Here is a 140,906-nt window from a genome sequence, read left to right on the forward strand (position 1 = left end):
CTAGATCCTAGTGTACTGGCAAATTATAGGCCTATTTCAAATCTTCCATTTATGTCTAAAATTTTAGAAAAAGTTGTGTCTGCTCAATTGAGCACCTTCCTGCATAAAAATTATCTGTATGAAGAATTTCAGTCAGGTTTTAGGCCCCACCATAGCACAGAAACTGCACTTGTTAAAATTACAAATGACCTGCTCCTTGCGTCAGATCAAGGTTGCATCTCACTATTGCATCTACTAGTTTTACTTAATCTTAGTGCTGCGTTCGACACCATAGATCATGATATTTACATTTACATTTATTCATTTAGCAGACGCTTTTATCTAAAGCGACTTACAGATGAAGACAGTGGAAGCAATCAAAAACAACAAAAAGAGCAATGATATATAAGTGCTATAACAAGTCTCAGTTAGGTTAACACAGTACACGTAGCATGGGATATTAAATAATACATTAAATAATATAATAAATAAAAAGAAAACAGATAGAATTAAAAAATAAAAATAAAAGAATAGAGCAAGCTAGTTAGAGGTCTTTACACATACACACACACATACATATACAATTGCATAATGAATGAAAAGAAAATAGAATACAAAAAGATTAGAAAGGTAGTTAGATTTTTTAAAGAATAGAATTAGAATAGTGAGTGTTAAAGTTAGAGGGTCAAATAAAGATGGATATATTAAAGATATAAAAATGATATACTCATAGATCGATTACAAAACTATACAGGTATTCAAGGGCAGGCTCTAAGATGGTTTAGATCCTACCTGTCCGATCGCTACCATTTTATTTATTTAAATGGGGAGTCATCTCATTTATCACCAGTAAAATATGGAGTGCCACAAGGATCCGTCCTAGGTCCCCTTCTATTTTCAATATACCTGTTGCCCCTTGGTAATATTATTAGAAAATATTGGATTAGTTTCCACTGTCATGCTGATGATATTCAGCTATATATCTCAACGAGACCAGATTAAACTTCTCAATTATCTAAGCTAACAGAGTGTGTAAAAAAATTTAAAATATTGAATGACCAATAATTTTATCTCATTAAATTTGGATAAGATTACAATTTGCAACTAGACTGATGTACTGTTACTGTTACTTCCTCTACAGTCAAAAATCTGGGTGTTATATTAGACAGCAATTTGTCTTTTGAAAATCATATTTCCCATGTTACAAAAACTGCATTCTTCCATCTTAGAAACATTGCCAAGCTACGAAACATGTTATCTGTTTCTGATGCAGAAAAGCTGGTTCATGCATTCATGACCTCTAGACTGGACTATTGTAATGCACTTCTAGGTGGTTATCCTGCTTCTTCAATAAACAAGCTACAGGTGGTCCAAAATGCAGCAGCTACCAGGTCAAGAAAATATGATCATATTACCCCAATTTTACAGTCTCTGCAATGGCTAACTGTTAAGTTCAGTATCAGTTACAAATTATCATTACTTACCTCTAAGGTCCTAAATGGTTTAGCCCCTGCCTACTTTACTAGCCTTATACCACACTACAACCCATCACGCTCCCTAAGGTAACAAACGCTGGACTTTTGGTAGTTCCTAGGATAGCAAAGTCCACTAAAGGAGGTAGAGCTTTTTCACATTTGGTTCCCAAACTCTGGAATAGCCTTCCTGATAATGTTCAGGGATCAGACAAACTCTCTCTTTTAAAATCTAGATTAAAAAGGTATCTATTTCCCCAAGCATTCGAATAATGTATCTCTTAAATTATGACTGCACTTGTATCTGATCAAATGCACATTCTTATTCTTCATCTTGGGTTAAACTAATTAATGTTACTTTGTTGGATCAGCAGCTATGCTAATGATGTCTCTATTTGTTCTCTGTTTTGCCATGGGATTTACATCCCGTGGTAACTAGGATTTACACAAGCTCCAGTCTGGTTCCAGAACACCTGAGAAGAGATGATGCTGACCCTCAGTAGACCCCAGATGATGCTGACCCTGAATCAACAACAGAACTAACAAATATTACTACAAGTGTGACTGCATCATATAATAATTGCTGTTACTAGTGTTCATCGTCTGGCTGACTACGTCTTGTATTAATTTTTTCTGAAAAATCCTGTCATACCTGCCCAAACTAACAGTCACCACTTATAAGCTACTACTAAATATTGTAGAAACTTAATTTTCTGTAAAGTTGCTTTGTAAAGATTTGTATTGTAAAAAGCGCTATACAAATGAAATTGAATTGAATTGAAAAAACGTGTAAACCACCCAGAGAGTAGGGATGGGAGAAAAAAATTGTTTATCCAATGGATCGTGATTCTCTCTTCAAAGATTCTGATTTGATTCAGAACATTTCACAATCGATTCTGAGCTTGTTTATTTTTCATTCATTGCACAGAATTTGCGCTGTGAGACACGTGCACATTGCTGGACAGCCTGTGCTTCCACCTGCTTTGTTTTAATTTAGATATGGTTTAATTTATGCTGTTTGGAATGCAGTACTATTAGATGCATGAAACTCGGCCACTGACAGACTTTCACTTGAGCTTTGTGTTTGTTGTCCTGAAGCTCAATTGAGTCTGTGGTTAAATGCACTTGAATTTTCGAATACTTTTATACAAAATGTATGTACACACAGTCAGTTATATTTTCAGAGCAGGAAAAAACATCTGATATCAAAATAAATCTGTGCATTAGTGTAAAGGCAGCCTGTTAAAGCTGACACCATCTATGAACTCATCGTAGCCATGTGCAGTAATATTGACAACTGAGAATGACAATAATGATAATCATAATTGAATTGAATTGTAAAACCAGTGAAGATTAACACCCTTATTTTTAAGATGGCAGTATTGACATACAGACATTCCAACTATAAACAAAAAGCATGTAATTGCAATTTTCTTTAAGTTCTAAAGATGGATTTGCAGAGCAGAATAATTAATTGGGGGAAAGATGTAGATCAAGAATCCTTTTGGAATCTGATCATGACCTATCCTACAGAAAAGCATTAAAAACTGCTAGATCCGATTACTTTTCTTCTGTTTTATAAGAAAACAAACATAACCCCAGGTATTTATTCAATACAGTGGCTAAATTAACGAAAAATAAAGCCTCAACAAGTGTTGACATTTTCCATCACCACAACAGTAATGACTTTATGAAAGTGAAAGTGAAGTGACATTCAGCCAAGTATGGTGACCCATACTCAGAATTTGTGGTCTGCATTTAACCCATCCGAAGTGCACACACACAGAGCAGTGAACACACACACACACTGTGAGCACACACCCGGAGCAGTGGGCAGCCATTTATGCTGCGGCGCCCGGGGAGCAGTTGGGGGTTCGATGCTTTGCTACATCATTAGAAGAATGGCATCTACGCTAATATTTGTCTGTTTCTCTCTTATTCCGAGGCCACCGTAACAGATCTGTATCAGATCAGTGGGTCACTGCAGTTACCCGGATCCAGTACGTATCCAGACCAGATGGTGAATCAGCACCTAGAAAGGACCTCTACATCCCTGAAAGACAGCGGAGACCAGGACAACTAGAGCCCCAGATACAGATCCCCTGTAAAGACCTTGTCTCAGGGAGCACCAGGACAAGACCACAGGAAACAGATGATTCTTCTGCACAATCTGACTTTGCTGCAGTCTGGAATTGAACTACTGGTTTCGTCTGGTCAGAGGAGAACTGACCCCAACTGAGCCTGGTTTCTCCCAAGGTTTTTTTCTCCATTCTGTCACCGATAGAGTTTCGGTTCCTTGCCGCTGTCGCCTCTGGCTTGCTTAGTTGGGGTCACTTCATCTACAGCGATATCATTGACTTGATTGCAAATAAATGCACAGACACTATTTAATCTGAACAGAGATGACATCACTGAATTCAATGATGAACTGCCTTTAACTATCATTTTGCATTATTGACACAATGTTTTCCTAATGAATGTTGTTCAGTTGCTTTGACGCAATGTATTTTGTTTAAAGCGCTATATAAATAAACGTGACTTGACTCCCTTAATCGGATCAGATCGTGAAGTGCCTGAAGATTCCCACCCCTACCAGAGAGGAACTTACAAGGCTGACAGATGATGCCATCACAACTGCCCTCCACTCAGCTCTCACACATCTAAACAAAAAAGACTTGTCAGAGTGCTGTTCATATACTTCAGTTCAGCATTCAAGACAATCATACCTCAACAGCTCATTTACAAACTGATCCAGTTGGGACTCAACACTTTGCTTTGCAACTGTGTTATGATCAGGTACACTGATCACAACATAAGATGACCGCAAAGTCAGTTAGACTCGTTTATCTAGGGGCTTTATTAATCAATTGAGTGAATTACAAACAAAACAGACAAAAATAAGAGGAAGATTATAAACAATGGGACAAAACGAATTGCAGGAAGATCAACAACAAGCGTGGATGCCAGGACTCAAGTTTCCTCTCCATGGAGTGCCTCCGATTTTAAAGGGTGTCTCTCCGCCCACTCGTTAACGATCACACCTGTAGGGCTGGGAATTGTTAAATATCTTTCAATCCGGTGCCAATTTCAATACCTCAGTTTCGGAGTTTCCATTTCAACATCAACACAAATACATTAAACACAAAACTTTTATTTTTCACCTTAATTAAAAGGTAACACTTCACACTCAGGATAACATTATTAATACAACTGGTCGTGCTTTCTGGATAGGGGTGCGCCAGCATCAATCTAATTAACATAGTTACCATGGTCTGGAACATTGTAAGGCCTCCATTACCTCATTAAAACAAAGTCCTGAAAAAAAACAAACATTATCAATGTTAATATAAGGTAAGGCAGAGCGGAATAAAGAGACTAATGACACATCTGCTTTTTCAGCAGCAATCAATTTTGTGCATGACAAGCATGCAGACTCCGTCATCATTTTATTTATTTTCTTTTCAGGCCCAGAAAGATCACTGGCCGATGACTCGGAAAATGTCTCAGACTCAAGATTCACAAATAAAGAATCGGACAGTTCATATTCAACAGGAGAAATAGAGCGCCCTCCTTTCCTTGACATAGCCTAATCACGAATGCAGGAAAAACATCTGGATTTTTCTCTACACACTCATGGTCTGCTGTTTTGCTAGGTACAGTAACAACTTGAGGGAGAACTTCTGAACTCACTCTGTAACACACATTACCACCTGCCAAAGCATTGCCCAAAATAAAAGACGCCAGGAATGGTCAGAGATTCAGGGACACCAACCGCAACGCAAACTCAATATAAGTCTGATTCTTGGTTTTCTCACATTGGTGAAAGCGCTGTCGATAAGCTTCTGGGACAAGTAGGTAAATACAAAGAATAGCAGCCTTAACCACATCTTTACTTTGCTCAAGTGAAAGTGAACAATACACTTCTTCTGCCCTACCAGTTAAAACTAACTGAATTAACAAAGTTCATACTTCTTTCGGCCAATTTAAAGTTGATGCAACTTTCTAAAAATGCACAACCACAACCACACCATAATACTGACAAGTTGAGGAAAAAGTTAGACTCATGAATGGGCTAAAACCCCCAAAATCACTCAAACTAACAAGTTTAACTCATCCTCCAACTGCTTAAATACTACTTCATGCAGTGCACTATTAAATCACTATAACGACAGACAAAATAAGTGAGTACCAGAAGACTGGGAGATTCACTACTACACCCCAACCCCTACTTACCTATCCCAAAGAAAACCTAACTTAGCCTCACTAGTCTTCAGTGGATCCCCTACCCGGAGTACATTAAACGTTAAACTCGTGAGGACGTAGCAGACCGATTGCACAGTCTACCACAAAAATTATGGTTCTTACCAACAAGTCGCTCACAAAAATATGACTTCCTACCAGATTCAAAATGGACGAGCCCCCAAATGTTATGATCAGGCACACTGGTCACAACCTAAGATGACCACAAAGTCAGTTGGACTCGTTTATCTAGGGGATTTATTAATCAAGGAATAAATTACAAACAAAACAGATAAGAAATAAGAGGAAGATTATCTACAATGGGACAAAAACTAATGCAGGAAGATCAACAACAAGCATGGATGCCAAAACTCAAGTCTACTTCTCTCCATGGAGTGCCTCCGATTTTAACACCTGCACACAATAACACATGAAAACATACTGCAAAGCAGCCAGACATTAATAGAGGAAACAGAGCCACCACAGGTAGTGGAGGGACGTATCACTGTTGGACTTTCTGACTGGTAGACCTCAGGCAGTAGGGGTCGGCAGCAACACATCCAGCACCATCAAACTGAACACTGGGGCCCCCCAAAGGATATGTGCTGAGCCCCCTCCTCTTCACTCTGCTGACCCATGACTGCACACTGTCACCCAACTCGAACCTCTTCATTAAGTTTGCAGATGACACAACTGTGGTGGGCCTCATTAGCAAAAAAGATGAGACAAACTACAGGAGTGAGGTGAGCTGCCTGGCCGGATGGTGCAGTGACAACAATATGGAGTTAATTGGTATTAACTAAAGTTCGGGGCAGGGGCATGCCCAAACAATCACCTAACTTCTAAGAACCTCCATATATATACCGGGCCACATCACACCGCACTGCTAGTCTCGTTCTCTCGAAGGACAGGTGTACTTGCCTGGTCTGAATGGCGCGCTGTTTGATTCAATGTCACTGACAACACTTGACGATCACCTCTCATCATTCTGATCACAGTCTCTTTCAGAGCGGTCGCGTTCGATTGTGCACATTCTGGGCCACGAGCGCCCACTCACAGGCTCATCTCAGGCGGATCCCGGCCTCCTTGCTCTCCTTCAGTGAGATCCGCGGGCCGAGTTTGCCATCATCACTCACGTGGTGGACGCAGAAACTGAATTCTCGCTGCCGTCGCGGCCACTCTCTCACGCTTCCTCAGCGCTCTCCTAGAAACCAGAGCCCAGGACGACTGAACCATGGATTGCCTTCCACACGCTCTTAATCCCAAGGTATCCAATTAAAAGGTGCAGATAACAAACAGTTATTTCATCTGTATTTAGTTTCAATAAAACTTCTGTCATGACAAACTTTGAGCCCTCAGCACTTCCGGCAACTCCACTCTCCGTCACACGTGACGTCACGGGAATTCTCCTCCAAAGCATCAAACCACAGCGCCCCCTAGTGGCAGGCAAGACGTAATTCCACCTGCACTCATTCAACCTGATCTCTCTTCTCTATGCTCACATTTCGTTCATAACTCCTCTCACAAACATCCTTTCATCCCAACATCCATTCCTATACCCTTCTTTTCAGGTGATTACAGCAATACAGCTCACAGCCCAAAGACACGCAGGCTGGTCAAATTGAACATTGGAAGATTATCCCCCTTGACTCGTATGTATTAAAGACTTGTGCACGGATTGATTTTATGTATTAACTGACTTTTGCCATGACATATAGCCTCATATGCTGGTATGGCTTAATAAGTAAATAGAAAACAATCAGCACTACGGCTCCATGTTTTCTAATAATTCTCTACAGCTACTTCTAAATTCCAGATTCCCAATCACCGTCCCTCACGCCATCCAAAACTAAAGGAGTGACACGTCTTCTGTATTCTTTAGTCTTCGCTCGTGTGGACCATCCGGTCTGCCTTCAACCTCCAATTCTATTTAAATCTTCTTTTCATTCTCTACCTCCCAACCTCCCTCTCTCACTGCATCTTGCAACACACCCCACTCACAAACATCCTTTCATCCCAACATCCTTTTTTCCACCCTAACTTCAGCCGTTTACAGGAATATGGCCCTGTGTTTCTAATTATCTCTGACAAATCTGACATCCACCGTGTCATAATGTTGTTACTTCTGCTCAAATAGCATTATTAAATCTGCAGCTATCACCACCATCACCACGGCGGTACCTCAGGTGGATGACCACACAGCTAACAACAGCACCACCTCTACAGTTCCCAGCGGTCGAGCCTGCAGTTAACAACAGCACCATCAGCAGCGCCTCAGGTGAAACGATCATTCAGCTACAACAGCACTGCCACCAGCGCCTCAGGCGAAACGATAATACAGCTACAACAGCAGCCCCTCAGGCGCTTCAGGCGAAACGTCCATACAGCTACAACAGCACCGCCAGGATCGCCTTAGGTGAAACGATCATTCAGCTACAGCAGCACCACCATAGCAGAGCCTCAGGCGAACGGTCATACAGTTAACAACAGCACCACCACAGCAGCACCTCAAGTGGACGAGCTTCTAACGGCAGCTGCAGTGACACGACTTACTGTCCGGCTCTTTCATTCAAAAGGTGGGGCTTTCTGCGATTAAGTCACCTATTGAGAATTGCATGTTCTATAGTTCTTGCTCACACAGACCAGCCGGTCTTCTTCAACCTTCAATTCTATTTCCAAACCTCTTTCCGTTCTCTCCCTGCATCTTGCAACACACCCCACTCACAAACATCCTTTCATCCCAACATCCCTTCTTCCACCCTTCCTCTCTCCCCACCTTCCCTGCCCCCCCATATCCTCTCATCACAACATCCCTTCCACCCTTCCTCTCTCCCTACCTTCCCTACCTCTTACCCCCTCCTATATCCTCTCATCTCAACATCCCTTCTTCCACCCTTCCTCTCTCCCTACCTTCCTTACCTCCTCCCCCCTCCTATATCCTCTCATCCCAACATCCCTTCTTCCATCCTTCCTCTCTCCCTACCTTCTCCTACCTCCTCCGCCCTCCTATATCCTCTCATCCTCAACCCCCCCCCCCCACTCAAAGACATCCTTTCATCCCATCATCTTTTCTTCCACCCTTACTTCAGCCACTGTCAAGGCTGCCTCTCGTCTACAGGCGCATTCACACCTGCACATACCGTGACGGAGCCACACGAGAAACTCCTGCTCTTGTAACCCTACAACACCAGCAGACTGACTTGCAAAGCACCTCCGCACGCCTATCAAGAACCTGACATGGTCGCCAGGTCACAAGCAGAAGAGACTGTATTAAATCAACTTATCTTCTTTCAATGTCACTCTCATTCCAACCATTAACCATACCACAACCACAGAATACTCATTCACTTAGTAAGCCATGGAGCTGGCCGACCAAAGCTGATACCACTAAATGCCAAGTCTTGCCTATCCATCATGAATCCAGTGAGGCTTCTGGGATGGTGCTGTTAATTCATTGTGATCCTCAATTGTTTGCAGAAGCAGCCCTAGAATGTTGGCCTCTTTCCCGAAGCTACAAAGGATTCTTACTAGCAACCACAGTCTGCTTACGTTCTTCACCTCCTCGAAGACTTCAGATAGTCGCACCTTCATCTGCACCTCCATAATGAGGATATCCACGCTAATCTACATCTCTCATCTGGCTGCATCTAACTGTATATGGATGCAACACCAATAGACTTCGGCAATTAACATGGTGGCTGCTGGGTTGATTCTGAACAGCCTCCAGAATTCAGTTCCTACAATCCACAGTCAAGAGTTGGCTCCGGAATAAATGCGTCTCTCGCCGGTCATACCACAGACCAAAAACCAAATAGCCTTTCCAAGAAGCCATTATTAATTGCCTTAATCCAAGCATGATCTCCAGGATACCACTCTGCCTGGAATTGTCTCAATGCTTCCGTTCCCATCAACCGACCCACCGTCCATCTACAACTTAATATCATACAGTCATTCCTTCTTCAGATCCCCACATGCATTTAAACCTATTTGAGGGATCATCTATTCCTTTGAATAACCACTGGCTGCGATTGCCCAGCTTCTCTCATCCTCACACATTCATACTTCTAAAGGCTTACGAAAACAAGAACCTGCATTAACCATTTAACGCCTGAACTAATCAGCCTCTGCCTTCTCTCTGTATGATCGGGCATTCCGAGCGCACACTTGAGTCAGCTCTTCCCAACTTTGGGGGTCCTCATTGTCTAGCCTAAATATATTCTAGAGACGGTACCCCCACCCTGAGTCTCTCTGAGCCCTCAATTCAAGATGCCCTGATCAACCTGACCATCATCCCACTCCCTCGACCCATTCATCCTCTTTCTACTCTTCCCCAGCTTCTTAGTTTGTTTGTGGCGTGGTCCTAGCTTGTGAACTTTGTCTGAACTTGGAGAAGACGAAGGAAATTGTTGTTGACATCAGGAGAGCACACACTCAGCACGTTCCTCTGACCATCAACGGTGCGACTGTGGCGAGAGTGAGCAGCACCAACCAAGTTCTTGGGTGTGCACATCACAGAGGACTTCTTCTGGACTGAAAACAGCAGCACTGGCCAAGAAATCACAACACCGTCTCTTACTTCCTCCACAAACTGAAAAGAGCCAGAGCCCCCCCCCCCCCCCTCCCCCTAATGTACACCTTCTACAGAGCTGCATCACTGTAACATGGTATGGGGCCTGTAACGCGGCCTGCTGAAAGACTCTGCAGCTGAGAAGATCAGTGGTGTCTCTCTCCCCTCCCTCCAGGACATCTATGGAACCTGTCTCACTCGCAAAGCCCTCTGCATCACAGGTGATCCCACACACCTGTCACACAGCTTCAGTCTGCTGCCATCAGGGAGGAGACTGTGGAGTATCCAGGCCAGGACCAGCAGACTGAAGGACAGCTTCATCCACCAGGCTGTCAGGAAGCTGAACTCGTTCCTGACCTTGTCCCCCTCCCCTCTTTTGCCCCAGGCACCACTTAACTTCCCTTCTTCCCCCATTCGGAAATATTTTAGCTACATAAAGTATGATGTTGACCAAAAACAGGTACTTTGTTGGGAGTGGCGTGCAGCTGTTGTCCAAACTGAAAAACTATATTGGATGCGTTTACCAGTGTTACACCATAAAAGAAGGTTTCCAAATGGCAGAAAGAATAACATTTTGCAATAACATTTCACCTAACGAAAGACATGGTACCAAGTAACACTGTTACCAACTTGGGTTTTACAAACTTGTTCCAGTCACTCCACAAGCATTATGTTATAAAACCACGTACTTCCCAGAGCTGTGCAACAAATGCAAGGCACAAGTGGAAACGGAGGTATCACAAGTGTAACTTGTGGTACAGTCGAACAATAGAGCCCTAAGTAAATCTGACCATACACTTTATTGATTGAAGTCACTTTATGCAAAGCTAGCTCCCGAACAGCCAAAAACATTTACCAATTAACTGCAGTTTGTTACTAAAGAGAACATTTTTGAGAGAATAAAACCCATTTTGGCTTCTGACTTTCATGAAAATGTCAATGTTGCTTCAACATACATCAAACCTTTAACATTAAATCTCAATCAAATTTATGGTTTGTCTGGGTCATCACGTCCAACTCTTTATTTTCTTAATCATGCATGTTTCTTGATTACTCCTGGGTGTATATGACTTAGATATATTTCCATACCACAAAATACATGTAGCAGAACCTATAACAATGGACACATTATGCCATGGTAATGATATCTACCATCAAACCACCCACCCCTACTTTCGACGCGCATTTCTGAATCTATGTATGGACTCCGCTATTTCAAGAAATCCATATGATCATATTGGTGTGTTTAGACATGTACTTCAGACACAAGTATTGTTATTATTTGTATCTTAATGCCAAAATGTCTTATTTGTGTTACAGTTAGATTTGTATGGAAGATATCCAACCTCTCAGATGCCGAATCCTACCAGCAAATCTCCATTTTGCCAACCAGTAAAACCTGTCAACAGCAAGTCTTGTCTGGTAACCAAAGCAAATTTGACGAGCAGAAAGCAGGAGACAAAGTGATGGTAAAAATGAGCAGAATTGGTTTAATTTAGACTTCATCTAATCAGTACAAATCCAACAAGTGTTATTTTGTTACGAATACCCAACAATCATAAGATAGAAAGTAAATAATAAGTAAGTAATATAAAATATATAAAAACATAAAATTTAAGACAATTTAAGAATAACAAAATTATGGATAAATGATGAAAAGTCATAAATGTAACACATGATTAAATTATAAATCAAATGACAACTACATGAATGAATAATGATTATAAAAACTACATTTGTTTGTATGTTTTCAGATGGTTGCTCTCCTGAAGTAACACTTTCCCACAGGGTGCTGATGAGAATCCCTAAATGCATCACATTTCAATTACTGTGAATGTTGATTGCTTATTTCTTTGTTTTTATTTTGTATAGACATTCAATTCTTTGTGTATTCACTTGTGTTTTTGATGTGAGTGTGTGTGATGTATTATTTTCATCCAGATTACTATTTTCACTAAAATCCTTAGTTACTCTAGTAATGATTTTGTTTATGGAGTTATTTTGTGATGTGGATCCAAATATCTCAGTTTAAAAGGTATATATATATATATATATATATATTTCAGATGGCGACGCTGTTGGGGATTCTGTCTGGAGACAGATACCAATAAGGCAATTTCAGTTTTTCATTTCGGCTCTTGATGATGTTGGTTACTTCAATTAATTTCTTGCGGAAAGTCGTAGTGGCTTCAATGACTGGTTGCTCAGTGAAGTAGTTGTCTGGATACACACCTAAAAACAGCTGGGGGAAGATTTGGACAAAATAAGGAGTTTGCAGGAAACTGTTTTCTTTGTTTTGTGTTGCAAGTATATTAAAAGTAGTTCTGAATAATCAGTCATCAAACCTCTCCGTCCTGGAACTGACTGAGGGCCCAAACCCCTCCTACATGCCAACTGGCACGTCCACGGTCCGGCAGACTCTCCATGATGTACTTCATATCCACCTGGCCCTTCTGTGTGGGAGGAGGCTTCCTCATGGTGGAAGGACTGTTGGGGACCCAGGCAAACCAGTCAAACTGGAACACGGGACAGACACACAGATATAAGCCAATAGATACTAACCCAGGCAGAGTTCAGACTGATCCAGAAAAGAGTGCATCATCCCACCTGTCCGAAGTTAACAGCAGCATGTTGTGCTGAAGCTGTGAAAATCACAACAGTCAGGTACTCGACCAACTGCTCTCGAGTTTTCAGGAACTCTGGGAATTCTGGGAACATTGGTAACAGTTTGACTTATATGCAATGAAATGTGACTTTGTACGCCATGCAAACACAATGCATATGCCATCATAAGAACATGCAAACTTGTGTTAAATCAATCCTAAACTCACCACCATTCTGGGGACAGTTCTTCATACCAGAGAAACAAACATCTTGAACAAATGCCTGGATTTCCTCGTCCTCCTGAACAGACTCATCACTGCTGTAGTAGATCCTGACCACATCAGAAACGAAACTGGAGGAAGATCAAGAGCAACGATGAATCAGCAGATTAAAAATTAAATCCTGGCATCAAATGGTTTACTTGTTAATTCATTGTCATTAAATCTCACCAGTAACATTTGAACATCTTTTGTGTATTTTTTTTTTTTTTACAATATTTTTGTGTATTTTATCAGTTACCTTTTCACTGCCTCCCAGACCATCATGCCATCATCTCTGTAGTAGTAGTTGGGCAGCTCGTCCTTGTTGTCCACTCCTCGAGCTTTCACGGACTCAGGGAAGCACATGGACTTGTAGGTTAAAGTCTTCATGGCCTTATTAATCACTTCAACAACTGCAATCCCACCGGTGCCGTTAGCCTTCGAGGAAGAACACTAGTGATTATTTTTCTGTCTCAGATTACATTTTGTAAATGCTTGTTTAAAGAAGTGCAGTCAACTTGAAGCCAGAGCCTACAGCTAGTAGCGGTGGTGAGAATAAAATCAATGCAGCATATCATAATATTCAAGTCTAATGGTGTTTTGGTTTTGGCCTATTGTAACACCTCTACATATTAATATTTAATTTATGTCAGTACCATGTGAAACGTGAAAGTAATTAGTAAGCATTTCAAATTTTTATCTCTTAAAACTTATGTTAACTCCATCTCCCAGAATGCTGTGCTGGACTCGTTCATTATTTCCTGTTATCTTAATGTCTGGTCAGTGCATTTGATGCACAAGGAGGTAGGAAATATAGGAATATAGGAATATTAAATTAAAATTAAAAGATACCTTCTCAAAGACTCCAGATTCACTGATTAGTTTTTCACGAGCTGCAGTGTTGATGGCAACGGTGTAACGTACATGAGGTATCAGCAACTGTGAGGAGAAAATGAAGCATTTAAAAATAAGTCCGGAAGTAAGACACTGAAATGAGTGGCCTGGAGTGCTTTATTGCCTTCAGTGTTTGGCTTCATACCAAAATCATTGTAACACCTGCCTAGAGTGCCTAGTTGCTTTTATAGCAAGAGCAGTATAATAAAAGGACACCAATGTATTTTACAATGATTTGAACACACTTCATCCAAACAGAATTCAGAAGTAATTCAGAAACAGGAAAATGTATGTTGCATGTTATACCCTTGAGATACTTAGTCAATTTTATTAATGAAGGACACAAAAACCATGATTAGATCCTGGAAAAACAAGAACCTGTGTGTAATCTAGTACTGTAAACACATTAAATGGGTAAACACATGCTTTGTCTGGACATTAAATAATGGCATATACCAGTAAACTGAGTATCACAAAATCTTGTTGTGTGACTCAATTTAATAAACTCCTCACATAAATAAATGGGAAACTCCTAAAAAAGTAACTGTATCTATGCCTTTTTATCACTAATGTTTCACTGCATGTCATTAGCCATAAAGCCAAAAGAGTGTTAATAAATCTTCCTCTAAATCTCATAGCAATGAAAGCGTTGAAGGATGCTACCTTGTATATGGGATGGACTGCAGAGAGCTGTCTGTACATGGCGATGGTAAAAACCTCAGAGGTCAGATGTGTCCTCAGAAGGTGTGTGACCAGCTGGTGTACATTGAAGTCGGAGCATTTCACCCACATCTTGGCCAGCATCCAGTCGTACTGATCATCGCTTGGGAGAAAGACCTCTGCGGTGGTCTGACGTCTGAGCTGTTTCAGAGCAAAAGAGTGTATTTGGTAAAAACTCCAACGCTTAGTTCAAGCACCAACTTTTTTACTAGAGTATTTCTGCAGGCACCTGAATAGCAATTGGTAGAATTTCATTCTGGCTGTTCTTGTACAGCAGACAGAAGGGAGCAGCCAAATACTGCTGGGTATCTGGGTCTGTGGCGTTGGGTGGCACTCCCTCCAGTATTGCATAGTCTGCTATGTAGATGTTTCCTGCCTGTAGCAGAGCGATGTTTAGTGTTGGACACTAGAGAATTTCTATTCTATTCACATCCAGAATTGAACACTGCTACAGGTTTCTTTGTGGCACATCATCCAAACTCCATCCAGACAACATCCTGAACTCTGCTGCACACCTGCTCACTCACTGCTTGTCCTCAAAAAAAGCCACATTTTTATTTTTTTATAAATGTTTTGTTTTTCTTCTGACCTTCAATTCCTCCTGTAGTGTGAGACCTCTATCCAGGGATCTTTCCACCATCTCCTGTGTGACTGCAAAGTTGTCTGGAAGATTCATGCACTTACTGATCATCACAGGATTGCAGCCGTTCAAGAACTGATAGCCAAACATTAAGTCCTCGTTCCAGTTCTGCATCACATGTTCTGTCAAAGGGAATAATAAAGTCAGCTGCCGGTGAGTTTAAGAGTATGTGTGTCTCAGTCTGTTTACATTTACACTCACTCAATAGATGGCTTGTTTTAGTATTAGAGAAAAGTGAATAAAAATAAAGAACTAAGGAAGAAACCATTCAAACCTGACACAGTGTTCTTGATTTTCACAAATATTTTTCTGAAATCTTCAATATAGGTCCAAGAGGACTGGAACAATTTCATAAATTTATTAAGACCAAGATTGGCAATCCTGAAAGAGAAGATTGTAACAAGAACAAATCAACTGAATGCTCACAATGTCTGGTTGAGTTTCAGCTACACTTGATTCTCCATTTATTTGAAGATATTTCCTAGCAATAGTCACAGGAAATCAATAGCATGCATATCTGCTTGTGATACGTGCAAAGAGATGAACACAAACGGTGTAACCTACGCTTCAATGAAATTCAAAGAGAAGTCCACAGATTTTGCCGTTTCAAACTGAATGTCCAAAGGAAGTTCACTGCTTGTGTTGGCATCGATGCTCAGGGGGAAACCAGTGCGCCACTCCTTCCACCTTCAAGAAACAGCTAAATTAATCTCTCAGTTGTTTGGTGAATTATTTTAGGTGGTATGAAAAGATTTTATTCACCTACAACACAAGGCTTGGTATAGTGTTAATGTTGTGAGTTGTCACTCACCAAAGGTGAGAGGGGAAATGGTTAAAAATGATATACCACCTCTGACAGCATCGGGCCCTGCTGAAAAAAAAACAGCACATGCTGATCAGGTATGTTTTTATGCTGGAATGCCAGTTTATGCTGGTCCTTTTGCTGATTTATGCTGGTCCTTTTGCTGGTTTATGCTCATCCTTTTGCTGGTTTATGCTCGTCCTTTTGCTGGTTTATGCTCGTCCTTTTGCTGGTTTATCCCGATCCTTTGCTGGTTTGAGGACCAGCATAAGCCAGCAAAAAACCAGCAAAAGAACCAGCACAAACCACCAAAGGACCAGAATAAACCAGCAAAAGAACCAGCACATGACCAGCAAAGGACCAGCATAAACCATCAAAAGGAGCAGCATAAACCAGCAAAGGGCCAGAATAAACCAGCAAAGGACCAGCATAAAACAGCGAAAGGACCAGCATAAACCAGCAAAGGGCCAGAATAAACCAGCATCCCAGCGTCAAAACATACTTAAACAGCATATGCCGTTTTTTTCAGCAGGGGGGCGCTGGTGCGAGACCAAACAGTCTTTTGGCTGTGCACACAGAGGCAGCATGGCATGAAGGTGTAACAAATTAACAAATGATTAAATATCTGTGGAATGTTTACACCGAATAGTAACTGTGGCATCAAACCTGAACAGTTGTTGTCTGGATTCCAGCTCCATGTGCCTGATCTCTTTCATATTATCATCCTGAGGTAATCGGCCTAAATGTACATGCACAAATACATACATAATTATACACAAACAACAGTAGTTGAGACAGGCTTCATTCGGTCGAGATGGGACTCACCCTTGCCATCTCGAAGAACCACTTCCTGTTCATTGGCTATCCAGCGATAGCAGGGGAACTCAATGCCCTCTCCAGACGGAGTCGTCACATTGATGAATCTGCAGTACCACTGATCATTGAACAAGAATTTCCCCTTCTGAAGTTTCACCAGCACTATGTCTCCAAGGATCTCCTTCACGCTGACGTCGACAGATGCCACCTTTAACAACAGCTTCTGTTAGCCACAACTGAATCACACCGCTTGTGTGCAAACATTAACTGAAGAATCATGTCCAATGATTCCAAAACTACCACCCTAATTATCACTGGATTGGTGATATAAACATGCATTTAAACTTGATCATCTGACAGAGGGATTTAAATTACTGTTATTAAGCGGACGAGTGAGGAAGTCTGTGGAAGCATTGATTGGGAAAAACGGGCAGTGTTGGGGAATAAAGCAATAAGCCCCAAGAAGCCGTGGTTTACAGTGAATTTATAACAGCTAAGGGGCGCTGTTAGGAATAACGCAAAGCATTTATAAAAGTTATTCCATATATGTAGCGGGGTTACACTAAATAAAACAAAGCAAATAAACTGTAATGACATTAACAAAAAAAGTATATATCCATCAAACAATGTAACTATGGGGCATTGTTAGAAATTAGCAAAATAAACACGTTACGTTTATCTAAAGTCAGTTCTGTTTATTAGAATGATTGATGATCGAAAGACAGCAGCAAATATACTGGTTAATAAAATAGATTTAAATACAAGAGTGTTATTTAACATGTTTGCATCCTGATGCATGATGTCCTTCATTTTGAGGAATACTGAATCTGTTTTTGTGTGAATGAGATGAGGAAATACATGCTGACATTAGTCTAGAACTACAATATCATCCTGTTTGCACAGCGCACACAACGCATCGGAACTCACTCCTGATTCCTCTCAAACTACAGTATCATCCCGTTCACACAGCGCACACAACACATCTGAACTCACTCCTGATTCCTCTCGAACTACAGTATCATCCTGTTTGCGCAGCGCACACAACGCATCGGAACTCACTCCTGATTCCTCTCAAACTACAGTATCATCCCGTTCACACAGCGCACACAACACATCTGAACTCACTCCTGATTCCTCTCGAACTACAGTATCATCCCGTTCACACAGCGCACACAATGCATCTGAACTCACTCCTGATTCCTCTCAAACTACAGTATTATCCTGTTCACACAGCGCACACAACGTATCTGAACACATTCCTGATTCCTCTCGAACTACAGTACCATCCTGTTCACACAGCGCTCACAACGTATCTGAACTCACTCCTGATTCCTCTCAAACTACAGTATCATCCTGTTCACGCAGCGCACACAACACATCTGAACTCACTCCTGATTCCTCTCAAACTACAGTATCATCCCGTTCACACAGCGCACACAACACATCTGAACTCACTCCTGATTCCTCTCGAACTACAGTATTATCCCGTTCACACAGCGCACACAACGTATCTGAACACATTCCTGATTCCTCTCGAACTACAGTATCATCCTGTTCACACAGCGCTCACAACGTATCTGAACTCACTCCTGATTCCTCTCAAACTACAGTATCATCCCGTTCACGCAGCGCACACAACACATCTGAACTCACTCCTGATTCCTCTCAAACTACAGTATCATCCCGTTCACACAGCGCACACAACACATCTGAACTCACTCCTGATTCCTCTCGAACTACAGTATCATCCCGTTCACACAGCGCACACAACGCATCTGAACTCACTCCTGATTCCTCTCGAACTACAGTATCATCCTTTTCACACAGTGCTCACAGCGCATCTGAACTCACTCCTGATTCCTCTCAAACTACAGTATCATCCTGTTCACCCAGCACACACAACGCATCTGAACTCACTCCTGATTCCTCTCAAACTACAGTATTATCCTGTTCACACAGCGCACACAACGTATCTGAACACATTCCTGATTCCTCTCGAACTACAGTACCATCCTGTTCACACAGCGCTCACAACGTATCTGAACTCACTCCTGATTCCTCTCAAACTACAGTATCATCCTGTTCACGCAGCGCACACAACACATCTGAACTCACTCCTGATTCCTCTCAAACTACAGTATCAGTCTGTTCCCACAGCGCACACAACGTATCTGAACTCACTCCTGATTCCTCTCAAACTACAGTATCATCCTGTTCACGCAGCGCACACAACACATCTGAACTCACTCCTGATTCCTCTCAAACTACAGTATCAGTCTGTTCCCACAGCGCTCACAACGTATCTGAACTCACTCCTGATTCCTCTCGAACTACAGTATCATCCTGTTCACACAGCGCTCACAACACATCTGAACTCATTCCTGATTCCTCTCAACATGAGGACAGGAGAGCTGTCAATCAATACATGCAAAACAAAGTGACTGACATTACTTATTTGAAAAGAAATTATCTTGTACATTAAAAAAGTAATGTGTTATATAAAATTTCATGATTTGCTGACTGAGACTAATCACTTTTTTTGAGGAAAAAAAAGTCTTAAATGACAGCCATAATTAAATGAGAGTGATAAAACATATCTGATAAGGATTAGACATCAATAAATAAATGGAATAACTTCAAGTTTAAACACTGAACAACCTGTAGGCTACTGTTCAATACATAAAGCTGTTTCCACTGAATTTTTAAGGGGAAAACAATTCTTACCGATCCTCTTGCAAAGCTGTCAAAGAAGGATTTGTCCAGTAGAGTCTGGTCACTGCATCTCTCCGAGCCCACCAGCGTCAGGTAAATGTAATCATTCGTTCCAGCAAACTCCTGATTGCCAGTAGTGACAGACACCGTGTATGTGAACATCCTGCTCATATGTGAACACAAGTACAACAGACTAGTTAGTGATGATGTCCCGAACACGAATGAATCGTTCTATTTAAGCGGTTCTTTTTAGCGAACCGGAAGAACCAGTTCACCAATTCGGACTGAAACGTTTGAAACCGTTCGGGTCTCCAGTAAACTCTAATCCACAAATTACTTCAATTATTCAAATTTTAACGTGGCCGACACGCCCTCTGGTTGAAACCAATATCCCCGAGTAATTGATTAACTCAAACGGTAAGCTGAGTGAACTGCTTGAACCGGTTGATTCGGTTTTCGGATCTCAGTTACTCTCAACCGAAAACCGTTTCAAGAGGACGAAAAGCATCCTATCCAAGTATTTTATTAAACATCAAAAATGTTGATGATATAAATATATTATATTTTATTTAGTTCGTTTTTTAAAAGATGAATCTGTGCACTTTGTTCAGTTGAAGATTCGGTTAAAGGGCAAAGGGATTTGTCATGAATGTTGGACCATAATTAAAACTCTGTTTAATAAGAGATAATTTATTAAGTATATGTACTTTATAGTTAACGATGACACATTCACAAACTGAGTTTGTACTAAATGGAACATAAACACGAGGATTATGAATCGTAAGTTGATTATGGTTTCCCTTATGAAAATTTACCATGTCTTAATTATAGTAAAACTAACCATGGTTTTTTGGCATGTCAACTACCATTTGTATAACCACAGATTTACTACAAATACCATGGTTAATTTGTGGTTACCATGGTTTAACAATAGTAACCATGGTTTTTTGGTTTTATTTGTAAAACCATGGTTAATTTTTCATAAGGGTTCTGCGCAGATTTATTTACTTTATATGATAAAAATCCTCGTATGCACAACACTGCCTGTTACTGTATTTAGGTTCTTAGTTGCAAAGCTTAATTGTAAACTTTGATGTTTTAACTGAAGTCATGATTACTGATTTCCCGGGATGATCTTGATATCATTACGTCACCGCGAATGACGTCATGGGCACAAAAGAACCGATGAACCGGTTTTTTAACTGGTTCATTGAAACTAACTGTTCAAAAGAACCGGTTCAGGCAGGAGAACTGGCCTTCCCATCAATACAACACACTGTCTGTCTTCTCTCACAGCAGTTTTGTGGCTGTGGTCTCTCTGTATGATCTTTATTAAGAGATACACTGTACAATAAGGTGACCAGATTTCAAAATATGAAATCTCACTTGACATTATCTACAAATTTATAAACAGGAACAGTGTTTTTGTGTTTATTATTTTTATTTAATTGTTGTGAGTTCCATACATGAATATCATAATTGTATTTGAGGATCACACTTACCCTAGTTTTTATTTTTAATACAATTCACCAAAAATCACACGGAAAAATAGTAACTATCATAAATAGTCTGGGGTGTTAAAAGTCCACTCCCTGGTAAAAACATCACTAAACATGATTTATAATAATTAATATAACATAAGACTAATTAAAAAAAAAGTTTTGGAAATTTTTAACTTTTAATTAAAGAGAAAACGAGAAAATCCCGCACACAATCAACTTGCAAAAAAAACATCCAACGCCCATACGTCAATATCACATTAGCGTTGTCGGAGAAAAAAAAATGGAGCGCAAGTTTATGAAGCCTGGGGATGCTGTCCTAGACTTCTAGCAATAGATAAAGGACTCAAAAATAAATGGCGCTTTTTGGCAGTTGGTGCAAGAAACAGAGAGCCCTGGGCTTGTTTCTGCATTATTTGTTCGAGGAAGCTTCTGTATGCCGGCAGCGGTAAGAAAGTGCTTGCTCGCTATGATTTGTTGCGTTCCAGGCAACCCGTAACCCATGTTTTTCCAACCTTAAACCCGGGAAAGTGCACTGGAATGGCAGTCAAATCCGTGACTTCCCATCCGTGAACTCGTACTAGATCGATGTACTCTGGGTTTTGACGTCACAGCACGCGAAACAACAGTGACAGCCCCTACGGATGCAGTGTTTATGCAAGTGGTTTATGCATGTTGAAAATTACATTTTAGGACACTGTAACGTTGCAATAAAATTAATAATCTAGCTAAATTATTAGCTATACGTTTACCCGCTCCCCCCGCAAAATCCCGCGGGTAAACGTATAGCAGTTTTTCTTTTTTTTAATACATTGCATACACTGTTGAATATAAATTAAAAAAGAAAAGGAAAATAAACAAATGTTTAGTTTTATTTGCGTTTCATTAAAAGTATGAACATGAACAAAGAACAATTAGTAGATAGAAATACAGTAAAAAAGTAAGAAATGTAAAAATATATATATACATTTTTTTGCGCAGTGGATAAGACACACGTCTGTGGTGTGGGAGACCCGGGTTCGAATCCACTGTGAGACACCATTGTGTCCCTGAGCAAGACACTTAACCCCTAGTTGCTCCAGAGGTGTGCGACCTCTGACATATACAGCAACTGTAAGTCGCTTTGGATAAAAGCGTCAGCTAAATGAATAAATGTAATGTAAAAAAATATATATCCCTATAATAATTAGGCTATATAACCTAATGAATTATATAAAAATAATAAACCTGGATTTATTTCATGTTCAAAGGAAAAGTAGCTTATGGGGCCTGCGCAATTCCTTCAAACATTTAACAAAAATATCCTTATTCCTCAATAACAAAATAGACCAATTTTAAATATTTAGCTAATTAGCTGGAATGCAAAGTACATGGCGTGTTTGCTTAATCTTGGAAATTCGTCTTTTCCACCACTGGAGGACATCATCCGGTCTGCGTGCTTAAATGCTATTTTGGAATCGAATTACACGTAGCTGTCTATGGTGTCATCGCATCCTCCCATTCCGCAAAGTCTATTTTATTTTATTCTATTATAAATAAAGGTCTATTTGTTTCTAGTTATTTTATTTTGTTAGATATTTCCACTTTGAGGGAGTCCCGCAAATAATTTTATTTTCCCGTAACCCGCACACAATAATATCTTGCCGCCCGCATCCGCATTCACCCATCAATTATTGTCCCGCGCCGCAATTGGTGGCGCTGGGTCCCGTGGTACTCCTGCGGGAGTGCAGGTCTCTAGACGGGAGCAACTATTAGCTGACACACCGTTGTCTATGACTGACCATGTCTGCGATTAAAAAATACGTTTGTGGACATTAATACCAGAACATGATTTGTCATTCAGAATTTCGCAGCCACTGGTCACCCTGTGTAGAAAACTGGCAGAAGACAAAAAAAAAAAGCGTCAACTAGCCTGATGGTTTCAAATCAACATGCAAGTTATCCCAGAAAAAAAGTGATAATAGCCTGGATTTCACTTCTAATCTTCAGTTTAGCAGTTCAGTTCTTTAGCACTTTGAGCACTTAATTATTTAAGCACTTTAAGCACTTGTTATTGTTTAGAAGATAACACTTTATTTGACATAGTACTTTTAAATAAATGGTGCCAAACATAATTCTTGAAGAGATTCATGTCTATCTCAGTCTGTTTACCATTTTTTAAGTACTTTAAGCTCTTGTTACTGTATTTGTGTTATTATCGTCAATATTTTAATGAAGTCTGTGTTTGGAGTTTGGAGATCCCAGCAGAAACAGAGAAACAAACAGAGACATCATTAGCATAGCTGCTGATCTTAGCAAAGTAAAATTAATTAGTTTAACCCAAGCTAATGAATAAAAATGTGCATTTGTTCAGATACAACTGCAGTTACAATTTAAGAGATACATTATTTGAATGCCTGGTGAAAGAGATGTGTTTTTAATCTAGATTTAAACAGAGAGAGTGTGTCTGAACCCCGAACATTATCAGGAAGGCTATTCCAGAGTTTGGGAGCCAAATGTGAGAAAGCTCTACCTCCTTAAGTGGAATTTGCTATCTTAGGAACGACCAAAATTCAATTGAGCAGACACAACTTATTTCTAAAATTTTAGACATAAATGGAAGATTTGAAATAGGTCTATAATTTGCCAGTACACTAGGATCTAGTTTTGGTTTCTTAATAAGAGGCTTGATAACCGCCAGCTTGAATGGTTTTGGGACGTGACCTAAAGATAACGACGAGTTAATGATATTGAGAAGCGGTTCTTCGGCTACAGGTAACAGCTCTTTCAGTAATTTAGTGGGTACAGGATCTAATAAACATGTTGTTGGTTTAGATACAGTGATAAGTTTATTTATCTCTTCCTGTCCTATGGTTGTAAAGCACTGCAGTTTATCTTTGGGTGCGATGGATGAAACTGAAGTGTTAGATGCTGTAGAATCTACATTCGCTATTGTATTTCTAATGTTATCTATTTTATCAATGAAGAAATTCATAAAGTCATTACTATTTAACGTTGGTGGAATACTTGAATCAGATGGCGTTTGGTAATTTGTTAACTTAGCCACTGTGCTAAATAAAAACCTTGGATTGTTTTGGTTATTTTCTATGAGTTTGTGGATATGCTCTGCCCTAGCAGTTTTTAGAGCCTGTCTATAGCTGGACATACTGTTTTTCCATGCAATCCTAAAAACTTCTAAGTTAGTTTTTCTCCATTTGCGTTCAAGACTACGAGTTTCTGTCTTGAGAGAGTATTACTCTTATACCACACTTTAAAAAAAAAAAAGTTCCTTATCGCAAGCAAATTTGACAAGAGCAGAAAGCAGGAGACAAAGTGATGGTAAAATGAGCAAACTTTGTTTATTGAATAATCTTAGTATCTTTCAATGCTCAGACTTCCAGACAAATCCAACAAGTGTTATTTATTACGAAACCCCACAATCATAAGATCGAATGGAAACAATAAGTAATATAAAATATAGCACAATAAAATGACACAATTGAAGAATAATAAAATGATGAATATGCGGTGAAATGTCATAAACTGAACACATGATTAAATGATAAATCAAATGACAATTACATGAATGACTAATGATTATAAAAATTACATTTGTTGGTTTGCATATGATTGCTCTCTTGAAGTAACAAACACCCACAGGTTGATGATTAGATTCCCTAAATGCATCATATTTCATTTACTGTGAAACTAAATTGCATATTTCTTTTTTGTAATGACATCCGATTCTTGGTGTGTGTAATAGTTTGTATTATTTTCATCCAGATTACCATTATCACGAAAATACTTACAGTTACCGTAGTAATAATTTTGTTTATGAAGTTATTTTGTCATGTGGATCCGAATACCCCAGTTAAAAATATATAGAAATATATATATATTTCCCAGAGTTGTTCTCTCAGATGGCGACGCTGTTGGGGATTCTGTCTGGAGACAGATACCAATAAGGCAATTTCAGTTTTTCATTTCGGCTCTTGATGATGTTGGTTACTTCAATTAATTTCTTGCGGAAAGTTGTAGTGGCTTCAATGACTGGTTGCTCAGTGAAGTAGTTGTCTGGATACACACCTAAAAACAGCTGGGGGAAGATTTGGACAAAGTACAATGTTTTCTTTGTTTTGTGTTGTAAATGTATTAAAACTAGTTCTGAATAATCAGTCATCAAACCTCTCCGTCCTGGAACTGACTGAGGGCCCAGACTGCTCCTAGATGCCAACTGGCACGTCCACGGTCCGGCAGACTCTCCATGATGTACTTCATATCCACCTGGCCCTTCTGTGTGGGAGGAGGCTTCCTCATGGTGGAAGGACTGTTGGGGACCCAGGCAAACCAGTCAAACTAGAACACAGGACAGACACACAGATATCAGCCAACAGATACTAACCCAGGCAGAGTTCAGATTGATCCAGAAAAGAGTGCATCATCCCACCTGTCCGAAATTAACAGCAGCATGTTGTGCTGAAGCTGTGAAAATCACAACAGTCAGGTACTCGACCAACTGCTCACGAGTTTTCAGGAACTCTGGAAATTCTGTGAATATTGGTAACAGTTTGACTTATATGCAATGAAATTTTACATTTTGTACGCCATGCAAACACAATACATATGCCATCACAAGAACATACAAACTTGTGTTAAATAAATTCTGGGTAACACTTTAGAATAAGGTTCCATTAGTTAATGTTAGTTAATGAAAATACAGTTATTCATTGTTAGTTCATGGTAATTCACAGTGCATTAACTAATGTTAACAAGCACAACTTTTGATTTAAATAATGCATTAGTAAATGTTGAAATTAACATGAACTAAGACTTATAAATGCTGTAGAATGATTGTTCTTGCTTAGTTCATGTTAACGAAAGTAGTTAACTAACATTAACTAATGTAACCTTATTCTAAAGTGTTACCAAATTCTGTACTCACCACCATTCTGGGGACAGTTCTTCATACCAGAGAAACAAACATCTTGAACAAATGCCTGGATTTCCTCGTCCTCCTGAACAGACTCATCACTGCTGTAGTAGATCCTGACCACATCAGAAACGAAACTGGAGGAAGATCAAGAGCAACGATGAATCAGCAGATTCAAAAATAAATCCTGGCATCAAATGGTTTACTCGTTTCTTTATTGTCATTAAATCTCACCTTCAGCATTTGAACATCTGTAATTGTTTGTGTATTTTATCAGTTACCTTCTCACTGCCTCCCAGACCATCATGCCATCATCTCTGTAGTAGTAGTTGGGCAGCTCGTCCTTGTTGTCCACTCCTCGAGCTTTCACGGACTCAGGGAAGCACATGGACTTGTAGGTTAAAGTCTTCATGGCCTTATTAATCACTTCAACAACTGCAATCCCACCAGTGCCGTTAGCCTTCGAGGTAGAACACTAGTGATTATTTTTCTGTCTCAGATTACATTTTGTAAATGCTTGTTTAAAGAAGTGCAGTCAACTTGAAGCCAGAGCCTACAGCTAGTAGCGGTGGTGAGAATAAAATCAATGCAGCATATCATAATATTCAAGTCTAATGGTGTTTTGGTTTTGGCCTATTGTAACACCTCTACATATTAATATTTAATTTATGTCAGTACCATGTGAAACGTGAAAGTAATTAGTAAGCAGGTCATATTATTATCTCTAAAACCATATGATAACTCCCATCTCCCAGAATGCTTTACTTGTACTGGACTTGTTCACGATTGCCTGTTTTCTTCATGTCTGGTCAGTGCATTTGATGCACAAGGAGGTAGGAAATATAGATCAGGGTGTCTTTATGCTTTGGAATAGGGATGCTCATATTGACCGTTTAACCGTTAACCGTGAGTAAAAATTTTGACCGATTAATACTATCAGTTAAACGGTTTAAACGTTTTTTTTTTTTTTTAGGTTATTTTTGTTTAGTTTGCTGCATGGTTTAGAAAATAGAATAGCCTAGGCTACTATATAGCTTATTTATTAACTCACTCAACCACACCCGTGACACATGCCTGCAGATTTTTTTTTTCTGAGCAAGGGAAGCAAAATGAAGCGAGCGAAAAGAAGCACTGTGTCGGATTATTTTAACAGAAAGGGCGACGAAGTTACCTGTAAATTATGCGGCGCCGTATTAAAATACAGCAGTAGCACAAGTACCATTTACGAAGCAAACACCCACAAGCTTCGAGTGATGAAGGGCAACAAACTCTGCCATCCATGTTATCAGGGAGAAGATGCGATGCACGGCGATCTGAGGAGATAACGCAATGATTATCCAGAAGCAGAGGTTGACATCTACATGAGAGACGATCCTCCTTCTCTGGATATTAATCCTCTTGACTGGTGGAAAGCAAATGAAAGGCGCTTCCCGAAGCTGGCCACTCTAGCGAGACGTTACCTGTGTATTCCCGAAACATCTGTCCCATTGGAGAGGGTGTTTTCTGCCGAGGGTCTAACTGTCAACAGGTTGCGCTCCAGACTGACCCCACATCATGTTGATATGTTGCTTTTTTACATAAAAATTAGACAAGGTTTTGAGGTAGGGCTGCTATTTTTATTTAACGAAAAATCTTAATCTAACGGGAAAAAATCCGGTTTGAAAGCTTCGTTCAAACGGATTCAGTGTTTTCTTTTTGTCAACTTAACTTGTTAATTATTTAAGTTAAAAATATATATATTTAGTGTAGGCCTATTTTGTATTTAATTTGTATTATTTTATTCTATTTTTCTCTCACTGTCAGAAATGCTGCAGGTGCGTGGAAATTTAAACGGAATCCAGGTTTTGTTCATGTTTTGTTGTTGATCTGTTCTGTATGCTGCTGTTTGCACTTTGCACGTTAAAATAAACCCTTTGATGAAAAAAAAAATTGTTTGTATTTTTTTAAAGGGTCACAGATACGCGTCAATTTTTTTACATTTAATGCCAATTCAATATTATAATCTTATCAGTTAACGGTTAATAATCGATTAACGAGCGGCGGTTGTCGGTTGGGAAAATTAATCGAAATGAGCATCCCTACTTTGGAATCAGCAAAGTGTTTGCTTTTGGAGGCAAGAAATATATTCTTATTTCTGAGCTCTCAGGTGGAATCATGTTCTTGAATAACATTAACTTTGGGTACAGTATTGTGTCTTACAATAATATTGTATCGTGGCTTCTCTGGTGACTCTCGTCCCTAACAGTTAGATGACTGAATATCTGAGTCTGATATTTAAAACTCTATGCATCTCCAGACCTTGAAGTCATGTGAACGAAGCAGATAAACAAAGAGAAAAGCTGTGGTTCCTAACATGCTAGTGTTAATGCAGGGTTAAAGATACCTTCTCAAAGACCCCAGATTCACCGATGAGATTTTCACGAGCTGCAGTGTTGATGGCAACGGTGTAACGTACATGAGGTATCAGCAACTGTGAGGAGAAAATGAAGCATTTAAAAATAAGTCCGGAAGTAAGACACTGAAATGAGTGGCCTGGAGTGCTTTATTGCCTTCAGTGTTTGGCTTCATACCAAAATCATTGTAACACCTGCCTAGAGTGCCTAGTTGCTTTTATAGCAAGAGCAGTATAATAAAGGACACCATTGTATTTTACAATGATTTGAACACACTTCATCCAAACAGAATTCAGAAGTTATTCAGAAACAGGAAAATACGGGTGCTGGTCATATAATTAGAATATCATCAAAAAGTTGATTTCACTAATTCCATTCAAAAAGTGAATCTTGTATATTATATTCCTTCATTAGACACAGACTGATATATTTCAAATATTTATTTCTTTTAATTTTGATGATTATAACTGACAGCTAAGGAGCACTCCCAAATTCAGTATCTCAGAAAATTAGAATATTGTGAAAAGGTTCAATATTGAAGACGCCTGGTGCCAGACTCTAATCAGCTAATTAACTCAAAACACCGGCAAAGGCTTTTAAATGGTCTCTCAGTCTAGTTCTGTAGGCTACACAATCATATGGAAGACTGTTGACTTGACGACCATTGACACCTTGCACAAAGAGGGCAAGACACAAAAGGTCACTGCAAAAGAGGCTGGCTGTTAACAAAGCTCTGACACCAAGCACATTAATAGAGAGGCGAAGGGAAGGAAAAGATGTGGTAGAAAAAAAAAGTGTACAAGCAAAAGGTATAACCGCACCCTGGAGAGGATTGTGAAACAAAACCCATTTAAAAATGTGGGGGAGATTCACAAAGAGTGGACTGCAGCTGGAGTCAGTGCTTCAAGAACCATTACAGAAAGACATATGCAAGACATGGGTTTCAGCTGTCGCACTCCTGTCAAGCCACTCTTGAACAATAGACAGCATCAGAAGCATCTCGCTTCAAAAAGGTCAATTTAAATTGAAAGTCAATTTAGCATTTCCTTTGAATATCAGGGTCCCAGAGTCTGGAGGAAGAGAGGAGAGTCACATAATCCACGTTGCTTGAGGTCCAGTGTAAAGTTTCCACAGTCAGTGATGGTTTGGGGTGCCATGTCATCTGCTGGTGTTGCTCCACTGTGTTTTCTGAGGTCAAAAGTCAACACAGCTGTATACCAGGAAGTTTTAGAGCACTTCATGCTTCCTGCTGCTGACCAACTTTATGGAGATGCAGATTTCATTTTCCAACAGAACTTGGCACCTGCACACAGTGCCAAAGTTACCAGTACCTGGTTTAAGGACCATGGTATCCCTGTTCTTAATTGGCCAGCAAACTCGCCTGACCTGTGGTCCTAAATCTATGGGGTATTGTGAAGAGGAAGATGCGATATGCCAGACCCAACAATGCAGAAGAGCTGAAGGCCACTATCAGAGCAACCTGTGCTCTCATAACACCTGAGCAGTGCCACAGACTGATCGACTCCATGCCATGCCGCATTGCTGCAGTCATTCAGACAAAAGGAGCCACAACTAAGTTTTGACTGCTGTACATGCTCATACTTTTCAGTTGGCCAAGATTTCTAACAATCCTTTCTTTGTATTGGTCGTAAGTTATATTCCAATTTTCTGAGATAACAAATTTGTGATTTTCTATAGTTGTCAGTTAGAATCATCAAAATGAAAAGAAATAAACATTTGAAATATATCAGTCTGTGTTTAATGAATTCATATAATATACAAGTTTGACTTTTAATGGAATTAGTGAAATAAATCAACTTTTTGATTATATTCTAATTATATGACCAGCACCTGTATAGGTTGCATGTTATACCCTGGAGATACTTAGTCAATTTGTTAATGAAGGACACAAAAAACATGATTGGATTCTGGAAAAACAAGAACATGTGTGTAATCTAGAACTGTAAACACACAGGCACTAAATGGGTTAGAGCATGCTTTTTCTGGACATTAAATAATGGCATATACCAGTAAACTGAGTATCACAAAATCTTGTGCGATTAATTTTAATAATCTCCTCCCATAAATAAATGGGAAACTCCTAAAAAAGTAACTACATTCAAGGCTTTTTTTCACTGCATGTCTTTAGTAAATTCTGACAAAAAAATATTTTAACGCCAAAAGAGTGTTAATAAATCTTCTTCTAAATCTCATATCAATGAAAGCGTTGAAGGATGCTACCTTGTATATGGGATGGACTGCAGAGAGCTGTCTGTACATGGCGATGGTAAAAACCTCAGAGGTCAGATGTGTCCTCAGAAGGTGTGTGACCAGCTGGTGTACATTGAAGTCGGAGCATTTCACCCACATCTTGGCCAGCATCCAGTCGTACTGATCATCGCTTGGGAGAAAGACCTCTGCAGTGGTCTGACGTCTGAGCTGTTTCAGAGAGAAAAGAGTGTATTTGGTAAAAACTCCAACACTTAGTTCAAGCACCAATTTTTTTTACTAGAGTATTTCTGCAGGCACCTGAATAGCAATCGGTAGAATTTCATTCTGTCTGTTCTTGTACAGCAGACAGAAGGGAGCAGCCAAATACTGCTGGGTATCTGGGTCTGTGGCGTTGGGTGGCACTCCCTCCAGTATTGCATAGTCTGCTATGTAGATGTTTCCTGCCTGTAACACAGAGGCATTTAGTATTGGACACTAGAGAATTTCTATTCTATTCACATCCAGAATTGAACACTGCTTCAGGTTTCTTTGTGGCACATCATCCAAACTCCATCCAGACAACATCCTGAACTCTGCTGCACACCTGCTCACTCACTGCTTGTCCTCAAAAAGACACATTTTTATAAATGTTGTTTTTAGAGCTGGAACAACTGATCGATTTAATCGATTAAAATAGTTGTCAAATAATTTAGTCATTGATTGGTTTCTAAATAACTTATTTGCTGTAAGCGGCTCATTTCGTGCATATTTTAAATCTGCGGTGACCAAAGTGTGGCAGTACTCAGCCAGTACAGCAGGAGAAGTAGCGAATAGCCAATAACTGGCCTCGTTTTATGCCACATGATTCCCACACAGCTTAAAGTATTACGGCACCGTGCCGGATCTCCGGCGTGTGGCCGTGAGGAAAAAAAAATTATAATAATATTTGAGTGTCTCCTGTTTCAGTTCGCTCTGGATTGTTACCTTCGCACACGGATTATCATCACCTCACTCAGATCTACCACCACCGTTATCATTACCAGCGCACTCAACTCACCTACTCACCAGTCTGTGCTGCCCTCGAAGTTCCTGCGTCACTCTCCAACCTTCCATAATCACATAATTTAATTTATAACTCTTTTTACTTGCTTTTGCCTCCTTTCTCACTTACCTAGCGTTACAGAACGATCTGACCATTATGGAGGCAGCGAGTAGTCAACATTACACCCTCGAAGAGTTTCTCAGCACCAGTGTTCGGAGGATGGACTTCCAGAAGGGGAGTCTTAACGACTGGTTGCGCGGTTCAAGCCTTGGTGACGCAGGTGTCCGAGCTCACTCAACAGTTCCAGCTACTACGAGCTCCCACTGCGCCGCCCACACCGCCTGTCCTCCCAGTACCATTGGAGACCCCCTCCCAGCCGGAACCACGTACGAGTTGACTCGGGTGAGCCCAACTTCTGTAGAGCATTTCTAACCTGCTGTGACATGCACTTTTCCCTACATCCCAGAACCTTTGCTAACGAAAGGGCCAAGGTGGCCTTCGTGTTGACGCTACTCTCTGGGAGGGCGGCATTATGGGGGACAGCGGTGTGGGAGAACCAGGATCCATGCTGCGCCTTGTTTCAGGCACTCTCCGCCGAGATGAGACGATTCTTCGGTCGGGCCGTCGCAGGACGGGAGGCGGCCAGGAGGCTGGCAGAGTTACACCAGCACGAGAGATCCTATAGAAGCCAAATGTGGTGTCAGTGTATTTTAGATATTGGGTGTTGTTTCTTGTTTGTACAGCGGGTGTCACTCTAATGTTACCTGAGGTCAAAGTTATAAAGGAAGTATCAAACTGCCAAAGGGAGGGGGGTTTGACCCGGAAGGGCAAAAAGGTTTTGACCGCTTGTGGCACATAGGCGCTAGAAAACTGATTGTTGACTGTGTGTATATGTATACCGAAATGATTTACCATTGAAACTGGATGAATGGATATTTACCTCTGCACGATAAAGCAAATAAAAGAATAATCAGCAATACAACAAAGCCTATATATTCTCAAGACCAAATCCATAAGGTAACAGAACAACAAGGACACAGCGTGTCAGCCAGGCATAGCCGGGCGAAACTACCCCAGCTGTCAGTATTAGACTGAGCGGCTACAGATCCGTCTCGGACTATTCAATCGAGTTCCGGACCCTGGCGGTGGAGTGTCATTGGAATGAGGAGGCGCAGTGGGACATGTTCCTGCATGGGCTGGCTGACTGCGTCCAGAAGGAGATCTACGCCCTGGATCTCCCCACGTCCCTCAACAGACTTATCGAGCTGGCCTTGCGGGTCGACGCACGTCTGACACGGATGGAGAGGAGGAGCTTACCCAGCTCCAGATCCAGGGGACCGGCAGATGTGCGATTCAGCGGCGGGGACATGGCCAGCCCCTCCTTCGATCACGAGCCTATGCAGGTAGGGCGAGCTCTGCTTTCCCGGGAGGAGAAGGAGAGGCGGAGATCCCTTGGCCTGTGCCTATACTGTGGGGGAGCCGGACATCAAGCCCATAGCTGTCCGGTAAAGGGGCCAGGCCCGGTATCCTCTACACTCCTCCCGGTAAGACTGAGGTGGTCAGCACAGACCCACCACTGTCAAGCACTACTGGACTCAGGGGCAGAGGGTAATTTCATGGACAGCACATTGACACAAACTCCACATTCCCCTCAGACCCCTTCCGCACCACATCACTGTTCACGCCCTCAATGGACAGCAACTCCCTGCCATCTCACACATCACTGAAGACATCACACTCATAACATCTGGCAATCACTCCGAGACTATTTCCTTTCACATCCTTGACTCTCCCCTGGCACCCATTGTCTTTGGGCACCCCTTGGCTCCTCCTCCATAACCCCAAAATAGACTGGTCCTCAAATTCCATTCTGTCCTGGTGTAAAAAGTGTCATGAGTCTTGTTTAGTGTCTGCCTGTCCGTCTGTGTCTATGTCTGTGTTACAGGAGGAGACAGTGGATTTGTCTAACGTGCCTGCAGAGTACCTCCATCTGAAGGAAGTGTTCAGTAAGACTCGTTCTGCTTCTCTTCCTCCGCATCGTCCCTACGACTGTGCCATAGATTTATTGTCAGGTAAGTCTCCGCCTCAAGGCAAATTATATTCACTTTCTGTTCCAGAAAGGGAGGCTATGGAGAAATATATTTTTGATTCTCTAGCTTTGAAGTTCATCCGCCCTTCCTCTTCTCCTGCGGGGGCAGGGTTCTTTTTTGTGGGAAAGAAGGACGAATCACTGCGACCTTGTATTGATTACCGGGGACTGAACAACATCACGGTAAAGAATACTTATCCTTTGCCGTTGATGTCTTCGGCCTTCGAGAGGTTGCAGGGAGCGTCAATTTTCACAAAACTGGACTTACGCAATGCGTATCATTTGGTTCGGATCAGGGAGGGGGATGAATGGAAGACCGCTTTTAACACCCCCAGAGGGCACTTTGAAAATTTGGTTATGCCCTGCGGGCTTTCCAACTCCCCAGCGGTCTTCCAGGCACTCGTCAACGACGTGCTGCGAGATATGATTGATCAGTTCATTTATGTCTACCTGGACAACATATTGATTTTTTCTTCTTCTCTCCAGGAACACGTGCAGCACGTCCGACGAGTGCTTCAGAGGTTGCTAGAGAATTGGCTTTTTGTCAAGGCGGAGAAATGCGAGTTTCATGCACAGTCAATTCCATTTCTGAGGTATATCATGTCAACTGAGGCAATAAGCATGGATCCCGATAAAGTTAAGGCTGTGGTAGAGTGGCCAAGTCCAGATTCCCGTAAGGCCCTACAGAGGTTTCTGGGGTTCGCTAACTTCTACCGGCATTTTATTCGCAACTTCAGCCAACTAGCCGCACCTCCGCCAAGACTGCGTTCAGGTGGTCAGACACAGCTGAGGCTGTGTTTGCCAAACTGAAGAACCGTTTCAATTCAGCCCCTATTCTAATTACCCCTGACCCTACACGTCAGTTCGTGGTGGAGGTCGATGCATCGGAGGTGGGGGTAGGAACCGTTTTATCACAACGTTCTCCCTTAGACAACAAGGTCCATCCTTGCGCGTATTTTTCATATCGTTTATCTCCTGCAGAACGAAATTACGATATTGGTAACCGAGAATTGTCGGCAGTTAAGATGGCATTGGAGGAATGGCGACATTGACTAGAAGGATCGGAGGTTCTTTTTATAGTATGGACTGACCACAAGGATTTAGAGTACATTAGCACCGCCAAAAGGTTGAACTCCAGGCAGGCTCGATGGGTACTTTTTTTCAGACGTTTTGACTTTACTATATCGTACCACCTGTGTTCCAAAAATATCAAACCCGATTCTTTGTCACGTATTCTTTACCATTCCGAATGCCCGTCCACTCCTGACTGTATTTTTCCTGAGACATTAGTGGTCTCCACTCTCACATGGGAGATCGAATCGAAGGTCAGAACGGCCTTAGAAGGGGTAAGGCCTCCGCCCGGGTGCCCACCGAACCGCTTATTTGTGCCGGAGGGATTAAGGTCCAACGTTTCCAGTGGGGACATTGCTCTAATGTAGTACTAGATTTTTAGTCAAGCAACGATTCTGGTGGCCACTTATGGCTCGCGACATTCACAGTTTTGTTTTGGCTTGCTCGGTTTGTGCCACTGGTAAGACTTCCAATCGGCCACGATGGGTTACTCCAACCGCTGCCGGTCCCTTCGAGACCCTGGTCCCACATCACTCTAGATTTTATTACCGCCCTCCCAGGGCAACATGGTAGTTTTAACCATGGTGGACCGGTTCTCGAAAGCAGCCCACTTTATCCCCTTGCCCAAATTACCCTCAGCCAAGGAGACAGCGTTGACCTTCGAAGACCACGTCTTTCGTTTACATGGCCTCCCGATAGACGTGGGTTCTGACAGGGGACCCCAATTTGTGTCAAAATTTTGGCGAGAATTCTGTAGACTACCGGGAGCGACTGTAAGTCTGTCCTCAGGGTTTCACCCCCAGAGCAATGGTCAAACCGAGAGAGCCAACCAGGATTTGGAAAGGGTGTTGTGATGTTTGGTCTCCAAGAATCCTTCCTCCTGGAGCCAACAATTGTCTATGGTGGAGTACGCCCACAATACCTTACCAGTATCAGCTACGGGCCTATCTCCTTTTGAGTATAGTGTTGGTTACCAGCCACCTATTTTTCCCAGTATGAAATCCGAAGTTGCGGTCCCCTCCGTTCACGCCTTCGTCCAGAGGTGTCACCGCACTTGGACTAGAGCCCGCGAGACTCTACTCCAAGTGGGGGCGCGCACCAAGGCCAAAGCCGATCGCCACCGGTCTAGGCCTCCCGTATACGTTGTGGGTCAAAAAGTGTGGCTTTCTACCAAGAATATTCCTCTCCGTTCCGTAACTAATAAATTGGCTCCCAAATTTATTGGCCCGTTTACTGTCACCAAGATCATTAGTCCTGTGGCAGTCCGCCTTAAACTCCCTCCTGCGTACAGGAGAATTCATCCCGCCTTTCACGCATACAAAATAAAGCCCGTATTTCATTCTCCCATTAATCCGCCTACCCCAAAGTAGAATTTACAATTTTGGCTATATATGACAATCTTACTGCATTTACGTTTAGCATTTGCCAGCACTTTTAAATTTGCCAAGATGTCAGGCGATCTGGCTCCCGGTAAACATTTGACTATGGTGGCTGGTGTCTCTATATTCACATTCCGTACAATAGAATCACCAATAACTAGAGCACTTTCATCAGGTTTCTCAGTGGGTGCATGACTGAGTGGAGAACCTGTTTAATGTTTTGATCAGAACAGAAGAGCGGTGTTTTGACTCACGACTATGCTGCCTCACCGTCACCCAGTTGCCCTGCTGCAGGGGCTCTGTTTCCGGAACCGAACAATTTACAGGAATCCCTGAGCTAGACGCATCCAAAGCCGTATCTAGAGCCGTAACATTCTTACTGTCCTCAATTAAAGTTTGGATGCGTGTCTCTAATTCTGAAATCTTCTCTGTCAGCCATGCAGGATTATCATGTCGTTCACTGTTGAGAGCTTCAGTTTAATCCGTCTCTGCTCCAGTATGCGACTGCAAATACTGAAAGCCCAGCGCTAGCTTGAAAGCAAAATACATGGCGTGTTTGCTTAATCTCGGAAATTCGTCTTTTCTAATCAATCCAATTTGACCCTTAAATATCTTGCTGTTTCGGAATCGAATTACACGTCGCTGTCACATCCTCCCATTCCGCAAAGTCTATTTTATTTTATTTTATTATAAATAAATGTATTTTTTTCTATTTATTTTATTTTGTTGGATACTTCCACTTTATATCCGCCTTCACCCATAAATGTCCCGCGCTGCACTCGGTGGCGCTGGGTCCCGTGGTACTCCTGCGGGAGTGCAGGTCTGGCTCTTTAAAACTAGACCAATGGAGCCTAATTGAAGCACTTTCCTCTGTGCCACCACTGGTAAAAGGATTGGTCAAGTCAATGCAAGGTATGGATTTTGAAACACCAGGTGCACAAGCGTTCCTTCACACAGCTGCAGAACAGCTTGAACAGCGACGGAAGAGTGAAGCCACTTTCTTTGACATCACATAACACTGTAATCCTTAGTTCTTCCCTGGATCCAAGGTTTCGTAACCTAAAGTGTAAATATTTCTTCTGAGGACAGGTTCAAAGTTCAAGTCAAAGTCCAAATGAAGGCAGTTAAAATGTCCAGCACCACACAGCACCTGACAGTACACCCCCTGCTCCTGAAAAGGCTCCGGTCTCCTTAACCGAGTCTCTTCTCGATTCCGACACCAGCAGTGAGGAAGAAGCCAAGGAAGTAGAAGATGAGGAGCTCAGCAGGAAAGTCAGGCAGAAGGTTCCTCACGTACTTTAGGGAGAAGTCCATTCCCAAGGGGGGAAATCCGTTAGATTGGTGGAAGTTGACTGAGGTGAAATATCCCTTTTTGTCAAGATTAGCAAAGTCCTACCTCTGTATACCAAGCACATTCTGCGGCAGGAAACATAGCCTCTGAAAAGAGAGCAAGCTTAAGCCCTGATCATTTGGACATGTTGACCTTTTCTCAAATAATGAGTGAATAGTGTTCTGCCTCATTTACCACAGGTAGTCGAATTCCTGTCTATTCAGGTGTGGCAAGTGGGGTGGGGCCGAGGGACGCCAGGGGGCCGGAGCCTGCTGCCATCTGCCGGAACGGGGAGGAGCAGGGAACAGGGGACTCCTGCCGGCTGCCCAAAACCGGAGAAGCCGTCGCTGTCCACCGGGCGGCGGAGGAGTGTCGTGCCGTCCGCCGAGGGCCGTCCAGTGCCACCGCCAGGCACCGCGGAGATCACCCAGTTGGTGGAGGACTGAGCAGCAGTGTGTCTGGGAACCGGATTTTTTTTTCTCTCTCCCCTCTCTCGTCTCTGTCGCTCCTCCTTCCATCTCCTTTTCTCTCGCCTCGTCTGTCCTACCCCCAGGTTCCTGCAGGTCCCTGTTAGCGCCCCCCCCGAAGGGAAGGGGGGGGGGGGGGGGGGGAGTAGAGCGCAGTCTCGGGAGTACCCCCCGGCCTGCGAGGGGCGAGTGGGGCGGGGCCGAGGGACGTGGGAACAAGGAGTGAGGCCGGCGGAATGATTGGGAAATCAGCGTCACCCGCACCCCACCGCCGGTCTGGAGTCCCACGTAATAGATGGAAGGATATAAAACTGGAGCGACGATAGTGAAGGACAAGAGAGGACCAGGCCTGAGCTTTTAGTTTATGTTTTGCTTTTTATTTGCGCGCATCAGTCGTCCGTCAGGGGCTGATGCGCTGTTTTGTGTTCATTTTTAAATATTAAAGTTTCATTTGGATTGTCCGCCGGTTCCCGCCTCCTCCTTCCCGATGATTATGGAGTTTATATTAGTACATCAGGCATAAGCTGTTTTGTTTAACATAGTATCGCTTTATTACATTTTTTAATTTTGCATTTATAAGGACCACTACATATTTAAATCCGATGAAAAGCATAGTGTACAAAGACTTTGTGCAGATTCTGCAGTAACATTCTGATAACTTTGTTTTTTAACAATTAACATTTAAAGCTTTACAAACATGTTCTGTGATCATTTTGTTGTTTACCAGTTCATAATTCAGTCTTGCAGCCTAATTATGACTGAATGAGAGAGGTAAATGTTTAAATGTATTTGAAATTAAGTATTCACTGCTCTTTTTCACACAGCAAGTTTTTTGTGTGTCCAATTTTTTGTTCTGGACAACTTTCTGATGGATTTTACTTTAAAATGTGAGTTCCATTCAGGTTTCATGCCATTGGCACTTTATTTCGAAGGATTGTTTACAATTTCATAGCATAAGCTATAAAGCTGTTTCCCAGGTATAAGCTGTGTGTTCACAGGAAAAAAATAATGCAATTTACTGCAATTTTATTCATTCTTTGTAAAAAAAAAATATGTTTAAGCTTTGTTCAGGATGTTAAACTACTTTACGAGCCCTAAGGACTGCCATGGTGAAAACATTATTTGAAATCTCCTTGTGAAATTTGCTAGCGTACGTATGGGTTAGTGTTTTGATTGCAGAAGAGTCCGACAAAGGATTACTAACACATAATAAAACACAACTCCAGGTATGTTTTTGATGAGGATATGACAATGCAAAATGGTTAAAATCTCTAAAACATCTATGTTGAATGATTAAGACCCTTCGTTAATAATTTACTTGGGAAAAAATGGGCAAAACTAAAAGTACATGAACCGATTAATCATAAAAATAATTGACTGATTAATCGCTAATAAAAATAACCGTTAATTGCAGCACTAGTTGTTTTGTTTTTCTTCTGACCTTCAATTCCTCCTGTAGTGTGAGACCTCTATTCAGGAATCTTTCCACCATCTCCTGTGTGACTGCAAAGTTGTCTGGAAGATTCATGCACTTACTGATCATCACAGGATTGCAGCCGTTCAAGAACTGATAGCCAAACATTAAGTCATTGTTCCATTTCTGCATCACACGTTCTGTCAAAGGGAATAAAAGTCAGCTGCCAGTGAGTTTAAGAGTATGTGTGTCTTAGTCTGTTTACATTTACACTCACTCAATAGATGGCTTGTTTTAGTATTAGAGAAAAGTGAATAAAAATAAAGAACTAAAGAAGAAACCATTCAAACCTGACACAGTGTTCTTGATTTCCACAAATATTTTTCTGAAATCTTCAATATCAGTCCAAGAGGACTGGAACAATTTCATAAATTTATTAAGACCAAGATTGGCAATCCTGAAAGAGAAGATCGTAACAAGAACAAATCAATGCTCATAATGTCTGGTTCAGCTACACTTGATTCTCCATTTATTTGAAGATATTTCCTAGCAATAGTCACAGGAAATCAATAGCATGCATATCTGCTTGTGATACGTGCAAAGAGATGAACACAAACGGTGTAACCTACGCTTCAATGAAATTCAAAGAGAAGTCCACCGTTTTTGCCGTTTCAAACTGAATGTCCAGAGGAAGTTCACTGCTTGTGTTGGCATCGATGCTCAGGGGGAAACCAGTGCGCCACTCCTTCCACCTTCAAGAAACAGCTAAATTAATCTCTCAGTTGTTTGGAGAATTATTGTAGGTGATATGAAAAGATTTTATTCACCCACAACATAAGGCTTGGTGTAGTGTTAATGTTGTGTATGGTTAAAAATGGTGTACCACCTCTGACAGTAAGGGGCTCTGCTGAAAAAACAGCATATTTTAAAAATAAGCATGAGCCTTAATAGCATTTATTTTTTAAATTTACTGATTAAGATTACAACAGATTAATTCAGACGTGAATATTACGTTTAAAACACATTACGTGCTAAAACATATTGTAAACAGCCTGAATGACGGCACTTACGTGAACATTAATTTTAATGTCTGTATTTATAACAATAACCTTTTTAATATTTGTTTTCAAAAAAAAAAATTAACATGTCCACATGGTCCGGAAGAAGATGGGAGAGCAATCTGTTTACAATTAGTCCGGTGGCAGAGAACACCCTTTCTGATGGCACAGACATCAGGGGCACACAAGTAAGCCTTTGCTGATTTTGCCAATCGGGGGTTTTCCACTATTACATGGGCAAGTGTCCTTGCAGTACTGATTTTATTTATGTGTCTGTGATTTCTGTGTTATAGTCCTTATCAAACAAGACCGCAGATGCAGACATATTATATTAGCATCATCATATTTTAGGAATAATGTCAAAATTATGATAATAAAATCACGTTACATTGCATGAAGTAAAAGTGAATATATTACCAGTATACTAATAAAATATTGAACAAAATAATAAATTAATAAAAAAAAAAGTATGTGACACCTGTCATTCTTCAAATTTAACACAAAAAACAGCAATAGGCTTACAGATGATTTTTTTAAACTCAAATTGATTTATTTCATGAGACATTAGTTTGTATTAAACAGTTCTGTTTTTTTCCAACATGCGCTCAAATATTTACTTGTTTCTATTTCGTTTTACAAATATTAAACAGGAAAATATAACTGATTCACATGCCGCATGAAAGGAGGCAAATATCTATAAAAAACATTTTTTGTTTGAATTTTATCTTAGAATTGACAGAAGCCTGAGGCTCTGTGTTATAATAAAAAGTAACAAAGCTCAAAGCTTATTACTATTAAAACATTACATTAATTTCAAGCATTTATACCATAATTAAAAGCTTGTGAATAATCACATAATCATATTTACTTCAGAAAAATCAACATAAGAGTCATGCAGCTAGCTCGTAATCACGACTCAATACATGGGAAACAGAAAGTTTCTCGCTCAGCACAGTGGACTGCATTATTTTGTTGTGTTTTTGGTTGTTGTGTGTACTGCACCCTAATTAAATTGAACCGAACTCTGGCCCATCTCTTCCAACCAACCGCGTCCAAACATGGGGGCGCTGGTGCGAGACCAAACAGTCTTTTGGTTGTGCACATAGAGGCAGGATGGCATGGAGGTGTAACAAATTAACAAATGATTAAATATCTGTTGAATGTTTACACCGAATAGTAACTGTGGCATCAAACCTGAACAGTTGTTGTCTGGATTCCAGCTCCATGTGCCTGATCTCTTTCATTTTATCATCCTGAGGTAATCGACCTAAATGTACATGCACAAATACATACATAATTATACACAAACAACAGTATTTGAGACAGGCTTCATTCGGTCGAGATGGGACTCACCCTTTCCATCTCGAAGAACCACTTCCTGTTCATTGGCTATCCAGCGATAGCAGGGGAACTCGAAGTGTTCTCCAGACGGAGTCGTCACATTGATGCATCTGCAGTACCACTGATCATTGAACAAGAATTTCCCCTTCTGAAGTTTCACCAGCACTATGTCTCCAAGGATCTCCTTCACGCTGACGTCGACGGATGCCACCTTTAACAACAGCTTCTGTTAGCCACAACTGAATCACACGGCTTGTGTGCAAACATTAACTGAAGAATCATGTACGATTAATCCAAAACTACCACCCTAATTATCACTGGATCGGTGATATAAACAAGCATTTAAACTTGATCATCTGACAGAGGGATTTAAATTACTGTTATTAAGCGGACGAGTGAGGAAGTTTGTGGAAGCATTGATTGGGGAAAAACTGGGCAGTGTTGGGGAATAAAGCAATAAGCCATGGTTTACAGTGAATTTATAACAGCTAAGGGGAGCTGTTAATTATTCCATATATATAGCAGGATTTCACAAAATAAAACAAAGCAAATAAAATGTAATGATATTAACAAAAACAGTATTCTTCTACCAAACAATGTATCTAAGGGGCATTGTTAGGAATGAGGAAAATAAACAGAAATGTTACGTTTATCTTGTATTGTTCAATACATGACATCCCTTATGAAACAAAAATATATTGCAATATATTGGAAAATATAATGTAATATATTAGGCATATATTCTTATATATATTTATTTTTCTCCAATATATTGCAATATATTGAAAGCGGCAATCATTTGTATATTTTGCAATGTATGTTATAATATATGTATCATCAATATATTATTAAATATATTTAAATATATACATTTTTAGGAAATAAAAAGGGAAAATAATACATTACAATATATCACAATATATTTTAAGAAATATATTGGTAAATATATTTTCCTTTCGTAAGGGATAGCTGTTTCCACTGAATTTTTAAGGGGAAAACTATTCTTACCGATCCTCTTGCAAAGCTGTCAAAGAAGGATTTGTCCAGTAGAGTCTGGTCAGTGCATCTCTCTGAGCCCACCAGCGTCAGGTAAATGTAATCATTTGTTCCAGCAAACTCCTGATTGCCAGTAGTGACAGACACCGTGTATGTGAACATCCTGCTCATATGTGAACACAAGTACAACAGACTAGTTAATGATGATGATGTCCCGAAAACGAACGAATCGTTCTATTTAAGCGGTTCTTTTTAGTGAACCGGAAGAACCAGTTCACCAATTCGGACTGAATCGTTTGAAACCGTTCGCGTCTCCAGTAAACTCTAATCCACAAATTACTTCAATTATTCAAATTTTAACGTGGCCGACACGCCCTCTGGTTGAAACCAATATCCCGGAGTAATTGATTAACTCAAACGGTAAGCTGAGTGAACTGCTTGAATCGGTTGACGAAAAGCATCGTATCCAAGTATTTTATTAAACACCATATAGTGTGATGATATAAATATATTGTATTGTATTTAGTTCGTTTTTTAAAAGATGAATCTGTGCACTTTGTTATGTTGAAGATTCGGTTAAAGGGATTTGTCATGGATGTTGGACCATATTTAAAACTGTTTAATAAGGGATAATTTATTAAGTATCTTATTTTATAGTTAACGATGACACATTCACAAACTGAGTTTGTAATAAATAGAACATAAACATGAGGATTATGAATGGTAAGTAGTGGATTATGGTTTCTGTGCTGATTTATTTACTTTATATTAAAAATCCTCTTATATCACTGCCTGTTAGGTGCCTAGTTGCAAAAACATAATTGGGTCATTCTTGTTGTACGGCAACTTATGTCCCAGTGATTTATTTAATCATATTTTATCTACAATTAGTCACACATTTATAAGATATGGCTTTAAGTGTATATAAAAGTTCTGTTAATATGTAGAAGGTTAGCTAGCTAAATGTTGATCACTTAATGAGCTATGGCTAACTTACCTCAAATTTTCCACCGTTACATTCCAGTAGTGGAAATTCTAATAGAATAAATAGTATTTAGTGTATATAGTAAATACATATCTATATACACACGTGTGTGTTTGTGTGTGTGTACATATATATAAATATTGTGATGATTGTAATTGTAATAAGATTGTAATACCACATAGCTATTTTTTGTGTCCCTCCCCCAAAGGAAATCTAGATTTGTATTAATTTATTTTTAGGTATTGTTTTTGAAACAATATCATAATGTCACTTCACTTCACTTCACTTCACTAGGTGTTGTAGTGGCGATCTTACCACAACAACAACAACAAAAAAAATACCTGAGGGAATTTGAAGTCGTCTCCAATGCGTAATGGTGCAAGATATCAGGTCTGTCATGACACTCGATTAACACTTTATTTTATGCAGAGTAGAATTACTTACCAACACTGCTGTTTGCATTACTGATGTAAATTGAGCTCATTCGTATGCAAGCAACATTAAACATGGTGCTAATGGCTGAACATCACAGAATCCATCACAAACATCCACACCTGCATGGTTGAAAAACTATGTGGCTCCTCCTGATCATAATTCCCATCCACTGGTTCACCTGTGTCTTACTCATATAGCCTCCACAACTAACGTAATGCCCTGCCTATGCCCCCTAGTGTGCAGGTGTCAGAACGTCACCCCCATGCAACTTACCACTAACAAAAAACATAACACATATCAAAATTGGCTACAACAGGTGTAGTTCCACACATCACAGATGGGAAACCATGCAGGACAATGGCTGAAAGCTTGTCCACGGTTAACGAACCTGTTAACACTGGTGTTCCACCCTGTTAGGCTCCTTTCCACCCTCTTAGACAAGACATTTTAAATAATAATTTGACAGCAATTTTACATGTTTGGCATACTTAATCTTAATTTGTGAGGTTAGGAGCACTAACAGGATATATATATATATGTTTTCGAACTCATTTTTTATTAATTACAAGCCCTATTCGCAAAAATTGGCACAAAAAGTACCTGTTCTTAATAGTTAAGACATATTCTATTCATCAATAATTGTTTTGTTATTATTTAAAAAATTGTGATGTAGTGATTCTGGCTATGGCAGTTCAACTCAAATCACACTTCATAGAACAGCACAAAACCAAATTAACCACACTCTTACAATTGCAAAACACCTAGTAAATGTCTAGTAAATTTCTCCTAATACAGGTCCTTCTAAAAAAATTAGCATATTGTGATAAAAGTTATTTTCCATAATGTTATGATAAAAATTAAAATGTAATATTAGCAGGGCAATTGAGCACAGTGATACCATGGTCAGTAAACCATTTACCAGTGGTTTTGGCACTGTGAGCAGGTGCCAGGTCATGCTGAAAAATGAAATCTTCATCTCCATAAAGCATTTCAGCAGATGGAAGCATGAAGTGCTCCAAAATCTCCTGATAGCTAGCTGCATTGACCCTTCCCTTGATAAAACACAGTGGACCAACACCAGCAGCTGACATGGCACCCCAGACCATCACTGACTGTGGGTACTTGACACTGGACTTCAGGCATTTTGGCATTTCCTTCTCCCCAGTCTTCCTCCAGACTCTGGCACCTTGATTTCCGAATGACATGCAAAATTTGCTTTCATCTGAAAAAGGTACTTTGGACCACTGAGCAACAGTCCAGTGCTGCTTCTCTGTAGCCCATTTCCTGCACACGCCTGTGCACGGTGGCTCTGGATGTTTCTACCCCAGACTCAGTCCACTGCTTCCGCAGGTCCCCCAAGCTCTGGAATCGCTCCTTCTCCACAATCTTCCTCAGGGTCCGGTCACCTCTTCTCGTTGTGCAGCATTTTTTGCCATGCTTTTTCCTTCCCACAGACTTCCCACTGAGCTCCTTTTACATTATACTCCTCTACGTCCGCTAGGTTCTCAAAACTCAGGCAATTTGATAATACCTAGAATATCAAAATCAACTGCGGGCGGCAGATCCTTTTCCTATTTGGCGCCTAAACTCTGGAATAACCTACCTAACATTGTTCGGGAGGCAGACACACTCTTGCAGTTTAAATCTAGATTAACCCTCTGGTTTCTAAGGGTATTTTTGGGGCCTGGAGTAGTTTTGTCATGCCCTGACATTTGTGCTTTCAGCTTCTTATAAATATCTAAATGGGTAAAGTCTAATCTCACTGTAATCAGCACAAACTTTGCTATAATAATGATGATATGTGAGCAGCATGTATGTACATGATTGTGTTTTTGAGGGGACAAAAAGGGTTATGCGTGTGTGACAGTATAGATGTTTGGCTTCGGGCTACTATTGGTTGCTTGAGGTAAAATTATTGAGCCTATCACAGCTAAAAGTGGAGCATATATACCTGCTTTGTAATGAATCACGTAACAGAGCTTCTTCCCTGTTTTCCGGTTCACCATGCAGAGTGTCCTGCGGGAAATTTGTCTGTTTGGTCCCTCGTATGGCATGTAGAAGATTGAGTGCCATTTCCCACGACTGACGTGCTTGTGTAGAGACTCTACAGGTAGGAATGCGATTGTTTATAGCATTTATTTAAACTTTCTTATAGGGCAGTGGGTAAACCAAAATGCCTTCTGTTCTATTTAAAGTGTGCGCATTGATTTCGCACTTTGGACTGCCGTGACTGGATTCCTCGCACCCCAAACATGCAGTGTATTCTGCAGAGTAGCGGGGAGGATTCCCATTGCTTGGGTTACCTGTCATTCGCCCGTTGAGCACGGAGCGCAGCTGTTTTGTTGCCATCTTAAATAGATATCAAAACTAAACGATTTGTGTCAATTTCACCCCACTCTGGCTGCGGCCGATCAAGAAACCGTTAGTGTGTTAATTACGTATGCAGGTCGACAGGAGGAATATCACCGCCCTACAGTTAGTGTGTGTAGACTAGGGTTGCCACCTTCAATATAGAAAAATAAGGGACCCCCGTATGTGTGTGTGTGGGGGGGGGGGGGGGGGGGGGCGGTGTTGGGGTTGGTACGGGTTGGGAACCCCTCTGGGCCACGATGACCACAGTGGTATTAAATCACAACTTTTAAAGCATGTTTTCATAAAAATATTAATAGCTCATGAACTTTAGTAATTGTGTCAGGTGGCGTGAACACAGATTTTTGATAAAACATTTGTCATTGTTTGCAGACAGTAACACCATCCAAACTGTGAAACCACATAAATAACCGATCTACAAAACACATTTTTTTTTTATTATTATTGGTAGGTTAATCTATTTTATATAGTCTATTGTAAATTCTATAGTAGCCTATTGAATAATGGAATCATTTAAATTAGTTAAGTTGTTTATTTGCTTCACATAGGCACTGTATTTTATTGTTAAATATATCTCTTATCCCTTATTAAAATAATGCTTATGTGTCTGACTGTAGCCTACACCTTAACCATAATAAACAAATCGTTAACACTTTAACTAAGGTTAATTAGTTAACTACATTAATTAACATCAACTAATAATGAACTGCACTTATACAGCAATTGTTCATCTTTGTTCATGTTAATTTCCACATTTAACAATACTTTAAAATCTTGTTAATATTAGTTAATGCACTGAAATAACATGAACAAACAATGAACAGCTTTATTTGTATTAACTAACATTAACAAAGATGAATAAATACTGTAGCAAATGTTTTTCTTACTCATTGTTAGTTCATGTTAGTTAATACACTAATGCTTAATAAATTAACCTTATTATAAAGTGTATGAATGTTTTTCTCCCGAGGCATGCTGTCAGACATCTGACAAGCCACCATGCGCAACAGAGAACACTCGCCGACAAATTGTGCTTGATACTCATTTCCACTGACATTTTCGTCTGTACTTTTGCATCCGCTTTCGTTTCGGTGCTGGACGTTGGAGGGGTATCTGGAGCAGCCTCCGCCATTCTTTCAAATCGACTCTCTGCCAAGAGACCCGCCCTCTTCTGACTCTGATTGGCCGTGAACCTGAAACAAACCAATCAATCCACCAATGGCAGCGAGTATTACCCAATCGGGCAGAATAGGACGAGTCTTCACAGAACGCCGGTGGGATGATCTGCATGAGATGCTGCATTGAAGACAACTCCGAAAATACGGGACAAACCCCGTCCCGTATTGATTTAAAACGGGACACACTATTTTATTCTCAAATACGGGTCGATTCCGTATTTTAAGGGACGGGTGGCAACCCTAGTGTAGACTACCTGTGTGTGTGTGTGTGTGTGTGTGTGTATGTGTGTGTGTATATGTTTACAAGGAGAGTGTTTTGTGTTTGTTGGTAATTGTATTGGTTTCTTTCAAATGTTTATTAGACCCGTCGACCCAGGTTCTCGGTCACGAATGTACACACAAACAGAGAGATCCAAGAGGTCAAGATTAACAAAAGCCACTAGGGAACACGAGAAAGCAGGGTGACAAAACAAGGACTCCATGAAACAGAAACGAACCAGGTTTATATGGACAGGTGAAAATGATGAAAGTGGAGACAGCTGAGTGCAATTAACAGTGATGAATGGGACAATGGCTAGTCGGAAATGTAGTGCCTGCAGTAGGGTGACTCTATGGGGAAGTGAGACCACTAGTGGACACCTAGGGAAACACATACCAGACACTGTGACACCATGGAATAAGACGGCTGGTAATTTTAGGAGAACTCCTCACAAAGCAGAGTGTTCTGTAACAACAGTGAACATTCTATATAATTAATTAAAAAGTTAATTTTTTCAGCAACCACAAATTTAATTTTGATCTACAAATTCTTTGAGTTTCAAGATACTGGAGTTAATCCTTGATTGAGAATATCACAAATGCTCTCATGAAGTTCATCATGAATTGAAAGCTCTTCACAGTTGCTTACATTAAGATATAAGTCTAGATATAAATCTCAGCTGTATTAATAGCTTTAGTGCTTTTGATAGCAATTCATCCCTTTAATTAATCCTTAACGGTGTTATTTATATTTGTTTTCTTACGTAAATTTGTTCTTATTTTAGCGTGGACAGGACTTTTATTTGGTCTGGTGATGTGATGTCATAGGGCCGCACCACGTTCCCGCATCTGTGATTCTGCTGAAGAAGGGTGAGTTCTTTTAATAATTTAAAGTGTAACACCGTAATGCTTTATCTAGTGACGTTAATGAAGGTTATTTTGGGTGAGTAAAGCATATTTGCACATGAGAAACAAATGCTGCTTCTCATTTTGCTCCTTGTATCGTGAATCAGTTTGTAAAAACTCGGTCACTGTAGTGCAGTAGAGCTTTTCGAAATTCAGAGTCAATTGAATCAATTGTATAGCAAAATGATTCAGTGATTCAAAGTGCTTTTGCTGTCTCTTTTTATTTATTTTTTCTAGCTGACTAACAAGCTGGACATTGAATGACTTTCCTGAGGTAAAAGTATAAATATTGGTATCATTGACATAACAGTGAAAATTAATGTGTCAAGGTTTGGCAAGGAGGAACTCAGGTGCAGACAGGAAGTAACTAAACAAAGGATTTATTTGTACAAAAAGGGAAAACAAAACCCACGAGGGGGAAAACAACGGCTAGGGCAGAAACTAAACAACTTAACAGGACAGGATTGACAAGATAAACAAACTCTTAAACACTAACTACAAACAAACACTCAAGGTTATACAAAGAGTTCAAGGATACAGAAACATCTAGAGACACTCACGATCTGGTAAACAATCACAAATGTGGAACAATGAACCGACGAAAGAAGGAGCACACTAGGAGATCTAAATAGGGGAACTAATTAAGACACGACAGGTGGCACAGATAGGACAATCACGACAAGACTAGGATAACAAGGGGGGCGGGGCAAGGGAACGAGACAACACAAGCACATGGCCCAAAGACAAGGCCATGTGATTGTACACAAAACACGGGTCTGCCATGATCCTGCCTCAAGACTAGGAAAAAATAAAATAAAAATCAAGGACACGAGGGCAGAATCATGACAGAACCCCTCCCTTAAGTTCCTCAAGGGAACATCAAACACGGGACATGACAGACTGGGACACAGACACAAACCAACAAGACATGACAAATAACAACAAAGGCAAACATGAATACACAACGGCAGGGTTAGGGTGACAAATCAAAAAAAACAAACAGGGAAGGGGAGGAGGTGGGACCACAAAGTTCATGGGGGACAGACCAGGGTGGGTGGGACAGGAGTCTTAGAAGGACGGGTGTCTTAGAAGGACGGGACGAGGGCTGACGACAGGGGGTTCGGGCCGGTCTGGGTGGTCTAGGGTGGGGAGTGGTCTCAGGACAACTGACAGAGGACTTGGCAGGAGAGGTCACAGGACACGGGGCAACAACAGCTGGACGAGGGGAGACAACAGCTGGACACGGGGAGACAACAACTGGACACTCGACGACGTCAACAGGACACATGACAACATCGGTGGAGACAGAAACTGGGTCAGGAACTGCGCTCACCGCTGCTGGCTCGGGCACGCCCACCGCTGCAGGAGGAGACAGAGTCGCAGGACCGGGAGACCCCTTCTTCTTCCTCTTCCTCCTTGGCCGCGGTGCAGAGGTCACAGCAGGAACCGAGACGGGTTGGGGGAGTTTGGCCTCAGGCAGGGCAGACTCTGACGCCGACGACTCCGAAGCTGACTCCCACGACAATCGTCTCCCTCGCTTCCTGGGGAGACTGCTGGCTGTGGAAGGCGCCTCAGGACTCTGGGGGGGATCGGCCTGTTCCCCCAGTGTTGTGACGGCCAGGAGACGACCCTCTGGGATCATTGGCAGCTGGGTAGGTGGGGGGGGACCTCTGCGGCTCCTCCTGGGAGAGACTCTCCCACAGCCGGGCATAGTTGCGGAGGATCCACTCCCCCTCGGGCGAGTATGGGAGGGTGACCCCCTTCCTGTCGGTGGGGGATGACGTCCAGCATTGCCTCTGGAACTCCGCCTGTCACTGAAGCTCGGAGGCCCTCCTGCCTGCTGAGTTCCTTGGGGGTCGGTTCATTCTGTCAGGGTTTGGCAAGGAGGAACTCGGGTGCAGACAGGAAGTAACTAAACGAAGGATTTATTTGTACAAAAAGGGAAAACAAAACCCACGAGGGGGAAAACAACGGCTAGGGCAGAAACTAAACAACTTAACAGGACAGGATTGACAAGATAAACACACTCTTAAACACTAACTACAAACAAACACTCAAGGTTATACAAAGAGTTCAAGGATACAGAAACATCTAGAGACACTCACGATCTGGTAAACAATCACAAATGTGGAACAATGAACCGACGAAAGAAGGAGCACACTAGGAGATCTAAATAGGGGAACTAATTAAGACACGACAGGTGGCACAGATAGGACAATCACGACAAGACTAGGATAACAAGGGGGGCGGGGCAAGGGAACGAGACAACACAAGCACATGGCCCAAAGACAAGGCCATGTGCTTGTACACAAAACACGGGTCTGTCATGATCCTGCCTCAAGACTAGAGAAAAATCAAGGACACGAGGGCAGAATCATGACATAATGCTTATGAATATACAAGGAGAAAAGCAGAGGACCTAATACAGAGTGCTGTGGTACTTCATGCCTTGCGTAAATGAAGAGACGTCTCCTGAAACACAAGTTGGTAGGGATCAGATCAATAGATAGGGCCTAAACCATGTTAATGCTCGTAAACAAACGCCAACATAATTCTCTAGCTATGTAACTGTGAAAGGGTTCTTAATATCTTAAATAGTGTTACTGTGGTAACATACTTTAATACACTTCTTGGGTGTTTTTGAGGCTCTTAGCTTGTTTTAAGTATTTCATGTGATTCTGCACACTTCTAAGTGTGTTGTTTGGTTAACATAAAATTCATATCAACACCAATTGGCAGCAGGAAGTGTTTACTGTTGGTATATGATGATTAAATGTCTATTTTTTATGTCTCTTGCTTTGTGCCTTTAAACCAAGGTTAACATTTGTATTTTTTGGACCAGATTCTGCTGAAAAAGGAGAGTCAAGATTTGAATGAAACAAAAATTATCTGCATGAGAAATGTCATGACTTCATTACTCGAAAATAATATTTTAGTTGGTCACAGACCAAAATGACTCCATCAATAAAAAAAAAAGCTCGGAAAACTGGAACTAGAAGTAATTTCACCTGCCAACAATGTGGAAAGAGTTTCAATGGAAATGGGAACCACATGAGAGTTCACTTTGGAGAGAAGCCATTCACATGAAATCAGTGGAAAAAGTTTTGCACAAAAAATAAGTCTTAATTAACACAAGAGTCTTGACGCTGGAGAGAAGACTTACACTTTGATAATGCCTCAATATACATTTAAATACGCAACCTAATAGAAGTAAATAAATATGTATAAAATATGTATAAAAATAACTAAGGAATTCACAAGCCTTTCTATAGAGTCCTATACAGGACTCCAGTGGTAACACTATGACATTTACATTTAGTAATTTAGCAGACACTTTTATCTAAAGTGACTTACAAATTAGGACAATTGAAGCAAAGTCAACAAAAGAGCAATGATTCACAAGTGCCATAACAAGTCTGTTAGCTTAACGCAGTACACTTAGTCAGGTTTTTTTCTTTAAATAAATAAAAACAAAACAGAACACAATAGAAAAAGAATAGAGCAAGCTAGTGTTAGAGGTATTTTTTTGTTTTTGTCAATTGTATAATAAAATAAAGCAGAATACAAAAAGATTAGAAAGCTAATTCGTTTTCAAAAATTAAATTTCAGGTTTTCCTTTTTTGCTCCCAGCAGAAGGTGCTATTCCACCTTAAAATATTGGATTTTAAAGACCTAGTCTACATTTTAATCTAAAACGCTGCATTAATAATAATAATTAAAAAAAAATTTGAAACAAAATAATTGCATTACAAACTGTATCATAATTATTGAATAAATATTAATTAGTACCATAAAATTCCCTAAAAATACAATAGTAAAAATATTAATTAACAAAAATAAATTTGATTTATTTTACTGAAGAAAGTTACATTTCAGGTGTCCGTTCACTTATGAACACAAAGACCATGAGTGTGACTCCCAAGGAGCGCAGAAAAGTATTTTGTGTTTTGCGCTCACAAGTTCATGTCTTAAATTGCCAAACATGTTACCATGCTGATAATTCGTTTTTTGGCTACACTTTGGATCTAAATAGCCATTGTGGAGTTGATGGTTACAGTCTGTTTATATGATCGTTTGGTGATTTTATTTGAACAGCTGTTAAAACCATGATTCTGTCAAAGTTCCCTATAAATAAAATAAATTCCTTCAGATGTAAATTAATCTGTTTCTCTCATAAAGATATTACAATATTAAGTTTACTATTAGGTTCAGAGAAACTACAATTGAGCTTTTCATAAGATAATGTGTTAAATGCAAAAGTAACATTCAACTCACCTTTATTAGTCGCATCCATTCATGGTATGCATTTAGTAGTTACTCGTCCATCCTTTTGTTAATAAATCCTGTTTTCTTTGTGTTGAAAGAGGCTCTGCAAGTCAATAGTATATAGTATAGTAATAATATAATAATATATTAAGTAATAATATGCCATGGCCACGGAGGACTATGTAAGAGCTTTGAGTGTCTAGAAAAGCGCTATATAAATGTAAGGAATTATTAAGGTGTAATAACAGACTGGCAATGTCCATACCTGTCTAATGTCCACTGAAAAAGCCACTGGATCCCTGTGTGGCTGAGTATTCTGTTACGGGGAAGGTGAGACAAGAGTCGTTTGACCTTGTTACCAATAAAGCCCGCAAATGGATCCAAACACAGGCAGGGTAGAATCAATAGCAAACAGGTATGGCATGGGCAAGAATAGTCCTTGGGAGAGCATGGGTCGACGATCGGCGAACAGTATCCGAAGGGCAAGACAAAAAGGTCAATACAAAGTACACAAGCAAAAATCAAAACCACAGAAAGACAGGCAGGACAAGGAACACTGATAATGACAGAGATGGTAGAACAGCAACAGCAAGAGTGTGATACACACTATAAAGCTGTGTTATCAGGTGAGAGTGTGATTAGGAAAGTGGCTGATGGTAAATGTAGTTTGAGGTGATGTATACTAGTCTGTGTGTTGTGAGAATTCATAGTGGTGTAGTGTTATAATGTCCATGTGGTGGCTAGTGACATTTGTTTGTGCCTGGCCAGAAGGACAGGCACCGGATTCCTAACACATGGTAATTAGCAACTAGTTATTAGTGAGAATTGGTCCCTAAACTAAAGTGTTACCAAACATTGCATTCCAGGGCCCTGTTTTATGATGGGGCTCCTTTCTGACTGCAATAGTGGAGAAAAGTTTGCTACATTTTGATCGTTTGGGCCAAGGTTGAGAAGTCAGGGCGATGGGCCAAGGTGGAACAATGGTATCTGAGACCGGAGGTGGGTCCCCACACCCCAGGAGGATTTAAAGAGGCCAGGATATCCTCCTTTCTGAAAATCAAAACAACTTCTTGCCAACAAGAGCTTGCCAAAATGTACAGGGTGAGGTGAGACTCCAATCCAATCCCTCGAACTCCTCACAATCTCCCTTGGTGAAATGACAAATCAGTAATCATGACAACTAAGTAAGGGAAGACGGTGCAAACTGAAAACAAATACGAAGTGAAACGTAAGACTGTGACAATTACATTATTAATGGTATAAAATCTTCATAATACAAGAAGTTTATCAGACCATCATTTTGAGCTTAGAATGTACACATTTTCCCAAGTAATACATGACATTATAAACTCAATCAATTACAGTGCATTTACATTATTTTTATAGCTCAAGTCTGTTCTGTTGTCGTTCATCTTGCCATTTTCCCCTTAGGGTTAGGGTTATTAAATGCAATTGTGGTTTATTTGTGTAGCACTTTTCATAATAGAAACTGTTGCAAAGGAACTTGACAGAAAATTACATTTCTACAATATTTAGGAGTAGCTTATAAGTGGTGACTCTCAGTTTAAATGTGCACATGACAGGCATTTTCAGAAAAATTTATACAAGACATAGTCAGCCAGACGATGAACAATATTAACAGCAATTATTATATGATGCAATTACACTTGTAGCAATATTTGTTACAGTAGTTCTGTTTGTTGTTTCAGGGTTAGAATCATCTGGGGTCTTCTGAGGGTCAGCATCGTCTCTTCTCAGGTGTTCTGGATCCAAACTGGAGCTTGTGTAAATCCTAGTTACGCAAAACAGAGAAACAAATAGAGACATCATTAGTGTAGCTGCTTTTTCAACTGAGAAACAAAGAGAGACATAATTAGTGTAGCTGCTTTTTCAACCAAGTACAATTAATTAGTTTAACCCAAGCTAAAGAATAATAATACACATTTGATCAGATACAGCTGTAGTCACAAATTATGAGATGCATTATTCAAATGCTTGGCAAAAGAGATGTTTTTAATCTAGATTTAAGAGAGAGTGTGTCTGAACCCCGAACATTGTCAGGAAGGCTGTTGCTCGGGTTAAACTAATTAATTTTTACTTTGTTGGAACAGCAGTGATGTCTCTATCTGTTTCTCTGTTTTGCATCCTGTGGTAATTTACATCCTGTGGTAACTAGGATTTATACAAGCTCCTGTCTGGATCCAGAACACCTGAGAAGAGATGATGACCTCAGATGATGCTAACCCTGAAAAAACATACAGAACTAAAAAATATCGCTGCTTACGATGCAATCACATTATAATTGCTTTAATAGTCAGGGGTGAACATAATATTTTTTCAGCCTGCTTCTCATAAGAGAACCTGGAGATTTAGTCCTCACACTGCATATGATCACAAACCAATGTAGAGACAGGAAATTATTAAAATAACAAGGTAGAGTGAGTGGCGAGTGAGAACAATGGCAGTGGCAACAGTCCAGAGAGAATTCCTGATAGTGGATATTAGATTGTGGCTTCAAAGTATGGAGTTGGGATCCAGGAAACAATGAGGGAACCCACAAGAGGATTGTTAAAGGTAAACCAGAGGTAAGCCAGACACGTTAGTGTAACGAGTCTGGTACTGTCCAGTGTCATGAACAGTACACCAGACACTAAAGCACTGAAGTGCAGGTGGCTTTATACTGGGAAGTATAAGTGAGGGATCGGGTGTGATTGGGAACAGGTGATGGTGATGATGGAGGTGGCCGTGACGGTGATGTATCCCTGACACATATAGCGTGACTCATGAAGTACAACTATAAACTGTTTTTTAAATAAGTTATAATATTATTGCACTTAACTTTTTTATTTATTTATATAAAATAAAAAAAAATGAATAGTAATGTGATAATATTATTAAAAATGAAGGGTAGGTCTAGTTAAATTAAAATACAATTGTTTTGTAGTAGACCTAAAAATAAAATGGTAATGTTTACTACTACTTTGTTTAACTCTTTAAGAAGAATGTTTATGTGTGCTGTAGATAAAGAAATAGTGTTCACAAAATATAAGGCTGAGGAAGGGATCTAGGTGTTTTCAGGTTTGTGATTATGGGGTGATTGCTATTGTATAAAAACAGTAGGGATGATCTTAATTGTTCTCACTATTAATATTGATACTATAAATGGTGATGGGATACAATTTCAACAGAATGGGATACAATTTGATTGCTGAGCAAATTATGATAATGACAAGAGAAGATAAATACATGGCCACAATATTGTACTTTACAACAAAAGTTGTGTTACTTTACTGCGTGTTCAAAGAAAAACTCTACATCACTTTTTCAGTAAAAGAACCAGAATACAAAAAATATATTCTTAGGGCTCCACCTAGTGGTGGTCCGAAAGAACTCAAAGAATTTACATGAGACATCTTGTTAACTTAAAAAAAGTTTATTCTAAAGCGTACTCAGTTACGAATGTAACCTCAGTTCCCTGAGATACGGAACAAGTACGTACTGTGTATGGGGAAAATCTAATTTTTTCCTCGATACTGAAGCCTTTTTTCAATAACACAGAGCAACTGCACTGTCATTGGTTTAATCCGATAAACTATGCGATAAACTATCCGACAATGACAGCACTGCATAGCTGCACAAGCCTATGGCGATGCAGTGCGCCAAAGCCCGCCAAAATGGGTGGGGAGAATCGCTATATAAGCAGGCATATCGCCAGAGGAAATCAGGTCATGCGACTGAAGCCATAGCCTCAGTATATAACACAGTACTCTTTCCGTATCTCAGGGAACAGAAGTTAAGTTCGTAACCGAGTACGTTCCCTTTCAGTACTTCACTCATACTGTGTATGGAGAATGTATTAAGCCACGCCGTGCCACCGTAGGGAACGACAAGAATTGTCTTGGACACCTTGGTGTCGAGGGGACAAGTGGGAGAGCCAGAGCTGTTGAAAACTTTATGCTACACTGCTAAGAAGGAGCTAGCTCCCTGTAGGTGGCATGATGATGGAGTCTGATAGAGGCCATCGTTATCATACCAAAAGGACCCGAGCATTCAAGGTCGAGATGTCCAGGTTATAGAATCTGACAAAATTGGATGGCGAGGACCAGCCGGCCACCTCACAGATGTCCTTGATAGAGAAACAGCTAGACTAGGCCCATGAAGAGGCTATCCCTCTAGTGGAGTGGTCTCTCATTCTCCCTTTTCTGTCCAAGATACTAGAAAAGGTGGTATCCTCACAATTATTTTCCTTCTTAGAGAAAAATGGTATATGTGAGGATTTCCAGTCAGGATTTAGACCGTATCATAGTACTGAAACTGCTCTCCTTAGAGTTACAAATGATCTGCTCTTATCATCTGATCGTGGGTGTATCTCTCTATTAGTTTTATTGGATCTTAGTGCTGCGTTTGACACAATTGACCACAACATTCTTTTGCATAGACTTGAACACTTTGTTGGCATCAGTGGAAGTGCATTAGCATGGTTTAAATCGTACTTATATGACCGCCATCAGTTCGTAGCAGTGAATGAAGATGTATCATATCGATCACAAGTGCAGTATGGAGTACCTCAAGGCTCAGTTCTAGGGCCGCTACTCTTCACGCTTTATATGTTACCCTTGGGAGATATCATCAGGAAACATGGTGTTAGCTTTCACTGTTATGCTGATGATACGCAGCTCTATATTTCCTCGCAGCCCGGTGAAACACACCAATTTGAAAAACTAATGGAATGCATAGTCGATATAAAAAATTGGATGACGAGTAATTTCTTACTGCTAAATTCAGAAAAAACAGAGGTGTTAATCATAGGGCCTAAAAACTCTACTTGTAATAACCTAGAACACTGTCTAAGACTTGATGGTTGCTCTGTCAATTCTTCGTCATCAGTTAGGAACCTAGGTGTGCTACTTGATCGCAATCTTTCCTTAGAAAGCCACGTTTCTAGCATTTGTAAAACTGCATTTTTCCATCTCAAAAATATATCTAAATTACGGCCTATGCTCTCAATGTCAAATGCAGAAATGTTAATCCATGCATTTATGACTTCAAGGTTAGACTATTGTAATGCTTTATTGGGTGGTTGTTCTGCACGCTTGGTAAACAAACTACAGCTAGTCCAAAATGCAGCAGCAAGAGTTCTTACTAGAACCAGGAAGTATGACCATATTAGCCCGGTCCTGTCCACACTGCACTGGCTCCCTATCAAACATCGTATAGATTTTAAAATATTGCTTATTACTTATAAAGCCCTGAATGGTTTAGCACCTCAGTATTTGAATGAGCTCCTTTTACATTATACTCCTCTACGTCTGCTACGTTCTCAAAACTCAGGCAATTTGATAATACCTAGAATATCAAAATCAACTGCGGGCGGCAGATCCTTTTCCTATTTGGCGCCTAAACTCTGGAATAACCTACCTAACATTGTTCGGGAGGCAGACACACTCTTGCAGTTTAAATCTAGATTAAAGACCCATCTCTTTAACCTGGCATACACATAACATACTAATATGCTTTTAATATCCAAATCCGTTAAAGGATTTTTAGGCTGCATTAATTAGGTAAACTGGAACCGGAACACTTCACATAACACCGTACTTTCTACATCATTAGAAGAATGGCATCTACGCTAATATTTGTCTGTTTCTCTCTTGTTCCGAGGTCACCGTGGCCACCAGATCCAGTCTGTGTCCAGATCAGAGGGTCACTGCAGTCACCCGGATCCAGTACGTATCCAGACCAGATGGTGGATCAGCACCTAGAAAGGACCTCTACATCCCTGAAAGACAGCGGAGACCAGGACAACTAGAGCCCCAGATACAGATCCCCTGTAAAGACCTTGTCTCAGAGGAGCACCAGGACAAGACCACAGGAAACAGATGATTCTTCTGCACAATCTGACTTTGCTGCAGCCTGGAATTGAACTACTGGTTTCGTCTGGTCAGAGGAGAACTGGCCCCCCAACTGAGCCTGGTTTCTCCCAAGGTTTTTTTCTCCATTCTGTCACCGATGGAGTTTCGGTTCCTTGCCGCTGTCGCCTCTGGCTTGCTTAGTTGGGGTCACTTCATCTACAGCGATATCGTTGACTTGATTGCAAATTAAAACAGACACTATTTCAACTGAACAGAGATGACATAACTGAATTCAATGATGAACTGCCTTTAACTATCATTTTGCATTATTGAGACACTGTTTTCCAAATGAATGTTGTTCAGTGCTTTGGCGCAATGTATTTTGTTTAAAGCACTATATAAATAAAGGTGATTGATTGATTGATTGATTCCTATGGGGCACTCAAGGCCCATAAAGAAATAACACAGAGTGATAGCATCGACTATCCAATGCGAGAGGCGTTGCTTTGAGACCAAAGCAGACAAAAAGCTGGTCAGATTGCCGGAATGGCTGTGACCACTTAAAGCACTCACTGGGCAGAGTAATTCCAGCTCTCGCTCGCCTGACAAAGGAGGCAGTGCCGAGAGGGAAATGACCTGTGCTCTGAGCAGGGTTGAGAGCACTTTAAATTTTAAAATGACCTTCAAGTCATTGGACCCAAACTCAGGGCATGCAGGGCTCACCGAGAGGGCCTGCCAATCCTCAACACCCTTGACCGATGCTAGAGCAAGTAGCAGAGCGGTTTTGAGCATTAGGGGCTGTAGGTCAGCAGCGGCTCAAAGGGAGGTCCTTTGTTTGCTCCAAGGATGGTGTGGAGGTTCCAAGTGGGAACAGTGAGAGGACGCTCCCAAGAAACACACCACAAGGCTGTTTCGATCCACTAATTGGCCAGCAATAGGAGCATGAAATACTGTGATGGCTGCTACGTAAACCTTGAGCGTGGAAGGGGTGAGAACCTTGTCTAGACACTCTTGAAGAAATAACAGTATCGGAAACGCCATCGGATACGCCACACTCAACTCAACTTAACTTTTAGAAAGTGTAACAGTCTTCAGCCTGCTACGAGTTAAGTGCAGCTGTAGTAGCGATCCTCCCTGGTAGGGGGCAGTATTAACTTTAGGTAAGCCTGGATAAATGGATAGAAGAAGAATTGATTAAGAGTTGGTTTGTGTGCCCATGTGCATGGTAGCAGTGTTTGAGCTGTTCTACTGCATTTGAGGAACCCTTGTTGAGAAGCATTTTTGCTTTCTTTCTCAACTGTGAGTATTGTTATTTGTTTCACCTTTTATGAAAGAGGTAGACTGATTAATAATTTTGTATAAAACAAAACTAATGGGTACAATTTCCTGTGGTTGACAGGTATTATGTTAAATAAATATTAATTTGTTTTTTTGTTTGTAGAAGGGTTTATGGCTATGGGATGTTTGATGCCTATGATCATGTTGGGGATGGCAAGGACTTAAGTTGAGCAAATTGTCTTCTCTTCTATGGATTTGCATTGAGGACTACTTTGACGTTCTACAATACGGACTACCATTGTGATTCAAGGACATCAGTAACTTCAATCGATATCTCCTCTGAACTCCCTCAGTGTTTAACACAGATAAGACTGGTTTCTTTGACTCTTACACATATAGTGTTTGTACAAGCAAAGACTCGATACATAGTTTGATCAAGATGGATTAATGTTTGATCTCAGATGCACAAGTGGGGTGTGAAGGATACTAGCACTGTTGTGGTTGTAGTATAATGAGTTGGTTGTTAAATGCACACCATAAATGAAAGAAATTCAGGTAAAAGAAACAAATAACCAGAAAGTGTGTGGCTGCCTTATTTTATCAAGTAGAATTAATCATCGTTTATGTGGGAAACTCACCCAAAATCAGATACGTAACTATCTTTGATTTAAAGATAATTATGAGATGTTACAAAAGCACTTTCAACACCACAAGTGGAACCAAAGTGCTGTACAGAAAGTATAAAAGAGAAACATAAAAAACAAAAACAGACATATGACATACAGACTTACAAAGCATTGTCAAAAGCTAAAGAAAACTAAGTTTTAAGCACACTCTGAAAAACACCCAATGAAAAGTTTTAACTGACAGAGGAAGGTCATTCCAAAGCCTAGGAGCTGCAACAGAAAACTCACAATCACCTTTACATTTTAAACCCGTTCGTGGAACTACAAGAAGCAACTGATCATTCGAGCGCAGAAATCTGCTGGATTGACAGCGGCTGATTAAATCAGTAACATACTCGGGGGCTAGACCATGCAGAGATTTAAAAACGTACAACCAATGTAGTTTAATTAAAACCGGAGTAATGTGTTCTCTTTCCTTAGTACCCGTTAAAAGTCTGGCAGCTGAGTTCTGAACGAGCTGAAAGAAGCCTGACTCACATCGAGATACAATACATTACAATAATCCAAACGTGAAGACACAAAGGCATGAAAAGTAAGAATAGATTTCAATTTAGATATTGATCTAAGATGGAAGGAACTATTCTTAACAACAGCATTAATTTGCTGCTCAAATTTAAGCTCAGAGTCAAAAATGACTCCAAGGTTCCTCACGCTAGACAGTTTTTTCCAAGGAAACAACCCCAAGCAGTCATCATCCACACACCCCTTATTTCCAAATAAAATGAGATCAGTCTTATCCTCATTTAATTGGAGAAAGTTATTTGCAAGTCAGCACTTAACTTCTGCCAAACATGCATGAAGAGACTTAATGGCACTTTAATGCCCATGTATGCCCACTCAACAGGATCTTCATTTTGTGCTGAGCACCAGTCAACGAAGACCGACCATTTCTGGGCATAGAGACGTCTTGTAGATAGGGCTTTTGCCTCAGCAATGGTGTGTAGCACGTCCCCGGGGAGGCTTAAATGCTCCCATCGAGGGACCATAGGTGCAGAGCCCAGAGTTCTGGCTCTGTATGCCAGATTGTCCTGTTCGCCTTAAAGAGGATGTCCCATCTCGGGGGATTGGCCATGGGGCTTTCGTGGAAAGCCTGAATAGCTCGGAGGAACAAACTTGGCTTCTCCAGAGTGGGGCCACCAGGAGGACTTTGTGCCTGTCTTCCCTGACTTGTCTGATGACCTGAGGGATCAGAGCAATCAGGGAAAAACTGTAAAGAAGGAGGCTGGGCCAGTCGTGGGGCAGCGCATCTGTGTCCTTTGAAAAATAGGCTGGGCAAAGAGAGCTGCTTTCTGAGGCGAAGCGGTCGACTTCTGCCTTCTGAGTACCGTCTGGGAAGGGAGCATACACTCGTCCGAGGGGAAATTGCTCTGAGATAGCATGTCTGCTCCCAGATTTGTCTTGCCAGGTATATGCATTGCCTTGAGTGATCGCAGCCTGAGTATTTCCCATTCCAAGAAGCGCTTTGTCAGTGCGCAGAGGCGGCTGGACAAAAGGTCACCATGGTGATTTATGTAGAACACCACTGTCATGTTGTCCGACTGGACTAGGATGTGGCGCCCCTTCAGGATCACCTGAAAGGATTGAAGGGCTCGTTCCACTGCCCGGCATCTCGAGGCAGTTGATATGGAGATGGCTCTCCTTGTGTGACCACGAGCCGAAGGCTGGTCTGCACTCACACAAAGCACCCCAACCCAGGTTGGACGGATCTGTTGAGAGCCATCTGTTGAAACTGCCTGTAGGAGTACTCCACGACTGAACCAAACAGGGTTCATCCAAGGTTCCAGAGGTGCCAGACAGGCCTGGTTGACCCTGATGCGAAAGCGGCCCAGCATGAGGCGTGACCCGGAGTTTCAGCCAGTATTGCAGGGGCTGCATTCGTACAAGGCCCAGCTGTAAAACTGTGGATGTGGCAGCCATCAGCCCTAGGCTCCTCTGAAGTTCTTTCAGGCTTTGAATTACCAGAGCGTGCTCTATTGACATGACAGCCATCATATGGACTGAGTAGAAGACTGCTCCCAGGAACGTGACAGGTTGGCTGGGGAGCAGTGAGCTCTTGGATTTGTGATGGTCTAGCTCGGTTCGCAACTGGGCTAGAATGAGCCAGTCATCGAGATAGTTCCCCTCTGTCTCAGAGCGGAAAGTGCCTTGTTCATTCACTTTGTAAGAGTGCAGGGAGTCTGCTGTGCATTGGCTCTTCAGGGGGAGTCCACTCTAAATTGAGTTCCTTGACGGCTTTGGAGAGGATACAGAAAAGCTCAGCATTCATCCCAGTTCGACAGGCTCAAGTGACTGCATGTGGGCAGGGTCAGAATCACTGGCCCAATCCTGCATTTCGGAAGCCATGAGCAACAATGAGTCATCAATCAGCTCTTCCTCTGATCTGCCAAAAGAGACAAGGTGCCTCACTTCAGCCGAGGGACGCTGCTCTGGGCATGAGAAGAGGACGGGGGATGGCTCTATCATGGGATAGGGTGAGGCACGCGGGTGCTGGGCTGGCATGAGCTCACCCAAATATGGGCACTTAGCCCCTCTATCCCATATTTCCTGGCTCACGGGAGAAAGAAGATGAGGGGCGCGAGGAGCGGGACCACTTTTATTAAAGAAATTGATCTGCGAGTGCAGAGAGGGAGACTCGTGTTTTCACAACAGAAACATGAAGTCTCAGTGAGCGCTGCCTTAGCGTGGAGTTTTCCCAGGCAAAAGATGAAATCACCGTGGCCGTCATCTTCATGCGGAAGGGTTCTGCATGGGCCACAGCTGTGGCGCGACATTTGCTCAGATGCTGCCACATTGAAAACAACGTTAAAAACGTTCTTGTAGAGTGATGAAAACCGCTGGAAATTGCTCTTTTAGAACTGCCAGATGGCGGCAGGAGATCCGCTGAGAAGCAGCAGGAAGCCGGCGGCACGGGAACGATGCTAGAGAGTGGCTGTCCGCAAGAACGCCGGCGCTGAAGGCAATCGGCGATCTCAGCTGGTCTGCTGCAGTGCCTCTGTGACGGCGAGAGTTCGTTCCAGGCGAAAGTGTTCAGTAGGGACCCAGCGAAGTGAAGTCGTCGCTGAAGTAGTAAGATCTGATTTCCTCCACCCATTTTGGCGGTCTTTGGCGCACAGCTACGCAGCACTATCATTGGTTTAAAAAAGTTTAACAGATTAAACCAATGGCAATGCAGTTGCACTGCGATATTGAAAAAAGGCTTCAGTATTGAGGAAAAAAGGAGCTTTACCCAAGATGCAGTATCAGTGAAGTATCGAAAGGGAACATAATTATTCTGGTAAGAGTGTTTTTTTTTTACAACACGCCTTCTCACTCGCAAACAAAATAATTAATTAGCTGGTTTCACTCCAGCCAACTGTCTCAGTTTTGTCAAGTTTTCTTCACTTAGTACTTTGGTGAATATTTCAGCAATCATGTTTTCAGTCTTGCAGTATTTTCATGAAATGATGGGTTCTTTGCCATGCAGATAGCAGACTAAATATCCTCAAACATCGTCGGTCCCGTTTGGTTGACCTTTAGATCTGTCAATAGTTGTCAAAAACTGCTTCTTGAGCTGCACTTGCCAATGCCATGTATTCAGCTTTTGTCGTAGAGAGAGCTACACATGTCTGTTTCTTGCTCGTCCAACTCAACGCTGCTCCACTGATTTGAAACATGTATCCTGATACAGATTTACGATCATCTTGGTCTCCAGCCCAATCTGCATCAGTGAATCCAATACCCTCCTTTGGCTTCTTTGCTACACAGCAACATTCGTTTAACAGCAGTCCAGTGAAGCTTTGTGGGTTTAGCACAGAATCTCGCAAAATTGTTCAGAGCATAAGCAATGTCTGGTCTTGTTCTTTTCAACGAATAAAGCAGACTACCAACAGCTCCTTTGTCATCAGAGTGTTTGAAGAGCTTCATGTTCATGTCTACCAGTGTGCTTACTGGGGTTGAATTTTCCAATCCAAATTGCTCCAACACATTTTTTGCATATGTTGGCTGACTCATCCAGATTTCTTCAGTTTCTGACTTTTGGACAATTTTCACTCCAAGAAAATAAGCTCAGCCATGTCTTTTATCTCAAAGCGTTTTGCAAGCATTTTCTTCACCTCCACCACCTGTTTATCATTGCGTCCAGCCAGGAGAATTTCATCAACATATACAGCAATAATGAACATCTCACCTGTTGCTGCAGTGTAAATGCTGAGATCAGCTGTTGTTTGAACAAACCCCATCTTCTTCAGCTGTTCATCTAGGAGGCTTTTCCAACATCTTGGTGATTGCTTCAGTCCATGGATGCTGCAATTGAGTTTGCACACCAGATGTTCCTTTCCTTTGACAACAAAACCCTCAGGTTGTTGCATGTACACTTCCTCCTTTATTTCTTCATTCAGGAAAGCTGTCTTAACATCATTTTGATTAAGCTTTAATCCATGCTGTATAGCCATAGCAATTATTGTCCTGACATACTTAAATTCTGACCTCTGGACTAAATGTTTCGTTATAGTCTGATCCAAACTTCTGCGAAAAACCTTTTTCAACCAGACCTGCTTTGTATCTCTCGAATGTTCCATCAGTATCAACTTTGACTTTGAACACCCATTTACTGTCGACTGCTTTTCGATCTTTTGGTAGTTCTACCAGACTCCACACATTGTTTGAATACAGCGATTTCATCTCTTTCTTCATAGCTTCTCCCATTTTGCCTTGTCTGGACTGCTGAGAAAATCTTTTACAGTTTTGGGTTCAGTTGTCTGGTTATTAGTAACTCTCTATAATAGTCAGGTGGTTTTCTCACTCTTGTTGATCTTTTTCCGGTGAGTACTCACTGTAAGGATCTCGAGAGTCAAATTCCACATACCATTTCACAATGTTTTCCTCACTTGCATTAGGCTCCTTCTCAACTGCAGACTCGTTAAATATCACATCATAGAGTCGATATCCTTTCGTTTCTGTTCCATAGTCCAGAAGGATACATTTCTTTGCTTTGGGATCAAGTTCTGGGTACATGTGCATATGCAGTACATCTGAATATACGTAGATGACCAACATTTGGTTTTTCACCATAGCCTAGATTTATACTTTCAGTTTGAAAAGAAATCTTATATAGTACAGTTTGTCAATCTAAAATAGTGATTGTGGATTAATAGCTGCCAATCTTGTCGGTACGCAAATGCTCTGTCAGAACTTATTTAATATGAAGATGGAATCCTTTAAAATTACAAGTAATTTTAATGTTGTTAAGAATGGTTCTTTAAAACTAGAGATTACATAGAATGCAACAAATCTTACGACTCTATGCTTACAGATGTATCAATCAGAAGCCTTAGCAGGTGTAATGCACCTGATACCTGCATACTTGCAGTAAAACTGTTCTTAGGAGAAATGCAATAGCGACTCACCCGCAGAAGTGCTTGCCATCATATGTAGAGCCTCAACCTCCTTCATGCCCAGTGGTTCCAAAGTCATCATTTAATATACCTGCTCCACAATCCTCCCTACCTGTACCTGCTCTGGCTCCGTGCACGTCCTCACCTTTGCCAGGATCTGCATCTGCTACATTTAAATCCACAACTGCACAGACTCTGTGGAAATACTCACTTGTAAGCCTTCATTTACTGCCTCTAAGAATCAAAAAAAGGATTAAATGCTGTTCAGTGGTTATGCTGAAGAAGAACTTGAACATGCACATACAAAGGAAACACACTGACCACGCAAAAGATATAACAATGCAGTCGAATATCAATTCACGTGTATTTTCGTCTCTTCCATTTCAACCATATGAAGCAAAGCTGGCAGTCTCAACACCTGAGAATATCAAAGCGAAGCAGGGGAAGTTCAAAGTATTGCTTTCTTGGTTATTCAAGAAAACTAATCTAAACTCAGAAGCACATCCAATCACTGGATCATTGGAACACTATGTTTTATAGGACAAATTATTTGAATCCAACACAAAAGACCCAAAGGATATTCTCAAAAGAATCAGTCTGGTGCCAGAACTACAGGGTTAGCTGAACAGCCAAATTGCTGAGCCATTTTTTGCAGACTTGAGAACAAACGACTTCTTTCTCAATAATATGGCTCCCTTGACAGTCAGTATTCATTTTGTATATCCGTTAGTTCTAATCACTGCTATGGTTAATACATTTGCAGGTCTAATTCCCTTTTTTTCTTCAGTCTTTCTCATCGCCACATTCCACAGTCAAGCATATTTCTTCTGGCCTGGGCTTAGGACCCTGAGCCTGAGTCTGCATTGAAACATTCACAACATGCAGTTGAGAACATGGGTAAGAAATATTTTCCCCTTACTAATTCTTGCTAAATTTGTTTGTCTCAAAATATGCAGAAGTGTGTGGACATCAAAGCAAAGAAGTCACAAATTGCAAAAACATTGCTGCCTCCAGAACTTTGTGAACTTTAATGTACCTTTCAGCTCAGAAAGAACTGGTTAGTTTCATAAGATCAACAATACAATGGAATCAGAGTGCCTGCTGTATGTATTAAATTGAAAATCCAAACTGCTACATGCCTCAGCATGTTAGGTCAGGCCACACCCACTCCACCACCATCACACTTAACACTGGCGTACCACAGGGCTGTGTGCTGAGCCCTTTCCTTTACTCCCTTTACACTCACGACTGCAAGCCTGTGCATGGATCCAACTCCATCATTAAGTCTGCAGAAGACACCACGGTGACTGCCTACAGGGAGGAGGTACAGCATCTGGCCGCATGGTGCTCTGACAATTAACCTGATCCTTAACACCAATAAGACTAAGGAGCTCATTGTGGAATTCAGGAAGAAGAAAGGAAGCACGCATGACCCCATCCACATTAACGGGATGGTTGTTGAACGTGTCTCCAGCTTCAAGTTCCTGGGAATCACCATCTCGGAGGACCTGTCCTGGGCCACAAACATCTCCAGCCTGGTCAAGAAGGCTCACCAGCGCCTTTTCTTCCTCAGGACACTGTAGAAGAACCAGATGTCTTCAGCCATCCTGGTGAACTTTTATTGGTGTGTGATTGAGAGCATCCTGACCAATTGAATCACAGTCTGGTATGGGAACTGCTCAGTGGCCGACCGCAAGACACTGCAGAGGGTGGTGAAAACTGCCCAACGCATCACAGGGACACCACTTCCTACTCTTGAGGACTTCCAGAGGAAACGCTGTCTACATTGAGCTCGCAGCATTCTCAAGGACTCCTCTCACCCTGACCATGGACTGTTTAATGCACTCCTCATCACTACATCTGATTTATTTACAAACAAGCAAAAAACTGTTTAAAAAAAAAAAAAATTTATTACTTGCATTACTGTCTGTTCATTCATACAGAATACTGAATAATACATTTGCACACTGAAATATTTTCTATGCACTTTACTTTCTATTGCACTAGTGTAAATGATGTTCTTATGTCCTTTTTTATAACTTTTTTATAACTGAAGTCTTTATTTATTTTTAACATAAAAGTTAGAAAAGACAGCTTCCAAAACATGATTAATTCACATTTGCATTTTGGGCCCTTTATCAATAACCACTACAGACAGACACACACACACACACACACACACACACACAAATCTAATTATAAAGTGCCTATACATGTAACACCACAAAGATGAAGACTTAACCAAAGAGAAGCACACTTAAAAAGTAAAACATTCCATCAATCTCAGTCAAAAACCCGTCCCCAAGATTTGTCAAAACCAACCATATCCTCATTAATCCTGGACAATAATTTTCCATATGACACAAGTTTCAGCTTATTTTTTTTCCACTTGTTAAACTCTGGAGATGGATCCTTCCACACACCGAGAATCACTTGTGCAGCTGTAATCACCCCCACCTTTTTAACCAGAAAAAAAAATCATATTTCATAACTCCTGGTAACACAGACTGATCCCCTAATAAGCACAATATTGGTGAGATGGGTGTTGTCAAGCCAATCTGCCTTCCTATACTGTCCAGTACTCTTTGCCAAAAGGGGTAAACTGTCACACATTCTAAAATAGCATGTATAAATGTGCCTGGAACTGAGCTGCATTTCCAGCAAATATTATTGGGTATAATTCCCATTCTGTTAAGTTCAGAAGGAGTGAAGTACCAACTATGTATTAATTTGTACTGGGTAAATTTACCCCTTGCCTTTCTTATATATTTATTGGAGTGTGACAAAACTTTGCACCAATCTTCTTTACCAATGACACAACTCAGATCTCTCTGCCATATGGCCCCCAAATTTTCACCTCTTTTATTTATTTATTATATTTTCAGTATATATTTTAAAGAATATGATGGACAAGAAAAGAAAGATGGAAAAAGTCTGACACCAATCAATTAGTCAAAACAGCTGCCCTCGGATCCACAAAATACAGGCCGCATCCCAAACCTTAAAAGGGGTGCCAAAAGAAAGCTCCATTCTACCCAGTCAAAGGCCTTTTCTGCATCAAGTGAGAAGGCCACCACCGGGTCTAGACTATATTTACTTTTGTGTATTAGATGAATAAGTCTTCTCATGTTATCACCCAAACACCTATTCTTAATAAAACTAACTTGATCACCATTGATAATATATGGCAATATCTTATCCAATCGGGAGGCTAAAACCTTTGTCAAAATCTTACAATCAACTCCTAAAAGGCTTACTGGTCAGTAATTCACTGGATCTGAAATATCCCTATCCTTTTTAGGAATAAGGGAGATTAGTGCATCATTAAATATACCCATTAAGGAGCCTATTTCTAGTGTCTAAAGATAAACTTTATGCAAGACTGGAGACAGAATATCAATATATTTCTTATAATATTAAATCGGGAAGCCATCCAAACCTGGTGACTTCCCATTTTTCATTGATGAAATAGCAGCTCTGACCTCTTCTTCCGTTATAAGTGCATCCAGCCTTGTTTTTGGTTCACTAGAAAGAGTTGGTAATTGTAGACCTGAGAAAAATGTCTCTACTCCTCAGAAGTATACACGTCTTGATAGAATGATTTGAAAATTGAGTTTATTTCCTTTGATGGGGGTTACCACTTGGTTATCTTTTTTAATCATTGATATATTATTTAGGTTATCTTGCTGCTTTAATTTCACCACCTTCATAAAATTTTGTTCTAAGCCTAAATAAGGAATATTCCGCCTTACATCATTTAACATCAATTAACTGATATTTTAATTTACAAAAAGTCTAGTATTTATCATTTGAATATTGTCTTCCCAAATCCTTTTCCAATTCACGTATTTCTTTTTCCAAAAATGCTTGTTTTTCTAAATTACTTTTGTCGCAAATGTAATTATCTTTCCTGTTATATATGATTTGGACGCTTCCCAAACTCTGGCTACTTTATCTGTGTAATCCATATTGATTTCAAAGAAAAATTTCAGATCCTTTGTTAACTCCTCGCTAAACATTTTATTTTGCAACAACATAGTGTTGAGCCTCCAGCGACCCCTCTTTGTTTTATCCGTGTTCAAATTGATTTGCAACTCTACTGTGGCATGATCACTAATGGCAATGCTACCAATCTCACAACCAACAATTGCATCTACCAAAGACTTTGATATTAAGATGAAATCTATACTTGAATATGTTTTATGATAATTAGAGTAAAATGTATATTACCTTGAACTAGGATTAACTAACCTGCAGATATCTACCAGACTAAGTCTTCCGCCAACAAATGAATAGCCTCTCTGTCCCTAGGTGAAGACCTACCACTGGGTTTGTTCTTGTCAATTATCCCATCTATCACCTGGTTGAAATCTCCGGCCAATATAACATGCCATCACAATTATCTTGTTAATTCCATTAAAAATTTGGCTACTCTTTATAAGGTGCATAAATATTACACAAAATTGTTCAAACCCTGTTAATTAACCTGTTAACTGTCACTCACATTTTTGAAGATGAATGAATGTGCATGATACAAACCTAAATTTTTATAATTCATGACTGAAAACATTTTGTAACATGATTTTGATGTGCCATTTACATGGTAATGCAATGTCTGATTTTAAAATGGGTTTTGAAGGATGAATTTTGAGATTTTATGTTTTCAAGTGATATATAACTTCTGATGATTTCTAAAATGTGATAGAGAAAAAGGCAACGAGGAAGTCTTTTTTTTAAACAAAGGTCAAAGCTCCTTTTGTAATATAGATTTCTGAGACTGCACTCTTGTCATAAATTCATCTATTACTTTTCCTACATAATTTTTAACAAAAAATATTGGTAAAATATATATTTGGGAGTCTTAGACCTTTCCAACGATATATAGTTTGTCAAGATTAGATTAGATTTGATTGTAATATAGTATAGTCAACGTAGGCGTCCCGAATACGGGACGGGGTGACATTTAACAGGTTAAAGCTTCCAAACATATAATGTGCTCTTCATTATCATTATATTTTTTCAGCATCACAAAGCTTACATTTTTATTAATGAGGATCAAAACACCATTTTGCTTACTTAAATATGAGTTATGAAAGACGGTGCCCATCCAATCTCTTTTAAACTTTTTTGCCTCTTCCTCTCCTACAATGTGAGATTCCTGGATAAATGCTGTATCTGTATTTTTAGATTTTAAATATGTCAGAACCTTCCTCCTTTTAACTGGGTTCCCACATCCTTTTATGTTCCATGATATTATTTTAATATACCTATTCACCTTTATCTAAAAAAAAAGGACATTTCCTATGCGCTTTACAACCCTTGCCAAAACCAAAAACCCCCACCTCCCCATCCCACCCAGCCCGAACTAACTATTGCTTGAGTCACTTAACTTTACTTGGTCAGTGAGACACATTACACGTCCAACAGCAGCAAAACCCATGCGGTCGCGTTATACCCATTATCTGTACAATCAAAACTGAAAGTGTAATTTCAGTTATTTTCATGATATCATGAGAAGATGCCATAAAACGCATATCCGCATTTGTCAACCCCAGAGGGTTAATAAAACCCTTTAGCACAAATTACATGAGTTAATTGCCCTTTTACAATTGCTACATGCTCTAATGCATTATTAGGCTATTGTAAGAAGGTTGTTTGTGTGGCCACAAAAATATCCTTTCTTAGAGTTTATATGAAATTACATTAAATGTTTGCTAGATGAACAGATAACTTGATGGCAGTTTAACTCTGCTACATTTAGTACTGGCAGCACATATAAATAATTGTAATTTATCATAATAAATTGTAATTATTTATATACAATTATTTCACTTTTGATCTTTATTTACTACATTAATTGGTGCGGTATATTTACTTCTAATAGTGATTTGAGAGATGTTCCTCATCTCCCTAAATTAAGGCCTTCTTGTATCTATCGTGTATCATTGTAGTCATTAAGGTGATGCAATTGAATATCGAATTAATGGTGTGATTCTAGCCTAGCTAAATAATCATTCACCATTTTCTGTGAAGTGAATGTGCTGTTTTGATTTGTGAATGAAGTTGTATGTGACACGTCTTAACTGACTGCACTTAAGTTTGCCATTGCATATTTACAGCAGCTTACAAGTTCTGTGCCATTTGCGCATTATAAGCATGCATCAGTCTCTTATCAACGTCTGAGGTGCAAGCAGGCTCTTCCAGTTCAGAGTCAGAGTAGCTTTATTGTCATTCCAGGTCTATACAGTTAGTATACAGTGAAACTAGATAGTGTTTCTCCAGGATCAAGGTGCTACATAGACAAAAAAACAGAACACAGGGCTGCAAAGAACTAAACTGGACATACTGACATTATATTAAATAGGCCAAGTAAAGGTTAAATAAGACTATTAAAATCGTAAAAACTATAAAATAGAACTCTAAACGTTTGACACAGACTACACGGGACTACATAAATTGAATGTGTGCATACTGAGAGAACAGTGCAGACAGCAAAAAATGTTGATTGGTCGATTATTGTACAAAATTGACCAATCGTGGGGCTGCGTGTGAGAAGATTAGATCTAGAGGGAACAATCAAAGTGATGCAAATATGTGCACGTGTTTGTTCATTCGATTGACTCAAAGTGTCGCTGTGCACAAAAAAAATAAAACCAAAGTGCTCCACAATGCTTCAAGTCAAATGAATGAACAAACACGTGAAAGCGATTCGAAAGCATAAGGAGCCGTCAGCTCTGCTCTTTATAGCTCTCATGAATGTTACACAATGATCAACCTGCACCGTGCAAAACCTGGATATTTTAGGCATTATTAAAATCCTGGCTGGGACGTGTCCTGTATGAACGGTGCATGTGGCTGCCCTACACAGTATTGTATGCATAAAGTACATAAGATATAATTAGATTAGGAATATTTAAATTGAGTTAAGGTCTAGAGTGTCGCTGGAGGAAACAGCTGTGGTGTGATGAGTGGTGAACGGAGCGAAAACTTTACAGTAGATGAGAAACTGATTGCTCCTTCGTGACCTTCTGTATTTATGACAAAGAACTGCACAGCTACAGATATTTTATCAATCTATCGAAAAACACACACCTGTCCTCTGTTTGTGTTTGAGTCCACTTGCGCTGCTCCACCGTGGTCTGAGGATTAAAGAGCATGCTGAAAGACTGGGAGGAGACAGGTCTGCCGCCGTGTTCATATGACATTTAAACGTACTGACTCTGAGGTGATCGCAAACTTGTGTACAGTTTATGAAGCGCCACTAAAAAAGCCTAGCGATGCCTATGTTTTGTGTGTACATTTCAGAGAACCAAGACAAATATTTAAATCGATTGTTCAGGCATTTAAGAGGCACCGAAATGAGGCACCGAAATCTGTGTGCTAATTCGGTTCGGTGCATACCGATTCCATAGGTACCGGTGCCATATCGGTACCGGGTTTCGGTACCCAACCCTATTTATAAGCATTAGACCTACCTTTACACACTGTCGAGTATTTTTCTGGACATATCCCTCTCTTAGTGATAGCTGCGATACATAAGCCTTTTCCGTGTTAGTTTCTATTTTTCTTGTTTTTTTGTTTCAGTTCCTTGTTTCCATAGTCTTGTCTGTTTCTAGTTTTCATAGTTTTTCTTGCCTTGCCCTGTTACTCGTGTTTTGACCCTTTTGCTGTGGATACTGGATTACCCCTCTTGCTTAGCCCTCTGGATATTGTACACTCATCGAAGACCAACACATGCCCTAGAATTACTCTTGTGTCTTGCCCTCTATATACTTGTTTTCCAGTGTTTGACACATGCCTGTTATGACCACTGGTCTCTGTCCAATAAAAGCTTGCATGTGGATTTGCACTTCTCACGTCTCATTGGCTCATACGTTACACTATAGATATGTCTCTTATTTATGATTATATATTACGCAGATTTCTCTTTGATGAGTATTTGCTGAGCTACAGTTCATTTTAATGATGTTTTTCTAAATTATGTGTTTTTATCTGTGTAAACAAATACAATTATACCCTTTATAGTTTCAATTGATGTATTGCTCGTATCTGTACTCTCAAAACTGAAAGTGTAATTTACATTATTTTTTGGTGTTATCAGGAGAAGATGCCACAAAACGTGTATCCACATTTGTTAACTTCAGAGGGTTAATCTAGACACAATCCTATGTCACTACCTTGTCCCTTGTATTCCAAGATGGCAGGCATCCACACGCAGCGACTTCTCTCTCTCCCTGCAGAATGGTGTTTCCATGTTTTTTGTCCAGTGTTTTATACCTCTTTATCGCATCTACCTGTCTTTAAGCGCACATACAGTTGTGAGATTCTGCTCAATGTCAACAGAACCACATCTTTGGAGTTAAACTCTGCCCACACCGAAGTGTTGTGGGATCTCTGTCTGCTTCAAAGACCTATGCCACAACCGACCCCCACTACTGGATCTCGTCCACAACATAGGCATCCCAAGCAGCATGAGAGGAAGCAGAAGAGGGGTAAGTGCAGAGATATCTGGGCTAGGCTAACAGCTAACCCACACAATCCAGCGGCAGGCTTTGTGTTTACATCAATGATGCATGGTGCCACGATGCTGTTGTGGTATGCAAATACTGCTCACCCCTGGTTAAGTGTGTGATTATAAAGTGCTGGCCGTTCTATCTGCCGAGGGTATATTTAACCATACTGCTTGTGATGAAACGAGAACCACCACTCGCTTGGGGACGTTGTGAATGTCCGTAAAAGATGTTAAATGATGGCTCAGCCCGCAATAGCACTTATGTGCAAGTGCAATTTATTTACAGTGCCAAAAAAATATACACAGTCCAATGGTGAAAAAATATATATATAGGTGAACAAAGTACCAAAGAAACAACAAACAGAAAAATAAAGAGGGAATAATCCAAATGAAAAAAGTCAATATACAGGTAAGTATCCACAATATACAGGCGTTACAAAAAGATCGCTTGAGGCACCACAGTTGCTCTCTCGCTCCGACTTGGTAAACAAGTGATAAGTTTTATTCTGGCCTGCCCTTATATAGGACAGACTCCACCCCCTTCAAATGGGACTTTTCAACAGGTAATAACGGATGGTAAAAACCCCACTACTTCAGGCATTTCTACTTTTACACAATTAATTAATACTAAACACAAACTCAAAACACATAAATCAACAAATAAAACATTAAACACAAAAATACTACATTCAACTATTTAATTTATATACACGCAAAAACAAGGTACCCCCTACTAATATAAAACAATGGTTTGGCTGGTTTCCGGTGCGCTGCGGCAGCGCGGCGCCGTCAGTGACGTCATAAGTGATCGCCGCTCTATCGCTCTGTTTGGCAGCGTCTCACACCGGAACACCGACCATCGCACGCCCAATTCAACATAACAAACACCGATTAGACAAGACGACATCAAACAACGTGCAGTGTGAGTGTGTGAAATGTCCGGGGTTATGAATATTGACGGATGTGGAGGGGAAGATGAAATAATGTCCAACACATATGTGCCACCGGGAGTGCGTGTGCACCCGCGCTGCCGACGGCGGAACACCAGGAGGGAAATGAGCGTGAGTTATTACAAAGGTAAGTATTTGTGCTTAAGTGTAGGTGTGTGCGTGTGTGTGCCAGTGTTGCCCAGCAGTGACAATTAGGTCAGCTTTGTCACACTGCTCATGCCTGTATACATCCCTCCCAGTTCCAACAACAGCAACAGGAGTGAGGCACTGAATGAACTATACAAACACATAAGTGAGCAGCAGACAGCCCACCCTGATGCTTTACTCATCTTAACTAGGGATTTCAACCACGCAGACTTGAAGAGTGTGTTCCTAAAAATATACCAACACATAGACTTTCCAACACAACAACACTCTGGACTTTGTTTACACCACCCTGAAAAAAAGCTTACAAGGCCCTCTCCCACCTTGGTGCCTCGGACCACATCATTGTTATGCTAATGCCTACATACAAGATCGCTTGTTAAGATCACCAAATCAGGGCACAAACAAATACAAGTGTGGCCAGAAGAGCATCAGAGCCTCTTCAAGACAAGATAAGATCTCTGACTGAAATATGTTTAAACAGGCTGCCACATACAATAACACCACTGATCTCCAAGAGTACTCAGAGACTGTCACTGCCTATATCAACAAGTGTATTGATGATGTCACAAAGACCATCACTGTCCAGACGCTGTGGATGACAGGGGAGGTCTACAGACTCCTGAAGATGCAGAACGCTGCCTTCAGAGCTGGAGATGAGGTGGGCCTGAGAACAGCTAGGGCCAACCTGTCCCGCTGCATCAGAGAGGCTAAGAGACAGCACTCCAGGAGGATACCTCACTAATTCAGTGACAGAAGAGACATTGTGAGCCTGTGGCAGGGGATACAGACCATTACGGACTACAACCCTCCACCGTGAACGCATTCTTTGCTCGCTTTGAGGAATAAAACTGTATCAGTGCACAGAAGACTCCACCTCTTCCTGGTGACCAGGTCCCCGGACAGCATGAGGAGATCTCTCAGCAGGATCAACACACACAAATCTCCGGGTCCTGGCAACAATCCTGGGCATATAATAAGAGACTGTGCCATGTGACACGTTTTCAACATCTCTCTAAGTCAAGGCTGTTGTCCCCACATGCTTCAAAGCTGCCACCATCATTACAGTCCCGAAGAAGCCATCCCCATTATGCATCATTGAATACCGTTCAGTTGCACTTACTTCTCATGAAGTGCGTTGAAGAGCTGGTCATACTCCTCTGATCATCAACGGTGTGACTCTGGAGAGAGTGAGCAGCACCAAGTTCCTGGATGTGTACTTCACAGAGGACCTCTCCTGGACTAACAACACAGCAGCGTCTCTACTTCCTTCGCGAACTGAGAACAGCTAGAGCCCCGGGCCCCCTCATGTGCACCTTCTTACAGAGGCACCATCGACAGCATTCTCATTAGCTGCATCACTGTGTGGTATGGCGCCTGTAACACATCCTGCCCGAAGACCCTTCAACACATAATGAGAGCAGCTGAGAATATTATTGGTGTCTCTCTCCCCTCCCTCCAGCACATTTATGTAACCTGTCTGACCCCCAAAGCTCTCTGCATCACAGGTGATCCCACCCAGGGGCGTAGCCATCTTTTCAGAAGTGAGGGGGACAGAAATTAATATATATATATATATATATATAATATTTACATACATACACACACACACACATACACACTACAATATAATATAAAACATTATAATAGAACATTTCTGCAATCTATAGCCTACCAGTCAACAGTTTTTGAACAGTAAGATTTTTTATGTTTTTAAAGAAGTCTCTTCTGTTCACCAAGCCTGCATTTATTTGATCCAAAGTACAGCAAAAGTTTTTACTATTTAAAATAACTATTTTCTATTTGAATATATTTTAAAATGTAATTTATTCCTGTGATCAAAGGTGAATGTTCAGCATCATTACTCCAGTCTAGAGTCACATCCTTAAGAAATCAAATCATTTTAATATGCTGATTTGCTGATTATCTATATTTAAAACATGAGTAAAAAAATTCAGCATTATTTGATGAATAGAAGGATCCAAAGATCAGCATTTATGTGAAATAAAAAGCCTTTGCAACATTATTCAGTATATCATTCAAAAATATATATTTTTTGGAAAATACATTATAGAAATGAATACTTTTATTTAGCCAGCTTTAAAATCTCAACATTTTGAGATATATTCAAATAAAAAAAACAGTTATTTTAAATAGTCTAGTAAAAATACTCCTGTTTACTGTTTTGCTGTACTTTGGATCAAATAAATGCAGGCTTGGTGAACAGAAGAGACTGGTAGTGGATACTATAGGCAACTTTAATTCTCTAATTTCTAGATTTTTATTTGATTAGAAATCTATAACTGCTTGACAATAACAAATAATAATGATGTTTTAAATATACAAACACTTATTTATCACATAATAAGGCAGAATAGTTTCTATAGGTACTGTAATACTATATGTCAATTAGCACTGTTTTGTTGATATACTGTATTTATCACCTGCTGGAGATGACTTGAAAAAACATCTATTGTCGCAATCGTATATTAATGTCTTCGTGTTTCCAAAAGTTTAAATTCTGTCAAAACAACTGTTTTCATACAGCGATAGCTGGACGCTGTTGCCCATATTAGGAGTTTCCTGATATGACTTTTTGCGCGAGAGCGTGCTCCGGCATCGAGGATGGATGAAACACACACTGCAGCAGTGTTTAGCGCTTCTGAGTCCGAATAAAATATCAGGTCATGCGCAGACTATCCTGTCTCTTTTGAGTTTAAATCTATATTTATTCACACCAGCTCTTGAAAACATCTATGCGAACACATTTGACTGAAAAAGTGCGGGGGACGAATTTCCATGATATTAAAAGTGGGGGGGACACGTCCCCCGCGTCCCCCGCGTAATCTACGCCCCTGATCCCACCCACCCTTCACACAGCTTCTTCAGTCAGCTGCCATCAGGAAGGAGACTGCAGAGTCTCCAGGCCAGGTTCAGCAGACTGAAGGACAGCTTCAATGATTAGGCTGTCAGGAAGCTGAACTCCCTCCAGACCTTGCCCCCCTCCCCTTTTTGCCTCAGGCACCACTGAACTCGGAACCCTCTCCCCTATTTTGCCACAACACGTGTAAACACAACTAATGTGTTTGATCATTCAAGTCGGCAACACAGAGCTCTGTATGACGAGTGCAAAGTCAAATCTGTTTGCCATCCAAATTGAAAAACTATTTAAACAGCAGCGCAAGGTTGTGGGTTCGATCCCCAGGGAACATATGTTAGGTAAAAACTGTTAGCCTGAATGCACTGTAAGTCGCTTTGGATAAAAGCATTGACAATGCATAAAATGCATAAATGATAAGGGTTCAAAGTGGCAAAGATATCATGGATGCAATAACATTTCACCTCATGAAAGACATGGTACCAATTATCATGGTTTATCAACCTAGGTTTTACAAACATGATTCAGTCACTCGACAAGCATTATGTTATACCATCACGCACTTATTTTTCACAAGTTGCCACCCCAGGGCTGTACTACAAAAGCAAGGCACAAGTGGAAACTGAGCTATCACAAGTGAAATTTTATGCAGTCCAGCCATACAACGGAGCCCTACATAAATCTGACCATACACTTTACTGATGAGGACTTCCAGTGGGAAAGTCACTGTATGCAAAGCTAGGTTCCGAACAGCCAAAAACATTCACCAATTAACTTGAGTTTGCAGCTAAAGAGAACAGTTTTGAGAGAATAAATCCCATTTAGGCTGTTGACTTTCATGAAAATGTCAACGTTCCTTTAACATACATCAAACTTTAAACATTGAATCTCAATCAAAATGATGGTTTGTCTGAGCCATACATACCATTCTTTATTATCTTATTTATGCATGTTTCTTTATTACCCTTAGGTGTATATAACGTTGATATTTTTCCATACCGCAAAATAAATGATGTAGCAGAATCTCTAACAATAGACACTTCATACCCTAGTAACGATATATACCATCATACCAGCCCTTGCATGCATTTATGGCATCTATTTATGGACTCAGATTGGAGTGTTTAGACATGTGCTTCAGTCACCAGCTTACACAGTATTGTTATTATTTGGATCTCAGTGTCAAATTAATATCTTTATTTGTGTTACTGTTAGATTTCTATGGAAGATTTCCAACCTCTCAGATGCCAGCAAATATGTCAGTGCTTTACAACTTTAGGACAGGAAGAGCTAAATAAATGTATCACTTCATTTAAACCAACAACATGTTTATTAGATCCTGTACCCACTAAATTACTGAAAGAGTTGTTACCTGTAGCCGAAGAACCGCTTCTCAATATCATTAACTCGTTGTTATCTTTAGGTCACGTCCCAAAACCATTTAAGCTGACGATTATTAAGCCTCTTATTAAGAAACCAAAACTAGATCCTAGTGTACTGGCAAATTATAGGCCTATTTCAAATCTTCCATTTATGTCTAAAATTTTAGAAAAAGTTGTGTCTGCTCAGTTGAGCACCTTCCTGCAACACAATTATCTGTACGAAGAATTTCAGCACAGAAACTGCACTTGTTAAAATTACAAATGACTTGCTGCTTGCATAAGATCAAGGCTGCATCTCATTGCTAGTTTTACTTGATCTTAGTCAAGTCAAGTCACTTTTATTTATATAGCTAGCGCAAACTGAACAACATTAATTAGGAAAGCAACTGAACAACATTCATTAGGAAAACAGTGTTTCAATAATGCAAAATGATAGTTAAAGGCAGTTCATCATTGAATTCAGTGATGTCATCTCTGTTCAGTTTAAATTGTATCTGTGTAATCATTTGCAATCAAGTCAATGATATCGCTGTAAATGAAGTGACCCCAACTAAGCAAGCCGCACGTCCTGATTTTGCCAAGTCCGATGTGTTCCTAGGTCAACATATTTTGTTGACCCTGGAACAACATTTTACTCCAAAAATATATTCTTAACCATATCCCTACACCTAAACCTAACCTTAACCATGAGTAATCCCTAAAATCAGAGGAAATGATAGATGAATGACACTGATGTACAAGCACCAAACACTGATTTTAAGCATAAACTTCACAAAATCTATAAACTGGTTCTTCAAATCTGATTGGTTAAACACAATGTTGTTTCAGGGTCAACAACGATGTTGTCCCAGGAACATGTCTCACTTGGTAAAATCAGGTTAGGCAAGCAAGCTAGAGGCGTCAGCGGCAAGGAACCGAAACTCCATCGGTGACAGAATGGAGAAAAAAACCTTGGGAGAAACCAGCCTCAGTTGGGGGGCCAGTTCTCCTCTGTCCAGACGAAACCAGTAGGGAAGTCGTGGCCTAATGGTTAGAGTGTCGGACTCCCAATCGAAAGGTTGTGAGTTTGAGTCCCGGGCCGGCAGGAATTCAATACCATGACTTAGGTGCCTCTGAGCAAGGCATCGAAAACCCAACTGCTCCCCGGGCGCCGCAGCATGAAATGGCAGCCCACTGCTCCGGGTGTGTGTTCACAGTGTATGTGTGTGTTCACTGCTCTGTGTGTGTGCACTTCGGGTGGGTTAAATGCAGAGCACAAATTCTGAGTATGGGTCACCATACTTAGCTGAATGTCACTTTCACTTTCTCACTTTTTCTCTTTCCCAGTAGTTCAATTCCAGGCTGCAGCAAAGTCAGATTGTGCAGAAGAATCATCTGTTTCCTGTGGTCTTGTCCTGGTGCTCCTCTGAGACAAGGTCTTTACAGGGGATCTGTATCTGGGGCTCTAGTTGTCCTGGTCTCCGCTGTCTTTCAGGGATGTAGAGGTCCTTTCTAGGTGCTGATCCATCATCTGGTCTGGATACGTACTGGATCCGGGTGACTGCAGTGACCCTCTGATCTGGATACAGACTGGATCTGGTGGCCACAGTGACCTCGGAACAAGAGAGAAACAGACAAATATTAGCATAGATGCCATTCTTCTAATGATGTAGAAAGTACATCGGGTGTTATGAGAAGTGTTCCCGGTTCCGGTTTACCTAATTAATGCTGCCTAAAAATCCTTTAACGGATTTGGATATTAAAAGCATATTAGTATGTTATGTGTAAGCCAGGTTAAAGAGATGGGTCTTTAATCTAGATTCAAACTGCAAGAGTGTGTCTGCCTCCCGAACAATGTTAGGTAGGTTATTCCAGAGTTTAGGCGCCAAATAGGAAAAGGATCTGCCACCCACAGTTTATTTTGATATTTTAGGTAATCTCAAATTGACAGAGATTATTCAAATACTGAGGTAATAAACAATTCAGGGCTTTATAAGTAATGAGCTAGATTAAATTTTTTTATATGTTTGATAGTTGCTCTTAGTGCTGCATTCAAGACCATACAGGTCCTTCTCAAAAGAATATTGTGAAAAAGTTCATTATTTTCCATAATGTAATGATAAAAATTAAAGGGGGGGTGAAATGCTATTTCATGCATACTGAGTTTTTTACACTGTTAAAGAGTTGGATTCCCATGCTAAACATGGACAAAGTTTCAAAAATTAAGTTGTACGTTTGAAGGAGTATTTCTGTTCCAAAAATACTCCTTCCGGTTTGTCACAAGTTTCGGAAAGTTTTTTTCGAGTATTGCTCTGTGTGACGTTAGATGGAGCGGAATTTCCTTATAAGGGTCATTCTACAGAAACGTCCACATTTGGTATGGCAAGATCTCTTAAAATTGATTTCTTTTTCTAACATTTAAACTTAGACCACATAATTAGATTACCCTTTGACTTTATGAGTACACATAAATTACAGCTTAATGATTTTTTATTTTTTGTGTGCATGTATTTAAAGACCGCATACACCATTTTTTTGTCACTGGTGTTACCTTACTTCTTTAGTGATATTAAAGGTGTTTATGAAATATTTTTTAATTTTTTTTTCAGCACATGCAGTCAGAGGTACAGAAAATTAATGATGATCTAACTAATACGGTGATTATGTTTTATTTATTTTAATCAGATTTGTTAAAAGTGTGACTGAATGATGTTAGTTCAATTGCACAACCATGTATTTGCTATAACAATGAAAATATTTGAAAAAAAGGTTTTAAACAAGCAATAATACAATCATTTAAAGCTTAACTCTTAAGTGCAGCAGAATTCAATGAATTTAAAATGATCATTATGCCACATATGACAGATTTTATTTAATGTGAAAGAAAAAAAACATAGTAACACCAGTGACACAACAAATCACCAGTGACATACATAACATATATGACTCATTTCATAAGAACTGAAATCAGAGTTAGAAAAATATCATAGACAACATTTTAACTTAACATTTTAACTTCATTAGAAAACAACTAAAATGTACAACAAAGTACATTACCTAGTAAGTACAATACCATGACATAAAAAACAGTCACAATTGAACAAATGTAGTTAAGACAATGACTAAGAGGGGAAAACTTTGAACTGTCCCCCATTTTCCATTTCATGGTGCTTTTTTGCTTTGTTTTTTTTTTTTTGCTTTTTTTTACTTGCCCAGCTGCCCCATAACAAACTCCCAGAACCGCTGATCAATCTGAACTGAACGCTTATTTAGTGCCATGGGCTCTGGAATCAGGCATATGATCTGGTCATCACCGTACCAGTTAACATCATCTCTGGGGCTTGGCCAGAAAAACTTGTTCACTCCGTTGCAGTGCATGCATTTAACTTGAACATTGTTTTCCTCCACCTGCAGGATGATGCCAGGATAGGGATCATCATCATATCCCACAACACACCACTGCCCAGTGTGATGCTGTTCTATGACATTGGGTCTAAAATCTTTGCCTGTTTGATTGATAGCATCCATAGCTACAAGAGTAACCTCCTCTAGGCTGTGGCATGGACACTCAAACACCCCCTCAGCAGCCCCACAGAAACAGCTTATGTCCCTGTATTTGAGAATGCCAGGAGAAACACTAAGGACCTCATGCATTTTCATGGTGCCTTTAATGGTGAATAGGGGCACTTGCTTTAAACCTTCATCCTTCTTCTCAACTTCTTTCTCACTCACATAGTAGAGTTTCACCTTGCTTGTGTCATTCAGCAGCTGGAAAAAGCTCTGTGCATCAGGAATATCTTTACCTTGACGAACTAATGCGTCAGCTGTTCTCTTCAGTGCAGCCCCCACTCCATCTGGTGAACCCTTCCTGTGACTTGCCTCAAAGAAGTTCCATGTCACAGTCGAGAAACCCCTCTGGTGTGGCTCCGTGGATATAATGTAAAAGTTTAAGCGGTTTTTGTATTGGGTGGCAGTGCCATCACTAAAAAAATGAAGGTTTTGGACATCAGTGTGGTCCTTTTTCAGGAAATTAAGAATAGGATCCAAATGAGCCCATATAGCTGGTGGGTCATGCCTTCTACTGGGGGAGATGGTGCAGAAGGGCAAGGGGGCCTGGTTTGCCAGATAAAGCACTCCAGTGTGGAGGGTCGCCTGCTGATGTGACCCCCCAAAGTGGACTGACTGGATTTCATTTGAGTATTTACAAGAATAGTTCTCGCTGAAATCGATGTGGATAAGGCAGTCTTTGGCAGTAAGGCTCTCTCTGAGATTCCTGTACTGGCTGTACTGCCAGTGAATATTAAAAATGTGTCTCCTGAATTTAAAGAGTCGGTCCTGGAATTGTGCCACAAGCTCATCCTCCTGTATTGGGGTATCTTTTTTGACAGTGATTGTACTGACTCTTGTCTCTCCACTTTGCAGTGAGATGTTTACCTTCTCCTGGCACCATTGGCTCAGAGTCACCACCCTACTTGAATACCTGTTTAAGGGATAGGTTGACAATTTGCAGTCCAAACAATCACCATACGCACACGTCTTGGAGCTGCTGCAGACAGTGCTGTCGGACATTTCCTCTAAGTTTCTGGAGTCTGAAATGCTAAGCTTGTATAATTTGTCAGCCATGAACTGCAAGTTTTCATGTGTCTTACATTGGCATGTCTCTCTGTCTCTCTCATTTGGTGGAACCACCCAAAATGGTCTCTGACGGCAGAAGAAAGCATAAGAAATTTGTTGGTGCTCAGATACATATTTCTTGTGGAGGTTGAGCAAGGAATCAGACAGTAGCCTCCTCTGTCTCTTAATCTTCTTGAGAGTAAGTGTGTTCTTCCTCCCTGTAGTCAGTCTGCTGACGTCATCCCTGAGAAAAAATTGTCTGACAGATTTTACAGTCTCCTTCCGTATGCCAGTTTCTTGAACTTGCTTTGTTTTTCGGATGATTCGAGAATCACAACCGATGAGCTTCTTGCAATATGTCTTGCATTTATATTTTTTGATCACCTTCTCTGATACCAGCTGTGAAAGACTTTGTTTTGACTTTGTGTCTCTAAAACTTTTGTATTTGTGTTTCAGTGCTCCCAAAACAGCAAAGTGATATTTCAGGGTTTTTCTGACATGGGTGTTGACTCGCTGACCTTGAAGAACTGTTTGTGTTTTAACTTCTGGGCTGTCAAGATTTGCACGCTGCAGTCGTATGTTACGTTTCTTCACCTTTTCATATCTTCGTTTCCAACTGATGATCTTGTCTTTCAGTTTCTCTATTTCCCTTTGTTTCCTTTGTGCATCTCTCCTACGTTGTCTCCTCCCTTGTTGTAGTTGTCTGTAAAGCAAAATATTTTCTTGAAAAAAAGTTCTAACTCATTTAACCCTAGCTTGAGTGTGTGTGTGAGAGATAGAGAGAGTGTGTGTGTGTGAGAGAGAGAGAGAGAGAGAGAGAGAGAGTGTGTATGTTTGTTTGTGAGAGAGAGAGAGAGAGAGTGAGTATGAGAGTGTGTGAGAGTGTGTGTGTGTGTGTGTGTGTGAGAGAGAGAGAGAGTGCGTGTGTGTGTGTGTGTGTGTGAGAGAGAGAGAGAGTGAGTATGAGTGTGTGTGAGAGTGTGTGTGTGAGTGAGAGAGAGAGAGAGAGAGAGAGAGAGACGTTTAAAATTCTTTACTCAATCAAAAATTACATTACACACTCAACATTAATACAATATATGTTCAAAAGTATTCACCAAACAAATGATAAACAGTTTTCTTCACAAACCACAAACAAACCGCTATTTACACACCATTTGTTCATAAATTCGCCCATATTCCCGGTAGTTTTAAAAAATATATATTCTGCCCTTATTCTTGATTCAACAAGTGCTGTAAACAGAGTCAAAACTTTAACAATTCTTCCTTCCAGAGCAAGTCTGCAAGTCTTCCACATAGCCAATTTTGCTTGCCCAAGAATAAAATTAGCAACAGTACAGCGATCCTTGTTCACTTTAGAATACCTACAGCCAAAAATAAAAAGTACTTTGTTAAACTCAAAACCCAGCCCATCAATAATTCTTTCCAGCAATGCCAAAAGTGGCACTAACCTTGGACATTCAATAAAAACATGAAAAACCGTTTCATGACTATTACAGGCATGACACAAGGGCAGAACATTCAAGTTGAGTTTGGACACAAAAGCATTAGTGGCTATCACACAGTGTACTATTCTCCATTGCAAATCCCCTGAACGCTTTGGAAGGGGACTTTTATAAAAGAGTCTCCAAGAAGGAGAAATATCATCTGCAACTGTGAGCTTTTCTCTCCATTTTGTATCAATTCTGTCATGAAGATCCTTAAAATACGCAGTTTTTACACAGGCCTGATACAGTATTGTTCAAAATAATAGCAGTACAATGTGACTAACCAGAATAATCAAGGTTTTTCGTATATTTTTTTTATTGCTACGTGGCAAACAAGTTACCAGTAGGTTCAGTAGATTGTCAGAAAACAAATGAGACCCAGCATTCATGATATGCACGCTCTTAAGGCTGTGCAATTGGGCAATTAGTTGAATTAGTTGAAAGGGGTGTGTTCAAAAAAATAGCAGTGTGGCATTCAATCACTGAGGTCATCAATTTTGTGAAGAAACAGGTGTGAATCAGGTGGCCCCTATTTAAGGATGAAGCCAACACTTGTTGAACATGCATTTGAAAGCTGAGGAAAATGGGTCGTTCAAGACATTGTTCAGAAGAACAGCGTACTTTGATTAAAAAGTTGATTAGAGAGGGGAAAACCTATAAAGAGGTGCAAAAAATGATAGGCTGTTCAGCTAAAATGATCTCCAATGCCTTAAAATGGAGAGCAAAACCAGAGAGACGTGGAAGAAAACGGAAGACAACCATCAAAATGGATAGAAGAATAACCAGAATGGCAAAGGCTCAGCCAATGATCACCTCCAGGATGATCAAAGACAGTCTGGAGTTACCTGTAAGTACTGTGACAGTTAGAAGACGTCTGTGTGAAGCTAATTTATTTTCAAGAATCCCCCGCAAAGTCCCTCTGTTAAAAAAAAGGCATGTGCAGAAGAGGTTACAATTTGCCAAAGAACACATCAACTGGCCTAAAGAGAAATGGAGGAACATTTTGTGGACTGATGAGAGTAAAATTGTTCTTTTTGGGTCCAAGGGCCACAGGCAGTTTGTGAGACGACCCCCAAACTCTGAATTCAAGCCACAGTACACAGTGAAGACAGTGAAGCATGGAGGTGCAAGCATCATGATATGGGCATGTTTCTCCTACTATGGTGTTGGGCCTATTTATCGCATACCAAGGATCATGGATCAGTTTGCATATGTTAAAATACTTGAAGAGGTCATGTTGCCCTATGCTGAAGAGGACATGCCTTTGAAATGGTTGTTTCAACAAGACAATGACCCAAAACACACTAGTAAACGGGCAAAGTCTTGGTTCCAAACCAACAAAATTAATGTTATGGAGTGGCCAGCCCAATCTCCAGACCTTAATCCAATTGAGAACTTGTGGGGTGATATCAAAAATGCTGTTTCTGAAGCAAAACCAAGAAATGTGAATGAATTGTGGAATGTTGTTAAAGAATCATGGAGTGGAATAACAGCTGAGAGGTGCCACAAGTTGGTTGACTCCATGCCACACAGATGTCAAGCAGTTTTAAAAAACTGTGGTCATACAACTAAATATTAGTTTAGTGATTCACAGGATTGCTAAATCCCAGAAAAAAAAAATGTTTGTACAAAATAGTTTTGAGTTTGTACAGTCAAAGGTAGACACTGCTATTTTTTTGAACACACCCCTTTCAACTAATTGCCCAATTGCACAGCCTTAAGAGCGTGCATATCATGAATGCTGGGTCTTGTTTGTTTTCTGACAATCTACTGAACCTACTGGTAACTTGTTTGCCACGTAGCAATAAAGAATATACTAAAAACCTTGATTATTCTGGTTAGTCACATTGTACTGCTATTATTTTGAACAAGACTGTACATGTCTTTTTTCCCCACAGAATGAAAAAGTAACCCTTTTAATCTCTCAAAATTTAGCAGCTTTCCAACCTGGCTGGTTTCAGGACAAACTCCAGGGCACACACCTAAATCAGGAAAATCAAGATGTGTAGGCCCACCCTCTAGAGAAAGCTCTACAAACTGCAAAAGAGGGAACGGAAGAGCAGCTTTCATCCCTGAAATCAGCCGCTCTACCACCCTCACAGACCTCAAATCAACCTGACTGGCAATATCTTCTGCTGACCTCCACTCTTTTGATTCTACATTAATCAAGTGCCCCACTTTGGTAAAACCTTTCTTCATGCATAACTTAACTATACTATTAGCCACGCAAACATTTCCTAAAAAAGGATTAAAAAACAGTGGTTCATTCAAACCATAATGATCATTTTCAGACCTATGCAGCTTAAACATTTCCCAAGATTTCAAAACCGATGCATAAAAATTTGCACCAAATGTGACCTTTTCAATAAACGGTGACATCAAAAACAGTTGCTTATCAAGATCACTACTACAAAGGGATCTTAGTAAAGTTAGTCCAAAAGACACCCAAGGAATAAAATCTCTAGAAAAAAGCAGCTTTTGTGCAGATTTTAGTCTCATGGCTCTGATTTTAGCTGATAATTCAATCAGCCCTTGACCTCCTTCATTTACTGGCAAATATAGGATTCCTGAAGGAAGCCAGTGAAAACCATCCCAAAAAAAATCCACAAAGTCCTTCTGTAGCTTTTGTAGTAGTTCTTTTGGGGGGTCGATAACAGTCAAGCGATGCCACAGCATAGATGCTGCTAGATTGTTAACAACAAGAACCCTTCCTCTGTATGACAATTGTGGGAGAATCCATCTCCATTTCTGTAAACGACCAGCCACCTTTTCATAAACGCCTTCCCAGTTTTTCTGCATGTATTGCTCTGTTCCAAGAAAGACCCCCAGCACTTTAAACCCCTCTGAACTCCAGGGGCAGTGCTGAGGAAGTTTAGGAACAGGCCTACCTTCTTCCTCCCATTGGCCTATTAACAACGATGCACTTTTTCCCCAGTTAACTCGAGCTGAGGAGGCTTTTTGATACATGTCAAGAGCCACTTCCAGCTTGCACACATCTTCATTGGATCTTATTATGACAGTGACATCGTCAGCATAAGCACTGAGTTTAACGGGTACCATCTCTGATTCAAAACGGCCCGCCGTTGAAACTCCACAAAGTTGACGCCTCAGTACAGTTAGCAACGGTTCAATGGCTATGGCATATAAAATACCTGACATACTGCAACCCTGCCGTATGCCTCTGCCAATTGAAAAAGGTCTTGTAAGTGAACCACTTATTTTTAAGAAACTATAAATATCAGTGTACAATAATTTAACATAAGAACTAAAAACAGAACCAAAACCGAAAGCTTCAAAACATTTAAAAAGAAACTCATGATCCACACGATCAAAAGCTTTCTCCTGATCTAAAGATAAAAAACCCACATTAACATTATTGTCTCTGGCACATGAGATCAAATCACGAAGCAGAAACAAATTATCAAATATTGTGCGTTTTGGAATACAAAATGACTGGTCTGCGTGAATTATTGTCGATATATGGAGTTTTAATCTATTAGTTAATGCTTTTGACAGAATCTTATAATCCACTCCAAGCAAAGACACTGGACGCCAGTTTCTTATATCCGCCAGATCACCCTTCTTGGGTAGCAAGGTGATAAGTGCTCTTCGTAAACTCAGCGGTAAGGTGCCTCTTTCAAAGCACTCTAAAAAAACTGAGAACAAGTCTTCTCCAATCACTGACCAAAACCGTTTATAAAATTCTGCCGTTAAGCCATCCAATCCTGGAGCCTTTCCAGCAGACATGTCTGTAATAGCAGCAGTCAATTCACTTAAGTGCAAAGTCTGATCAAGCTTGGCCTTATCACTCTCCATCAGATGAGGTAAATCCTGGATAAGTGTTTCTGCTATTTCTCCATCACATGGCTCTGCTTTGTAAAGGTTTTCATAAAAAAGCAGTGCTTGAGCAATTATCTCATGTTCATCAGTCGTTTCACCTCCTTCAGGCAGTTTCAGACGACTTAAAGCTTTTTTATCAACAACTTTCTTCTCCAAATTGAAAAAAAAAGATGTTGGGGCATCCATGCAATTAAAGGATGTAAACCTTGCCCGAACCAGAGTCTCTTTAGCTTTCTCTTCCAGGAGATTGTGGAGAAGAATTTTCCTAGTTTCCAACACCTCAACAGCACTTCCATCATATTGTTCAATGTTCATCTGCAAAATGTCCTGTTCAAATTGTCTCATTTTGCTTCCAAGAGTATTCTTATTATGTGCAGTATATTTCTGGCAAAACATCTTAACTTGAACTTTACTAATATCCCACCACTGACTTAGGGATTTATACTGAGACTTACTCTCTCTCCACCTCTCCCAGAAAAGTGAAAAAGAGTGCACAAAATTTTCATCCTGCAAAAACCTATTGCTAAAGCGCCAGTAGGGGCATTTAAATGTGCTCTGTGCAGAAGTGATACTGACAGACACATAATGATGGTCTGAGAAAGGAGTAGGAATAATAGAACTATCAATAAACTTTTCACAAAAACTTCTTTGAACATAAATTCTGTCAAGTCTGGCTGCAGAAACCCTATTTGAATTTACTTTTGTCCACGTATATTGTTTTACATCAGGAAAAGCTTCCCTCCAAACATCCATGAGATCATGATAAATTACCAATTTTCTAAAAACTTCTGCTGACGGCCAATGAGGTTCTTCATGATTTCTGTCCACTGTGTGATCTAAAGTGCAGTTAAAATCTCCAGCCAAAACAATAATCCTACCCTGTGGGACACTGTTTAATGCTGTATGAAGTTTTTCAAAAAAAGTATACGTTCCGTCCCAATATTGGGGGCATATACATTAAAAAGTGAAAAATCGAGCCCATGTAATGCAACATCTACTCTCTGCATTCTACCTGGTAGAACATCAAAAACGCTCACATTTTGTTCCTTAAAGTCAGCTCCAAGAAGAATAGCCACTCCTGCACTGTTACTTGAACCATGACTCAAAACAACCTGTCCATTCCACCCACTCTGCCACTGGATTTGATTTTTAACATCCGTGTGAGTTTCCTGTAGAAAAACAACACTACTCTTTTTCATAAAAATATAATCAAAAAGACTAGTCCTCTTCAAAGCCTCACGACACCCATTTATATTTACTGAGCTAAATTTCAAAGGTGCCATGAAATAGAGTAAAAGATAACCACACAATAAAAAGACTCCACAGGGATTATTTGACAACCAAACTATATTCATTTTTTACTTTGCAATTTCAAAGAACTTCTAACGTTGCTAAGCAGTTTCTTGAGACGGTACCGTTTTGGTTTATCAAGCTCATCCAAAGAAGCCTTCTTCATGGCCAAGGAGCCGGACAATAAAAACAATTTTACATCAGGGAAAAATGAATCAATTCTCGGTTTACGTAGTCCTTTTGTAGTATCCAAAAAGTGATTAAACTGTTGAAGTGAATAAAGTTTGATCTTACCTCCAGAGATGAGCTCCGAATCCTCCCCATAATTACTCATTAAATCCGTATCATCATGCTCATTTTCAGAGTCATCCACTAAATCCAACGAGGCCTGAGATGAAAAGTCATCTTTACCCTGTTTAAACAATTCCTCAGTAGTAGTATCACTCTCCATTTTATCAGGCTGCGCCTGTCCTCCATCGCAAACCAAATCAGTTTCGGGCATGGGCTGCAAACCCACCTGTCCCGAGCTCGTCTCCGGCTGCGTTTCGGCGGGAGCATGACTCGGACCGGCTTCCTCCTCAACAGCCTCCTTCGGGCCGTCTCCAGAGGCCTCCAGCACCCCAGTCCCCTCGGGCAGATCACCGGGCGCAGAGATCGCTCCGTCCGGCTGCGGTTCTGACGCCCCAGCGGTCGCAGCATCATCCGCGCCGGCCGCCCTCTCAATGTTCTCCAGAGCCGGAACCGGTTTATCTCGCTTCGGGCAAGTTTGTCTGACATGTCCAAAATCACCGCAAAAAAAGCACTTCATTGACTCTGAACTTATAAATACAGTGTAATCCTTTCCCTCAATACTCAACTTCGCTGACAGATTTAATGGATCACTCTGAGAATTCAGAATCATTAAAGCCTGACGTCGAAACGACATGACGTGTCTAATCTCCGGACTTTTACATCCAAGAGGAATCATTTTAATTGGACTTACTATCTTTCCATACCTCTGGAGTATTTGCTCTAGTTTTTCATTTTTTACAAACGGTGGTACGTTTGATAAAATGACCTTCTTGGCTGGGCTTGACAAAGGCAAAACAGGCACAAAGATGTCTTTGATTATCAACCCTGTTTCAACCAAATCGTTCACCATGTGGCTTTCACTGAGAAAAAACACAATTGCTTTGTTCATACGGGAGGCAGATTTGATATTTGCGCCACCGATCGCCGCACTCACAGCTATCAGACAATCCTCCACTGACACCGCGGCCTCAGGCATACACTTGCAACCATGTTTGATGGTTAACTGTGAGAGATCCGCCATATCTGGCCCCACAATCCTCCCTCTCTGACCGAAGTCAGGGGGAGAAAAAAAAAAAACTAACCTAACCCTAATACCTATAAATAAGTGAAAAGAAGAAAATAAATAAAGAAATAAAGAAATCTCACTCAACCAAGGAGACACTTTCACTCCCAACAAACGGCTCCTTCCACAATTTTCTCACGCAAACCGCTCTGCTCCACGCACCCACACCCTCGCGCAACAGTCACACCGGAAGTGTGAGAGAGAGAGAGAGAGAGAGAGAGTGTTTGTGATTGAGTGTGAATGTGGAGGTACTGTATGCTATGCACTTTTATATCTGTTTCACCATTTATTTCTGTATTTGTAACAGTTCAGTTTGTACCTTGAAACGCTGGGTGATCTATCTGGTGATGATGGGGGGGTCAATGCTCCTGCTCTGACTCTTTGCCTGCATCTTTGCTGACGGACCCTCCATGCCTTTCGCTCATATCTCTTCTCCCTTTCACTCAAATCACTTACTCTCTTTCTTTTTTGTGTGTCAATGTCACGGACATAGCTCTGTTTCCTTTTCTGCAAATACTCTGCTCGGCGTTCATGATCAGCATCCCTACGCTTTCTGTATAGTCACTGTTTCTCAGCTGCGCTCAGTTTAGCCATACCCTCAATTTAGAAATACCTGACCAAAGGAGGATTAACAATGACAAAGAAAAGTTAGAATCACAATTTTAGTGCCATTTTATGCAAAATAACTAAATGAATAGCTTTGAACAAAGTTTATCTATAAAAGGGAGTCACTGGTGTTACTGATCTTCACTGGTGTTACCCATAAGGAAGGTGACACCAGTGACAGTAACACCAGTGACAATTTTCATGAAAACTGCATTTTACAAAATGGCTGCTGCAAGGTATCAAACCACATGTTGTCAATCATGGTGTACTCACTAAATTAAGTAGTTTAATCCATTTGTATTCTAGTTTTTTACAATGCCCAAACAATAAAAGAGGTCATACCAGTGACTTCAACTAAAAGCTTCATATGAAATCATGAGATAAATGAGAAGATTTCTGATAATTGAAAAGAGACAGTGGACTTACCATGGGCTTCTCTTAATAGATCTTCAGGAAATTGGAAGAAAGAAGTCGAGTGATGTCATCAGTGTGATTGTTTTTTCAAAATAAGAGCTTTTTTGTTAAACGGTAACACCAGTGACACAACTCCAGGGGACCACTACTTTCATTATATATTTTATAATATTTATTTAGCATTTTGTTTTTTAATGTAATTTACATCATATATTTGATAGTTATGGACACATGATTGTATTTTAAATGGAAGAAAACACTGTTTTTGACCTCAAAATAAAGCATTTTCCCTCTGTACATGACTGTGGGGACGGGCACTTCTCTGGTGCTTGGAATTGTAATAAATTAATAAAAATCAAATATTGCCACATTGATGGCTCAAGAAAGTGTAATTGTTCAAATAACATATTGTTTCATTTTAAAATATAAAAAAAATTGTAACCCTGAAGTGTTTTTCAAGTGTAATATTTCTGTAAAGGCTAGGCACAGAAAAATGGACATTTCCGTAGAATGACCCACATGGGTCCTGAGGCACTTCTGCAGGAAGAGCGCGCGCTCCCGTATAGCAGAGCACTGAGAGCACAACAGACTTCACTAATAAGAGCGAGAGCGTCATGAAATGTCACAAAAGGAGTGTGTTTTTGGTTGCCAGGGCAAGACAACCCTGCACAGATTACCAAAGAAAAAAACGCATTAAGGGACCAGTGGATGGAGTTTATTTTTACAGAGCATCAACGGAGTTGTGCAAGTGTTTTTGTTTGTTCCCTGCATTTCGAAGATGCTTGTTTTACAAACAAGGCCCAGTTTGACGACGGATTTGCGTATCGTTTATTTCTTAAGGATAATGCAGTCCCAACGAAAAAGGGTCACGATCGTGTGTTGGAACCGCATGCGGTGAGTGAAACGGCTTCAAATATCTCTGTGTTGTTAATTTAGCTATCGGCGCGTAAGCACATCAAGTAAACAACATGCGATGTTGTCATCAAACTGCACTTTCCAGATGTACAGCTTAAAAAAAAAAAAAAAAAGAAAGACGACAAAGTGGAACTTAGTCGTTTTCCAAAACCGCTAAGCAAATATATACAGTTTCAGTACATACCACATAGAGACATTGTTGCTGATGCTGCTCTTGTTAAATTTCAGCCTCTGGATCTGATTCTGGATCATAAATATACGCTGAATCTGACTGTTAGCCATGGTTTGTTTTGGTTGGTTTTTTCCTCACGGTAATGTCACAGCTTCCACATGCTCTCAACGCAAAAGCCTACTGGCGCTCGTGATTCTTTAGCTCCGCCCACACGTCACGCCTACAGACGCTCGTGTTTTTCCGGGAAAAATCGGTACAGACTATCTTTCTCTTATGAATATAATAAAACTAAAGACTTTTTGGAGTTATGAAGGATGCAGTACTACTCTATAGGTACTCAAGATTAACAGGATATTGAGTGAAAATTAGCATTTCACCCCCCCTTTAAACTTTCATATATTTTAGATTCATTGCACACCAACTGAAATATTTCAGGGTTTTTTTTGTTTTAATACTGATGATTTTGGCATACAGCTCATGAAAACCCAAAATTCCTATCTCAAAAAATTTGCATATTTCATCCGACCAATAAAAGAAAAGTGTTTTTAATACAAAAAAAGTCAACCTTCAAATAATTATGTTCAGCTATGCACTCAATACTTGGTCGGGAATCCTTTTGCAGAAATGACTGCTTCAATGCGGTGTGGCATGGAGGCAATCAGCCTGTGGCACTGCTGAGGTGTTATGGAGACCCAGGATGCTTCAATATCGGCCTTAAGCTCATCCAGAGTGTGGGGTCTTGCGTCTCTCAACTTTCTCTTCACAATATCCCACAGATTCTCTATGGGGTTCAGGTCAGGAGAGCTGGCAGGCCAATTGAGCACAGTAATACCATGGTCAGTAAACCATTTACCAGTGGTTTTGGCACTGTGAGCAGGTGCCAGGTCGTGCTGAAAAACGAAATCTTCATCTCCATAAAGCTTTTCAGCAGATGGAAGCATGAAGTGCTCCAAAATCTCATGATAACTAGCTGCATTGACCCTTCCCTTGACAAAACACAGTGGACCAACACCAGCAGCTGACATGGCACCCCAGACCATCACTGACTGTGCGCACTTGACACTGGACTTCAGGCATTTTGGCATTTCCTTCTCCCCAGTCTTCCTCCAGACTCTGGCACCTTGATTTCCGAATGACATGCAAACTTTGCTTTGATCCGAAAAAAGTACTTTGGACCACTGAGCAACAGTCCAGTGCTGCTTCTCTGTAGCCCATTTCCTGCACACGCCTGTGCACGGTGGCTCTGGATGTTTCTACTCCAGACTCAGTCCACTGCTTCCGCAGGTCCCCCAAGGTCTGGAATCGGTCCTTCTCCACAATCTTCCTCAGGGTCCGGTCACCTCTTCTCGTTGTGCAGCGTTTTTGCCATACTTTTTCCTTCCCACAGACTTCCCACTGAGGTGCCTTGATACAGCACTCTGGGAACAGCCTATTCGTTCAGAAATTTCTTTCTGTGTCTTACCCTCTCGCTTGAGGGTGTCAATGATGGCCTTCTGGACAGCAGTCAGGTCAGTCTTACCCATGATTGTGGTTTTGAGTAATGAACCAGGCTGGGAGTTTTTAAAAGCCTCAGGAATCTTTTGCAGGTGTTTAGAGTTAATTAGTTGATTCAGGTGATTAGGTTAATAGCTCGTTTAGAGAACCTTTTCATGATATGCAAATTTATTGAGATAGGAATTTTGGGTTTTCATGAGCTGTATGCCAAAATCATCAGTATTAAAACAATAAAAGACCTGAAATATTTCAGTTGGTGTGCAATGAATCTAAAATATATGAAAGTTTAATTTTTATCATTACATTATGGAAAATACTGAACTTTTTCACAATATGCTAATTTTTTGAGAAGGACCTGTAGATCATGACATATTCATAGATCGATTACAAAACTATACAGGTATTCAAGGGCAGACTCTAAGATGGTTCAGATCCTACCTGTCTGAACACTACCATTTTGTTTACTTAAAAGGAGGAGTCCATTCATTTATCACCAGTAAAATATGGATGGATGTACTGTTACTTTCTCCACAATCAAAAATCTGGGTGTTATATTAGATCATCATAAGGGTCTTCAGGTGGGCACCCTCCTTCACCGGTGTTTAGTTGATAGGCCCACGACACCTCCAGAGGGCTCAACAGCACCTGGCGTCCCAGGTGAGCCCCCTTCTGCTTTTACCCCTCCTTATTGTTTTTTGCAGCCCAGTTGGGGTCCTTCCTCTTTATCCAGATCTACCTGCTGAGATGCAACTGTGACTGCAGTTGCATCTGATCAATTGCGCATTCTTACTCTTTATCTTTGGTTAAACTAATAAATGTTACTTTGTTGGAACAGCAGCTACGATAATTATGTGTCTCTATTTGTTTCTCTGTTTTGCATAACTAGGATTTACACAAGCTCCAGTCTGGATCCAGAACACCTGAGAAGAGACGATGCTGACCCTCAGTGGATCCCAGATGATGCTAACCCTGAATCAACAACAGAACTAACAAATATTGCTACAAGTGTGTCTGCATCATATAATAATTGCTGTTAATAATGTTTATCGTCTGGTTTACTACGTCTTGTATTAATTTTTCTTCAAAAATTCCTGTCATATGCACATTAACTTACAGTCACCACTTAAAAGCTACTACTAAATATTGTAGAAACGTAATTTTCTGTAAAGTTGCTTTGTAATGATATGTATTGTAAAAAGCACTATACAAATAAACTTAAATTGAATTGAATTTAAAAATCCATTTTGTCAACCAGTAAAACCTGTCAACAGCAAGTCTTGTCTGGTAACCAAAGCAAATTTGACGAGCAGAAAGCAGGAGACAAAGTGATGGTAAAATTGAGCAGACTTGGTTTATTGAATAATCTTAGTATGTTTCGATTTTCATAGACTTCGATCTAATTAGTACAAATCCAACAAGTGATATTTTTTTATTAGACCCCACAATCATAAGATAGAAAGGAAATAAGTAATATAAAAACATAAAATTTGTGATAATGGTAATCTGGATGCAAATAATACAGTTACTGTAGTAATGTTTATGGAGTTATTTTGTGATGTGGATTCAAACAGCCCAGTTAAAAAGTGTGTGTGTGTGTGTGATATTTCCCAGAGTTGTTCTCTCAGATGGCGACGCTGTTGGGGATTCTGTCTGGAGACAGATACCAATAAGGCAATTTCAGTTTTTCATTTCGGCTCTTGATGATGTTGGTTACTTCAATTAATTTCTTGCGGTAAGTTGTAGTGGCTTCAATGACTGGTTGCTCAGTGAAGTAGTTGTCTGGATACACACCTAAAAACAGCTGGGGGAAGATTTGGACAAAATACTATGTTTTCTTTGTTTTGTGTTGTAAATGTATTCAAACTAGTTCTGAATAATCAATCAAACCTCTCCGTCCTGGAACTGACTGAGGGCCCAAACCCCTCCTAGATGCCAACTGGCACGTCCACGGTCCGGCAGACTCTCCATGATGTACTTCATATCCACCTGGCCCTTCTGTGTGGGAGGAGGCTTCCTCATGGTGGAAGGACTGTTGGGGACCCAGGCAAACCAGTCAAACTGGAACACGGGAAAGACACACAGAGATCAGCCAACAGATACTAACCCAGGCAGAGTTCAGATTGATCCAGAAAAGAGTGCATCATCCCACCTGTCCGAAGTTAACAGCAGCATGTTGTGCTGAAGCTGTGAAAATCACAACAGTCAGGTACTCGACCAACTGCTCTCGAGTTTTCAGGAACTCTGGGAATTCTGTGAATATTGGTAACAGTTTGACTTATATGCAATGAAATTTGACTTTGTACGTCATGCAAACACAATACATATGCCATCATAAGAACATGCAAACTTGTGTTAAATCAATCCTGAACTCACCACCATTCTGGGGACAGTTCTTCATACCAGAGAAACAAACATCTTGAACAAATGCCTGGATCTCCTCGTCCTCCTGAACAGACTCATCACTGCTGTAGTAGATCCTGACCACATCAGAAACGAAACTGGAGGAAGATCAAGAGCAACGATGAATCAGCAGATTCAAAAATAAATCCTGGCATCAAATGGTTTACTTGTTAATTCATTGTCATTAAATATCACCATTAGCATTTGAACATCTGTAAATTTTTGTGTATTTTATCAGTTACCTTTTCACTGCCTCCCAGACCATCATGCCATCATCTCTGTAGTAGTAGTTGGGCAGCTCGTCCTTGTTGTCCACTCCTCGAGCTTTCACAGACTCAGGGAAGCACATGGACTTGTAGGTTAAACTCCTTGTGGCCTTACGAATCATTTCATAAATTGCAGTTCCACCAGTGCAGTTGGACTTTGAATTAGGGAAATAGTGATTATTTTTTCATCTCAGATTACATTTTGTAAATGCTTATTTAAAGAAGTGCAGTGAATTTTTCAAAACAGAAGCCAGAGCCTACAGCTAGTAGGGGTGGGCGAAAAAAACAATGCAGCATAACATTTTATTCAAGTCTAATTGGGTTTTGGGCTGTTGTAATTTACTGTTGTAATAATTTACGTCAGTAACATGTGAAAAGTCAAAGTAATTATTAAGCATGTCAAATATTTATCCCTTAAAACTTATGTAAACTCCATCTCCCATAATGCTGTACTGGAACTGTTTATGATTTCCTGGTTTCTTCATTTCTGTTCAGTGCATCTGATGCACAAGGAAGTAGGAATTATAAATCAGGAGGTTTTGTTCTCTCCGGGACTGTTTCCACTGTACACCAGGGTCCTGCAGCAAAACCCTACCCAGATTGCAGTTACTTGCACCTGTAACATCATAGAATGCAAGTACAGGAGCTTTTGTAATGACATTCACAATATGGATTAATTCACCCAGGAAGTTTATTAAACCGCTGCAGCAAAAAAACTATTTTCCTGCATTTGTAGTACTCAGCACTTTTTGCTGGAAAATTTCCCCTTTTCAATGATTTTTCCCACATCTTTTACATTTCCACTTAGATACAAGTTCTGTCTGCTTTCCTTTTAAGCCACAGAGCTGTCTGCTTCTCACACCATGGCAGGACTTTCCCCTGGTGCCAACAACCTCACTGATGTGAGCTCTAACATGGGCAGGCTGCTTACTGACATATCCATGGACTTGTTCTGAATGCCTCATGAGGCATTACTACATTAATTGAAGCTTTTCAGATAGCTTTCGGTCCTGAATCTCAATCACGAGTTTGTTGTTAATATTTTCATCTTTGGCATCAACAAAGTGTTTGTTAGCTTTTGGAGGCAGTGAATATATTCCTATATTTGAGCCCTCAGGTGGAATTATGCATGTTCCTGACAAACATTAACTTTGGGTACAGTATTGTGGCTTACGATAATATTGTATTGTGGCTTCTTTGGTGATTCTCGTCACAAACAGGTAGATGACTGAATATCTGAGGCTAAAATGTAAAACTCTACGCATCTTCAGACCTTAAAGTCACGTGAAGATAAACATGAATAGGAAAGTTGTGGTTCCTAACAAGGTAGTGTTTATGCAGGGTTAAAGATACCTTCTCAAAGACCCCAGATTCACAGAAGAGTTTTTCACGAGCTGCAATGTTGACGGCAATGGTGTAACGTACATGAGGTATCAGCAACTGTGAGGAGAAAATGAAGCTTTTAAAAATAAAACAAGACAATAAAGTAATAAAACACTCTAGGCCACTAGTGTCACAGTGTCTGGTTTGTGTTCCCTGGTTAACCACTAGATGTCCTCCTTCCCCACGGTGTCTGTCACTTCCTGAACCACATTTCCCACGATCTCTGTCTTCATATTGCACTCAGCTGTCACTAATCATTAATCATTGCACTAAGTCAATTCCCCATTAGCGTTTGTCAGCTCCCTGTGTATTTATACCCTGTCTGTCTTAGTATGTGGCACGGAGTCCTTGTATGATATTCACGTCCGTTTCATAGTCTTGTTCTTGCCTTGAGTTTTTGTCGGTTTATGTTGTTTGGATTGATTCTTTGGTTTTAACCCCTGCATGGACTGTTTAGGATTTGAAGTTCCCCTAATAAAGGACATACCCACTCCGTCACAGCGAGATCCAGCGGTATGTCAGTTGATGCTTCTCCCCCAGCCACCGAGCAGGTGAGAAGCGATTGTTTTGAGGGAACCCGCCTGGTCATGTTTCGTGGGACCAGGGGAGGTCGCCGAAGAGGAAGTGGTTGAGAGGAGGCTCAGCATCGCTCTCCACCATGGCCCTGCTTCGACCAGGGGCTCATGTGGGACGGATCAGAGCCACCATCTCACCATGGCGGACGGAGAAGGGAGAAGAAGCGCACGTCCACCGAGCCAGCACTACTGCCCATGATGGCCGCAAGCCCAGCGCCACGAGGTAAGATGGACGCCAGCCCAGCACCACAGCACAAGGGGGTCGCCAGCCCCACGCCACGAGGCAAGACGGCCGCCAGCCCATCACCACTGCCCAAGATGGCCGCTGAGACATTCTTGGATTATTTCTCCATGCTGAACAAGATCCTAGAGATTCCCAGAAGTGTTCACGTCACGTCTGCTGATACAGAGACTGTTCATATCACGTCTGCTGAGCCAGTGACACAGCCCAAGATGGCCGCCAGCCCAGCGCCATGGCACAAGATGGCCGCCAGCCCAGCACCTCAGCACAAGGTGATCACCAGCCTAGCGCCTCGATGCAAGATGGCCACAAGCCCAGCACCACAGCACAAGATGGCCGCCAGCTCAGCGTCACGACGCAAGATAGCCGCTAGCCTAGCGCCTCTGCACAGGATGACAGCCACAGCTGACCCCCCAGAGTCGAGTCAGGGTCCCGTGGGCCCCCCAGAGTCGAGTCAGGGTCCCGTGGGCCCCCCAGAGTCGAGTCAGGGTCCCGTGGGCCCCCCAGAGTCGAGTCAGGTTCCAGTTGACCCTCCAGAGTCGGGGCTAGTCACTGTTGACCCTCCAGAGTCGGGGCTAGTCACTGTTGACCCTCCAGAGTCGGGGCTAGTCACTGTTGACCCTCCAGAGTCGGGGCTAGTCACTGTTGACCTTCCAGAGTCAAGTCACCGGTGACCTTCATGGGAGAATTCAAGTCACCATTGATCTTCATGGGAGAATTCAAGTCACCATTGATCTTCTGCTCTGCCCTGGGGGGCTTCTGTCCTGACCACACGGTTGTGGTGGTCTTATGCTCCGCCCTGGGGGGCTCCGGTCTCGACCACACGGATGTGGTGGTCTTCTGCTCCGCCCTGGGGGGCTTCCATCCCGACTACACGGTTGTGGTGGTCTTCTGCTCTGCCCCGGGGGGCTTCTGTACATACCACAGGGTTGTGGTGGTCTTCTGCTCCACCTTGGGGTCCTGCCCGGTCGGCGCTTTCCTGGGTTCCTCGGCGCCCTGACCCACCCTTATCTCCTGTTGTGTTGTTGTTGTTTTTTTTGGTTATCTGTTCACTTCCTGTCCCTGTTCCCTTTTTTGAGCCTGGCCCTCCGTCCCTCCGCCGGTCCACCTCCCTCCTGTTCTCCCTGTTTTGTGTTGCACTTCTCGTCTCTGTTCCCCACCTTACATGTTCCTCTTGTCTCTGGTTTGCCCATTATTTTTTTTATCTAGCCCTCCGTCCCTCCCCCTGAGCCTCCACCTGTCCACCTCCCTCCTGGTCTTGTTTTGTCAGTCATGTCTTGGAGCGTCTGGTAGCCGCTCTTTAGTGAGGGGGTATTGTCACAGTGTCTGGTTTGTGTTCCCTGGGTAACCACTAGATGTCCTCCTTCCCCATGGTGTCTGTCACTTCCTGAACCACATTTCCCAAGATCTCTGTTTTTGCATTGCACTCAGCTGTCACTAATCATTAATCACTGCACTAAGTAAATTCCCCATTAGTGTTTGTCATCTCCCTGTGTATTTATACCCTTTCTGTATTAGTATGTTGCACAGAGTCCTTGTATGATATTCACGTCCGTTTCATAGTCTTGTTCTTGCCTTGTGTTTTTGTCGGTTTATGTTGTTTGGATTGATTCTTTGGTTTTGACCCCTGCATGGACTGTTTAGGATTTGGATTACCCCTAATAAATGACATACCCACATTTGGATCTCTCCGCGTAATTTCCTGTATCCCGGTCGTGACAACTAGTTTCAGTGTTTGTGTGAGTATGAGTGTGAGGCTTAATGCAAAAATCATTCTAACACATTCCCAGAGTGCCTTTTTGCTTTAATAGCAAGAGCAACATGATAAAGGACACCTACGTACGATTGAACACACTTTATCCAATCAGAATTCAGAAGTAATTCTGAAACTGGAAAATGTATGTTGAATGTTAAACCCTTGAGAAACTAAGTAAACTTTATTAATGAAGGGCACAAAAACTATGATTGTATCCTGGAAAGAAAATAACTTGTGTGTAATCTAGTACTGTAAACACAAAGGCACTAAATGGGTTAACACATACTTTGCCTGGACATTTCATATACCAGAAAACTGAGTATCACAAAATCTTGTTGTGTGATTCAATTTAATTAACTCCTCCATAAATAAATGGGAAACACCTAAAAAAGTAACTGCATCCATGCCTTTTCATCACTAATGTTTCACTGCATGTATTTAATAAATCTTTATAATGCATTTTTTAATCTTTTAAATGTACCTCTAATTCTCATATCAATGAAAGCATTAAAAGATGCTACCTTGTATATGGGATGGACTGCAGAGAGCTGTCTGTACATGGCTATGGCAAAAACCTCAGAGGTCAGATGGGTCCTGAGAAAGTGTGTGACTAGCTGGTGTACATTGAAGTCGGAGCATTTCACCCACATCTTGGCCAGCATCCATTCGTACTGATCATCGCTTGGGAGAAAGACTTCTGCGGTAGTCTGACGGCTGAGCTGTTTCAGAGCAAAAGAGAGTATTTGGTTAAAACACCAAGGCCTAGTTCAAGCACTAAGTTATTAAATACTGTTTTACTTATTTATTTCTGCAGGCACCTGAATAGCAATTGGTAGAATTTCATTCTGGCTGTTCTTGTACAGCAGACAGAAGGGAGCAGCCAAATACTGCTGGGTATCTGGGTCTGTGGCATTGGGTTTCAATCCCTCCAGTATTGCATAGTCTGCTATGTAGATGTTTCCTTCCTGTAGCAGAGAGATGTTTAGGATTGGACACTGGAGAATTTCTATTCTATTCACATCCAGAATTGACCACTGCTACAGCTTTCTTTGTGGCACATCATCCAAAGTAGTCTAGTACATCCAGAACTCTGGCAATTTGATAATAATACTTAGAATATCAAAATCAACTGCAGACGGCAGATCCTTTTCCTATTTAACGCCTAAACTCTGGAACAATCTACATGATCATAAGTGAAGTATGGTGTACCTCAAGGCTTAGTACTAGGGCCGTTACTCTTCACACTTTACACGTTACCCTTGGGAGATATCATCACGAAATACGGTGTTAGCTTTCACTGTTATGCTGATGACACTCTGCTATATATTTCTTCACAGCCCAGTGAACCATACCAATTTGAAAAACTAACTAGCTGTTCAGGTGAACACTGGCAAGGTATAGATACTACAAAAATACTATTTGCCATTAAGCAAGACCCAATGCTTAATTGCAAGGCCAATTGCTTACTTTTCAGTTACCGGGACATTGTTTTGATCGCGATTTTCTGTGATGCATATATCAACCTCTCCAATCTCAGCTTAGATGCGAGTGTCCGTGTTCATCACTCTGTCAGTTCCTGGACTATGCTTTGTTGTCTGCTGGCTTCTTCCAGAGAATCTGTAGGCTTCTTCCAGAGAATCTTCCCTAGACATATCAAGTCACTGTTGATTTTTCAGAGTCAAATCAAGTCACCATCAATCTTCCTGATTATCATCACATCTCAGCTGAACTTACAGAGGTTCATTACTTTACAGCTGATCTTCCATCACGTCTTGTCTGTTGCACCCAGAGCCTGGAGGTTAGCTCTTCAGTATCCCAGACTGGCATCCAGCATGGAGGATCCATCGCTGCTGTCAGTAAGAGTAGCTGGTATCCCAAAACCAGCACGCTCAACCCCTCCTGTGCAGGAACTGATTCCCCAGTCTGAAGTGCTTCCCATGACAGGGATTGTTTTATGTTGCATTTGGGCTGCTAACACCACCACTGAAACTCTAAAGTCCACTATGATTTCTCCAGAGGTGGCAGCTAATGCTGCAGATCCTTCCGAGGTGGTGGCGCTTACTGCTGTGTCCCCAGAGGCGGTGGCGTCCGCTGCAATCTCTCCAGAGGTGGCGGCACATGCTGCAGAACCTTCCGGGTTGCGGCACTCACTTCAGCTCCTTGCTTGGTGGTGGCACCCAGCAACTCACTTTCATCCCATTATGTCACTGCTGAAGAAATTATTAATTAACTCCTGTTTTCTGTGGGTACCGCTGTAGAACTTCCAGAGGTTGCGGCATCCACTGCAGAACCTCGAGAAATGTCGGGTATCAACCCATGAACTCTCATCCTGTCCTGTCATGGCTATGGAGGCCATCTATGAACTTCCATTATGTCTTGTCACAGATATGGAGGCCATCTATGAACTCTCATTCTGTCCTGTCATGGCTATGAAAGCGTTTATGTACTCTCGTTCTGTCCTTTCACAGCTATGGAGGCCGTTTATGAACTTTATGTGTTCCCTCCCTCGGTCCCTGAGACCAGGAATTTACTGTCTGTGTTGTCTGTCTCTACTTTCTCTAAGTCCTAGTCTCAGCCATGGGTCCCGAACCCATCTGCTCTGCCCTGGTGGGCTCCAGTTCCGCCTGCTGCACCCTAGTGGGCTCAGTTCTGTCTGATCTGCCTTGGTGGGCTCCAGTTCTGCCTTCTCCCACCCAGGTGGGCTCCAGTTCCATCTGCTCCGCCTGGGTGGGCTTCAGTTTCATCTGACCCACCCTAGTGGGCTTCTGTCCCATCTGCTTGGCTGTGGAGGTCCTCTGCTCCACCCTGGTGGGCTTCAGTTCAATCTACTCCGCCCTAGTGGGCTTCTGTCCCATTTGGTCGGCTGTGGTGGTCCTTTGCTCCGTCCTGGTGAGCTACAATTTCATCTGCTCCACCCTCGCGGTGTAACGTTTTCACACACTCTTTGTTTTGGGTTGTTTTCTTTTATGCTGGGGTGCCAGACAGAATTTCTGTCATTAATTTAGTTCAGTTTACGAAAACGTTCAAAGGTCTTGTGCAGTCTGGTTTGTCTTTCACAAAACCCCTCACTTTTATGAGAAAAAAAATGGCAATGCAATAATACCCCCCCCCCCAAAAAAAACTCTCTGAAATAGACCACTACTACAATCAATATGACAAACAACTAGAATTCATTCAAATATCTATATTAACAACATCAACACAGTTTCAAGTGTCTCAAAAATGACTTTTTGGTTTGAAAAAGAAAAAAAAACAACAACAACAAAAAATAGTTCACAAATTGACCCACCACAAAGCTACAAAAAAGAAACAAAATTATTCCAAGTCACAAAATCAGTAGTAATTCCAACAATTTAATACATATAGTTCCCATAATCAATAAGGGAGAACATACATAAATAAATTTCAGCCTGATGAAAAATAGGTCAAAAGTCAAGTCACTTGAAAACAGTCATCAGAACTGGTCTAGTAGTATACTCACGACGCCGTTTACTTTTAATAGTCTGGTCCACGGTTTTGCTGGAACTTCCCAGAGTTCGTATACAGGCTGGAGGCTCCCAATCCGTCAATTCCGCCCAGGTTTTAGAACTGCTCACTCGTACTGTTAGCCCTGCAGCGTCTAAACGACCATCCGCTAGTAACACAATGATGAGGATACCATGCTTTCCTTTTAATGATCCAGAGCGCGATTGATTAGAATGCAGATTATACACTTTTGCCTCGGATAAAACAAAAAATCGCGGAAGTCCTCGAGCGGAGCTCCGCGAGGTGCACTCATTGGCTTGACTTCCGCCAGCCGCTTCAACTTCCTTGAGCAGCGCACTTCATCCAGATAAAGGTAACTGGGCCGTCCCCCAAGACGTCACCATCTTCATCGTTATCCTATGACGACCGCAGATTCACATACTATATACACGTCACTTCGATTCCCATGGATAATGAACTCGGATCATTTTATAAATGAAAAATTACTAATAACTAGGATAAATAAACATTTTATTGCTTATTTCATGACGACATCGTCATAGCGGGCTCCAGTTCCATCTGCTCCAGCCTGGTGGACTCCTGTCCCGGCTCCACCTGGACTTCCTGCTCTGCTGGCTCTGCCTCGGTCCCCGGCCACTCCACTTCCATGTGGATTCTTTTAGTCTTTTCCTTGCTCTGCCTTGTTTCTCATGTTTTGACCTGTTGGCTCTGGTTACTGGATTACCCCTCGTCTACCCTACTGGATATTGTTAGCTCATTATGGGTCTAGGATTAGGATTGCCCTAGGATTATTCTTGTGCCTGGCCCACTATATACCGGTTTGCCAGTGTTTGGCCCATGCCTATTTCTGTCTAAATAAAGCTTGCACATGGATCCGTTCTAAATAAAGCTTGCACATGGATCCGCACGTCTCACTACTCATCAGCCCTGTTACAGTATTTGATAGCAATCTTTCCTTAAAAAGGCAAGGTTCTAGTTTTTGTAAAACTGCATTTTTCCACCTCAAAAATATATCTAAATTACAACCTATGCTCTCAATATCATCAAATGCAGAAATGTTAATCCATGCATTTATGACCTCAAGGTTAGATTATTGTAATGCTTTATTGGGTGGTTGTTCTGCATGCTTAATAAACAAACTCCAACTAGTCCAAAATGCAGCAGGTAGAGTTCTTACTAGAACCAGGAAGTATTACCATATTAGCCCGGTCCTGTCAACACTGCACTGGCTCCCCTCATCAAACATTGCATAGATTTTAAAAATTTTGCTTATTACTTATAAAGCCCTGAATGGTTTAGCACCTCAGTATTTGAATGAGCTAGTTACCTTATAATACTCCACATCCGCTGTGTTCTCAAAACTGGTAATATGATAATACCTAGAATTTCACTCTTGCAGTTTAGATGTAGGTTAAAGACCTAGTCTTTAACTTGGTTTACACATAACACACTAATATGCTTCTAATATCCAAATCCGTTAAATGATTTTTAGGCTGCATTAATTAGGTAAATCTGAACCAGGAACACTTCCCATAACACCCAATGTACTTGCTACATCATTAGAAGAATGGCATCTACTCTAATATTAGTCTGTTTATCTCTTATTTCGAGATCAGTGTAGCCACCAGATCCAGTCTGTATCCAGGTCAGAGGGTGACTGCAGTCACCCGGATCCAGTACGTATCCAGCCCAAAATTGTGGATAAGCACCTAGAAAGGACCTCTACATCCCTGAAAGACAGCGACGAGCAGGACAACTAGAGCCCCAGATACAAATCCCCTGGAAAGAGATAATTCTTCTGCAAAATCTGACTTTGCTGCAGTCTGGAATTGAACTGCTGGTTTCTAAGCTTGGTTTCTCCCAAGGTTTTTTCTCCATTCTGTCACCGATGGGGTTTTGGTTCCTTAACACTGTCGCCTCTGGCTCGCTTAGTTGGGGACACTTCATTTACAGTGATATCGTTGCCTTGATTGCAGATGATTGCAAGATACTGTTTTAAATAAAGATGACTTGACTCAGCTGCACACCTGCTCACTCACTGCTTGTCCTCCAAAAGATTCAAATTATATTCTTTTAAGTGTTGTTTAATTTTTTTCTTCTGACCTTTAATTCCTCCTGTAGTGTGAGACCTCTATCCAGGGATCTTTCCACCATCTCCTGTGTGACTACAAAGTTGTCTGGAAGATTCATGCACTTACTGATCATCACAGGATTGCAGCCGTTCAAGAACTGATAGCCAAACATTAAGTCCTTGTTCCAGTTCTGCATCACATGGTCTGTCAAAGGGAATAATAAAGTCAGCTGCCAGTGAGTTTAGGAGTACATTACATTATATTACATTTAGACATTTAGCAGCTGCTTTTATCCAAAACGACTTACAAATGAGGACAATGGAAGCAATCAAAAACAAAAGAGCAATGATATATAAGTGCTATAACAAGTATCAGTTAGCTTAAATACAGTACACGTAGCAAGGGCTTTTAAAAAATATAATAAACAAAAAACAGATAGAATAGAAAAAGAATGGAGGAAGCTAGTGACAGAGGTCTTTTTTTACTTATTGTATAATAAATTAAAATAAAATAGAATACAAAAAGATTAGAAAGGTAGTGTGACGATTCGCGCACCAGGGAGGCACAGGAGAGAGTAGAGATCCAATCGCTTGTATTTATAATTAAGATAGGGTAATCCAATACGTGGTCAAACAAGCAGAGGTCAAGCCAAACAGACAAAAATAAACAAAACAAATAAACAAAGGAGGGAACAGGAAAGGAACTCGGAAGACGATGGGGAATCTCGGATAACGAAATGGCTGATGACATGAAGGGTAAAGACTCCATACAAACAACAGGGAAAGACTGGTATTTATAAGGAGGCAAATGACAATCAAATTCCTGCACCTGGTGCAATTAACAGGAGTGCAATTACTGTGAAGACAGGACCAGACTAGAGGAATTCTAGTGCCTACGGTGACGTGTCTAAGGGGACGTGAGCCCACTAGTGGACACCCAGGGAAACAGAGACTAGACAGCGTGACAGGTAGGATCTTGTTAAGAATAGAATTAGAATATTGAGTGCTAAAGTTAGAGGGTCAAATAAAAATGGAAGAGATGGGTTTTAAGCAGTATAAGAGGATTTTGCAAACAATGTTTTGCCTCAGCCTTTTTACAGTCAGTCAGTGGATAGCTTTAGTATTAAATAAAAGTTAATAAAAATATAGAACTAAGGATGAAACAATTCAAACCTGACACAGTGTTCTTGATTTTCACAAATATTTTTCTGAAATCTTCAATATCAGTCCAAGAGGACTGGAACAACTTCATAAATCTATTAAGACCAAGATTGGCAATCCTGAAAGAGAAGATCATGGCAAGAACAAATCAACTGAATGCTCACAATGTCTGGTTCAGTTTCAGCTACAATTGATTCTCCATTTATTTGAAGATATTTCCCAGCAATAGTCACGGGAAATGAATAGCATGCATATCTGCTTGTGATACGTGCAAAGAGATGAACACAAATGGTGTAACCTACGCTTCAAGGAAATTCAAAGAGAAGTCCACCGTTTTTGCTGTTTCGAACTGAATGTCCAAAGGAAGTTCAGTGCCTGTACTGGCATCGATGCTCAGGGGGAAACCAGTGCGCCACTCCTTCCACCTTCAAGAAACAGCTAAATTAATCTTTGAGATATTTGGAGAAATATTTTAGGTGTTATGAAAATATCTTTTTTAAAACTTGGTGTAGGAGCCATGCTTATTTAATTTTTATAAACTAGTTTTATTAAAAATCCTTTAATTATTTTATTGTAGTATTAAAGTATTGGTAATGTTGTGAGTTGTCGCCTGCCAAAGTTGAGAGGGGTTAAAAAGGATATACTACCCCTAACAGCAAGGGTGTGCTAGTACCAGACCAAACAGTCTTATGACCATGCACTTGGATGCAGAAGGCATGGTGTAACAAACATAACAAATTATTATTAAATTAAAATTAAATTCAATGATTAAATATTTGTTAAATATTTACACATGTTCGTAACTGTTGCATCAAACCTGAACAGTCGTTGTCTAGATTCCAGCTCCATGCGCCTGTTTTCTTTCATATTATCATCCTGAGGTAATCGACCTAAATGTACATGCACAAATACATACATAATTATACACAAACAACAGTACTTGAGACAGGCTTTATTCACTCACCCTTGCCATCTCGAAGAAACACTTCCTGTTCATTGGCCATCCATCGATAGCAGGGGAACTCGACGTGCTCTCCAGACGGAGTCGTCACATTGATGCATCTGCAGTACCACAGATCATTGATCAAGAATTTCCCCTTCTTAAGTTTCACCAGCACTATGTCTCCAAGGATCTCCTTCACACTGAGGTCGACAGATACCACCTTTAATGACAGCTTCTGTTAGCCAAAACTGAATCACATGGCTGGTGTGCAAACATTAACTGAAGAATCATGTCAGATGAATCCAAAAATACCACCCTAACAGGGAAAAATGGGCAGTGTTGGGAAATAACACAATAATAATAATAACGTAATAAGCCCCAAGAAGCCGTGGTTTGCAGTGAATTTATAACAGCTAAGGTGTGCTGTTAGGGACTACAAAGCATTTATAAACCAGTTATAACATATATGTAGCAGGGTTTCACAAAATGAAACAAAACTAATTAAATGTAAAGATATTAACAAAAACAGTATTCTTCTACCAAACAATGTAGTTCCTCGGAAATGGTTGTTGTTACAACAAAGTGGTTGCAGAGCAACACACAGACATAAACAAAGGTGCATGTTTGTAGAGTAATTTACAACATCTTCACAGCTCAGCCAATCAGAATCAAGGATCAGAACTATCTATTTTATAAAGTTGCTTTTTAAAGTAATGCGTTACAGTGTAGTGACTAGTAAAGTCGATCATTGAAGGAAAGCAGTAAAGATAGTAGTTAATAAAATAAAATAAAATACATATTTCTGTTATTTAACGTGTTTGCATAATGTCCTGACGTATGATTTCCTTCATTTTGAGGAATACTGAATCTGTTTTTGTGCGAATGAGATGAGTAAATACATGCTGACATTAGTCTAGAACTACAGTATCATCCTGTTCACGCAGTGCACACAACGCATCTGAACTCACTCCTGATTCCTCTTTAACCACAGTATCATCCTGTTCATGCAGAGCTCACAACACATCTGAACTCACTCCTGATTCCTCTCAAACTACAGTATCATCCTGTTCATGCAGCGCTCACAACACATCTGAACTCACTCCTGATTCCTCTCAAACTACAGTATCATCCTGTTCATGCAGCGCTCACAACACATCTGAACTCACTCCTGATTCCTCTCGAACTACAGTATCATCCTGTTCAGGCAGCGCACACACCGCATCTGAACTCACTCCTGATTCCTCTCAAACTACAGTATCATCCTGTTCACCCAGTGCACACAACGCATCTGAACTCACTCCTGATTCCTCTTTAACCACGGTATCATCCTGTTCATGCAGCGCACACAACGTATCTGAACACATTCCTGATTCCTCTCAAACTACAGTATCATCCTGTTCATGCAGCGCTCACAACGCATCTGAACTCACTCCTGATTCCTCTCAAACTACAGTATCATCCTGTTCACACAGTGCACACAACGCATCTGAACTCACTCCTGATTCCTCTCAAACTACAGTATCATCCTGTTCACCCAGCACACACAACACATCTGAACTCACTCCTGATTCCTCTTTAACCACAGTATCATCCTGTTCATGCAGCGCTCACAACGCATATGAACTCACTCCTGATTCCTCTCAAACTACAGTATCATCCTGTTCACACAGTGCACACAACACATTTGAACTCACTCCTGATTCCTCTCAAACTACAGTATCATCCTGTTCACCCAGCACTCACAACGCATCTGAACTCACTCCTGATTCCTCTCAAACTACAGTATCATCCTGTTCACCCAGCACACACAACACATCTGAACTCACTCCTGATTCCTCTTTAACCACAGTATCATCCTGTTCATGCAGCGCTCACAACGCATATGAACTCACTCCTGATTCCTCTCAAACTACAGTATCATCCTGTTCATGCAGTGCACACAACGCACCTGAACTCACTCCTGATTCCTCTCAAACTACAGTATCATCCTGTTCATGCAGCGCTCACAACGCATCTGAACTCACTCCTGATTCCTCTCAAACTACAGTATCATCCTGTTCACCCAGCGCACACAACGCATCTGAACTCACTCCTGATTCCTCTCAAACTACAGTATCATCCTGTTCACCCAGCACACATGACACATCTGAACTCACTCCTGATTCCTCTTTAACCACAGTATCATCCTGTTCATGCAGCGCTCACAACGGATATGAACTCACTCCTGATTCCTCTCAAACTACAGTATCATCCTGTTCACACAGTGCACACAACACATTTGAACTCACTCCTGATTCCTCTCAAACTACAGTATCATCCTGTTCACCCAGCGCTCACAACGCATCTGAACTCACTCCTGATTCCTCTCAAACTACAGTATCATCCTGTTCACACAGTGCACACAACGCATCTGAACTCACTCCTGATTCCTCTCAAACTACAGTATCATCCTGTTCACCCAGCACACACAACACATCTGAACTCACTCCTGATTCCTCTTTAACCACAGTATCATCCTGTTCATGCAGCGCTCACAACGCATCTGAACTCACTCCTGATTCCTCTCAAACTACAGTATCATCCTGTTCACACAGTGCACACAACACATTTGAACTCACTCCTGATTCCTCTCAAACTACAGTATCATCCTGTTCACCCAGTGCTCACAACGCATCTGAACTCACTCCTTTTTTTTTTTTTTTTGCCCAGCCACCACCCCCCCATCTTCGGAGGTCAACTTTATTTTATTCATTTAACAAAATAAGACAGATCATATATTTGTAAATAATAAAGAGTGACAAGCCATGACAGGGAGGTACACAGACAGACGGTCAGACATACACACGGCCAGATAGACAGATAAACAGTCAGACAGACAGAGAGACAGAGAATAGTTATAAGTGTGAGATTGGTATGTCTGTAAGTGTGTGACTGTTAGGTGTTATTAAGGCAGGTTTATTGGAGGGGGGGGGTAAGGATGGTTGAAGGGGAGAGGTGGAGAGGGGGTGAATGGGAAAGTACGTGGTTTACATCAGCTGTTGAATTTGTAGAAAGGTTATGAGAGGATGCCAGTTTTTTTTAAAGGCAGATATATTGTTCTTTTTATGAGCTATGGTTTCTTCTGCCAAAATGAATTCTGTGATTAAGTTAGTCCAATGTGAAAAATGACAAGAAGATTTTGATTTCCAGTTTTGAAAGATTATTTTTTTAGCGATTGCTAGAGAGACAAGAACTGGGGTTTTGTATTTGGAAGGAATAGAGGTTTCTGAAGTGTCTCCCAGGAGACAGAGTGCAGGAGACAGTGGGACTCTGCAGTCCAGGATCGAAGATAGTGTGTTGGTTAATGTGGTCCAAAGAGAGTGAACAGGCTGGCAGAGCCAGGTTGCGTGGAGATAGGTGTCTGTGCTCCCAGAGGTACACTGTGAGCAAATGTCTGTGTCAGATCATTTCATTTTAAATAGTTTACTCTGAGTGATGTGGATTCTGTGGATAGTTTTATATTGTATGAGTTGTAAATTGGTGTTGGTGGCCATAGAAAAGGTGTTCCTGCAGATCTGCGTCCAGAAATCCGGGTCGGAGGGTAGCATGAGGTCACTTTCCCACTTCTCCTTGGGCAGGGTTATTGTGGGGTTAGATGAAGTGATGAGGCTGTAGAGTTTAGATATAAGTTTTCTCGGGTGGTTGCCTATCTCTAATAACTTATAACGTATTTTAGAAGGCTGTAGGGTGTTAGTTAGAGTTATTTTACTTTGAATTAAAAATTTAAGCTGTTGGTAGTGGAGAAATAGGTCTCTCCCAATCGCGAATTTCTGGACAATTGAGGGGAATGACATAAATGTATGATTTTTAAATACGTGGTGAAGGTGGGTGATGCCATTTTGTTGCCATTTGGGGAAGTGGATTGGTTTATTGTAAAGACGGAGGTCAGGGTTGTGCCAGATTGGGTTATACCTACATGGAGCTTGGGGTGATTTGGTGATTTTGTTGGTTTTCCACCATGCTGACAGAGTTGTTGCTATTGTAATGTTATGATAGAAGTCTAGTTTTTTGATTGACTGTGGTAGAAAGGGGAGGTCTGCGATTGAGTTGGGGGACCACAAGTATTGCTCAAGATCAAGCCATGGATCGGAATGTGTCTGTTGTTGAGTCCATTTATATAGGTATTGTAATTGGTTTGCCAGGTAATAGTGCATGAAATTTGGTGCTTCAAGTCCGCCTAAGTGTTTTGCGTTTTGGAGTGTTGTAAGTGCTATCCTTGGTTTTTTATTTTTCCAGTAGAAGTGAGTGGTGAGGGAATTCAATTTTTTGAACCAATAGTCTGTCGGGGTAATTGGGATCATTGAAAATAGGTAATTGATCTGGGGGAGTATCTTCATTTTGATTGTTGCTATACGGCCTATGAGTGTGAGTGGGAGCTTGTTCCATCGTTTATAATCATCTTCTATTTTCTTGAGGAGTGAGGCATAGTTGAGGTTGTATAGCTCTGACAGCCTGGGGGTAATTGATATGCCTAAATACTTGATGTTACCCGTGTTGAGGGGAAGGGAGGGGTCATGAGCTGCAGAGTCCACATCGTCTCCTAATAGCGGAAGTATAGTTGATTTATTCCAGTTGATTTTGTAGTGAGAGACTTTTGAGAATTTGTTGATGACATTGAATGCTTCGTTAAGTGATTGGGATGGCGTTTGTAAGTATAATAGTAAATCATTTGCATATAGACTAATTTTGTGTTGAGAGTTGTTGACTTGGATTCCTTTAATTTTATTGTTTTGGCGTATTGCTGCTGCGAGTGGTTCGATGAATATGGCAAAGAGGGATGGAGAGAGTGGGCATCCCTGTCTGGTTCCTTGGTGCAGAGTGAAGCTTGTTGAAGTGATCCCATTTGTGATGAAGTGTATAGTATTGTTATCCATTGAATGAATGACTCTCCAAAACCGAATTTATGGAGGGTGGTGAATAAAAATGTTTAGTTGACCTTGTCGAATGCTTTTTCTGCGTCTAGTGATGCAACTATAGTTTTTTGTGACTGTCCTTGTTCAATGCTGATGAGATTAAAAAGTCTGCGGATATTGTCTTTTGCATTTCTATTTTTGATGAAGCCTGTCTGGTCTGGGTGAATTAGTGAATGCATTACCGTTTCAATCCTGGTAGTTAGAGTCTTTGTGATAATTTTCAGATCAGTGTTGATTAATGAAAGTGGGCGGTAACTAGAAGGATGTGTTGGGTCCTTATTGGGTTTCAAAAAAACAGTAATAAGCGCTGTCATCTGAACTCACTCCTGATTCCTCTTTAACCACAGTATCATCCTGTTCATGCAGCACTCACAACGCATCTGAACTCACTCCTGATTCCTCTCAAACTAGAGTATCATCCTGTTCACGCAGCCCAAACAACGCATCTGAACTCAGTCCTGATTCCTCTCAAACTACAGTATCATCCTGTTCACGCAGCGCACACAACGCATCTGAACTCACTCCTTATTCCTCTTTAACCACAGTATCATCCTGTTCATGCAGCACTCACAACGCATCTGAACTCACTCCTGATTCCTCTCAAACTAGAGTATCATCCTGTTCACGCAGCCCAAACAACACATCTGAACTCAGTCCTGATTGCTCTCAAACTACAGTATCATCCTGTTCACGCAGCGCACACAACGCATCTGAACTCACTCCTGATTCCTCTTTAACCACAGTATCATCCTGTTCATGCAGCACTCACAACGCATCTGAACTCACTCCTGATTCCTCTCAAACTAGAGTATCATCCTGTTCACGCAGCGCACACAACGCATCTGAACTCACTCCTGATTCCTCTTAAACTACAGTATCATCCTGTTCATGCAGCACTCACAACGCATCTGAACTCACTCCTGATTCCTCTCAAACTACAGTATCATCCTGTTCATGCAGCGCTCACAACGCATCTGAACTCACTCCTGATTCCTCTCAAACTACAGTATCATCCTGTTCATGCAGCACTCACAACGCATCTGAACTCACTCCTGATTCCTCTCAAACTAGAGTATCATCCTGTTCACGCAGCCCAAACAACACATCTGAACTCACTCCTGATTCCTCTCGACATGAGGACAGGATAGCTGTCAATCAATACATGGAAAACAAAGTAACTGGCGTTACTTATTTGAAAATAAGTTTTCTTATACATTTAAAATGTAATGTGTTATTATACTTATTGCATGATTTGCAGACTGTGACTTTTAAACAACAGCCACAATTAAATGGGAGTGATAAAACATATCTGATAAGCATTAGACATCAATAAATGAATGGAATAACTTCATGTTGAAACACTGAACAACCTGTAGGCTACTGTTCAATACATGACATAGCTGTTTCCACTGAATTTTTAAGGGGAAAACTATTCTTACCGATCCTCTTGCAAAACGGTCAAAGAAGGATTTGTCCAGTAGAGTCTGGTCACTGCATCTCTCTGAGCCCACCAGCGTCAGGTAAATGTAATCATTCGTTCCAGCAAACTCCTGATTGCCAGTAGTGACAGACACCGTGTATGTGAACATCCTGCTCATATGTGAACACAAGTACAACAGACTAGTTAGTGATGATGTCCCGAAACAGGTTGAACCAGTTCACCATGAAAAAAAACTGTAGTAAACTGTAGTACATACTATAGAAAGCTGTAGTAAATTATAGTATACTGTAGTATATTACAGGTGCTTCTCAATAAATGTAGTGGAAAAGTTGGGAAATTGGGAAACTTAAATAAATTCAGTACACACAGACTGAAGTAGTTTAAGTCTTTGCTTCTTTTAATTGTGAAGGTTTTTGCTTAGATTTAACAAACACCCAAAAAAGATTGTGTCAAAGCAACTGAACAACATTCATTAGGAAAACAGTGTGTCAATAATGCAAAATTATAGTTAAAGGCAGTTCATCATTGAATTCAGTTATGTCATCTCAGTTCGGTTTAAATAGTGTTTGTGCAATCATTTGCAATAAAGTCAATGATATCGCTGTAGATGAAGTGACCCCAACTAAGCAAGCCAGAGGCGTCAGCGGCAAGGAACCGAAACTCCATCGGTGACAGAATGGAGAAAAAAACCTTGGGAGAAACCAGGCTCAGTTGTCTGACCAGACAAAACCAGTAGTTCAATTCCAGACTGCAGCAAAGTCAGATTGTGCAGAAGAATCATCTGTTTCCTGTGGTCTTGTCCTGGTGCTCCTCTGAGACAAGGTCTTTACAGGGGATCTGTATCTGGGGCTCTAGTTGTCCTGGTCTCCGCTGTCTTTCTGGGCAGTAGAGGTCCTTTCTAGGTGCTGATCCACCATCTGGTCTGGATACGTACTGGATCCGGGTGACTGCAGTGACCCTCTGACCTGGACACAGACTGGATCTGGTGGCTACGGTGACCTCGGAACAAGAGAGAAACAGACAAATATTAGCGTAGATGCCATTCTTCTAATGATGTAGCAAGTACACCGGGTGTTATGTGAAGTGTTTCCGGTTCACCTAATTAATGCAGCCTAAAAAGCCTTTAACGGATTTGGATATTAAAAGCATATTAGTGTGTTATGTGTAAGGCAGGTTAAAGAGATGGGTCTTTAATCTAGATTTAAACTGCAAGAGTGTGTCTGCCTCCCGAACAATGTTAGGTAGGTTATTCCAGAGTTTAAGCACTAAATAGGAAAAGGATCTGCCGCCCGCAGTTGATTTTGATATTCTAGGTATTATCAAAATGCCTGAGTTTTGAGAACGCAGTGGACGTGGAGGATTATAATGTAACAGGAGCTCATTCAAATACTGAGGTGCTAGACCATTCAGGGCTTAATATGTAATAAGCAAGATTTTAAAATCTATACAATGTTTGATAGGGAGTCAGTGCATTGTTGACAGGACCAGGCTAATATGGAGTTATTAAGCATGTAGAACAACCACCCAATAAAGCATTGGAATAATATAACCTTGAAGTCATAAATAGCACACATAGGTTCCTAACTGATGATGAAGAATTGACAGAGCAGCCATCAAGTCTTAGACAGCGTTCTAGGTTATTACATTCAGTTAGTTACATTCTTCTTTTTCAGAATTTAGCAGTAAAAAATTACTCATCTAGTTTTTTATATTGACTATGCATTCCATTAGTTTTTCACATTGGTATGTTTTGCTGGGCAATGAAGAAATATAGAGCTGAGTATCATCAGCATAACAGTGCTACAACACAATGCTAATACCATATTTCTTTATGATATCTCCCAAGGGTAACATGTAAATCGTGAAGAGTAACGGCCCTAGTACTGAGCCTTTAGGTACTCCATACTGCACTTGTGATCGATATGATACCTCTTCATTCACTGCTTCCAATTGATGGCAGCCATATAATTATGATTTAAACCAAACTAATGCACTTCCATTAATGCCAACATAGTTTTCAAGTCTATGCAAAAGAATGCTGTGGTCAATTGTGTCAAACACAACACTGAGATCAATAAAACTAATAGAGAGATACACCCACGATCAGATGATAAGAGCAGATCATTTGTAACTCTAAGGAGAGCAGTCTCAGTACTATGATACGGTCTAAATCCTGACTGGAAATCCTCACATATACCATTATTCTCTAAGAAGGAATATAATTGTGAGGATACCACCTTTTCTAGTATCTTGGACAGAAAAGGGAGATTCGAGATTGGTCTATAATTAACAAGTTCTCTGGGGTCAAGTTGTGGCTTTTTTATGAGAGGCTTAATAACAGCCAGTTTGAAGGTTTTGGGGACATATCCTAATGACAATGAGGAATTAATAATAGTCAGAAGAGGATCTATGACTTCTGGAAGCACCTCTTTTAAGAGCTTAGATGGTATAGGGTCTAACATACATGTTGTTGGTTTAGATGATTTAACAAGTTTATACAATTCTTCCTCTCCTATAGTAGAGAATGAGTGGAACTGTTCCTCAGGGGGTCTATAGTGCACTGTCTGATGTGATACTGTAGCTGACGGCTGAATGGTTGCAATTTTATCTCTAATAGTATCGATTTTAGAAGTAAAGTCGTTCATAGAGTTATTACTGCTGTGGTGTTGGGAAATGTCAACACTTGTTGATGCTTTATTTTTCGTTAATTTAGCCACTGTATTGAATAAATATCTGGGTGAGACAAGTGGGGCAGGGCAGAGAGCTGTTGGAATGGAGAGAGGCTGGTGGAGTGATTGGGAAGTGAGCGGTCTCTCACTCACCGGTCTCGAGTCCCACAGAGGAGATCGGAAGGATATAAAATAGGAGCAATGACAGTGAAGGACGAGAAAGGACCAGGCCTGGATTTTGGTTTTGTGTTTGGTTTCTGTTTGTGGTTATTTTGTAATTAAAGTTTTATTTTGAATGTCCGCCGGTTCCCACCTCTTTCTTACCCATGAGTCTGAAGTTTTTAATGTGATTAAAAACGATTTTTTTAATGTAAGGGGTTATGTTTGTTTTCTTCTAAAAAAGTAATCAGACCTGGCAGTTTTTAATGTTTTTCTGCAGGATAGGGTACTTTCCTTAAGCATAAAGGAGCAACTGTATTTAAAATGCTAGAAAAGAAAGTCCATAGTTTCTGTTACATCATCAAGTTGTTCTGAGGTTTTGGATATGCTAAGGAATTTGGATACACCAGGAATATAACTTAAAAAGCAGTCTTTTGTGGTAGAAGTGATGGTTCTTCCATACTTGTAACAAGAAGTAGAATTTACAGTTTAAGCTATAGGAAGTTTGCACAAAACTAAATAATGATCTGAAATACCATCACTTAGCTGCATAATTTCAACACCATCAACTCCATGCGACAGTATTAAATCTAGAGTATGATTTTGACTATGAGTAGGTCCTGAGACGTGTTGTCTAACCCCAATAGAGTTCAGAATGTCTATAAATGCTGATCCCAATGCAATTTGTTTTCATTATGAACATGGATATTAAAATCACCATCAATTAAAGCTTTATCTGCAGCCAGCACTAGATGTAAAATCAGCAAACTCTTTAATAAAGTCTGTATGGTGCCCTGGTGGCCTGTATACAGTAGTCAGTACAAACATAACAGGGGATTTATCATTAACATTGGTTTCTCTGGAAAATGTTAAATGAAGCACCATTATTTCAAACGAGTTATACTTGAAGCCTGCCCTCTGAGAAATCCTGGAAACGTTGTTATAAATTGAAGCAACACCTCCCCCTTTGCCTTTTAGACACGGCTCATGTTTATAACAGTAATCTTGGGGGGTGGACTCATTTAAAATAATGTAATCATCAGGTTTTAACCAGGTTTCTGTCAAACAGAGCACATCTATATTATGATTAGTGATCATATTATTTACAAAAAGTGTTTTCGTAGAAAGGGATCTGATATTCAATAGGCCAAGCTTTATAATTTGTTTATCTGTATTGTATCAGTTTTTTATTTGTTGAACCTCAATTGAATTGGTACTCTGAAATTGGTCTGGACGTTTTTAGTTTTTTTCTAGTTCGGGGTTCAGACACCATCTCTATATTGTGATATCTAGGTGAAACAGTCTCTATGTGATGAGAATTAACTGATTTCAGTAGCACGAGGCATCTGGCAGACGGTTGGTTCAGCCAGTCTGTCTGCTTTCTGACCTGGGCCCCAGTTAGTCAAGTAAAAATTCTAAGACTATGTGCCATATTTCTAGAGAGAAGCAAACCAAGACACTTACATTGCAAGTGGGGTTATTTCACCAAGAGTCGTACGTCGTTAACTCTCCTAAGCATGAAGTCATCCTAGGATTCCCATGGCTATCCATTCACGACCCCGTCCTGTCCTGGCATCAGGGTGAGTTGACAAAGTGGTCAGCCTTTTGTGAAAGTCACTGTTTCTCATCAGTTTCCCAGCCTTGCTGTATCACTAATGTTGAAAGTCCCTCGAGTACCAAGACTGTCAACATTCCCCCCGTTATGATGACCTAGCAGAGGTCTTTAGCAAAACTAAGGCAACACAACTACTAACTCATTGTCCCTGGGACTGTAGTATTGATTTACTCCCCAATGCCATGCCTCCCAAGAGTCGTGTTTATCCCTTATCTCGAACAGAATCCCAAGTCATGGAGGATTATATTGAGGAGGCCTGAGTTCAGGACTCATCCGTCCTTCCACTTCTCCAGCTGCAGCAGGGTTCTTCTTTGTGGAGAAAAAGGATGGGGGACTCAGGCCCTGTATTGATTATCGAGGATTAAACAATGTCACAATAAAATTCCACTACCCTTTGCCATTGGTCCCTTCAACTCTGAAACAGCTCCGTGAAGCGAGGATTTACACCAAACTAGACCTACGAAGTGCATACAACCTCGTTTGCATCAAAGAGGGCGATGAGTGGAAGACTGCCTTCCTCACCACAAGAGGTCACTATGAGTTTCAGGGCGTCTCGTGTGCTGCGCTAATCACTCCGCCCAAGTAGCCACTCCACCCAGGTAACGTTAGCTGTGCTCCTATGCCTAGTGAGAATATAGTTCGAAATATTTATACGATTAAAAATGGTCCCTGTCTCATATAGCCTTGTTATTTGTACACGCTGTGACTATACAGATCACAACATGTAAATAGGAAAATGTTTGCATTATTTTGTCACTTATTGGGATTACTATGCTAACAGTATCCATTTACATCCAGTCTTTGTGCTAAGCTAGGCTACTGGTGGGTGCGTCAAATAACACTTACAGAACGCACAGAAATTAAAAAGGTATGCATGGATTTATCTAACTCTGGGGGATACTGTGAATAAGCTAAAGTCCCAAAAAGTCAGAGTGTTCCTTTAAGTCATTTGTGGATTAATGCGTATTAGAGATGCAAACCGTTTAAAATGATTCAGTTCGATTTGGTGAACTGAATGATTCATTCGTGAACTGCATATCCAGACTGCTTTGTTTTGAACTCTCTCTCACAACAGACACTGAAGAGAAGATAATGCTGAATAAAGTCATCGTTTCTGCTATTTTTGGACCAAAATGTATTTTCGATGCTTCAACAAATTCTAACTGCCCCTCTGATGTCACATGGACTACTTTTTTATGATGTTTTTCTTACCTTTCTGGACATGGACAGTATACCGTACACACAGTTTCAATGGAGGGACTGAGAGCTCTCAGACTAAATCTAAAATATCTTAAACTGGGTTCCAAAGATAAACGGAGGTCTTACAGGTTTGAAACAACATGAGGGTGAGTTATTAATTACATAATTTTGCTATCTGGGTGAACTAACCCTTTAAGAAGTTATTCTGAATAATGTTTTTGGCAATTCTGCAGGGATGGGATGAATTTTGAATTTTCTTTACTAAACAATTTTTCAATACTTTTAACAACTTTCCTAAACTCTTAACACAGCACAACATCTGTCTCTGTAGGCTATAGAGTTAACACATTTAACACGTTAACATATTGAACTAGAGAGTTTTAGACTGTGGATTGTATACTGATTATTTCTTTATATAGACTGATTTTCTTATCAAAGATTTACCAGTGACACTGTCTGAGCACTACTTAAGTCAATCTAAAAAAGTTTTTTTTTTCAAAATGTTTTTATATTTTCTGTATATTCTTTTTCTCTGTATTCCAAGTTTACTCTAGTTCACTTATAATAAATTTGGCATTATGTCATAAATATTGTAAATATTGTATAATAAATATCTTTGGTTCTGTGACCATTTTTTGTTTGTTTCTAGATTCTTCCATGCTGATGGCCATGCTCTAATGTTGGAGCATATCTCCTGTCGAATAACATCTATAGACATTATGAACCATATGACTAGTAAGTAATACCTCAAACATACACTACTGTTCAAAAGTTTAGTGTCAGATTTGTAATGTATTTGAAAGAAGTATTTTATGCTCATCACTGCTGCATTTATTTTATTACAATACAGTAAAACAGTAATATTGTAAAATTACATTTTTTTTAAAACACTATTGTCCATGTTAATATATGAAGAGTTAATTTGCAAAAACAGATAACTTTTTTTATACAATTTCAGAAATCATCACCTCAGCTGACAATGTAGACGGCTGAACTTTTTTGTGATTATACACAACATACAGATAGCTTTTCCCTCACAACTTTAAAATGCTTAGTGTTACTCGTGTGTCCTTTTATCTCACACCTTCAACCCTATGATTATTCAGGTAGGTAGATAGTCAAATCTAGCCTAAACCATAAAGCTCTCACCTGCCTGTAGGTTGAAGTTCTTCAGGAATGACGTAGCAGACTCCCTTGTGGTTGATCTAGTTTTAGGCTCAGTTTGTAGTTTAAAGTAAAGTCTCACTGGAGGCAAAAGTAACAATAAAATCTCTTATTTTATTGGTCACAATACCAGGCAATTCATGCAAAAAAAAAAAAAAATCAGCTAAGTTACAAGTTCTATAATCAAACTATTAAGCAGTAATATTGGAGATACTGTTAAACGCCACTCGTTGGGGTACTAAGTGTCCTTCAGGCTTAATGCAGGCAGCATCTGAAGAGTAGTTTAATCCTCAGACCTTTTATATAATTTTTTGGGTAATTCTAATTACTCATCAATGTCTGTGACTCGTGACGGATAACTTCCTTTGTCACTTACGTTCTGTCTGTGTCTAGTAGTCTTCCTCTTCTTTATCATAATCTTCTATCGTCTGGCTTATATCTGCTTGATGTTGCAACATTCTCTCTTCACCACTGTCAAACTCAGATATCTAACTTTCACAGTTGATGCTTATTCATTCTAACAAAGCAAGTTCTGCAATTGCAAGCATCTTTATTTCAAAGCATTTATGGCATTTACATAAAACGAGCAAATAATATAACACTGAAACAGGTAAATAGCAATACAATTGTCCATTTCCAAAACACCCCCTTCTTGCTATTTCCTTGTTCAATCTAACATATATATTTGCTCTTTCATCTTCATGTGAATACCGTTCAACGGTTTTGCTCTTTCTGTTGAACTTCATTAATTCAATGTATATCTGATCTCTTACAGTTATCTAAATTTTCCCAGTAACATTCATGTATGCTTTAACCTGTTAGCCTGCACCCCAATTATGGGACTCACAATTGAAAATGCTCTACCAAACTTATAATTGTAACAGTTTCCTACTTCAGTGTGGTACAAACATACGTAATTTTGGTGTCTTTGGAAAGAAGACCCTTTGGGCTTTACTTTTTATCAACTACATTTGATAATGCTCAAAAATATTGAAAGTTATAGACACTGAAGTGCCTTGAATTATTTTTACCACACTTAAATATTTTTTTATTTGATATAAAAACACATTAAATGAGTCCTGGAGCAATCTAGAAAAGTAATGGGAATGAGTGATTGATTAGAAATGATTTATTTTTTTAGTAAGCAAATGTTTAAAGGTGCCATCTGTAATATTTGGCAAAAAAAATCAAGTCATACTCCACATTCCATAACAGATGGGGGCAGTATGCCTCAATAAAGTGAATTGGTCTACTCTAGAGTAACAAACGAGAAACGGCATAGTCTCTATGCTCCGCCCCTACCTTCACAACAACACTACAGCAATAGCCGAAACCTAACTGTGCGTTCACACCGCCGGCGTCTAGAGCGTCAAATATCACTCTTGCCGCTCTGCTCACGACGCTGCAGAAAGATTTGTGAGCGCTCAGATGCTCTAACGTAGATCGAATGCTTATTTTGTATTTAAAGCGGCCGCAAAGCAAACAAGCTTGTTGATCTCGTGCAGACTAACCGCAAGGAGTTATAAGTTAACCTCATTAAATATTGTTGTGGACGAAATATTAGGATCCTTTACTTAAAATGAACAATCTCAGACACCTTGCTCCACGTATCACTTTTAATTTATTTTTTATGTCCCTGTACGCAAACAGGGACACATCATAGATTAATACAAACGCTAAACAGCAATAATCAACCTGTCCTTTATTATGTTTGCGAACTAATGTGCCAACTCTCAAGCATTCACCGTGAGACACACGCAATTGACTCTTTTCACACGCTTTCATGCCACACATCAATTTTTTCATGCACAGAAAAACCACGAAGCAAAGAGGACACGGAGACCAACAGACTAGACAGAGCAGGTTAGTTATGATATAATAAAATGGGTAACGTTAAGTTATAGCTAGCTAATTATCAAATGCAGCTACGGTTAGCCATCGCTAACATTAGCACGTTTATCGAACAGCCTTCGATACATTGCTATGTTATAACTTCCCGAAAACAAATACACAAACATATAAAACAAACTTCTGGCGAAATACTAACAGCATCTAACTTACTGTTAGAAATGTTGTAAGTTCGGAGTCGAGCCTCATTTCTTTATGGTCCATCAGTTGTCTCCAGCGATTGAAAGCAGTGCCGATGTTTACTCTGATTCGGCTCCTTTTCTTATCGGATTTGATTTGTGGTTCCGAGCGTGGTTGTTTCCCTGTAGCGGGTGGTGGTGGTAGGGGTCTCTTGCCAAGGGCTTGAGACATCATTTCTCTCTCTTCCCTGAACTGAAATGAAGTAGGGGGCTGTACTTTCCACACGATTGACATCAGGTTCAAGTACACGCCCACAAGCCGTGCTAGTTATTCGTGTATTGCAGGTTGGCTGGTGGTTATGTTGCCCGCATACTGCCTCCCATGGCCGAGACTGGTATTACGACACCTGTCGGGCCGGGGCTAGTAATGCTAATGCTAATTGAGGTTGATATCTCTGCAGCACTATAACTTGACATTTTTTATGACATCATCGCTCTTATTTCTTCTCATTCTTTTGATGCGTGTAGGTCATGTTATGGATATTTTTACCTCAATTTTTGCATATGGCACCTTTAAAGATGCTAACTTGATGGCAGTGCTTTGTGTCTTTACATCAATCTTAGTTTGATGCATAATAGGCCGCATATTTGATGAGTTTGCCCTTAGGCTTGAAAAGGCCTTAGACCTTTTAGCATGTGATAAAACTGAAATAGAGAAAGCTACAGGCACACTGGGTTCCTGCGTGTTCTGTAAACATTTGTGAATGTTGCTGCTTGATCGCTAACAGCTCCCTGTTCCCAGTGTCATAATTCTGCTCAGCTGGGATCAGTTTCCTGGAAAAGTAATCATAAGGCTGGAGGCGTGGAAGCTCATGGAACTGCTGGGATAGCATGGCTCCAACGCCAGGGGTGGAGGCGTCCACTTCAACCACATACGGAGACTCCGGTTTCAGGTGGCGAAGGGTGGGAGTCATGCTAAAGGCATGCTTCAGGGCTTGGAATGGTTCATGGGTGGTGGAAGTCCAGGACAGGGACTTGGGCTTACCTCCAAGGAGAGAGGTCAATGTTGAGGTAAGTATACTAAAATCTTGAATAAAGCGTAGATAGAAGTTAGTATAGAGGATAGAGGTTAAAACACATCCTGGAATGCCACATAATCAGGTGGGATCATTGGAGCAACATCCGGCTTAGGGCTCTCGATGAGGGTGGAAGCCACTTGACACCCTGGAGAACAGAGAACTGGATGAGGAAGATTGGTGAGACAATGTTGATGGCAGAACAGATTCCAATGATTTACCTCACACAAATCCCACCTGATTTCCGGAGAATGTAACGTAAAACAGAGGCGTCCCAGGATGATATCGACCGTGGGTCCCTCCAGTACCAAGAAATGAATTTCTTCTTCATGGAAGAGCCCAATCTTGAGGATGAAGGTGTCTGAAATTTTACCCGCCCACATCCTTGGCTTTCCTTGGATAGTTTTGACTCTGAGCTCCTGGGCATTCCGACAGCGTGGCAACTGGAGATGGTTTAGGAGGCTTTGGGAGATGAAGTTGCCCAAGGATTCCACCAGGGCTGAAACAGAAACCGTGCATTCTAGGATAAACAAGAAAAGGTAAGTGCTAGTATTAGTTAGTAAAGTGCTGGGGAAAAAATGTTCTTTAGATGTTTTTTGAAAATGAGTAAAGACTCTGCTGTTCAAATTGAGATTGGGATGTCATTCCACCAGCTGGGCACAGTCCAGGAAAAGGTCAGTGAGAGTGATTTTGAACCTCTTTGGGATGGCAACACAAGGCGTCGGTCACTTGCAGAATGCAAGCTTCTGTAGGGCGAAAAAGTTTGAACTAGTGAGTTTAGGTATATTGGTGACGTCTTCTGTTCGTGCTTGGTCCGGTCTTCTGTCACAAACCAAGATGGAGGCAGAGGGTTTAGTGCAAGTATTAAAATACACAGGGCTATACAAGAGGCGTTTGTGCAAACAGGTTGTACACGTAGCACCAATACAAGCAGAGGAAAAGGAAAAAAAAACAAGGAAAGTGCTGTGTGCAAGTGACACTGTCAGTATGAGTTAGAGAATAAAAACGATCTTACTGAATATTAAGTGATTATTAAGTGGAGACATGTAGATTTAGGAGAGTTTAGGTGCCTGATGGCCTGGGGCAAGAAACTCCTCCTAAGTCTTTCAGTTTTTGACAGGCTACGAAACCCCTTACCAGATGGCAGAAAAGTGAAAAGACAGTTACTAGGGTGGATTGAGTCGTTGATGATTTTAACAGCTTTGCTTTTGCAGCGTTTGAGGTAGATGTCCTGCAGAGAGGGGAGAGCAGACCCTGAGATGCTCTCAGCTAAGCGCACAACTCTCTGCAGGGCTTTGCAGTTTTGACTGGAGCTGTTCCCATACCACACTGAGATACACTGAGTCAATACACTTTCTATAGTCCCTGAATAGAAAGTTTTCAGGATTGCTGGTGAGACCCTGAATTTTTCCCTTAGCTGTCGCAGATGGTACAGTCTTTGTCTAGTTTTATTAACTTGTGTTTGAATGTGGGTAGACCAAGTCAGGGCTACATCAAGACCATGTTTGCATCAAGGTACTTGAAGCTGCTCACCCTCTCAACCGGGGTCCCACTGATCATAAGAGGAGTATAGGGCTGCTGCTGTTGCTTCCTGAAGTCCACTATCAGTTCTTTAGTTTTGCTCACATTCAGAGAGACACAATTGTCCTGGCACCATGATGTGAGTTTCTCTACCTCCAAGTATGTGGTCTCATTATTGTTGGAAATGAGGCTCAGAACCACAGTATCATCAGCAAATTTGCTAATAGATGTGGAGCTTTGGGAAGACACGCAGTCATGTGTGTAGAGAGAGTAGAGCAGGGGACTCAGGACACAGCCCTTAGGGGCTCCTACGTTCAGGGTGATGTATTTAGAGGTGAACTGGCCTACTTTCACCACTTGAGTTCTACCAATTCAATTCAATTTAATTCAAATCAATGTTTAGTAGTAGCTTATTAGTGGTGACTATCAGTTTGTGAGCGTATGAGAGAATTTTTCAGAAAAATTAATACAAGACGTAGTCAGCCAGATGATGAACATTATCACACTTTTAGCAACATTTGTTAGTTCTGTTAGCATCATCTGAGGTCCTCTGAGGTAGAGCTGAAGATCTTTGCCCGAACCCGATGGGACCCGTCGGGACCCGACGGGTTCGGGCTTAATTTCTATCATCTTACGCGGGCTCGGGCCGGGCTCGGGCCGGGCTCGGGCTTGCGCTCCGGTTTGCGAGGTAAACGAGCGGTCATGTGATGTGTTTAGATTAGCGCGAGAAAGATGCGAAAATGAATGCTGAGCAGGTGTAACGGAGGCTTGCCTCTGGTGATTACGTTTTGGTTGCACCAGCAACTAAAGCAAAGTCTGAGGTGTGGAAAAGTTTTGACCATGCTTATAATGAGAATAATGAGTGAATAAGGACGCACCATCAGTGAGCGCAGGAACGCGCTGAAGACATCTACAGTGGATTCAATCATTTTCCTCCAGAAAAACATGTAGACCTAGCCTAATCTCTGTGAGTAAAGGTTTTTCAAATGATAACTAAATATTCATTGAGTCTTAAATGTATAATGTTGACAGAGTATTTACGTTTATGTTGGCATTATTCTTTTATTAAATAAAGCAAATCCGGCGGAGCCTTTATCTTAGTTTCGTTATTGCCAAATACCCATCTTAATTTAAAATGTATCTTATTTTTTTTTTAAAATGACTCGTTTTTATTGGTGCGTTGGTCTATTTATTGGTTAAATGAGCCTATGTCTAGAATGCTGAGATGTTACGATGTGACACAGGACTTATTTTATTTCTTTATTCCAACTTCCAAGTGGTCTAGTCTACGTTAGTTATGAGTAAATTATGTTAAAACATGAATAAATTACTCATTGTTGACAAAAGGCAAAAGAGCTGTGTGCGTGCGCACATTTGAATAATGTCGGGCTGTAAACGGGTTCGGGCTTTAAAAAAGCTGTCAATCAAAATGTACTTGTCGGGCTCGGGCCGAAACCTGTCGGGCTCGGGTCCTGTCGGGCCTTTTAAGGCCCGATTACAGCTCTACTCTGAGGGTCAGCATCATCTCTTCTCAGGTGTTCTGGATCCAGACTGGAGCTTGTGTAAATCCTAGTTACCACGGGATGAAAATCCCAGCAGAAACATAGAAACAAATGGAGACATCATTAGCATAGCTGCTGATCCAACAAAGTAACATTAATTAGTTTAACCCAAGCTAAAGAATAAGAATGAGCATTTGATCAGATACAACTACACTCACAATTTAAGAGATACATTATTTGAATGCTTGGTGAAAGAGATGTGTTTTTAATCTAGATTTAAACAGAGAGAGTGTGTCTGAACCCCGAACATTATCAGGAAGGCTATTCCAGAGTTTGGGAGCCACATGTGAGAAAGCTCTACCTCCTTTAGTGGACTTTCCTATCCTAGGAACTACCAAAAGTCCAGCGTTTTGTGACCTTAGGGTGCATGATGGGTTGTAGCGTGGTATAAGGCTAGTTAGGTACACAGGAGCTAAACCATTTAAGGCCTTATGGGTAAGTAATGATAATTTGTTACTGATACAGAACTTAATAGGTAGCCAGTGCAGAGACTGTAAAATTGGGGTAATATGATCATATTTTCTTGACCTCGTAAGGACTCTAGCTGTTGCATTTTGGACGACCTGTAGCTTGTTTATTGAAGAAGCAGGACAACCTCCTAGAAGTGCATTACAATAGTCCAGTCTAGAGGTCATGAATGCATGAACTAGCTTTTCTGCATTATCCATTAGTGCATTTACACCTAATATAGCTGCTCTATTATTCCTATTGTCATTTTTTGTTGTTGTTGTTATAAGGTCTTTAAAAGGTTTGTCTTTGTGTTCATTCTCTAATCTAAACTGTATCTCCTACCTTACACGGTTTTCATTTTCTATTTGTTTGTTCTGTTTTCTTTGCTCTGAGATGAGATTGAGATAAAATATTAGTTTCTCAATTTGTGTATCCCAGTCTCTGTTGTTTGAGTTGGCTCTCATCCATTCTTTTATTTTTCCAACCCCTCTCCCTACGATTCCATTACTCTCTGGATTATATCGTAATGCTTTCCTCAGTTCATTGTGTTTCTCTGTCAGCTAATTTCCTAATTCAACTCCAACAAAATGTGGCATTGGCGAGCCATAACTTTTCCGTTCTCAGCCAAGAAATGAATAGCTCTTCCATATCTCTACTCATTGTTTTACCACTTGTCTCTTTCAGAGCTTTAGCCCAAATTTATCCAGTGTAACCATTCACTAATATATATTTATTTCTTTATTTGGTTTTAGGATTTAGACCATTCTTTATTCACCTTTTGCAGTGTTATACACCCATAATCACTTCTCATTGTCATTGTAAAGTTTTTAAAAACAAAAATCCTCCAATTTGGAATATGTATGTTATCACTTAGGTGCTTCTTCTGATCATGTGTTTTGTCTATAATGTTATTATCTACCTCTAATATTACAACTATTTTCGGGTTTTTCGGGTAATTCTAATTACTCATCAATGTCTGTGACTCGTGACGGATAACTTCCTTTGTCACTTACGTTCTTTCTGTGTCTAGTAGTCTTCCTCTTCTTTATCATCATCTTCTATCGTCTGGTTCATATCTGCTTGATGTTGCAACATTCTCTCTTCACCACTGTCAAACTCAGATATCTAACTTTCACAGTTGATGCTTATTCATTCTAACAAAGCAAGTTCTGCAATTGCAAGCATCTGTATCTCAAAGCATAAAAGCATATATGTCATTAACATACAACAAGCAAATAATATAACATTGAAACAGGTAAATAGCAATACAATTTTCCATATCCAAAACAATGCATACACACATATATAGCATACATATATACCTTCATAAATATACATTGTTCATACTTGTGTATCTATACAAAAGGCACATAAAGCTGTCTCTTCATATACATGGAAAAAAAAAAATAATTAAAAAAAATAAAATCCTATACCAATAAATACCCAGTTATGGAAATATATAATTGTTACACACTCCTATCTATCAAATTAACCACCCCACTTAAAAAAAAAAAAAAGGTTAAATTCAGTTATCATTGGTTACCTTTGAAATATTCCAAGAAGGACTTCCAAATCTGTATGAAACTCTTTGATTTAACCACAATCTCATATCTAATTTCAATATCTATTATATTATATCTTATATTATATCTCATATCTATTCAATGAGCCAAAAAGAATACATGTCACACCTCTGTTTATCAATTTGCACTGGCTTCCAATAGCGGCTCGCATAAAATTCAAGGCATTGATGTTTGCCTACAAAACTACCCCTGGCTCTGAACCCATTTACCTAAATTCGTTACTTCAGACTTATGTGCCTCTAGAAGCTTGCATTCTGCAAGTGAACGTCGCTTGATTGTTCATCCCAAAGAAGCACAAAGTCACTTTTACGGACTTTTAAATTAAATGTTCCCTTCTGGTGGAATGACCTCCCCAACTCAATCCGAGCAGCTGAGTCCTTAGCCATCTTCAAGAATCGGCTTAAAACACATCTCTTCCATCTTTATTTGATCCTCTAACTTTAACACTCACTATTCTAATTCTATTCTTAAAACAAAATCTAACTACCTTTCTAATCTTTTTGTATTCTATTTTCTTTTCATTTATTATGCAATTGTATATGTATGTGTGTGTGTATGTGTAAAGACCTCTAACTGGCTTGCTCTATTCTTTTATTTTTATATTCTGTTTTCTTTTTATTTATTATATTAGTTAAAATCCCATGCTACGTGTATTGAGACTTGTTATAGCACTTATATATCATTGCTCTTTTTGTTGTTTTTGATTGCTTCCACTGTCTTCATCTGTAAGTCGCTTTGGATAAAAGCGTCTGCTAAATGAATAAATGTAAATGTAAATGTAATTTTTTCCATATGTAACACATTACTGAGCTCCGTAAGCCACGTTTCAAAAAGTGCAGACTCTTTGACTCTTTGCTAATATTGCAATAAGAGGGTCATGAGGAAAATCAATCTTAGAGAGAAAGAAAAAACCCCAGTCCAAAATTTACAAATTTTTGGGCAGACCCAAAATAAATTAACCAATGTACCCTCATTGGACTTGCATTTAAGACACAAAGGGGTCACAGTTAAATTACGCAACATATTTAGAAACAAGCCTCTTCGAGTTGATTTCAGAAGTCATAAATACAAATATTCAGGGAACTTTAGAGATATGATAAAAATTAGAGCTATAATAAAAAAGTTCTGATTGTGAGGGAGGGAATGCATGATTGCAAGCTATGGGGTAAGTGAACAGGTCTGAGTAATATTTTTATATAATAAACAAATAAACAAATCTAGGTAAAGTAACCATTTTGATTGCGTTAACACGACCAATCATTGTTAAAGGAAGTAGGCATGGCCCGATTACCGTTTTCATAGTATACCGTGATTTGAAAACAAAGTGACAAAACCACTAATATTTTCCGTCATACTGTTCCAGCGGCATGTGCTGTTGTTATATATCCTCAAAGACTGAAAGAGTATGAATCGATCATGACCCCTTAACCTCCTGTTGGTGCAAGCATAGTCATTCACGGCTGAATGACCTTCCCCTGGAACTTACATGATCAGCAAACAGCCGTTTTTTTGTCTTATTGCAGCTCGCCTCTGTTCTGTACATTTGCACAAACTGCATAATTTTACAAAATGTAATTTATGTGAAAATATGAAGTCTGTAAACGCCCATTAACACAGACCAGAGATGCATAATTAACCAGTTTGTAGTAACAAGGTTAAAACAAAGTTTACATGCATCCATAGATTATTAATAGAATAGGACACTCCCCAAACATATGAAGAAAAGTACCTGCTGATTAGGGCTGGGGCAACGATGACATCGACGCAAAAAAATTGTAGACGCAAAATATGCACGTCGATTTATCAGACCCCCCCCCCCCCCCCCCCCCCCCAAAAAATGGCGGTGTCGGAGAGTAGAAGCTGGGACAAAAAATATGTCGACGCAAAATATGCAATAGGCGTCGGAGAGTAGAAGCAACTCGACTCGCTTCTCAGACTTTCAGACGTGCAAGATTACACGCACTCGTTCCTGTAAAGCAGTGGTTCTTAATTGCAGTCCTCACGCCCCACTGCTCTGCACATTTTGAACATCTCTTAGCGCTTCAGACATTTGTTCTATTCGAACATAAGTGCCCTGCGAAGTGGACATCACAGGATATTCAGCCATGATTCCAGTTCGACGCGAACGTAGCTATATGTTCCAATCAAAGTGCATTGAAGTGTGCAAGACGTGTATTTAAATTTTATTGATTTACAGAGGTATATGATGTCACACTTGTCCATATTTAAAGACGCTGAACTGCACCTAAGGTTTCAATGCTAGACATCAACTTGTTATTTTCATCTGAAAGAATTACAAGATTCACTTTTTTTCAGTAACTTTGTCAGCTACCTCTGACTAAGAAAAGCATTACTTTGCACTTGTATAATGTTTTATTTAGGAATTTTAAGAGCAATAAACATATATTGCATGTTAAGGAATTCATGTTTTTTCATTCAGACATGTAAATCAACAAGTATAAATTGCTAGTAGTCAATTAATGGGGAGATAATCCATAATCGAATCGATGCATCGGAAAAAATATCGCTAGATTAATCGTTTGAAAAATAATAGTTTATCCGAGCCCTACTGCTAATGCAGTATTCCAGAAATGGCAGTTGAAATTTTGTTGTAGTTTCTTCTTAGTCTTTTGCAAGGAGTTATTATACATGCTTTATGAATAACTTTGAAAATTATAAGACGATGATCCAAGTTTTTAAAGGTTAAACTGAAATTAGACCACACTTTTCTCCAAGTTGACAGACAAATTAAGGTCATATATTTCCCGATTCCAAATAGATTTGACAGAGAAAGGCATTGTGATACGATCAACAGTTCCACCACACACCAAGGAAACAGATGCCAAACCACCCGATGTGACGAAGAGGCTGAAGCGGTCGGATCCATTTGCAGTATTTTATTAACACAGGTAAGGGCAATCCAAGAATCGTAACTTAAACAGGCGTGGGTCAAAGGGCTGGCAGCTTAGGTTCACAAACAAGATTAGAGTCCAAGTCAAAATCACAAGAACAAACACGAGGATCAAGCTAGAGGCAGAGTTAAGGTAAATCAAGACTTCACAAATGAACTATCAGCAGAGCAGTCCAGAAAAAGGGGAGCTGAGGATACACAGGTGATAATAATGCAATGCTAAGGAGATTAATCAGGAGATAATGAGCAGGTGAGTAATAGGCAAAGCAGTCCTAATACACAGGAGAGAGGGATCTGGTGAAACCAGGAGGAGGCATTGTCAAGCGTTCCGTGACAGAGCGCGCCCCCCCCCCCCCCCTGCGAGCAGCTCCGGAAGCGAGGACCTGACCGATGGCGGGGTCTACCACGGGGTCTAGGAGCAGGTCGATCTGGATGGTCTCGGTGAAAAGCAGCAGTTAGTGTGGGATCCAGGATGTCCTGAGACCTGACCCAGGAACGCTCCTCGGGACCGTACCCCTCCCAGTCGATAAAGTACTGCAACACCCCACCGTGACGTCTGGAGTCCAGGATCTCTCGCACCCGGAAAGCCTCCGCGCCATCCACCTCAATGGGGGGAGTCTGCACAGGAGCGACCTCCTCCCAGCCCCTCTCTCTCCTGGGGGCGACAGCGGGTCTGAAAAGGGACACATGAAATGTGGGTGAGATCTTGTAGTGAGCAGGGAGAGCCAAACGAAAAGAAACTGGTGTTATCTGACGTAGAATCTTAAATGGCCCGACGAAACAAGGAGATAGTTTCCTGCTCGGGAGCTTGAGACGGAGATCTCGGGCAGAGAGCCACACCCACTGGCCGGGTCGGTAACTGGGACCCCCACGCCTCCTGGGGATGGTAACCAGAAGTTAAACTGACGTTGATATTGAGTTTGGAACACAATTCTCTCCAGACACGGGAGGTAAACTGGGGCCCGCGGTCAGTGACAATGTCTTCGGGCAGACCAAAGAGACGGAACACTTGGTTGAGAAGAGCCTCGGCTGTCTGTAAGGCCGTGGGCAGGCCAGTCAGGGGTATAAAACGGCAGGACTTAGAGAAGCGGTCCACCACGGAGAGGATGGTCGTAAACCCCTGGGATGGAGGCAGATCCGTAACAAAATCCACTGCGATGTGCGACCAGGGGCGCTGTGGTACTGGCAGAGGTTGTAATAATCCAGCGGGTTTGAGATGGGAGGATTTTAGGGGTGCAGTAAACCCACTGAAGCACATGGTGGCGGAGCCTGGACGGAACAAAGAGGCGGTCGGCGGGACATTCTGGCGGAGCGGGATGATTACTTAAAGACGCCGTGATCTCAGAGATTATGTCCCACTGGACAGGTGCCACAATTAGTGCAGGGGAAATCATGGGTTCAGGCTCAGATTCTTCACTGGGACCATCAAACTGTCGGGACAGGGCGTCCGCTTTGCCGTTCTGGGAGCCCGGCCTGTAGGTAATCTTAAAATCGAATCTTGAAAAGAACAGAGACCAGCGAGCTTGGCGAGCATTGAGACGCTTAGCTGACCTGATGTACTCCAGATTCCTGTGATCAGTGAGCACTGTAAAAGGCTGACGAGCTCCCTCCAGCCAGTGCCTCCACTCCTCAAAGGCGGTCTTCATGGCCAAGAGTTTGCGATCACCCACGTCATAATTTCGTTCTGCAGAGTGAAGTTTGCGGGAGTAAAAGGCACACGGGAACATTTTCGCAGGATTACCATACCGCTGAGACAGCACAGCCCCCACTCCTGTGTTAGATGCATCCACTTCAATGATAAACTCCCTTTCAGGATCCGGGTGATGGAGAATAGGCGCAGAAGTGACTCTTTCCTTGAGCTGAGCAAAGGCCGCAGCACTCTCCGTTGTCCACTTAAAATATTTACCCCCTCCTCGAAGCAGAGATGTGAGGGGAGATGCAATTACACTGAAATTGCGGATGAATCTGCGGTAAAAGTTGGCGAAGCCCAAAAAGCGTTGCAGCTCCTTAACAGAGGAAGGTTGGGGCCACTTCACCACGGCTTTGACCTTGCTGTCATCCATCAAAACTCTGTCTGCACTGATAATATAGCCCAGAAAGGAGATACGTGTCTGGTGGAACTCACACTTGGAGAGCTTGGCATAGAGCTGGTTATCAATAAGGCGCTTGAGGACCGCACGAACATCTTGGACATGCTCCTCAAGGGAATCAGAATAAATCAAAATGTCATCAATGTAGACAATAACTTTCTGATGTAACATGTCCTAGAAAATTTCATTTACAAAGGCTTGAAAAACTGAAGGACTGTTTGACAGGCCGAACGGCATTACCCGATATTCGTAGTGCCCGGATGTAGTAGAAAACGCAGTCTTCCACTCGTCACCACTCCTTATGCGAATCAGGTTGTATGCATTCCTTAAGTCCAGCTTGGTAAAGTAGCGGGCTGTACGAAGCATCTCCAGGGCTGCTGGGACTAACGGGAGAGGATAGCGGTACTTCACTGTTACTTCATTAAGACCACGATAGTCAATGCACGGCCGAAGACCCCCATCCTTCTTCTTAACGACAAAGAATCCGGCGGAAGCAGGAGAGGTAGAGGTAGTGATGAAACCTTTAGCCAGCTGTTCGTCAATGTACATCCTCATGGCTTCTGTTTCAGGTTGTGACAGCGGATAAACTCTTCCGCGTGGAGGTACAGCCCCAGGCAAAAGCTCAATGGCACAGTCGCCGGCACGGTGAGCCGGAAGATGAGAGGCCTCGGTTTCGCTGAAAGCCAGAGCTAGATCGTGGTACTCGGGGGGAATCCTCTGAAAATCCACTCCCTTGAGGGAAGCGCTGTGGAGTTCAGAACCTTGGACAGCAGCCATACAGTTGATCTGACAGAATGCGGACCACCGGGATATTCTCCCTTCTGACCAGGAAATTTGGGGATTGTGTCTCTCTAGCCATGGAAGCCCCAAGATTATAGGATGCCCAGGTGAGTGGATCGTGAAGAACTGGATAGTTTCAGAATGCTGTGTCCCGAAGCTGAGCGTGAGGGGTTGCGTGGTGTAATGCACCTCTCCAGTCCCCAGGGGGCGTCCATCCAGTGCTTCCACGGTCACACCAGACTCACATGCGAGGAGAGAAACATGATGCGTTTTGGCAAATGCAAGGTCGATAAAATTTCCAGCAGCTCCAGAATCAATCGAGGACTTTACGTTTAACGTTTCTCCATTAACCTTCGAAAAACTATCCACAGAGAATAATTTAAAAGAGTGATTAGAACTCACCGCAGCAGAATTCTTGAGTGCTGGATTAACTGGACAGGTAGCTCTCAGATGTCCTGCCTCTCCGCAGTACATGCAAAGATGATTACGGCATCTCCTTTCCCGCTCCGCCGTAGAGAGGCGCGTGTAACCGATCTGCATTGGCTCTGACTCCGTGCTGCGGGAAGCACACTCAAAGAGACTGGACCTGAGAGGTGTGCGTCGGGAGCGAATCAAGTTGTCAAGGCGGATGGCGAGCTCCATAATTTGATTCAAGGATTTACTATCGTCACGGCATGCCAGCTCTCCCTGGAGGTCCGAGTTGAGTCCCTTGCGGTACAGGAGCTTAAGAGGTTCCTCCTGTTTAGGTGAAGTCTTCTGTGACGAAGAGGCTGAAGCGGTCGGATCCATTTGCAGTATTTTATTAACACAGGTAAGGGCAATCCAAGTATCGTAACTTAAATAGGCGTGGGTCAAAGGACTGGCAGCTTAGGTTCACAAACAAGATTAGAGTCCAAGTCAAAATCACAAGAACAAACACGAGAAACAAGCTAGAGGCAGAGTTAGGGTAAATCAAGACTTCACAAATGAACTTTCAGCAGAGCAGTCCAGATAAAGGGGAGCTGAGGATACACAGGTGATAATAATGCAATGCTAAGGAGATTAATCAGGTGATAATGATCAGGTGAGTAATAGGCAAAGCAGTCCTAATACGCAGGAGAGAGGGATCTGGTGAAACCAGGAGGAGGCGTTGTCGAGCGTTCCGTGACACCCGAGTGCGCAGTCCTATTAAAATTCTACACACGACACCCCCCCCACACGCCCATCCCCCCCCCCCCCCCCGCCGTCGGTATATATATATATATATATATATATATATATATATATATATATATATATATATATATGACGATGTAGACGCCTGAACTGTGCTTCTGTGATTACAGACAATACAGAGAGCTAAACTTACACAGAGAGCACATATAGTAGTCGTCTTGACGGTGTCAAGAATATTTTTTGTTTATACAAAACTATAATTTTATAATGGTTGCATCCCAAATCTAATCCATAACAGTGATAATAATGAAAAATGTATTCATATTTTTTATACATCTTAATGAATGAATATTAACTTCCATTTAATTCACATTTCTTAGGAGTTTGGGTCGTGATAAATTGTCCTTGATGCATAAAGAATTAAAAAATAATTGATTTCTTGTTATATAGTATAATCACTGCTTGTATTTTAAAGAATATTTCCAAACAAGGCACATCAATAAAACCCTCTTTGGCAAATTTCTTTTTGACTGTATATGAAAAGTAAATATGATCGGTCTTTAAATACAATTACTGCAAAAAAAACATACATTTTAGTCTAAATTAAATTGTAGCCTTAGAAAGTCAGCAGAAGAATAAATGTCATTTACATTTGAAAATGAATTGCTTTTTTGTGTGTCTTGATGACTGCAGCGCCACACGGTATGATCTCAATCAAGAACCTGCTGATGATTCACTCGATGTAAGACACCTTTACCAAATACTCTGTCACTGTAGTAAAACATGGCCTAGTGGTTAGAGAGTTTGATTCTTAACCCTAGGGTTGTGAGTTCAAGTCTTGGGCCGGCAACCCAAACTGCTCCCCATGCGCCGCAGCATAAATGATGAACACTGCTCCAGGTGTGTGTGTGTGTTCACTGCTCTGTGTGTGCACTTTGGATGGGTTAAATGAAGAGCACTGAGTCAATTGAAACAATTGTATAGCAAAATGATTCATTTATTTTAAGTGCTTATGACAACTTCTCCAACTGCAAACAAAGTGTAATATATTAAATCAGTAAATACAAATATAAACCTTAATACAAATATGAACCTCATATATAATTGTGTTATTTTATTAATTGTTCATCATAAACAAGACAATGTGTCCAAACACACAGGAAAAACTCCTGCTGAAGGGACTGAGATCCACGTGACACATTTCATTGACTAGTTAATGCAGCTCTGATACAGTCTGTTAATTAGTTCATTTCTACAATGTTTTCAGGTTATGAGTATATATGAATCTTAGTATTATCGGCATTACAGTGAAAATGAATGATAATGACCCTCAGGGGAAAATATCAGTCCCTCCAGAAAAACGCGAATTTTTTTTGTGATTGTTGCGGGCAAAAATCCTTGATTTTGCGGCACGTTTTCTTAAAAACTGCGATGTAATATGCGGGATATTTTTGCAATTTTATGCGATGAAATTGCGTGAACTTGCAAAAACTGCGGTTTGATGAAAAAGAGAGAAAAAGGTGATTACCCAAACACCTTTTTCTCACTAGGCTACTACCTTAATGTAAAGAGTAATTTCTTATTAATTCCTATGATAAGCAAGCATACTAAATCACAGAATATTTAAGTTGCAATTTCTTACTGCAACGTAAATTATTTTACATACTATACTAATATAATTACAACTATAAGTTTTTGGTTCTGTAGCAAAAAAGTGCAATCTTACAACTATAAAGTTGCATCAACTT

At 40.8% G+C, this 140,906-nt stretch overlaps 1 protein-coding gene across 11 annotated transcripts; it reads right to left on the minus strand.

The window, feature by feature from the left end:
- Nucleotides 1-11,721: 11,721 nt before the first annotated feature.
- On the minus strand, nt 11,722-117,391 carry LOC127967689 (polyunsaturated fatty acid 5-lipoxygenase). Of its 11 annotated transcripts, none has more exons than XM_052568383.1 (14): nt 117,195-117,373; nt 110,825-111,023; nt 41,762-41,834; nt 15,940-16,062; nt 15,650-15,756; nt 15,325-15,497; nt 14,965-15,111; nt 14,679-14,876; nt 13,974-14,060; nt 13,381-13,559; nt 13,089-13,213; nt 12,865-12,965; nt 12,603-12,773; nt 11,722-12,499 (listed from the first exon to the last, which is right to left on the minus strand). In XM_052568383.1, the coding sequence occupies exons 1-14, from the start codon at nt 117,351-117,353 to the stop codon at nt 12,320-12,322; spliced, it is 2,022 nt and encodes a 673-aa protein (XP_052424343.1). In that variant the 5' UTR covers nt 117,354-117,373; the 3' UTR covers nt 11,722-12,319. The 11 variants fall into 11 exon arrangements, with proteins under 11 accessions (XP_052424343.1, XP_052424320.1, XP_052424305.1 ...); XM_052568360.1 differs by lacking the exons at nt 41,762-41,834; nt 110,825-111,023 and adding exons at nt 16,844-16,916; nt 41,921-42,119 and having other exon boundaries at nt 117,195-117,370; XM_052568345.1 differs by lacking the exons at nt 41,762-41,834; nt 110,825-111,023 and adding exons at nt 16,844-16,916; nt 17,003-17,201 and having other exon boundaries at nt 117,195-117,369.
- Between the last annotated feature and the right edge of the window lie 23,515 nt (nt 117,392-140,906).

Source organism: Carassius gibelio, chromosome A4 (assembly GCF_023724105.1).
Source record: "Carassius gibelio isolate Cgi1373 ecotype wild population from Czech Republic chromosome A4, carGib1.2-hapl.c, whole genome shotgun sequence".
Taxonomy (NCBI): Eukaryota; Metazoa; Chordata; class Actinopteri; order Cypriniformes; family Cyprinidae; genus Carassius; species Carassius gibelio.

Coding starts and splice junctions, on each gene's coding strand:
- LOC127967689 (XM_052568383.1), bottom strand. CDS start 117,353: ATGAGCAGGATGTTCACATACACGGTGTCTGTCACTACTGGCAATCAG. Junction 14,061..14,678: donor CAGTCCATCCCATATACAAG/GTAGCATCCTTC, acceptor TTCTCCTCACAG/TTGCTGATACCTCATGTACG. Junction 12,966..13,088: donor GAACTGTCCCCAGAATGGTG/GTGAGTTTAGGA, acceptor CAATGTTCCCAG/AATTCCCAGAGTTCCTGAAA.